Source organism: Heloderma suspectum, chromosome 3 (genome assembly GCF_057233095.1).
Source record: "Heloderma suspectum isolate Gila_16-S chromosome 3, 16-S_ref, whole genome shotgun sequence".
Lineage (NCBI taxonomy): Eukaryota > Metazoa > Chordata > Lepidosauria > Squamata > Helodermatidae > Heloderma > Heloderma suspectum.
Window position 1 is genome coordinate 319,993,562 of NC_139460.1, and position 121,896 is coordinate 320,115,457.

Consider the following 121,896-nt stretch of genomic DNA (forward strand, 5'->3'; position numbering starts at 1 on the left):
AGTGCGCATGAGTGCCCTGCCTGTCATTGTACAATAATCTCTGTGGCAGCCTGTAGCCTCCTCAGCTTCCCGCACCCCAGTTAAAGCCATCATGAGGAAGACATCATGAGGCAATTCCTCCCATGGGGCTTTTTCAGAAAGGGCAGGTGGCCTGAGAGGCTGCAGAGCAATGGAAAGATGTGTAATACAGAGAGAAAACACCCACAGCCCCCTCAGCGGCCTCACGGTGATTAGGTAAGCTCAAAAGTATCACCAAAACAACTTCTGCCTCAGAAAAGTGGAAGCCTCAACATAGTTGATGCTGTTGCCACTTGCAGGACCAGAGCAATAATCCAAAAACCCTGAGGAAAAAAGAAAGAAGCTGTGTTACAACCCCTGCCAATCGTGAGACCTATCTGTGAGCCATTGCTAGAGAATTTCTCCTCCCCTAGGAGAAACTCGGTGAAATTGTCCCCCCAGTTTCTCTGCCCACAAACAGGCTGGAGAATTCTGAGAGGCTGTTTGTGTACAGCTCTACTTCCAACCATTTAGAATGGGGAAAATACTGCACAAATGCTGGGAAGCCACGATCCAGGGGTCAGGAGAAAGGGAAGGAGAAGTGGCTGTCTGGGAACACCAGAGGGCTGGATTAGCAGCCCAGGCAGGCCAGGTACACCCTGTGTTAGCTCCATGCTAGGGAGAACTTTGCTTGCCCTATTTCCTCTTGTGAAGCTGGCGATTAAAAACGTATGAGCAGGGCAGGGTGGATATAGATCCAAAGAAACGGCCCTGCCTCTTGAACAGGAAACAGCAGTGCAGGTGCAGATTCCCGTGCAGGGATGAGAAAAGAACAGCCTCTGCCCCAATCCCTGCTCTCTACCAGTATTAAAGCATCGAGGATCTGCCCCCGCCTGCCTTGCATCTATCTGGCCAGCCAACAGTGAGGGTTTATAAAGCTGGCAACCCCAGGCCTCATTTTGAGGAAGGATTTGGAGTAAGGTCCACAGGTATCTTTAGTGCCTGAGGCAGAAAATCGAAATGATAGCTGTCCCCACAAATTAACATGGGGCACAATCCTGGGACGTTCTCCTGGGCAAGTCACACTGAAACTGTAGGGAGTTCTCTTGTGCAGCTCCCCCATGGGACTAGCTCAGGAGTCTGACCTGGTGGCTCAGCTTCAAATCTGTCAGTCCATCTCCCCATTCTTCTGCCCTGAATGACACCCAGCATTACCCAGAGCCACCTAAACCAAACATCTCACCTTACTTCACTATGCTAGGGATGTCTCTGAGTTGTGGTTAGAAAATGTAAATAAGGTATAGACCCCGCCCCGATTTCTCTGGGCACTGAGAACGTCCAGGAGCAGCACTTGGGAGTTTTATTTCTGGTGCATATGACAGAGAACTCCCTCCTGGAGCCTTGTGGCATCTTTGCAATGCTTGCCTTATTTCCAATACGAAAGCAGAACACAAGTGGAGGCAAACAAGTATTCCTACAGCAGGCAGCATATCTGCCAGATTTTATTTATTTATTTGTTTGTTTATTTGATTGCATTTATATCCCGCCTTTTTCCTCTTGCAAGGAACCCAAGGCGGCTTACATTATCCTCCTCCTCCTCTCCATTTTATCCTCACAACAACAACCCTGTGAGGTAGGTTGGGCTGAGAGTCTGTGACTGGCCCAGAGTCACCCAGTGAGCTTCCATGGCCGAGTGGGGACTAGAACCCGGATCTCCCGGCTCCCAGTCCAGCACTCTCACCACTACACTACAGCTTCTCTGGGGAGCTGAACCCTGACTTGCAACTTACTCTGCCTAGTAGAAAAACCCAATGTTCAGTCTGGCTCTCTCCACACATTTCTGCAGGGGGTGGGGTTGCTCTTTCCGTCCCCTTTAACTGGAGTGGCATTACCTTCTTGGGGCTCTGATGGGTGTATCTTGAAACAGTCAAGACAGATTCGCAGCTATCAGAAGGCCATCTCCTGACATTTATCTTCCATTGATGAAACATCAACCAGCAGCCTAGACTATTAGCCAGCAATCTACCAACCAAGGAATACTTTTGAGGTCACGTTGATCTCTGGGATAAATCTAACTATCTCCACCCATTTTTGCCAGGTGGGATTATGTGGCCCATTGAAATCAGAGGTGTCCATGATGGAATGAAGGGAATAGCTGTTTCACACAGTCAGGTTCCCAACAGAGGTTTCTGGGGAACGGACGATTCCCAAAGGCAGCAGGAGGCCAACTCTTTCCCCCCCTTGTGCCACGAAAGTGTGCCAAGAATGCGAATTCTTCAAAACCATTTATTCTTGCATTTGTCGGCACAGATGGACACAGATGATGAAAGATCTCAGAAAGCTTCATGTGTAGAACAGCCTGTTCAGTTCTGGGCACGTCAGGTTAAGAAAGATGCTGATAAAGTTGGTACAGGGGCCGGGGGGGGGGAGGGGGCAGGAGAGAAAAGAAAAGCCAGAATACCATAAAGGGCTTTGGGTCATGTGCAAAGATTAAAAACCAAACAGATCTCGCCTGGCCAAACAATGGGTGGAAGTGGCGACCGTGCCCACGGGGAGGGGATCTCAGCAGGTGCTGAGCCAAGGAAGGGGAAACTACAAAGAGCCATGTAGTTTAGGCATTGCTGTTTCTGGCAGAAACAGCAATGAGTCGTGTAGCACCTTAAAGACGAACACATTACTAATCCACAAAAGCCTATGCCATAAGAATATGGAGAGATTTGCTGCAAGATGCGTTGCTGCTTTTGCTGCAATGGGCGAACACAGCTCCCATTCTAGAAGTTGCCTGCGGTGGAGGGAGGAAGTCACATTAGTCGATGAGGAATCAGAGCCCCGCTGTTAACAAGATGGCTAAAATGGAGCCCTGTTCAGAAGAAAGGGTTGCCACCTCTCTCCGCCCCAGTCTTGCTCTTCTGCCTTTAGCAGCACCGGTCTGACGCACAGAAGTGTGACAGGTGAAACTTTCCTTGGCGTGGAGGAGGCATGATTGGGGAAAAGTTCCCTCTGCTTAATGTCTTGTGTTAAGCTGCTGTTAGAGGCCCAGGAGCAGAGTTAGTTTTAAAAGAAGAAGTGACCAAGCTCTCAAAAGGATACCCAGATCTCCAGCAGGTATGATGGCATTTGGAGAGCATGGCTACCAAAAGGGTTGCCAACTCCTGATGTCACAAGTTGTAGGAAGGCTTTAAGCAAGCCAATAAGCTTCAGCTACTAATCTGTATTATGGGCTTGCTTCAACAATTCCACTTGCCGTGGCAAGCATGGCACTGCCCTCTGGTGAGCTAAAAAAAAAGGACCTAAAAAAGGACATTGTAGAGCTGGAAAAAGTGCAGAAAAGGGCAACTAAAATTATCAAGGGGCTGGAGCATCTCCCCTATGAGGAAAGGTTACAGCAGCGGGGATTATTTATGTTAGAAAGAAGGAAAGTGGGGAGACATGATAGAGGTGTACAAAATTATGCATGGTGTAGAGAAAGTTGGTAGGGAAACATTTTTTCCCATCTCTCATAATACTAGAACCAAATAGGGTCATCCCATGAAGCTGATTGGTGGTATATGCAGGAGAGATAAAAGGAAGGACACAAAGTACATAGTTAAACTACGGAATTCACTACCACAGGATGTAGTGATGGCCACCAATTTGGCTGACTTTAAAAGGGGGTTAGACAAATTCCTGGAGGAGAAGGCTATCAATGGCTACTAGTCCTGATGGCTATATGCCACCTCCGGTATCAGAGGCAGTACGCCAGTTGCTGGGGAACATGGGCAGGAGGGTGCTGTTGCATTCGTGTCCTGCTTATGGGTTTCCCTTCAACAGCTGGTTGACCACTGTGTGAACAGAATGCCCTTCTTACATTCATATGAGCAGCCAGCCTTCCTCCCAGCCTTGAAGCTGCACAGGTGGGTTGACAGTTGCTGCTGACAGTTGCGTGGCAATCCCTGCCACCTCCCCAGCTCTATAGTTGGGAAGAAGGGTGCAGGGAGTTGGCACCTGGAGAGCCTTGGCCATGCAAGACCAAAGCAGGCCTCCAGAACAGGAAAGATGGGCAGGGGAGGGTTGAACACCACTGCCTGCGGGGCTTGGGATGCCTCCAGACAGTAACATCTGACCTGGCATCCAGTGGCTGGCAACTCCAGTTTTGTCTTGCTCAGCAAGGACAAGCAAAAATTTTGTAAACCTCTTATTATGGGTACGATTAAGACCGGCTGGCCTTGCAGGGATTAAGAAGATAGTGTACCTCAGAGATAGGCAACCTAGTGTCCTTCAGACATTTTGGACTACAACTCCCTTTATTTATTTATTTATTTATTTATTTAAAATGTTTCTTGGCCTCCTTTCAGGGCAGAAGCCCTCCCAAGGCAGCTTACAATAAAATACATAAAAACAGTTAAAATATTAAAAGTGATAAAAACATAAAAACAATAAAAAAACAATAAAAGCCAACAATAAAACCAGCAACAATGTTAACAGCAGTAACAGCAAAAATAGCAGTCATATCAAGAGAAGGCCAAGGTAAAATAATATGTTTTCAAGGCCTTCTTAAAAGCCTGCAGTGACAGAGCGTGGCAGACGTCCGATGGCAGCTTGTTCCAAAGACCACTGCAGAGAAGGCCCTCTCACGTGTGATCACCCACCTGACTGCTCTCACGGGTGGGCGAATGAGAAGGGATCTCTTTCTGATCTTAAAGTGCGAGCAGGCTGATATGGGTGTAGGTGGTCCTTCAAGTAACTGGTCCCAGACTGTTTAAGGCTTTAAAGGTCAAAACCAGCTCTTTGAATTGGACTCGGAAACATACCGGTAACGAGTGCAGCTGGCGCAGTATCGGTGATATGCGATGGAATCGCCTCACCCCCACCAGTACTTGGGCAGCTGCATTCTGCACAAGCTGAACTTCTGAACCGTCTTCAAAGGCAGCCCCACGCATAGCACATTACAGTAGTCCAGCTTGGATGTGGCTAGTGCGTGGATAACTGAGGCAAGGTCTGTCCTCTCCAGATAGGGCCACAGTTGACGTACCAGCCTAAGCTAGTAAAAAGCACTCCTGGACACGGCAGCCACCTGGGCTTCCCCAGTTAGCTCAGAGTCCAGGAGGACTCCCAGACTGTGCACTTGGTCTTTCAGGGGGAGTGCAACCCCATCTAAGACCAGTTGTAAACCTCATCTGAAGTAGTTGGTTTCCCAACCCACAGTACCTCCGTCTTGTCTGGATTAAGTTTCAGCTTGTTCATGCTCATCCATCCCAAAACCGCCTCCAGACACTGGTTCAAGAGTTCCACAGCCTCCCTGGGATGTGCAGATGGAAACGAGAGGTAGAGCTGAGTGTCATCCACATACTGATAAGCCTCAGCTAGCATGGCCAACAGTCAGGGATTTGGGGGGGTTATAGTGCAAAACATCTGGAGGACAACAGGTTGTGTATCCCTGCTGTAGCTGAAACACTTTTGAATTATATAAAAGTTTGAATGCTGCGTAAAGTGCAATATGAATCTTCAGGGTTATTCTCAGCCCCAAGAATTCAGGTCTGCTTTATGGAGCTCAAGGTGACATACAGAGGGGTCCCAGCCTGTCTTCCATCCAAGTACCGACCAGACTTAGAGCTGCTTAGCTTCAGCAAGGTGAATACATTCTGTACCTTCAGACAGTTTCCTTTGTCCCAGCGAGGTTTCCAATTTAGGAAAAGCCAAGTCTTAGTACAAGGGAAGAAAGGTTACAGAGAAAGGTCAAGGTTTATGGGAGAGGGACGTGTGCCAGATCCAGCAAGTTCTACACAGACTGTCTGTCGCTTTCCCGTCTTAAATCCATTATTTTTTATGATGCTATCGGGTGAAGAGGTAAAGTCCTCAGGAGAGGGGGGAGATGCACTTCAGCTTCCAGCCAGCTGGAGGATGGATGCAAGGCCACACGGGCACAAAGGTAACCTGTGCACAGATGCATGTGCGAAATGCAGAAAAGCCAAGCAGGCTCAAGTCCCATTAAAAAGTGAAGGACTCAAGGGTGCTCAGTGGTCTCTCGACAGCTGGGCCAAACTGTGCACATTTAAAAATAAACCCATCCCAGGTCATGTAGGGAGCCCCACCTTCATTTCCCCGGTTTCTGCAATTAGAACAAAATGGTACAAAAGGACACATGTTGGACTTCTTGCAAAATTCCAGTCCGTTTTTGTTTGTTAATTTCACAGTGCAATCCCACCTTACACATTCAACCAGAAGCAGTTTTTACAGCAGGGTGGGTTTTTTTTCCTCCTTCTGTGCTGGAAGTGAGCCAGACAGGGAGATAATTGCTTAAAGCTACGGAGTGCAATGAGGCGTGTGTGGGGGGGTGAGTTTTGCTCCCCTCCCCCATATGCTCCTTTTGGGTGAAGTGGAGCCCCACTCCGGCCCCCCTTTAGATGTGAACATGGCAAATGCATGCTAGAGATACAAGTGATCACCCTGTACACCTAGTTTGACCCTCATATCCAGGTACGTGCATAATGCACAGCAGCCTCCACTTAGAACAGGGGTGGGCACAATTAACAGGCGGTGCTGGACGAGGAGAAATGTTATCACCTGCTAACAGCTGCAGTTCACCTGCAGCTGAATGACCCCAAGGCTGGGCAAATCCCTGGCTTTTGTGTTTCCTGTATACCAGCCTTCCCCAAGCTGGTGGCACCCTCCAGAGGTATTGGAGTATAACTCCCATCATCCACAGCCATCATCCTCAAGCAGCAGGTTTGGGAGGGGCCTCTGTCAAAGGTGCGGTCCTCCTAAGCCCATTGGATTCCTGCACTGAGCAGGGGGTTGGACTCTATGGTCTTATAGGCCCCTTCCAACCCTATGATTCTATGATTCCTTAAGAAGCAGGGCACATTAAAATCAGTGGGACGTAGTTCTGAGCAACCTGGCTGAAAGGGCGCCTCGGAACTGGTGCTCTTCTTTTCGCTTGCCCTCCTTGCCCTGCACCTTTGTCCTTGTGCTAGTCCTTGTTGTGCATTTTCTCCCAAACATTTCCGCTTTCCAGAACTGTCAGGCTCTGGGGTCGTTTGCCTGTTTTGTTTTGCATTTTTACGTTTACAGGCTGTTGCGTGGGCACCCTTGCGCCCAGCTGCACCCTGAGAGAGTGGATGCAATTAGCAGGGAGAGAGGAAATGCAGAAGGCATTGCAAATTAGTCGGTTTCTTTCTGCTGCTGCTCAAAGAAATGGGAGGATGAAGCTAACAGGGTGTCTAGGGAGGGGATGCTCAGGAAATGTTGGCACATAAGGCTGAACATGGAAGCGGTGCGGCCCTCCTCTACTGAAACGCCGAAACAGGAGGATCCTTTCTACCTTTGATGCAGGGATGGGCAACTTGTGGCCCTCCAGCCGTTTTGGCCTGCAACTCCCATCAGCCCTAGTCCGCATATCCAGTGGGTAAAGATTATGGGAGTTGTCGCACCTTGGATCTCCTTTACAGTTCTGACTGGTTCTGACTGAAACCCAGAGTGGATTCATCACCCCACTGAAACTGGAGCCACAGCCACCTGCTGGGCGTTTGAATGTAGCTTGCAGATGGAGTTTTGGCTGCCTCTAGCCAGCCACTGCACGCTGTCATCATCCTAGAGTTTTGCCAGGCACATCAGTGGACTGCTCTGCATTGGTGGCCGGCATCCTCCTTCCCTGAATGGGAGTGTTCATCGGCCATTACAACAAAGCAAAAATCCGAGCGCACCTCTCCCATTGCAACAGGTTCGCCCTGCCCCGTTGGCTCTGTCATGACTGTCGTGTGAAGTCTTACACAGGGCTGGCGCAAGACCCTTTACCCCCGGAGGCAGGAGGTTGTGCCACTGCTCTCCCTTCGCTCCCCACCAATTGCAGTGACAATGGCACCACCACTCCCTTGTCTCCCCCCCCCCCAGTGATGATGGCGGTGGCTGCCACTGGCTGCCCTCTTCTTCCTCCTCCCTTCCCCGCCCCCCACTGCCCTCTCTTCTCTCCCCCCTAGCCACTACAGCAATGATGGTGGCCACCCAACTGCCCTTCCCCCTCCCCCTCCCTTCCCCCCACTGCCCCCTCTTGTCTCCCCACCCCTGGCCACAATGGCCCACCCCTCCTCCCGCTCCTAATGGCATGAAGGCAGCAGTACCCCCCCCCCGCTCTTCCCTCCCCCGGTGGTGGCAGTAATGCGCTACAGACTTCTCCCTTGATGCTTCACTGTGAGGGGCCCTTCCTGAGAGCGAGGCATCAGTGGGGAGGTGGCCCTAGAGACTGCCTGTGTCGTAGCAGTACAGACAATCTCCAGGCCACCTCCCTGCCAAAGCCTTGCTCACAGGAAAGGCCCCTTACAGTGAGGCATTTGGGTGGGCTCTCTGGAGAGCTGCGCTGGCTGCTTTCTCTTCTGAGTGGCCAGCGAGGCTTCCCAGAGAGTCTGCCCACCTGATACCGTGCTTTGAGGGCTCCTCAAAGTGAGGGGCTGGGTGGATGCACTCCACAGAGATGCGCCAGCCACTCTTGCCATGGCAAGAGGAAGGCAAGCATCGCTTTCTGGAGCACTGGAATCCGCTGACCTTGGGATCCACTGCCTGAGGCGGGAGATTCACCCCACCTCATGGAAGGGCCGGCCCTGATATTCCATCTGTTTTTTAAAAGTCTTCTGGAATTACCCTTAGAATAAAAGCGCTGATGTAGGGTAAGTTTTGTCTCCGGATTACCCCTGGTCTTAGTCTTTTCTTTCCTTCTTTCTTTGCTTCCACATGAGGCTTTTTTCATGCCATCATCCTGATTATGGAATTTTACAGGGGGTTCAAACTAGGGATGTTAGAGAATTCTGCCACGGACTCCAGTAAGGCCGGATTCTTTAGAATCTGGCCCCCCAGAGTCCGTGACGGAATGGAGCACTCCCCCCTGCCACCCCGCGAAACTTTCCCGGGATGGACCCTACCTGGTGTCGGCCGGCCCGGTCCGTCCACTTCCCTGGTCTGCGGCTGCGAATGGCTGCCCTGGTCTGCGGCCGCCATTTGCCTCCCTACTTTAGCCGTGATAGGCTACATAAGTATTTACATAGCCTATCACAGCAAAGAGCAGGGACGCAAATGGCGTCCGCTACGCCATTTGCGTTCCTGTTCTTTGCCGTGATAGGCTATGTAAATATATACATAGCCTATCACGGCTAACGCAGAGACGCAAATGGCGCCCGCTACATTGGACACCATTTGCAGCCACAGCCCGGCAGCAGATGGAAGTCCGGCTGCAGGTGGCCCTGGCCAGCAGCTCCGTGGACTTGCCGTGGAGCAGAGCCAGCCAGGGAGGATTCCAGGGGGAGGGACAGATCGCCTCCCCCGCACCGCGGATGCCCCAGACCGAAACGGGGTAAGTAATCCGCCCATCCCTAGTTCAAACACATCGTATTCTCCTCATAACCCTCCAATGTTTCCCCACTACTTCCTCCATCTTATTTCTCCTTAAATCTGTTAAGGAGAAAAAGATAGAACAGTTGCACAACGCCTTCTCATTGGAGCCCTCTCTATCATCTTTTTAAACACAGTGGCATTGAAGGAGGACAGATGGGCATCTGAGTGTCATCTGACCCTGCCAGTCTACGCACCCTTGCAATTTTGTCCTATGCTCTTCTCCTACATGTGGCAGTGACTATGGGACCAAAATGGGCCATGGAGAGCTCACAGCAGGAATTGTACCACAAGCCTGCAAAAAAGGGCCCTACCTTTAAGAAAGGAAGGAAGGAAGGAAGGAAGAAAGAGAAAAGAGTCTGTGTTTACAAGCACAGAACCAAGAGACAGGAAGCTAGATGCATTCAACTTTTGCAAAATACCCTGATATTTCATCATTCAAATTACAGAACCTTTGTGTGTTTGCATTTCCCCCTGGTTGCAGAATTCCAGGCTCCCTGGCCCCATTCTCTTGGAGAACCATTTCCCTTATCTGCTTTCTGCTGGGGAAAAAAGCACATCTCTATCTTTTTTGTGCCTGCCAAGGTGGCTGGCATGACTTTGGCGCCGAGATGGAAATTCCTGGAAATGAACAGTCTGGAAGAACAACACCCATTAAGCAGAACTTATTTACAACAAAACAGGAACTGGCAAAACCTGACACTTGAGTAAGAAGTGCTTAAGAAATATTGTGTACATGTTTGACCAGAAAACAAATCCATTCAACCCTCCACCTTTCCTGGCTGTACTTGAACTGGCCAGGCCATCTGTGGTTTCTTTGCTTCCCCTCCCAAGGTGCTTCTCAGGGGTAAGCCTGAGTCCCATGATCACTTGGGCAAAGTACGCCCCATCCCATAACAGCATCGACCCCTTCTCCCCTCCTTTCCTGCACTTGCCCACTCTGAAATCATAAGAAGATAGGAATTGCTTTGCTGGATCAGGCCAAGTTCCGTCTAGTCCCATTCTGTTTCCAGCAGCAGCCAGCCAGATGCTTGCTTCTAGGGGTGATGGGAGTTGTAGTCCAATACGCCTGGAGGGCACCAGGTTCTGGAAGGCTCCTCTAGAAGCTCACTGGGGGTGCTTAAAGGTGATGGCCATTCTGTTTTTTGCCCCCAACATCTGGTATTCAGTGGTACGCTGCCTCTGTATAGGGTAGCTCTGTTTGCCACTTTGAGTGGCAAACCCATTTTGAGTTAGTGACCTGGTTCACATGGTCACTGCAGCCCACTGTAGCTTATTTAAGCCACAGTAGGCTGCACTGTGTGGCAAAATGTGCTGAGTGATTTTTGAATATTCAAGCCACAGCCATGACTTGTCGTGTCTGAACCCCATGAGGATGGCTAGTTGGCATGGTTAACAAACCACCCAGAACCCATGGGCTGTTCTAGGGTTGTGGGTGGTTTGTTAACCACACCAACAACCCACCCTCACCAGATTTGGACAAACTGGCTGCCCGCAAGCACCACAGACCACCATGGCTTAAATAAACAAGCCACAGTGGGTTCAGTGTCTGAACTGACAGCAAACAGTAGGGACCGGTTAATACCTGAAGTCCTCTGAGAATAAAGAGTAGGGATGACTCAGCAGGAATCAGCCCCCTTCCATGCCATGCAGCAATCTGTATAAGGTTAAAGGAGCAGCCTGATAACCAAGGGAATCTCCCTACAAAACTAAAGGCTTTTCTAGTGCCTAAAGCAGTCAAGCATTTGGGATCCTTCTTGTCAATTGGAGGAAGGCACAGAATGCTGTATCCAATGGAAATGCCCCAAGCCCGGTGTCATCTTCCCCCAGTACCTCCACTGAATGTCTATATCTCCCTGATCTTTAAAGAAATATTACTTTTGAAATATTACTACAATCTCTCTCTCTCTCTCTCTCTCTCTCTCTCTCTCTCTCTCTCTTTCTCTCTCTCTCTGTGTGTGTGTGTGTGTGTGTGTGTGTGTGAGGGAGAGGGAGAGGGAAAGAGGGGGAGAGAGATTTGCCAGTCCTGAGAGGCTTCTGGCTGGAACTGCTTGGATTGCGTGTTGTGCTTATATGTAAATCCCCTTTCCTTGTATCACAGCGCATTGCATGTGTCTGGAAAATCCCACCCCACATTTACTGTAAAGAAAATTTACAATTGTATACAATTGTTTCAGCAAAATGCAAATAGACGGCTGCTTGACAAGAGGGGAATCCACATCCCCAAATTCCAGAGCCAGGTTGGCGCTGTCAACAGGAAATATCCAGGATCACTCAGCCCAGATTAGATACCCTTCAGCACTGCCCATACCCTTACTCCAGAGGTGGGCAATGTGTATTTTGGCCTATAACTCCCATCAACCCGAGCCAGCATAGCTAATGGTAGTGGATGATGGGAGTTGTAGGCCAAAAAATCTGGAGGGCCATAAGTTGCCCACCCCTGCCTTACGTCTTCCCTGGAAGACGCAGCTGTGATGGGGAGGAATCAAAATGCTATCAAGGCTATAGTCCTCTAGAATGAAGAAAGTATTGTTGTTGTTGTTCAGTCGTTCAGTCGTGTCCGACTCTCTGTGACCCCATGGACCATAGCACGCCAGGCCTTCCTGTCCTGCGCTCTCTCCCGGAGTGTGCTCAAGTTCATATTCATTGCATCGCTGATGCTATCTAGCCATCTCATCCTCTGTCGTCCCCTTCTCCTTTTGCCTTCAGTCTTTCCCAGCATCAGGGTCTTTTCCAGAGAGTTTTCTCTTCGCATTAGGTGGCCAAAATATTTCAGCGTCAGCTTCAGTATCTGTCCTTCCAATGAGCACTCAGGGTTGATTTCCGCTAGGATTGACTGATTTGACCTCCTTGCAGTCCAGGGGACTCGTAAGAGTCTTCTCCAGCACCACAGTTCGAAAGCATCAATTGTTCGACACTCAGCCTTCCTTATAGTCCAGCTCTCACAGCCATATGTTGCTATTGGGAAAACCATAGCTTTGATTATACGAACCTTTGTTGGCAAGGTGATATCTCTGCTTCTTACTATGCTGTCTAGGTTTGCCATAGCTTTCCTCCCAAGGAGCAAGCGTCTTTTAATTTCATGGCTACAGTCACCGTCAGCGGTGATCTTGGAGCCCAAGAAAGTAAAATCTGTCACTGCTTCCATTTCTTCCCCTTCTATATGCCAGGAAGTGATGGGGCCAGATGCCATGATCTTCGTTTTTTTAATGTTGAGTTTCAAACCAGCTTTTGCACTCTCCTCTTTCACCCTCAACAAGAGGCTCTTGAGATCCTCTTCGCTTTCTGCCATTAGGGTGGTATCGTCTGCATATCGAAGGTTGTTGATAATTCTCCCGACAATCTTAATTCCGACCTGTGATTCATCCAAGCCAGCGTTTCTCATGATGTACTCTGCATATAAGTTAAATAAGCAGGGCGACAATATGCAGCCTTGTCGTACTCCTTTCCCAATTTTGAACCACTTGGTTGTTCCATGTCTGGTTCTTACTGTTGCTTCTTGACCCTGGTACAGGTTTCTCAGGAGACAGGTAAGGTGGTCTGGTACTCCCATCACTTTAAGAATTTGCCACAGTTTGTTGTGATCCACACAATCAAAGGCTTTAGCATAGTCAATGAAGCAGAAATAGATGTTTTTCTGGAATTCTCTTGCTTTCTCCATGATCCAGCGAACATTGGCGATTTGATCTCTAGTTCCTCTGCCTCTTCGAAACCCAGCTTGTACTTCCGGTAGTTCTCGGTTTGCATACTGCTGAAGCCTAGCTTGTAGGATTTTGAGCATAACCTTGCTGGCATGTGAAACGAGCGCAATTGTGCGGTAGTTTGAACATTCTTTGGCGTTGCCCTTCTTTGGAATTGGAATGTAAACTGACCTTTTCCAGTCTTGCGCCCATTGTTGAGTGTTCCAAATTTGTTGGCATATTGCATGCAGCACTTTAACAGCATCATGTTTTAGGATTTGAAATAGCTCAGCTGGAATACTGTCATCTCCGCCAGCTTTGTTGTTACTAATGCTTCCTAAGGCCCACTTGACTTCACTCTCGAGGATGTCCGGCTCAAGTTCAGTGACCGCACTATCATGGCTATCAGGGACATTCAGATCTTTCCTGTATAGTTCTTCTGTGTATTCTTGCCACCTCTTCTTAATCTCATCTGCTTCTGTTAGGTCCCTGCCTTCTTTGTCCTTTATCATGCCCATCTTTGCACAAAACGTTCCCTTGAGATCTCCAATTTTCTTGAAGAGATCTCTAGTCTTTCCCATTCTGTTGTTTTCCTTGATTTCTTTGCATTGTTCATTTAAGAAGGCCTTCTTGTCTCTCCTTGCTATTCTCTGGAACTCTGCATTCTGTTGGGTATATCTTCCCCTTTCTCCCTTGCTTTTCACTTCCCTTCTTTCCTCAGCTACTTGTAAAGCCTCATCAGACAGCCACTTGGCTTTCTTGCATTTCTTTTTCTTTGGGATGGATTTCGTTGCTGCCTCCTGAACAATGTTACGGACCTCCGTCCATAGTTCCTCAGGCACTCTGTCTATCAGGTCTAATCCCTGAAATCTATTCCTCACCTCCACTGTATATTCATCAGGGATATGATTGAGGTCATACCGGAATGGTTTAGTGGTTTTCCCTACGTTCTTCAATTTAAGCTGAAATTTTGCAACAAGAAGCTCATGATCTGAGCCACACTCAGCTCCAGGTCTTGTTTTGACTGACTGTATAGAGCTTCTCCATCTTTGGCTGCAAAGGACATAATCAATCTGATTTCGATATTGACCATCTGGTGATGTCCATGTGTAGAGTCGCCTGTTGTGCTGTTGGAAAAGAGTGTTTGCTATGATCAGCGTGTTCTCTTGGCAAAACTCTATTAGCTTTTGTCCTGCTTCATTTTGTACACCAAGGCCATGCCTGCCTGTTATCCCGGTGATTTCTTGACTTCCTACTTTAGCATTCCAATCCCCTATGATGAAGAGGACATCTTTTTTTGGTGTTAGTTCTAGAAGGTGTTGTAGGTCTTCATAGAACCGATCAACCTCAGCTTCTTTGGCATCAGTGGTTGGGGCATAGACTTGAATTACTGTGATGTTGAATGGTTTGCCTTGGATTCGTACTGAGATCATTCTATTGTTTTTAAGATTGTACCCCAGTACTGCTTTTCCCACCCTTTTGTTGACTATGAATGCTACTCCATTTCTTCGACAGGATTCTTGCCCACAGTAGTAGATATGATGGTCACCTGAATTAAATTCGCCCATGCCTGTCCATTTTAGTTTGCTGATTCCCAAGATGTCAATGTTCAATCTTGCCATCTCATGTTTGACCACCTCCAGCTTACCTTGATTCATTGATCTGACATTCCAGGTTCCTAAACAATATTGTTCTTTACAGCATCGGATTTTCTTTTCACCACCAGACACATCCACAGCTGAGTGTCCTTTCGGCTTTGGCCCAGCCACTTCACTCTTTCTGGCGCTACTTGGAAAGACCCTCTGCTCTTCCCCAGTAGTATATTGGACACCTTCCGACCTGAGGGGCTCATCTTCCGGCGTCATCTCTTTTAGCCTTGTGATATGTTCCATGGGGTTTTCTTGGCAAGAATACTGGAGTGGGTTGCCATTTCCTTCTCCAGTGGACCACATTTTGTCAGAACTCTCTGCCATGACCTGTCCATCTTCGCCCTGTACGGCATAGCTTATGGCTTCACTGAGTTACGCAAGCCCCTTCGCCACAACAAGGCAGTGATCCATGAAGGGGGAAGAAAGAATAGAAATCAGTAAATACTCTTCAGTTACTTTTGGTTTTGGCTTCACTTCTCTTGCCGCTGTCAAGTTTCTTTGGTAAATATGCATATAGTTTGAACTGAGGAAGCACAATAAATCAGATTTCTGACTTGGCGGTTTCTGGCTGATTGTTGATGCCTGCAGAAAACTGCAGGCCATCTACCACTGCATGTCCCGATTTTTATTTTTATTTTTTTACTTAAAGACTGCTGGAGGGGAGGAGAGGGGTTAACCCTTTCTCCACCCTGTTTCCACAATGGAAATCTTTCTCCCCTCCCCCCAAAACTTCTTTTAGCTCTCCCATACTGAACCGTTCCTCCAACTCCTTCATGACCTATAGCAGGTTCAGAGGAGGGCATAACATAACATAAAAATACCTAGTTGGACCAGACCAAGGGCTATCTATTCCAGCAACTTGATGCGGATGAGAAGCCCAAACCCGTACATGAGGGCAATAACCCCTCTCCCATCTGTTCCCCAGCAACTGGGATTCAGAGGGCTGCTGCCTCTGAGCCTCTTGGTAGCATGGCGTTGCAGTAGACATTGAGAGCTGTGTCCACCACACATTTCTCCAATCCCCTTTAAAAGCCGTATCAGTCGGTCCCCATCCAACTGGAGCAGGGGAAAGGTTTAAGTAGCCCTCCGGCTGCTTGGCACTGTGGCCCTGATCCAAAGAGCTCTGGAGGACAGCTGGTTTCACAGCTCTAAAAAGACGCAAAGACATCAGGGATTGTTTGCATCACGCACGTTGTTGCTGCATCGGAGGTTCCCATTGGAAGGCCTGGCTGGCCCAACACCATCAGACGTGAAGCCTGGCGGTTCAATCTAAACAAAAAGGGCCATGGGGTCTGGTGGTTTCCCATGCTCCAGAGCCAAAAGCAACAGGCACGCGCCCATTGATCCTGCTTGCACAGATTAACCATGTGAGCTGTGGAGCACATGCATCACTCAAGTGGGCCATGGTTCATAGCCACTGGAGCAATGCCTGCAAGAGAACACTTTGTTTCATTATGCTGCAGTTCCTTTGTCCCTCTTCATTGTTAGCATTGTGTGCCATTTACAGTAGAGATGTGCATTGGTCCCCCCCCCCAGGTGTTAGTTTTGACCTTGCTTTGCATCTTTCAAAACCTGGGATTTGCATAACTAAGAACCAAAGGAGAATGCAATGGCAACAGCTCCATTTGCTTAATCAAGCAGCTGCTCCATTCACATAGAAATTATGGGGTGGGGTGTGTGCGTGCCTGATTTTAAGATCAAAAGGGATACACAATTGAGGGGAGACAGACCTTCCCCGCCCTCTTGTCTTATCTCCCTGCTGCTGACCTTTGCTCTATGGCAAACTTCCCCAACCTGGTGTCCTCCAGACATCTTGGACTGCAACTCCCATCATTCACAACCAGCATGGTAAATGAATATTAACTATCATCCCACTTATGATTAGCTAGTTCCGTGGGTTCACAATACTAATCATGCCAAGGTTGTGGGTTTGAACACCATGCTGGCCGTTGGGTTTGCAGGGAATTTGTGTAGGCCTTTCCAATGGTATTAGCTGTAATAGCTAAATGGAACCACCAAGTTCAGAGGCAGTGTACCAGGGTCTGCGAACAAACAACAAGGGAGGGCTGTTGCCTTCATGACTTGTGTGCTCCCTGATTGGCCACGGGGCTAGATGGACCTTTGATGTGATCCAGCAAAGCTCTTATTATGCTCATGGGATGCCCTATTTTCCATCTTCATATATAATTTTTAAAATATATCCATGCAAGATAACCATGGCAGTTAAGCACCTAAGTCTGCAATCCAAGCATGTCTGGACAGAAAAAAGGCCTACAACTCCCAGCATTCCCCAGCCAGCATGCATGCTGGGGAATGCTGGAAGCTGTAGAACTTTTTTCTGTCCAAACATGCATAGGATTGTGCCCTTAATGTTGGACCCATTTTGCCCCACTAACATGGTCCAGGAATATAGTTGTTAGGTTAAATGCTTGCTCTCTGGTAGCCTTTTGGCATCATCATCATATGGCTTTTCTGTTTCAAAGAGCGCATGGCTTGAGCTGCATGCAGCACTTTTATTGGCTATTGCTCCAAGTGAACTCTTCAGATTGTATTAGGCATGCTTTTAATTGCTTTGGTTCAATTTGCATTATTATGTTTATGGTTCTGCTGCACTCTCATGAAGAGTGAAGCACATTGAGGATTTGGAGAAGCAGGTTCGAAATCCATTTTTCATTTTTATTAATTTCTATACTGCCCAATAGCCAATGCTCTCTGGGTGGCTAAAAATAATAAAACAAATAAAACAAAATAAAATGCATAAAATAAATGTGGGGATGGACTAAAAATTATTGTTGTCTTTAATTGTAGTGCAGCTAATTTCAATGCCTCTGCCTTTTTACACATCAATTTGCCATTTGTGCACAGGACTGACAAAAATACTGGATTCTATGCGTGGGACTAGGGACCAGAGGTAAATAAGATATACAGTCTTACTGGTAGGATCTGGAGTTTATTGAATTGCCAGAAGGGCTGCAATACTAGGGGTTGGATCCAGATTTACGCTGGATCATCTGCACTGGCAGAAGTGGACTTCCCCACCCCCTCCTTCCCAAGGCAGCCCCTCCAGCCCCCTGGAAATGAGGGCACACAGAACATCAAGAAGCCCTACTGAATAGGGTGAGCTATAGTGTGGGAGGAGGATCCCCCCAAATCAGGCAGAAGCAGTGGGGACTAGTGGCTCCAATGTTGGTGGGGCACTGAGTCTCATCTGGGTTTCAGTCAGAACTCTAAAGGAGCTATCTAACAACCATGGATAGCTCCTTTAGAGTTGAGTGGTTCTCATGGAAACATGGAGCAGATTCACTACCCACCGACATCAGAGTCACTAGCCTCCACTGGGCAGAAGGCCCTTCCATGAGCAGAGCCCTTCCTCTTGCAGAAGGCCCCTTCCTCTCATGGAATGCAGATGGCAGATCCAACCCTAGGTAGAGATTGCACAAGGGAGCACAGACAGCATCCAGATGTGCTAATGTGGCACATACTTGGCATGGATCCCTGGCCAGCTAGCTAATTTTGTTGGTGGTCCATTTTGAGAAGGGGGTAGGGTGGGGCAAACACGCCATTTGAAGGCCTGCCAGGACACCATTTGAAGGACTCCTCCCACGTTCTGCTTTGGTCTTTGGTCTGGCCATGGAGGAGGTGGGGAAATGGAATCCAGCCGCCCAGCAGACCTGGCCTGGGTTTTGCCAGTTACGTGCCCCACTACAGATACAAGACAGAAAGTCATGCAGATATCAGGGCCACCACAGCTTACGACATTTTTTGTGCACCTTTGTACAAAGCTCCTTTGTAGAGCAGCCCCCGAGATTGCAGAATGTGGCTCTCTCTGCCCTAGAAGGGCTTTAATGCAGCATTCAGCACCATCTTTGGGACAGAGGGAAGCACTCCCAGGACACCCATCCATCCCTTCTTCTTCCCAGTGTCTTGTGTTTGGACCCACAGAATCCAAAAGAGAGCTGGTGCTCCAAGAGCAACGAGGCAGGCCTGCTGATGGAGTCGCCCTCGACGGATGGTAGATTAGAGCAAGCGCGCGGCGGCCCTGAGCCATCCGCTCTCACGCTTCCACCCACCAGTGCCTGTAAGGGAAAGGCGCTTGTGCTGTGACCAGAAGCCCCCATGCTGCCCTCTGCCTCTGTAACATCGGCTGTCACTGGGGAAGGCTACGAATGAGGACACATCACAGCTTGTTCCGCAACACACCTCCTGCCAAGAAGCTGTGCCCACTTCCAGGAATTACGCCTCCTGCAAAACTGGCTGGCCTATTGTTAATATGTCCACGTTTACCCAAGCGTTCCCAGACTGGTGCCGCACAGGTCCTTGTGCTGCATCCTAGTAAGAGCAAAAGGGAGCCAGCCTGAAAAAGCCATTGATACAGCTGGTCCAGGGTGAGAGATCTACTGACGGGAGGCCTCATTTGTCTTATCCTTTCTTAGAATCATAGAATGGTAGGGGTGGAAAGGGCCTATAAGACTACTGAGTCCACCCCCCTGCTCAATGCAGGAATCCAAGTCAGAGCATTTAAACAATGTGTGTGCGCGTGCGCGTGTGTGCACGCGCACACACACATTGGCAAGAAAAAGTTTGTGAACTCCTTAGGATTGTCACATATTTCCAGCCTAAAATGTTATTACACTTTAATACAACCCCATAATCTTAGATAAGGAACAATAGATCACCTGATTAAACAAATGATACACAAACATTATGCTTTTTCAACATTTATCTACAACTGATTCAACATTCAATATCCATGTGTGAAAACGTAGGTGAATCTTTAGATTCAGTACCTGGTCTCCCCCCCACCCCTTGAGCAGCAATGACTTCAGGTAAGTCTTTCCTTTAACTGTTGGTTAGTCTCTCACATTGGTTTTGTGGAATTTTGGCCCATTCCTTCTTACAGAACTGCTTCAACTCAATGACATTTAAGGTTTCATTGCATGAACAGCTCGCTTCAGGTCCTGCCACATTTCAATGGGGTTTAGGCCCAGACTTTGACTAGGCCATTCTAAAACATGGAATTTCTTCTTCCACAGCTATTCTTTTGTAGATATGCTGGTATGTTTAGGATCCTTGTCCTGTTTCATGACCCACTTTCAGTACAGCTTCAGCTCACAGATGGATGGCCTGACATTCTCTTCTAGAATCTTCTGATACATTGCAGAATTCATGGTTGTGTCAATGATGGCAAGTCGTCCAGGTCCTGAGGCAGCAAAGCAGGCCTAAACCATCACATTCCCACCACCTTGACAGTTGGGATCAGGTTCTTCTGTTAGAACTCAAGTATTTCTTTTTCGCCAAATGAATCATTTCTCATTGAGGCCAAGATGGTCTACCTCAGACTCCTCTGTCCAGAGAACATTGTTCCAGAAGTATTGAGGAGCATCTAGGTAGTCTTCAGACAGGCAGCAATGTTCTCTTTAGAGAGCAGTGGTTTCCTCCTGGCTATCCTCCCATGAACACTATTCTTGTTCGGTTTTTTCTGATGGTTGAGTCATGAACACTCACATTAGCCAAGGTGAGAGTGGCCTGAAGATCCTTGGATGTTACTCTGGGGTTCTTTTTGACTTCCTGGATGATGAGCTGGTTTGTTCTTGAAGAGATTTTGGTAGGGTAACTGCTCCAGGGTAGAGTGACTGTGGATTCTTCTTGAACCTTCTCCATTTGTAGACCATCTGTTTGACAGTGGATTGGTGCAGCCCCGAATCACAGAATCATAGAATAGGGGCCTACAAGACCATCGGGTTCAGCCTAAAGATTTCTACATCTTTAGAAATGGTTTTGTAACCCTTTCTAGATTGATGAGCAGCATCCTCAGAGATGACTTTTGATCGTGGCATGAAGTGTTTCCACACAATCGTATGGTGAAGACCAAACTCACAAAGTTTCTGATCCTTTTATAGGATGGGGCCTCCCAAACTCAACCCTGAAGATCTACCCAATTTCTTAAACACCTGATTTTAATTATTCCCTTTAACTGAGCTGATGCAACCAGGGTTTCACTCACTTTTGCACATACTCTGACTCTTAAGTACTCATTGTTTGCCCAATTTATACATTGTTTTATTCACAAGACATGGAATTGGTTTCCTACACTTGGCCTAAACCCTACCACAACGATGTACATAAAACACATTAAGGACGTAATCCTATAAAAAAGGCCTATAACTCCTAGCATGCCCCAGCCAGCCATGCTGGCTGGAGCAGCCTGGGAGTTCAAGGACTTTTTTCTGTCTACACATGCATAGGATTGCAGCCTAAATCAGCAGTACAGGTTGGAAAATGCAGGCTGGAACAGGTAAGTGTTAAAGGCCCGTTAAAAGTCCTGCACTACAGGGACCATACATAGACACTGGAAGCAGCCCAAGAAAGAAGGAAAGCAAAAGGCAACAGTGATAGGGGGAGATATGCCCAATTAAATGCAACATTCCAGAGATTAGCCAGAAGAGATAATAGAATAGGAAGGACAAGAGACCTCTTCCAGAAAATTAGAAACATCGGAGGTAAATTCCAGGCAAAAATGGGTATGATCAAAAACAAAGATGGCAAGGACCTAACAGAAGCAGAAGAGATCAAGAAAAGGTGGTAAGAATATATGGAAGATCTGTATAGGAAGGATAACAACATTAGGGGATAGATTTGACGGTGTGGTCAGTGAGCTAGAGCCAGACATCCTGAAGAGTGAGGTTGAATAGGCCTTAAGAAGCATTGCTAATAAGGCAGCAGGAGATGACAGTATCCCAGCTGAACTGTTTAAAATCTTGCAAGATGATGCTGTCAAGGTGATGCATGCCATATGCCAGCAAATTTGGAAAACACAAGAATGGCCGCCAGATTGGAAAAAATCAACCTATATCCCCATACCAAAAAAGGGAAGCACCAAAGAATGTTCAAACTATCGAACACTGGCACTTATTTCACATGCCAGTAAGGTAATGCTCAAGATCTTGCACGGTAGACTGCAGCAATTCATGGAACGAGAATTGCCAGATGTACAAGCTGGGTTTAGAAAAGGCAGAGGAACGAGAGACCAAATTGCCAATATCCGCTGGATAATGGAGAAAGCCAGGGAGTTTCAGAAAAACATCTATTTCTGTTTTATTGACTATTCTAAAGCCTTTGACTGTGTGGATCATCACAAATTGTGGCAAGTTCTTGGTGGTATGGGGATACCAAGTCATCTTGTCTGCCTCCTGAGGAATCTGTATAATGACCAAGTAGCAACGGTAAGAGCAGACCATAGAACAACGGACTGGTTTAAGATTGGGAAAGGAGTACAGCAGGGTTGTATACTCTCACCCTACCTATTCAACCTGTATGCAGAACACATCATGTGACATGCTGGGCTTGATGAAGCCAAGGCTGGAGTTAAAATTGCTGGAAGAAACATTAACAATCTCCGATATGCAGATGATACCACTTTGATGGCTGAAAGCGAGGAGGAGCTGAGGAACCTGATGAGCAAACTAGCTCAAAGTGGGCTAGATGAAACAACGATCTGGTGGATCCACAGTTGGCTACAGAATCGGACTCAAAGAGTGCTTATCAACGGGACCTTCTCCAACTGGGGAGAGGTAATGACTGGGGTACCACAGGGCTCAGTCCTGGGCCCAGTGCTCTTCAACATTTTTATTAATGACTTGGAGGAGGAGGTGCAGGGAATGCTGATCAAATTTGCAGATGACACAAAATTGGGCGGGATAGCTAATACTTTGGAAGACAGAAACAAAATTCAAAGTGATCTGGATAGACTGGAGCACTGGGCAGAAAACAACAGAATGACATTTAATAGGGATAAATACCAAGTTCTGCACCTAGGAAAAAGAAACCAAATGCACAGTTACAAGATGGGGAATACGTGGCTCAACCACACTACAAGTGAGAGGGATCTCGGAATTGTTGTCGATCACAAGCTGAATATGAGCCAACAAAGTGATGTGGCTGCAAAAAAGGCAAACGCTCTTTTGGGCTGCATTAATAGAAGCACAGCTTCCAAATCCCAGGAAGTACTAGTTCCCCTCTACTCAGCACTGGTTAGGCCTCATCTGGAGTACTCTGTCCAGTTCTGGGCACCACACTTTAAGAAGGATGCAGACAAACTGGAGAGGGTTCAGAGGAGGGCAACAAAGATGATCAGGGGACTGGAAACAAAGGCCTATGAAGAGAGACTGAAAGAACTGGGCATGTTTAGCCTTGAGAAGAGAAGACTGAGGGGAGATATGAAAGCACTCTTCAAGTATTTGAAAGGTTGTCACAGAGAAGGCCAGGATCTCTTCTTGATCATCCCAGAGTGCAGGACACAGAATAATGGGCTCAAGTTACAGGAAGCCAGATTCCGGCTGAACATCAGGAAAAACTTCCTGACTTTTAAGAGCAATAGGACAATGGAACCAATTACCTGGGGAGGTGGTGGGCTCTCCCACACTGGAGGCCTTCAAGACGAGGCTGGACAGCCATTTGTCAGGAATGCTCTGACTTGGATTCCTGCAGTGAGCAGGGGGTTGGACTCGATGGCCTTGTAGGCCCCTTCCAACCCTACTATTCTGTCATTCTATGAACCTCATGACGAAGGTGAAGGAAGAAAATGCAAAAGCTGGGTTGCCGTTCAACCTCAAAAAAACCCCCAAGATTACGGCAACCAGCTTGATTGAGAACTGACAAATAGAGGGAGAAAACATGGAGGCAGTGACAGACTTTGTCTTTCTAGGTGCAAAGATTACTGCAGACGCTGACTGCAGCCAGAAAATCAGAAGACGTTTACTTCTTGGGAGGAGAGCAATGACAAATCCTGATAAAATAGTGAAGAGCAGAGACATCACACTGACAACAAAGGTCCGCATAGTTAAAGCAATGGTCTTCCCTGTAGTAACCTATGGCTGCGCAAGCTGGACCATAAGGAAGGCTGAGCCAAGGAAGACATGCTTTTGAACTGTGGTGCTGGAGGAAAATTCTGAGAGTGCCTTGGGCTGCAAGAAGATCAAACCAGTCCATACTCCAGGAAATAAAGCCAGACTGCTCACCTGAGGGAATGATCTTAAAGGCAAAACTGAAGTACATTGGCCACATCATGAGAAGACAGGATAGCCTGGAGAAGATGCTGATGCTAGGGAAAGTGGAAGGCAAAAGGAAGAGGGGCCGACCAAGGGCAAGATGGAGGGATGATATTCTGGAGGTGACGGACTCGACCTTGGGGGAGCTGGGGGTGGCAACGGCCGACAGGAAGCTCTGGCGTGGGCTGGTCCATGAAGTCATGAAGAGTCGGAAGCGACTGACTGAATAAACAACAACAATAGATCAGTTGGAAGGGAGTGACTGATCGTGCTGCCCAGTTTGTTAGCTCCCTGGATTTTAATGTTTTAATTGAGGAGGTTTATCTTTTGATTTTAAATGCTTTTTAACTGAGACATTCTGTATTTTCTGTTTTTAAATGTTTTAACTGTGACTGTTTTGTATTTTAAAATGTTATGCTGTAAAACCGCTTTGAGATGTCTTTTTAGATATAGTCAAGAGGTCTACAAAATGATTAAATAAATAAATAAATTTAATAACTGTGAGGCTGCTGCGAAGAAGGCCCTGTTTTTCATACCCACAAACGCATGAGCCTGTCCTCTCCTGACTCAGTCCTTTGGCCTTCTTAGTCTCAACTCTTAGCCAGGAATAGCTCTCCAGGATACTGGGCAAGATACCTTCAGTGTTACCACTTAACCTAGAAGAGGTTAGCGGTGAGCCCACAGAGAAATCTCGCATGCTGCCTCTGACCGTTGAGGATGCTCTGTGAAAAAGGCAGTGTTGTTGCACCAGCAGGTCCTCTGAGTGTCTCAGGGCCCCAGCAAGCGCTTGCCATACGGTATAGTGGTTAAAAATGGGGTTTTAACCTCATTCAGCCAAAGAGCCGAATCCCATTTTGGAGAAGCTCTCGGGGGGGTGGGGGGGATTTCAGTGGTGGGCGGGGCCAAAGGCAAAAGAAGCAGGGCCAAAAATACACCAGCTTATTTGAACGTACAGCTCTTTCTGCTAGTAACTGCGCAAAAGCTGGGAAACCACCAAATGACTGGTGGTCACGGGAAATGGAAAGGGCTCTCTGGGGAACCCTGGAGAGCTGGATTAGAATCTCAGAGGGATAGATTTGGGGCCCTGGCAGGATTTGTTCTTGACAAATCCATGTTGGCTTCGAGTAATCACTGCATTGTTTTCAAGGTGCTTATAGATGGATTGCTTTATCATCTGCTCCAGAATTTTCCCAGGGATTGATGTCAGACTGCCTGGTCTGTAGTTCCCAGGTTCCTCCTTTTTACCCCTTGACCATATGCCTATCGATCTCAAGCTGCAATCCTGCCCCTTCAGCCTGTACTTCGCCTTTGCCAGGGGGGTCATAGACCCTCTTTTGGGAGAAGACTGAGCCAAAGTAGGAATTGAGCACTGCTGCCTTTTCTTTGTCATCTGTTATCATTTTCCCATCCTTATTTAATAGCTGAACCACCATTTCTTTCCTCTGCCTTTTACTATGCACGTAGCTGAAGAAAGCCTTTTTGTTGCTTTTAGCATCTCTCTCTAACCTCAGCTCGTTCTCAGCTTTAGCCTTCCTGACACCATCCCTGCAATTCTGTGCTACCCACCTGTACTCTTCCTTTGTTGCTTGGCCTTCTCTCCACTTCCTATATGTGTACCTTTTTGTTTTCAGGTCATCTCTTAGCTTTTTGTGAAACCACATTGGCTTCTTCTGTTGTCTTCCACCTGTTGGAATTGTTTGTAATTGTGCCTTGAGAATTTCCTTTTTTAAAAGCTCCCACCCATCTTAGACTCCTTTTCTCGTTAGAGTTGCTTGCCATGGGACCTTACTGATCATTGTTCTGAGTTTATTAACATCAGCTTTCCTAAAATCCAGGGTATGGGTTTGGCTACACTCGGCTTTTGCTTCCTTTAGAAACATGAACTCAAGTATAACATGGTCGCTTTCCAGAATATATCAGACTAATGGTGCAATCCTATGCATGTTTAGACAGAAAAAGTCCTACACTCCCAGCATGCATGCTGGCTGGGGAATGCTGAGAATTGTAGGATTTTTTTCTGTCTAAACATGCATAGGATTGCGCCCTAAGCAGATAGAAGGCACTCCTAGTTACTGCTGCCACTTCCACTTCGAAAGTGATGAGTCCAGAACCACCCCAAGCTGTGAAGTTATTCTTTCAGTGGGATTGCAATCCCATCCAGAACGGGTTGAACACCTCTATCCTGGTTTGATGATTCCCCCCACCCATAGCACCTCTGTCTCGTCTGGATTAAATTTCAGCTTGTTTTCCCTCATCCATCCATCCCAAAACTGCCTCCAGACACCAGGTCAAGAGTTCCACAGCCTCCCAGGGATCAATCAATGGATATGAGAGGCAGAACATAAGAAGAGCCCTGCTGGATCAGCCCAAGGGTCCATCTAGTCCAGCATTCAGTATAGCGGGCAACCAGCTGTGGCCCAGAAAACCCACAAATGGGACATGAATGCAATAGTACCTTCTTGCTCATGTTCCTCAGCAACTGGTGTACATAGGCATACTGGAAGTAGCATGCAGCCATCAGGACTAGTAGAGAGGTGTGTCATCCGCATACTGGTGACACTTTAGCCCCAAATCTGGATGGCTTCCCACAGCACTTTCACATAGATGTTAAACTGCACAGGGGACAAGATGGAACCCTGTGGCACCCCAAAGGGCCATGATGGAGAACAGACGTTCTCCAGCACCACCAATTGGGTGCGCCCCACCGGGAAGGACCGAACCCACTCTAACACCTGTCGCAATCCTGCCATGAAGCCCAGAACCAACAGTATCAAAATCAGATGGTATCCTTGCTGATGGTATCAAAACCTGCCCAGGGGTCCAGAACTAGAATCATAAAATAGTGGGGCTGGAAGGGGCCTATAAGATCATCGAGTCCAACCCCCTGCTCAATGCAGGAATACAACTCAAAGCATCCTGGACAGATGGCTGTCCAGCTTCATCTTGAATGCCTACAGCATGGGAGACCCCACTGCCTCCCGAGGTAATTGGTTCCATTGTCATATTGCTCTAACAGTCAGGAAGTTTCTCCTGATGTTCAGCCGGAATCTGGCTTCCTGGAACTTGAGCCCATGATTCCGTATCCTGCGCTCTGGGATGATCAAGAAGGGATCCTGGCCTTCCTCTCTGTGACACCCTTTCAAGTACTTGAAGAGCGCTATCCTGTCTCCCCTCCGTCTTCTCTTCTCAAGGCTAAACATGCCCAGTTCCTTCAGTCTCTCCTCATAGGGCTTTGTTTCCAGTCCCCTGATCATCTTCGTTGCCCTCCTCTGAACCCTCTCCAGCTTGTCTGCATTCTTCTTAAGTGTGGCGCCCAGAACTGGACACAATACTCCAGATGAGGCCTAGCCAGTGCTGAGTAGAGGAGAACGAGTACTTCCCGGGATTTGGAAGCTATGCTTCTATTAGGGTCACTGCTAGGGTCACACTCCCACATCATTCCCTGGCTTAAGTCATCCACCATGGTGACCAGGGTTGTCTCCATCCTGTAACCAGGCTGAAGGCTGGCTTGATTTCAGATGCCACATAATGATTCGATAACGCCTGTTTGTCCAATCTCCAGTTTGTTAACCCCGCGCAACCTGCCCCCAACTCACGAGGGCCCCAATCCTTGGGCGCCACTGGCTCCGCTGAATTCGGCGGGACGTCTGACCTCCGAGTAAACCCGCGCGGGTTTGGCCTGCTCAACCCTACGCACGCTGACCCGGGAGGAAGGCCCGATCAGACGTGCGGACCGCGGGCCTGGCTCCCGAGGGAGCGCGCATCGGCTGGGGCCGTCGCGCACACGCAGCCCCTTCTCAGTCTCTCCCACCGAGTTCCATCCGGCCAGCGCCGGGTTGAGCTACGCTGGCCCGGGGGGCGAGAGAGGCCTGGGCTGGTGGTCTCTCGCTGCCCCGCGCCGCGCCGCGCCGCGCCTCCTCCGCCCTCTCCGCAGACGCCTCGGCGCTCCTTCCCGAGCCTTCCCCCTGCGGGGGCGGAGCGGCTGCCCCGGGACCTCCCCGGGCCTGCCCCGACCAGCCAGTCCAGTCCCGGCCCGCCCCGCCCCGCGCTGGGGGCGGGGGGAGAAGGGAGAGGAGAGGCGCCGCGCGGAGCCGAGGCCGGGCGCCGCGCAAGGAAGCGAAGCGCTGCCGGGGAGGAGCCGCTGGCCGGAGAGCGGGGCGCCCGGAGAGCCGGCCGGGATGGCGGCGGACGGCGGCCTGGAGCAGCGGGCTCTGCAGTACGAGCAGACCTTGGTGAGTTGGACGGACTCGGACGGACTCTCCCTCTGCGGCTGCCCGGGGCGGGCTTCTCGGGAGTCAAGGCAGAGCCCCGGGATCGGGTTGTAGCGCTCGGTGCGCAGGGAGCAGAGCGTGGTTGTGATCATGTGCAGAGTGCCTCCCCCGAAACCTCCCGTCTGCGGTTGGAGAGGGACGGTTTCCAAGGCTGTTGGAGCCCCGGGACCTTTTGGCATTAAACGCGTGGCGAGGGGAGGGAGGACGGGCGAGGCGAGAAGGAAGCAGGGCGGAATTAGAACGGGGCATCGGCGGGAACCTCTGAGCATGTAGAGAGCGCCTTTCTCTCGCCGCTCCGAAGGACAGCGGCGGCGTCGCGCGGCCCCTTAAAGACAGGCAAATTTGCGCCCTGTGAGCAAATTGCTGGGCGCCACGCGGAGCTTTGCTGCTTTCGCTGCAGCGCAGGCGGCCGCCTGAGCCCGAATCAGAGCGGTGCTGGCCCACCTAGTGCGGTCCGGGATCGGGGCAGGAGCCTTTGCCAGCCCTGCGTGAAGATCCTGGGCGTCGCTCGAACCCGGGACCGTGGGCAGCCGAAGTTCTGCCGCTGCGCCGTGTCCCTTTCCCGGAGTTTATTCTCAGCCCTGAATCCCCCGACCCAAGCGCAGCCCCGGCGCCCAAACCCCTCCGCGCTGAAAGAAACAAGCAGCCCGGCGGGTGCGGGGCAAGGCGGGTGGGGTGTTCTTGGCATCCTTCCTGTAGGGGTGGGGGGACGACATGGAAGGGATGGGGGGTTGTGAGCGCTGCCAGGGATTTTGCACCAGTCAGGGTGCCATGACAGGCACCGAGCGGGCATTGAAGGGAGCCCCTTTAGGAGAGGGCGGGCGCTGGGGGCGCAGGGGTCCTGATTCTGGGCATGTGCCAGGACGATGAGTGTGTCTTGAAGGGGCTTTGCTAACGTGGATCTAGCCGTGCAAGAGGGCATCTCGGAGTATGGGATGGGACTGGACAGGGGGGCCTCTTGCGGGAGTGGTGCTGTGAAAGACGAGCCATACAAGCGTGGAAGAAAGCGTGCCTAAGGGCATGGTTGGAGCAGGCTGATATTTACGAGCGCCACTTGTATGAGTTTGCCATGATGAACTGAGCAGTGCCTGTATGCGAAGACAGGCCCTCCCCTGGCTGCCTCCCCCCATCTGAAGTGAGGCAGGTGGCTGCAGGGGATAGCGCCTTTTTGGTTGTGGCACCTTATTTATTATTTATTTATTAAATTTATTAATCGCCCATCTGGCTGGTCCCCCAGCCACTCTGGGCGATGTACAACATATAATAAAACAGTTTAAAACAATAAAATTCTACACTGAAAACATTTTCTAAAATACCCTAACCCACCCCAAATGCCTGCCTGAACAACCACATTTTTAATGCATGGCGGAAGCTCATGGAGCTTACTTGTGGAACTCTCTCTGGAGAGGGTGGGTGGGTGCTGACAGCCCTTCTGTTTTCCCAGGCTTTTAACCCCTGATATATTTCCCCCCTGGAAAGTTGGATTTGAAGGGCTGGCATTGAAATATATTGTTAAATAAAATAAATTAAAAATAAAAGCAGCCCTGTGAGGTAGGTTAGGCAGAGAGACAGTCGCTCAGTGAGTGTCATGGCTGAGTGGGGATGTGATCCAATACTCTAACCCAACCTTCCCCAATTTGGTGCCTTTGGAGTATGTTGGACTACAACTCCCATCCTCCCCAGCCAGCACGGGAGTAAGCCCCATTGAACTCAGTGGGGCCTACTTCTGAGTAGACATGCATGGAATTTTGCTGAACTCCTACTGCTTAAAAAGCACGTTTAGAGCACAATTCCATGCATGGCTGGCTGGGGAATTCTGGGAGTTGTCGGACTTTTGTCATTCTAAACGTGCATAGGATTGCACCCTTAATTACTACTTACCTTCTTTTTGTAACAACTTTGAAGTAATAAAGTAGTATCTCTGAACTGAAAATTAAATTTAAAAAAAAGTTTGTTAAAGGAGCCGAACAAATGGGTTTCCTGGTGTTTAGGGACTTCAAAGATTTAGTTTATTTGCATAACCCTGTGCAAAATATTCCATGCAAGTTTAACTTTAAAGGAAAATTACATACATTGATAGGCATGCCTTGTCAAGGCCCACGATTAATCAGAGCAATGCACTATTTAAACATTCATAAAAGAAATAGCTTTCCCTACTTTTTTGGGGGGGGGAGATTCCCCAATTAACAGCAGAATCCTATGCATATTTACTCAGTCCACTGTGTTTTATTGCATGCTTACTCCCTGGTTAGTGTGTATAGGGTTATAGGCTCCCCAACCTGGGGCCCTCCGGATGTGTTGGACTACAACTCCCAGCATGCCCCAGGCAGCTATGCTGGGAGTTGTAATCCAACAAGTCTGGAGGGCCCCAGGTTGGGGAAGGCTGCCCTAGGGGGCCCCAAATTGCCCCTCCCCCCTAAAAGCTGTCAGAGTAGGCCCAAAAACAGCAAAACTTGATCCAGGCCTTCCCACCCACTGGTCCAACTCCTTTCTCGGGGGCCAAGCTGAACCGATAGAATAACCTGCATGCACCCATTCCCATTAGAGATACAAGCAGAAAGATACCTTTCTGAACACCCATCGAAAGGGGGCCTTGCTGCAGAAGGGGGCCTTGCTACTTGGTGTTTGGACTACGAAAGTAGACGCTGCTGTCAAAGGGTGACCTCCAGTGGAAGGACTGTTGCCAGGAATTTTGGGCTTCTTGGTAGAAGGGGCACTGCGAAGGTCACCAAAGAGTTAAATATAGAAATTCCTGTCCTATGTCCACCATAAAGCCTATTGATTTAAATTTGGGGCAGGTGAGAATTATAGAGAGGATGACATATGAGGAAAGGACTTGGTGGAGAACATGTACGTTGGGTGTACAGAACTTCTGGTTCAGTCCAGCGGAGGCTGGTGGCTCTGATGTCAGTGGGGCAGTGAATCCACTCTGGGTACCAGTCAGAACCAGCCAGAACTCTAAAGGACCTACCCACCTTGGATAGCTCCTTTAAAATTCTGACTGAAACCCGGAATGGATTCACCGCCCCACTGACATCAGAGCCACCAGCGTCCACTGGTTTAGTGGCAAGTGCAGGACTTCTGGAAGCCAGGCTGAGATCTTGGGGAGCTGTTGCAAGCCGCTCAACAGTGCCGGGCTGATAGACTGACATGGCACAAGGCAGAATCCTGTGTCCATAACTTTTGTGTCTCGGTCATATGGAGCTTCCATTATGGTTTACCCTCCAGAGGGCACACGCACAGCAGAAGCCCAGTGCCACCAAGAGACCAGGGCAGCCGTGCATATCCATATGTGCGGAGCACACTGACAAATCTTGTGCTCAGATCATTTCCCCAAGCGTTGGGTGTCAGTTTAAAACAAAAACAAAAATGAAAAGCAGCTGTGGAGGCTGCAGTCTTGAGAAGAAGACTGAGACGGGGTGGAGGGTTATTTAGCCCTTTTTCTTCTGGCCATTTTCCTGTTCAAAATCCCGCCCCCCCCCCTGTTTTTTTTCCCCCAACTGGAGAAAAATATATTGGTGCCTCTGTGCTTTGGTGGGCAACTTGTGGTCCTCCAGATGTTTTGGCAAAAAACCCATCAGCTCTCACCATTGGCCATGCTGGTTGGGTGTTGTAGCTCAGCACATCTGGAGGGCATAAGGTTAGAGGAGGCTGCTTCAGGCAGACAGATATAGTAGAACCTAACTGTTCGTACTTTTGAATGCCCTTCTGTGTAAAAAGCTCCTTCTTTAAGATAAACTAACTCATCAGGGGAAGGCTCTCCTAAGTTTTTCCCTCTGACAGTGCTAAATTACAACATGAGGGGGATTAATGTGGGGAACATTTATAAAGCATGACACATACCTGCAGTTGGCAGAGATATGGACCCAAATTCTACCATTTTCTTCTGTGTCATGCGTAGAAAGGCTGTTAGATCCGTCTCCCCACTGAGATGGAGAGAATGGGACTCCTGCCACCTTCTCTTGGTCTTTGCTTCTCCAGCTTTTGAATTGCTCAGTTTCTTTCCATCCGCACCCCAGCTACTTACACTCCTGAAGGCTTTCCATGTAATGCCATGTTAACACCACTCGAATGCTTGCCCACGGTGCTCTCCCTGAGTATGCAACACGGGACCCGTGTTAGACAGATTTAGCTCCTTTAATCTTCCTTTTTAATGGGTCCCTCCGGCCCTGCAGTTGTGTAGCTGTGGGCATGTCTGGTTTCCTGCTGTCATGCCTTGGTTTTCTGTTCCTTCCTGTCATCATCCCCCCACCCAAAATCTCATCACTGTATTAAGACCCTTCCCTAGTAAATGCCGGAGGCTCCATTCTTGCATCTTTGGCTTGTTAGCTTCTTGCTAGTTATCTACTATTCCCTGTTATCGAACTTCAGAGCAGCCTTCCCCGAGCTGATGCTCCCCAGATGTTTTGGACTACAGTCCCCAGCATTCCTGACCATTGGCCATGCTGGCAGTGGCTTCTGGGAGTTGAAGTCCAAAAATCTGGAGACCTACCTTCTGCCCACCTCTGATGCAGTGATGCAGCAACCTTCCTCTATCTAGTGCTCTCCAAATGTTTTGGACTTCAACTCCCATTGACCCCCAGCCAGCATGGCCAATGGTCAGGAATGCTGGGGGTTGTAGTCCAAAACACTTGGAGGGCATGAGCTTGGGGAAAGCTGGGCTAGAGTGACAAGGACTGGGGATACCCAGCGTCAAATTTCCACTCATCCATCAAGCTCACAGGATGACGTTATGCCAGCCACAGTTTCTCAGCCTAGTCTACCTTGTAGGGTTGTTTGGAGGGGAGAACCACGTATGGCATAGTCTACTTGTAAGTGTTGCAGGGAGGGGAGAACTACGTGAGCTTCTTGGAGGAAAGGTGGAATATAAATGTAATTAATACAAGATGACAACTTAATCTAGCTAATCTTCTAAAATTAGCCAGCCAAGAAGCCTAATAGTTTGTTGAACGCAATGAAATACATTTTAGTTAAAATATATACTTAATTCTTCCTGAAACAAAGCATATGTGAAAATTGGAAAAAGGAGAATGGCATAAAGTGAGCATAATTCTGTCTCAAGGCCAAAATGGTGCTGTTTGTTAATATAAGTAGATTATATATACACAAATCAAATTCTGAGAAATCCTGTTCCAAGTACAATCACGTGACAGGCTCAGGAAGGGAATAAAATCCCCAGAAGGCCAAATGTCAAAATATTGAATATGTGGAACTCCATCCCTGCTGCCAAAGCCTTTAGCCTGTAAGTGGGTCTGGCGGGCTGGGTGCTGTTTTTAATAATATTTTTTCTGTAATTGTTATGTTTCTGTTGTATTTAAATGTATTTTATTGTTTTAATCCATTTTATTTGGTTCTGTAAGCTGCCTTGAGTGCATTTTTTGGTAGAAAAATGGGGTACAAATTAAATAAATAAATGTGGGACAGCCTTCATGTTTGAATGTTGCCTTGTGGTAAAAGACTCCTCCATGGATGTTAAAAACTAGCAGGAGGAAGGTTAGGTTGAGCATTGCATCCATTCGCACATGCAAGCCATATTTTGGTTGTGTGAATCAGCTTTGAGTTCTGGGGAAAATGAGACTCCAGAAACAGGAATGGCATCTCAATGGATCTCACCCCATGAATATTCCTCATGGAATGCTAGAGTTGGAGGGACCTTGGTGTTCGTCTAGTGGCTAGTCCAACCACCTGCTCCTTGCAGGAATATTGTAGCTACAGCATCCCTGTCACATGGCCATGAAGCCTGTGCTTAAATACCTCCAGTGAGAGAGCTCACCCATTCCCAAGGCTCCGCTGTCAAAGAGCTCTTACCATTAGGAGGTTTTTCCTAACATTTAGTTTAAATCTGATGCCCTGTAATTTTCACCATTAATTCTAATCCTGCCCTGCCCAGCTATTGTATCTTGGCTGCAGACGTCTTGGTTTCTGGATCCTTCACCATCCTAGTCAACCTCCTCTGGATGAACTCTAGTTTATCAATGTCCTTTTTAAAATGCGGTTCCAAGAATAGGACACAGGACTCCAGGTGTGACCTGACCAGCACAGAACAGAATACAACTATTACTTCTCATGATCTGAATTTTAGGCTTCTGTTAATGCAGCCTAAAATGGCCTTCGTCTTTTAAGCAGCTGCATCACAGCACCAGCTCATGTTGAGTTCATGATCAACCAAGCCACCTAGATCCTAGATAAGTACATCATCATATGATATTCATATAGGAATACCCCATTGCTCTGTAAAAACTACACATCTTCTGAGATTGCCTGAAATTCAAAGCTGTTTGATTAATGTTCATCCATTTGGAAGCCAGTCATAAAAACGTAGTTCACACATGCCTGTGGTTACTTGATGAGCAGCAACCAAATTGACTCCATTGAAAACCATTATGTATGATCTGCTATGAGTAGAAAATGAGCATATTGGGTAGAAGACTAGACTAGGTTAGAACCCTCCTCTCTGTTTTGCCAGTTTTCCATGTGGAACTAGGCCAAAGTCTTTGTTGAAATGGGGGATTTTGACCCAGGATTTAAAAGAAGGAAGTGCCAGTGTGGTATAGTGATTACAGTGTTGGACTTGGACTCAGGAGATGCAGGGTCAAGTCCCCTCTCAGTCATGAAGATCACTGGGTGACTTCAAGCCAGTCACTGATTCTCAGCCTAACCTACCTCACAGGGTTGTTGTGAAGATAAAATGGAGAGGATAAGGGTCATGTATGACGCCTTGGGCTTCTTTCAAAAGGAAAAAAGGTGAGATATACAGTCAGGCCCCTTCATGGATCACTGCCTTGTTGTGGCGAAGGGGCTTGCTTAATTCAGTGAAGCCATAAGCTATGCCGTGCAGGGCCACCCAAGACGGACAGGTCATGGTGGAGAGTTCCGACAAAATATGGTCCACTGGAGAAGGAAATGGCAACCCACTCCAGTATTCTCGCCAAGAAAACCCCATGGAACAGATCACAAGGCTAAAAGAGATGACGCCGGAAGATGAGCCCCTCAGGTCGGAAGGTGTCCAATATACTACTGGGGAAGAGCAGAGGGTCTTTCCAAATAGCACCAGAAAGAGTGAAGTGGCTGGGCCAAAGCCGAAAGGACACTCAGCTGTGGATGTGTCTGGTGGTGAAAAGAAAATCCGATGCTGTAAAGAACAATATTGTTTAGGAACCTGGAATGTCAGATCAATGAATCAAGGTAAGCTGGAGGTGGTCAAACATGAGATGGCAAGTTTGAACATTGACATCTTGGGAATCAGCGAACTAAAATGGACAGGCATGGGCGAATTTAATTCAGGTGACCATCATATCTACTACTGTGGGCAAGAATCCTGTCGAAGAAATGGAGTAGCATTCATAGTCAACAAAAGGGTGGGAAAAGCAGTACTGGGGTACAATCTTAAAAACGATAGAATGATCTCAGTACGAATCCAAGGCAAACCATTCAACATCACAGTAATTCAAGTCTATGCCCCAACCACTGGTGCCAAAGAAGCTGAGGTTGATTGGTTCTATGAAGACCTACAACACCTTCTAGAACTAACACCAAAAAAAGATGTCCCCTTCATCATAGAGGATTGGAATGCTAAAGTAGGAAGTCAAGAAATCACTGGGATAACAGGCAGGCATGGCCTTGGTGTACAAAATGAAGCAGGACAAAAGCTAATAGAGTTTTGCCAAGAGAACACGCTGATCATAGCAAACACTCTTTTCCAACAGCACAACAGGCGACTCTACACATGGACATCACCAGATGGTCAATATCGAAATCAGATTGATTATGTCCTTTGCAGCCAAAGATGGAGAAGCTCTATACAGTCAGTCAAAACAAGACCTGGAGCTGACTGTGGCTCAGATCATGAGCTTCTTGTTGCAAAATTTCAGCTTAAATTGAAGAATGTAGGGAAAACCACTAAACCATTCTGGTATGACCTCAATCATATCCCTGATGAATATACAGTGGAGGTGAGGAATAGATTTCAGGGATTAGACCTGATAGACAGAGTGCCTGAGGAACTATGGATGGAGGTCCGTAACATTGTTCAGGAGGCAGCAACGAAATCCATCCCAAAGAAAAAGAAATGCAAGAAAGCCAAGTGGCTGTCTGATGAGGCTTTGCAAGTAGCTGAGGAAAGAAGGGAAGTGAAAAGCAAGGGAGAAAGGGGAGGATATACCCAACAGAATGCAGAGTTCCAGAGAATAGCAAGGAGAGACAAGAAGGCCTTCTTAAATGAACAATGCAAAGAAATCAAGGAAAACAACAGAATGGGAAAGACTAGAGATCTCTTCAAGAAAATTGGAGATCTCAAGGGAACGTTTTGTGCAAAGATGGGCATGATAAAGGACAAAGAAGGCAGGGACCTAACAGAAGCAGATGAGATTAAGAAGAGGTGGCAAGAATACACAGAAGAACTATACAGGAAAGATCTGAATGTCCCTGATAGCCATGATAGTGCGGTCACTGAACTTGAGCCGGACATCCTCGAGAGTGAAGTCAAGTGGGCCTTAGGAAGCATTAGTAACAACAAAGCTGGCGGAGATGACAGTATTCCAGCTGAGCTATTTCAAATCCTAAAACATGATGCTGTTAAAGTGCTGCATTCAATATGCCAACAAATTTGGAACACTCAACAATGGGCGCAAGACTGGAAAAGGTCAGTTTACATTCCAATTCCAAAGAAGGGCAACGCCAAAGAATGTTCAAACTACCGCACAATTGCGCTCATTTCACATGCCAGCAAGGTTATGCTCAAAATCCTACAAGCTAGGCTTCAGCAGTATGCAAACTGAGAACTACCAGAAGTACAAGCTGGGTTTCAAAGAGGCAGAGGAACTAGAGATCAAATCGCCAATGTTCGCTGGATCATGGAGAAAGCAAGAGAATTCCAGAAAAACATCTATTTCTGCTTCATTGACTACGCTAAAGCCTTTGATTGTGTGGATCACAACAAACTGTGGCAAATTCTTAAAGAGATGGGAGTACCAGACTACCTTACCTGTCTCCTGAGAAACCTGTATGAGGGCCAAGAAGCAACAGTAAGAACCAGACATGGAACAACCGAGTGGTTCAAAATTGGGAAAGGAGTACAACAAGGCTGCATATTGTCGCCCTGCTTATTTAACTTATATGCAGAGTACATCATGAGAAACGCTGGGTTGGATGAATCACAGGTCGGAATTAAGATTGCCGGGAGAATTATCAACAACCTCCGATACGCAGACGATACCACCCTAATGGCAGAAAGCGAAGAAGATCTAAAGAGCCTCTTGTTGAGGGTGAAAGAGGAGAATGCAAAAGGTGGTTTGAAACTCAACATTAAAAAAACTAAGATCATGGCATCTGGCCCTATCACTTCCTGGAATATAGAAGGGGAAGAAATGGAAGCAGTGACAGATTGTATTTTCTTGGGCTCCAAGATCACCGCAGACGGTGACTGTAGCCATGAAATTAAAAGTCGCTTGCTCCTTGGGAGGAAAGGTATGGCAAACCTAGACAGCATAGTAAGAAGCAGAGACATCACCTTGCTGACAAAGGTCCGTCTAATCAAAGCTATGGTTTTCCCAGTAGTAACGTATGGCTGTGAGAGCTGGACTCTAAGGAAGGCTGAGCGCCGAAGAATTGATGCTTTCGAACTGTGGTGCTGGAGAAGACTGTTACGAGTCCCCTGGACTGCAAGGAGGTCAAATCAGTCAATCCTAAAGGAAATCAACCCTGAGTGCTCATTGGAAGGACAGATACTGAAGCTGACGCTCAAATATTTTGGCCACCTAATGCGAAGAGAAAACTCCCTGGAAAAGACCCTGATGCTGGGAAAGACTGAAGGCAAAAGGAGAAGGGGGCAGCAGAGGATGAGATGGCTAGATAGCATCACCGATGCAATGAATATGGACTTGAGCACACTCCAGGAGAGAGTGGAGGACAGGAAGGCCTGGTGTGCTATGGTCCATGGGGTCACGAAGAGTCGGACATGACTTAATGACGGAACAACAACAACAAATACAGTCAGGGTCAGAAATATTGGAACAAGGATAACTGTTTTGGCAGTTGGCCTCTGTACACCACCACATTGAAACTGAAAGGAAACACACCCAGATGGTAGCGAAGTCAGGACTTTCAGCTGTAATTCAAGGCGTTTGACAAAAGTGGGGCACTAACCATTCAGGAAGTACAGCCAGTGGCATACACACACCCCCATCATTGGTGGCTCATAAGTAATGGAATGAATGGCTGACAAGCAGCTGCATGGCCAGGTGTGGCCTGTTTCCTGGTTACCCCATGACCAATCAAGCAGATAAAAGGCCTGGAAGTGGTTCTGAGTGTTACATTTGCATTTGGTAGCTGTTCACTGGAACTCCCAACATGAGGTCCAAAGAGGTGTCCATGCCAGTGGAGGAGGCCATCATTAGGCTGAGGAAACAAAATAAACCCATCAGAGAGATAGCAAAAACATTGGGAGTGGCCAACACAACAGTTTGGAACATCCTGAAAAAGAAGGAATTAACTGGCAAGCTCAGCAACAGCAAAAGGCCTGGAAGACTACAGAAGACAACTAAAGTGGATGACCGCAGTGTTCTGCTCATGGTGAAGAGGAACCCTTTCACAACATCTAGCCAGGTCAAGAATGCTCTTGCGGAGGTAGGCATGTCATTGTCAACATCTACAGTCAAGAGACGGCTTTATGAATGTAAATACAGAGGCTTCACAACAAGGTGCAAACCACTGGTAATGCTCAAGAACCGAAAGGCCAGATTAGCCTTTGCCAGCAAACATCTAAAAAAGCCTGCCTAGTTCTGGAATAAGATTGGACTGATGAAATCAAGATTAACTTGTAACAGAATGATGGGAAGAGAAAAGTATGGAGAAGGAAAAGAACAGCTCATGAGCCAAAGCATACCACATCATCTGTCAAACATGGCGGAGGCAGTGTTATGGCATGGGCATGTATGGCTGTCAATGGAGCCAGGTTACTGGTGTTTATTGATGACCTGACTGCTGATAAAAGCAGCAGGATGAATTCTGAAGTGTATAGGGCTATACTTTCTGCTCAGATTCAGCCAAATGCTGCCAAACTGATAGGACGCCGCTTCATATTGCAGCTGGATAATGACCCAAAACATTCAGCAAAAGCTACCCAAGAGTTTCTCAAGGCAAAGAAGTGGGATGCTCTTCAATGGCCAAGTCAGTCACCTGATCTCAACCCATAGAGCATGCTTCTCACTTACTGAAGACAAGACTGAAGGCAGAAAGACCCACAAACAAGCAGCAACTGAAGGCAGCTGCAGTGAAGGCCTGGCAAAGCATCTCAAGGGAGGAAACTCAGCATTTGGTCATGTCCATGGGTTCCAGACTTCAGGCAGTCCTTGACTGCAAAGGATTTTCATCCAGCTATTAAAGGTGATCCTTAAGTTTGAAATGATGTTGGTTTGTTCCATTACTTATGAGCCATCAAGGATGGGTGTGTGTGCATGCCACTGGCTGTACTTCCTGAGTGGTTAGTGCCCCACTTTTGTCCAACCCCTTGAATTACAGCTGAAAGTCCTGACTTCGCTCCCATCTGGGTGAGTTTCCTTTCAACTTCAATGTGGTGGTGTACAGAGGCCAACTGCCAAAACAGTTATCCTTGTTCCAATATTTCTGGCCCTGACTGTAAATGTAACAAACAAATTTACTTTAATAGTACCACAGTGGTGTTCTGGACGGGAATAATCTTGGATTTTGACTACTACACCCTGTTCAGGTGACCATCATAACCTATCTGAAATGGATCTTTTGAGGATAACATGGGATGACCCCATAGATGTCACCTTGAACTCCTTAGAGGAAGAAGGGTGGTGCAGAAGTGTGATCATAGGAGTAGCACCTGTCGGCTGTGAGTTTGGGGCTTCTTGCCATATTTTCGGATATGATCACATCCTCATGGAGTTCTCTAGGAAGCAATTTTAATGGGAGGATGTAGATAAGGAGCCTTCTGGGAGTCAGGAGCCACAGAAGACAGGCAAAAGCTTGAGGTCCTGATCCCAGCTTTGTCCTGAACTTTCTGCACCATGCTCTCTGAACTTTATGGATAGTCTCTGTGTCTTTGTGTCATGCCTGAAGACTGAAGCCAACAAAAAAGGAACCCCACAAGAAATGCCCAAAAGCAGAGGGATGGACAAAAAGGATGCTTTATTCAACATATTTCAGACCACACACAGGTCCTTCTTCAAGGTAATCTAAAAAACCGTATACAATATTTATAGCCTTACATATTCCCTGCGTTGAACACAGGGAATATGTAAGTCTATAGATATTGTGTTGGAATTTATTGAAATTCGTTAGAATTTTGTTTCCTTGAATGAAAGATTGTTTTTGTCCACCCCTCTGCTTTTGTCTTTGGGGCATGCCAGAAGACAGGAAAAGTATTTCAGTATGGAAAGCTGGCAAAGTATTTCAGGTGCTTAAGGGCTGGAGAGGAAGGGGCCCTTTAGGCTTAGTGATAAAATGTACCTGACCAGTCCAAAGTCCTTGCAGTATGATGGAAGGGAGATGGCGGGGCTTGCATCTGTGTGGTTCTGGGGCTTCTCAGAAACTATAGCTGAGCTCCTGCAACTGCCACCCCTTCTCTTCTCCCTATGCCCTTGCTTGCGTCCAGTGTATATTTCAGCCTTCCCCAACCTGGTGCCCTCCAGATATGTTGGACTACAACTCCCCTAGCAGGCTGGGGGATTATGGGAGTTGTAGCCCAACACATCTGGAGGGCACCAGGTAGGGGAAGGCTGGTATATTTCTTACAAAGCTATGAACTGTTAGTGGTGCTACGTCCAATCATCTGGGGAAAACAAAATCTTTGGCAATCACACATGCACTCAAGGTGGTGCAACCAGAGAGGAGCCCACAGCTCAGTGGGAAAGCTCAGGCTTTGCATATCAAACATCCTGGATTGGTGTCGTGGCAGAACCTTGAGTCGCAGAGTCTCAGGGGGAGCTACCGAAGACCGTGGAGAGCCACTGCCTGTCAGAATTCTGCAGTTGTGGGAAGCCTGTGGCATCAGGCTGGGGGAGGCTGCTGCATGAATCTGTCCAACCCAGAACTCCGCAGGTGAGGCATGGATGCTCCTACAGATGTAGTTGAACCTCAGCTGCCATCAGCTCCTGCCAGCATGGTCAGTGGTCAGGGGCAACAGGAGTAAGGAACATAGGAAGCTGCCTTATACTGAATCAGACGCTTGGTCCATCTAGCCCACTATTGTGAACACCGACCAGCTTGCCAGGGTTTCAGGTAGGATTCATTCCTCACCCTACCTGGAGATGCTGGGGGTTGAATCTGGGACCTTCTGCATGCCAAGCAGGCGCTTTACCACTGGGCTGAGGCCCTTCCTGGCTGGAATTGTAGTCCAACAACATCTGGAGATCATCAGGTTGGGGACGGCTGGATGAATGGTTTGTCTCAGCTTTGTATGTTCACAGTTCATGCCTCTGCAGTTGTATTCCAAAAGCAAGGTACTTGGTTGTCAGGCACCAGATTCAGCTTTATGTGAGTCTTGGCCACTGATGAAATGGGAGAGTGTCTTTCGCTGGAATTCTTCCAGTATCTGTTGCGGAAGTCATTAGGCAAATCAAATGTCTTCAGTTTTGTCTGTAGATGTCTACGTAAGACCCACCTCTTCAGGCATGTTTTCCTGGAGGTGTGACTCAGCCAGTATAGTTACAGTTTTATTCTCGACCAGTGATTATTTTATTGTTATATTTCTATGTTTATATTACTATGTTAAGCACTTTGATAATTCACTGGAGTGCAGCATATAACCCTGTGTAATAAAACCTAATAAAAATAAATCACAGAAACAACAGGTTTTGGAGCGCCTTATAAGGGTAACCAATTTATTGTAGCACAAGCTTTTGTGAATGAAAGCTCAGATCTGATGCATGAAATGTTGTCCTCAGTCAACAGATACACACACACACACACACACACACACATGGGTATGGAGCAGTGGGCCAAACGATGATGAAATGCAAACAGTACAGTTTGTCACCATTCTACATGAAGTTTATATATATACAAGATAAGCACAGTGACAAATCACAACAGCAGTCGCTGGTGATCATACAGTCAACTGAGCTTTGCTATGCCATTGGAACACTGATGGTGCGGAGGGGAAACCATAGTTTCGATGGAGTCCTAAATGAATAGAATCAAACTTACTGGTTGATTCTGGTTCAGAAGTTTCATGCCGAAGCCTCCCTTTTTGAAGTCCTTTTTCTGAAAATATTGAGACTTATCAGGTCAGCAGCAGAGTGTCTTGGGAGATGTGTGCATGTGTATTGAGGATAAGGCATCATGTGTATGATGAATTATTCTCTAGTCCATGAAAGCATATGTCACAATACATCTGTTTAGTCTTTAAGATGCTACAAGACTTCATTATTTGTTTTTGCTGCAACGGACCCACGCAGTAAACCCTCTGGAATGTTGTCTCAATGTTCTAAGTGTAGTGATTAGAATGCAGGTGAAAATTTTCTCAGGACTTTGTCATGTTTTCCTGGTACTTCACTCTTGTCTTTTTCTGCCCATGTTCACCAATTATCTTAGAAGAATCAAGTTTCTTTGAAGAGAAGTCTGAAAACACATGCACAGTGCAAACCTCACACAATGTGGAAGAACTATTGGGCAGATCTCCCATCCTTTTTCCGTGTTTTTTTACACTTGAAATTAAACACTCATAGCTGTTTCCTCTATGGCGTTTAAAGTGTGAGTTGCAGGAAGAGGAGCTAGTCAACGTTGGGTCACAAGTATGGGCCAGAATGTGCTTAATTTGGAAACTATATTCAGGACTCAGAATTCAGCTTTTTAAAAAGCACATAGTCCCATGTAATGCCAACCAGTTTCTACCACCATGCTTCTATGGTTGTGATGTGTCATATTCTCTGCTCCTGGTCACTTTGGCCATGTTGACCCAATCCTGTGGATCTTGCTGATATGTCCATCCTGGGGATGTGCAAGAATTTAGTTTCTGTTTGCAAATTGTGAGAACATGTCCTGTTTGCAATCCCAAATGAGAACCTGAGCAGGAGTGTTAGTAAATTCCCAAATTTGTAATTGCATTCGAAAATGCATTTATTTGTTTTTTTAAAAAGTGCACTTTGAAATGTGCATTTTTCAAAACTACACATTTTCTCGCTTTAGTCAATGGGGGAAGTGTGCACTTTTGAAAAAATATCACAGAAATGTACACTTTTCCCATTCGAATGAGATGAAAAAACAGGTTGAAAACGAAAACGGGAGTTTGCTGAAACGCGCTTCAAAGTGATCTTTGGAGAATTCAGGCGAGCTTGCAAATCACTGGTTCTCCCACTCCATATCTACTGTGTGAGTCCTGCAATCCTTCTGATATGTCCGTCGCACCCAATACCAAGAACATGTTGCACATATATAGCCCTTTAGGCTGTTCAAAACAGTCTACATACATTGTGGATATTGAGAACACACTGTAAATCCGAAAGGGGCTGCGTCCAGACTAAGTTAGTTGAACTTAGTTCCCACAGAAGTCAGTGAGGCTTAAATCACAGCTAACTTGTCCCATTGATTTCAGTGGGACCAACATTCAGCTAGCTTAACCTGGACTCCATCCATTATCTTCATCTGACAACAACCCTGCAAGTTAGGCCCATCTTATTATCCCGTATTGCAGATGGGGCTGGGAAGGAAACTAAAGCTGAATGAGTGGCTTGCCTTCTGCTTCTTGCTAAGGTGAGACTTAAACTGGGGGCGTCTTGGCTAACAGCTTGCCCTCCAAACTGCTATGCCGGCTCTCGTGTAGGTTTTCATATGCAATTTTGCATATTGAGGGTGCAGCCAAATGTCTCCTGCAAAGCCTTCAAGCCAGGGGCTGAGAGAGGAGGTGGAAAGATCTCTCCCTGGGCCCTGTGTGTGGTTTTCTTCCTGTTGAATGTCTTTCACCCAGGCTCCCTTCACGCTGAAGCAATGAAATTAACAGTGCTGCATATTGCCCAACTCAAGGCAGACGCTCCAAGATGAAACCTATGAAGTGTCAGGCTGGATCTAACCCAGCTTTTCCCACCCTGGTGCCCTCCAAATGTTTTGGATCACAACAACTCCCATCAGTCCCAGGCAGCATGGTTGATGGTGAGGGATGATGGGAGGTGTAGTGCAAAACATGTGGAGCATATCAGGTTGGGAAAGGCTGATCTGATCACACCTGTGGCCCCCTAGATTGCCCTGGGAAGCCAACAAGGACAGCATGATGGAAACAACTACCCCCTATTCTTTCCCCACAGGGTCTGGTAATTGGAGATATACTGCCCCTGAGCATGGAAGCTCATAAGAACATAAGGAGAGCCCTGCTGGATCAGACCAAGGGTTCATCTAGTCCAGCATTCTGTTCACACAGTAGCCAACCAGCTGTCAACCAGGGACCCACAAGCAGGACGTGAGCGCAACAGCACCCTCCCACCCATGTTCCCCAGCAACTGGTGTGCATCGGCTCACTGCCTCTGGTAGCGGAGGCAGCACATAGCCATCGGGAGTAGTAGCCATCGATAGCCTTCTCCTCCATGTATTTGTCCAACGCCCTTTTAAAGCCATCCAAAGTGGTGGCCAGCACTACACCCTGTGGTAGCGAATTCCATAGTTTAATTATGCGCTGTGTAAGAAGTGCTTCCTTTTATCTGTCCTGAATCTCCCACCAATCAGCTTCATGGGACGACCCCTTTGGGTTCTAGTATTATGAGAGAGGAGAAAAAAGTCTCCCTATCCACATTCTCCACCCCATGCATAATTTTGCAGCTCCTTTTTGTTTTGTTTTTTGTGTGTGCACGCACGTGCGCTCAGAGGGCAGGTGGGGGGTGTTATCCCAGCTAACAGGCATTGATAAATCTCCCTGGATTAATCTTTAAAGCCTAATTTACCTTGCAGGGTTGTTGTAAGGATAAAATGGGGTGGGGGCTGGACAGTGTGTGCCAGCCAGAGAGGAATAATTTCTAAATGCAAAAGCTCTAAGGTTTTTGCATTTAGAAATATGGTGGTTTAAATTATGATTTTTTAAAAAAAATCTTTAGGAAGATTCTTCATCTTCCAGTGATTTTCGCTGCCATTTTGCAAGGCCTAATTTACCCTGGGAATATAACCGTAACTGAGCCGTCTTTCCTGTCTGTGCCATTGTGGGTTCTAGGTGGACTAAGACAGGGAGAAATGGAGCTGCTGTTTCTATGTCCCTGGGGCAGGCATTCTGCTGGTTCTTGCCACACATATCTTTCTGTGTTTTCTCCCCGCTGCCCAGGGGCAGGAATCGCTCCTTCTACAATTGGCTCTGTTCCGCCCATCACTTGCCAGATTTTAGCCTTTGAAAACAGCCTTATCCAGCCCCTTCAAAGGGGACCAACAGACAGGGCTTTGTCACAGTTATCTGTTCAAGGCTCGGGGGTGGGATGTGTGGGGGAGACTTCACAAACTCGTGAGCCCCTTCTTGCAGAAAAGATGGAGCTTGGCCTGGCTGGTTTGAGCAAGGATATTATGGGAACTGGTCTTCTTCCTACCCTTCTGCCTTACTTTTTTTGAGGGACTAGTACCCAGTTGGATACTCCCTCTTCTCCCTGGAGAGGGCCAGAGCTCAATGGTGGTATTATTTATCATTAATCTTTAATTATTACTATTACTGATTATTATTATTTGTTTGTTTGTTTAATATTTGATTTATATCCCCCCACTCCTTCCTCACACGGAGCCCCAGGGTAGCCAACAATCTATATGAAAACAGTGCAGCACACAAACACCATTAAAATCTTAATTCTAAAAGCACAAATACCTAATTAAAATACAGTTGCAGCTGCTTTGCCTGCAGAAGGTTGCGGGTTCCATCCCCAGGATCTCCAGATAATGGATCTTTAGAAGAGCTAGAGAAGAACTCTGCTTTCAGAGCCTCCACTGGTCAAGTTTAAATAATACTGGTTAGACAGACTGAGGCACTATGTATATTAGCATATATTTTTGTTTGCTTGTCCCCCCCCCCCAGCTCTTTTGGTTTGTTTGTTTGTCTATTTGATTTATTAGCCACCCATCTGGCCAGCTAGCTGGCCACTCTAGCTGGCATACAGTACGAATAACAACACAAAATACAACATAATCAACTGAACAAAACAACATTGCTCTAAAAGAAACCCTTACCCACCCCAAATTCCCGCCTGAACAGCCAGGCTTTCAAAGCCCCGCAGAAGCTCATCAAAGAGGGGGCATGGCGGAGGTCACTAGGCAGGGAATTCCACAGAGTGGGGGCCACCACAGAAAAGGCCCTCTCCCTAGTCCTCACCAGCCTAGCTGTCCTGGCTGATGGGACAGACAGAAGGCCTACCGAGGCTGATCTCATTGAGTGGCGTCCCTGGTGTTGCTGGAGGCGCTCCCTAAGATAGACTGGACCGGAACCATATAGGGTTTTAAAGGTCAATACCAACACCTTGAATTGGGCCCAGAGTACAAGTTTTCCTAGTTTACACTGGGAGAAGGATCAGACGAGGGGATATTGGCTCTGGTATTAATGGGGTTCCTATTATAACCATGCAATGTGGCTTATTTTCTCGAACAAGCCACCTTGAGAACCCATGGGTTGCTGTTGGGTTGTTCAGGGTGGTTAACGAGCTACCCTGCATGGCTAACAAGCCAGCCTGGCTGCGTTCAGACAACACGATAACCCATGGTTCAAAACGAACAAGCCATGGTTCAAAACAACCCACACTCAACCACTGAGTGGGTTAGCGTGTTGTGTGAACAGGCTCTTTGAAATCTTTAAGGGGTCTCTGTACATCCTGTTTCAATCTCTAGGTGAACCCTAGAGGGGAAACCCTTTTTAGAGGGGAGGAGACGAGATTTGGTGGCTGCCTAGGTGAACTCAGTTGGAGTTGGGCATTCACATTTGCTAGGCATTACGGCTTTTTAATGGATTACTTGCATTAGGGCTGCAATTTCTGAACTGATTGATGAGTACAAGTGATCACTGAAAGCTTAATTAATTCCTCTCTCTCAGACATGCGCATGCGCTCTCACACTCTTCATCACTGATGGGTTCTTGACGGACTTCCTTCTGTACAGGTCATGTGGCTACACTGACTCCGCCATTCCTGTGATAAACATAATGGGAAATAGAAGTTTAAGATGATGTGTCATTCTGATCTGTATTTAAAGTCTGGAAGGTTGCTTGAAATGTTTTTGAGTTATTTTGTGCTGAAGAGACACTGTTCCCTTTCTTTAGGTTTTGCAAAGTGTGTTTCCATTCTATTAGTGAAATTAGTTACTTAAAAGCCAGACGTTTAATCAATTAGAAATATTTAACTTGTGGGGAGAGCAATCCTATGGCCCTAGGCAGCATCTGGGGGAGTTCAGATTCCTGGATCCGGGTGTGTGTATGTTCAGATTCCCGGATCTGAGGTCAGAGGCAGTGCTCCGACCTCAGACCCAGGAGTCCAAGCTCTCTGCCCCCTCTCCCTCGTAGCCGGCTCAGAGAAAACCCTGCTGCCTACCTCTCTGAGCTCACAGAAGCAATCTTGGAGAGGAGGGAAAGGGGGCGGTTCTATGGGTGGGGTGGGGAGGGGAGGGGACCAGGGAAGCAGTGGTCCGAGCTCTCCCCAGTCCTTCCCAGCCTCCTTCCCTCCCCTTCCACAGAGCCCGTCTAGCCAAAATGCAGAGCAAGAGAAACACAGGGGCTACGATCACCTCCGTAGGATGCACGTCAGTCTGGATAGGATTGTGCCCTTATAGTGCTACAATTTATGCAAGTGTTTTGAAATTATTATAACCTGAACTCTGGGATGGATTGAGCCAGCCACTTAAATACATAAATTTGCTCTTTGCCAACTCTGACAGAGCCTCTGTTGCCGTTGTCACCGTGGGGAGTAGCTCAGCAGTGCAATCCTGTACATGCCTACTCAGAAGTATGTCCCATTGGGTTCAATGGAACTTACTTCCAGATAAGGTGGCAGGTTTGCAGCCTAAAATATCTCGGTTTGCATGGGAGAAAGTGACTGGGGTGCTCCGTAAATGTGGTGCCCTTGGGTTTTGAGGGCTGTGTTGAGGGCCAAATGGGTAGCTACTGGGCGTCTAGTTGTCTGTCCCTGCTATAGCATAAAACAGGCCAAATGTGGTTTAAAAACAACAACATTACAAGTCAGCCAATACGGTTTAAAAAAAAATGCATGTCTTTAAAAAATAAAAATCCCCCCCAGATTGGCTCCTCTCTCCTTTACTCATGTGCTCCAGCTCTCTCATTGCCTGTTGTGCATTCTTCCCAGGTGCAACCTGTGTTGCGCTGGGGCGCTCTTCAGTCTTCTCTGCTCCCACCCCCACACCCACCCCCCGGCCATCCTTGCTCCACTCACTGCACAGCAGTGTGCCAGACTCTCCTTGGCCGTTCCAGTTTTGCCGCTTGTTAACCTTGATCTTTTCCCCAGTGGCCACCTTATCACCAGCAGGCAATCTAGAGTCTAATCCCTTTTTATGACGGGTTTTTATGCTCTCTCCAGTCGATACACTTGCCCAATTGCCAGCCTTGCACAACATTTTCCAGGGAATAGCGACTCTGAGTTCCCTTCTCTTCCTCTTTCCCCCTCCCTCCCTGTCATAAGCAAGGATGCCTCAAGGTTAGAGCTGGGGCGGTGAAGGCCACACAAGGAAGAGCGTGGCAGAGAGTTAAAATAGCGGTGTTCCAAACGGGTGTCAAAGCCTCTCCTGCGCAGGACCTCTTCATGAACAAGCTTCCCCAAATGAAAACAAGGACATTTGGGTGTTTGTAACACCTGTCCTCCTGCCAAGGATCACGGTTCGAGTATAGCCGCCCCATATTGTCCATTGCTGAGGGCTTTTCTCCACCCTCCAGTATGATGTCAGGTGGCAAGATGCTGACAGGTGTCAAAGAAAAGGCGGAACTGCTCAACTCCTGATTTGGCCCAGTCTGCTCCCAAAAGAGGGTTTGTGTCCCGTCTGGCATCGGCGACAAACAGGCTGGAGGGGGGGAGTGCAGCTTGAGGTTGACAGAGAGATGGTCAGGGAATATCTAAGCACCTTAAATGACTTCAAATCTCCAGGTCTAGAAGAATTTATTTATTTATTTCATTCCTATCCCACCTTTTTTCCTCCTTAAGGAACCCAAGGCAGTGTACATTGATTGATTGATTGATTGATTGCATTTATACCCCACCTTTTTTCCTCTTCCAAGGAACCCAAGGCGGCTGACATAATCCTCCTCCTCTCCATTTTATCCTCACAACAACAACCCTGTGAGGTAGGTTGGGCTGAGGGTCTGTGACTGACCCAAAGTTACTCAGTGAGCTTCCATGACCAAGTGGGGACTAGAACCTGGATCTCCCGCGTCCCAGTCCAACACTCTAGCCACTACACCACACTGGCTCTCAGAATTTCATCTTAAGGTGTTGTAGGAGCCAGTGGATGGACTCTCAGAACCTCTGTCAATGATCTTTGAGAAATCCTGGAGAACGGGTGAAGTGCCAGAGGACTGGAGAAGGGCAAATGTAGTTCCTGTCTTCAAAAAGGAAGATCCAGGGATTTATAGACCAGTCAGTCTGACATCAATACCTGGGAAAATTCTAGAGCAGATTATAAAGTGCTTGATCTGTAGGCATCTTAACACTTATGTAGTGATCACTCGAAGCCAGCATGGATTTCTCAAGGAATCAGTGGTCTAAATGGCCCCTTCCAACTCCATGATTTCACGCCGTTGGAGTTGACAGTCCGGTGTTCTCCAGATGGTTTGGACAACTGCTCCCGTCAGCACCAGCCATCATGGGGATTTTGGTCAGAGATTATGAGAACTGTATTCCAGAACATCTGGAGAGCACCAGGTTGTCTGCAGCTCTAAAACTCTCTGATTCTATGATTCTGCAGCAGCCTGACCTGCATTGGCTTTTGGACCGAGGTGTGCTAGTCACTTGCACCACAAGCTATATTTTTAAAATGTCACAATGTTTAACTGAATGATTTATCTCCCCGTGCAGCTGGTTGCACTTACTGCAGAACAGCTGCAACTCCAAACATATTCAGCAACTTTTACAATCTGGCTTAATAGGTTTTTGGCGGGGGCGGGGAGGAAGGGGGATGTAATGGCAGCACATTTTTTCTTGATGTGCGTACGTTGACATGCGGGCACGCCAGAGTCAACAGGCACTTCCCATACATCTTCAGAGAGTTATTTTCCAGAGGTCTAGAGAAGGGAGATGAAGCATAAAGACTTTTACTGCTACACCTGTGTGCACACTAGCAGAATGTTGCAAGGGCACCCCCAACATCTCCCCGCAAAGGAAAAAGAAGGAAGGGGGAATTGGAAAATAGCAGGGAACATGTTACGCTCCCCTCCACTCAGTGCTGTAGTCCTGGTCCAGCTTCAAAGAAAAAATGAAATCTTGTGCCCACCTGCCCTGATTTCTTGCAATTTGCAGCTGCAGGGGAGTATGGGGGCAGCCGTGCAGATGTTTTGGACTACAGGAGCCGTCACTGCCAGCCAGCATGGCCAAAGTTGGGCAGGATCGAAGACAAAAAGGGGCGAGGCCCAAAATACCCCAAATACCAGGATATTTTAGCTGAAGGCTCGTAGGGCTGGCTGGAGGATGCTGGGAGTTGTAGGACATTTTTCTGTCTAAACATGCACAGGATTGTACTCTTACTGCACGTAGCTAAGCCTTAGGGGAGGCATTTCAAGCTTTTAGAATGGGAAAAAACTGTGTGAAAGCCGGGAAACCACCAAATGATTGGCTGTTGGGGGAAAGGGGGCATGGCCAGTGGAAGGGGTGTGGCCATCTGTGGAAATTGTGGGCCTCAAGTTCTGCACCCTTGATTTAATGTGCCAGTGTCTCTTAAACAGCAGCCTCAGGAAAGCGCAATCAGGATTGGGAATGCAGGGTGTGTGGAGGCTTTGCCCTCCTCCCCTGCACCATGGTCCTGATGAAAATCCTCTCCCCCAAAGGTGCTGTTTGCCCCAGGAGAGAAGCTGCCTTTGGTGCCCATAGTAGTGGGGGTGGGTGGGTGGGTGGGTCATGGGGACAGAATTTTTTTTTGAACTATGGCACTAGGGCAGGGGTAGGCAAGGCAATGCCTTCCCGATGCTTTGGACTACAACCCCCATCATCCCTGACTGTTGCCTGTGCTGGCTGGGGTTGATGGGAGTGGTGATCAAAAACACCTGGAGGGCACCAAGTTGGGGAAGGCCGCTCTATTTTAAGCTGTCCTCTGTTTGATGGACAGTTCCTGCACTAGGGGAAGAAGAATTAAGCCTCCTGTCCCTGCGTGCCGCAGGCGAGGCCCTGATCCTCCCACCCCCGGTATAGTTGCTACCTTTAAAAAATATATGATGCATTAAAAGCATTCAGTTTAACATGCATAGTTGGGTCTGCAGCTAGAAGATCACCTAGAATCTGCTGCAGTCCTCGGGGTAGTTCTGGCTGCAGGTTTTGGAGGGCCCTTGGGCAAGACACCCTCCATGGCCCTCAGGGAGTCCGCCTTCTCACCACCATCATCCCCAGCTGCTCTTGCGCCTCGTCCCCTGCCTCATCATTGCTGCTGCTTGCTTGTTGGACAGGCAGGGAGCCAGGGAGGAAGGTGGCGGGGCAAGTCCTGCCCTTCCATCTCTCCCCCACCGTTGTCTGGGCCAGAGCAGAGGCAGGTGCACGAGCAGGCTGGCATGGTGGAGAGGAGGAGCACGTCCGGGGGTACCCTGTCAGTGGGCCCCTGCCGGGGTGTGGGCCCTCAGTAGGTGTCAATCATGCCTACCCTTGATGCCAGCCCTACTTGTCCGCCCCCCCCCCCCGGTACACACATACACCTTAAAAACACTTCCAGGGTCCCTGCTCCAGGACCCAGAAATAGCTGCTCTAAAATCTTGAGTCTACTCTAGGGAGGCTGGAGAAATTAGAGATGGACTAAAACGAGCTCTGATTTCTAAGAATCTGACCTGCGGAATCCGCTGCGGAGCAACCCCCGCAGGCCGCACAGAGTCCGTGGACTCTCGGATGACTTTTTTTACTTTCCTGACATTTACACATATAAATCTGTAGGACAGTACATAAGTTTCTGCTGAGGAAATGTTGAATGGAATGTGGACCCTTGAAGCTGGCCCTGCTCAGCGGCTCCATGTAGGGTGGCCTGATATAAGAAAGGACAGGGCTCCCACGCCTTTAATAGTTGTGTAGGAGAGGGAATTGCCATGCCAATGACACCTCCTGAAGTCCCTCCTTTACACAGCCACCAAAGGTGCAGGAGCCCCGCCCTCTTTTTCATCTGGCCACTCCAGCCCCGCGGCCAGCTGGCGCTTGGGTTTCTCAGCAGTCAAATTGGTGCGGCACGCCTGCCCTACAAGCTGAACACTTTGGCAACCACTGGCTTCTGCAGAGGAAATGCTTCTCAACGGCATTACTTCCACCTTAATTGTCTCTTGGCCGGCGGGGCTCCTGGACCGAGGGACTGCTGGGATTAAACTCCACAAGCCCCTGTTGTTCCCCGTGCAGCCGATCGGGACTGATTAGAGCGGCCTGGGAGAGATTTGTTGAATGAATTCAGCATGACACAGATTTCTGCCGCTGTTCCCTTTGTATCCAATGCTCTTGGCACTCCGGGACAGGGACAGACCAGGAAACTGTGCCAGAGAGAAGAAAGGCGAGCGGTTGTCCTCCCCGCTTCTTCTCTAAACTGTGAATGGTTGCATCTGGCAACCTGGAAAGCGGAGAGCCGCTTTCCTCAACCTGCCCAAACATTATACCGTTTGAAAACCAAACTTGCGGAAGATTCACCCCCGACCTGAGCCTCTTCCACTCCAGCCTCCTGGACTGGAATGGTATCTGGAGTATTTTTAATCTTCTGAAATAGCCTTAGTTCAGCATTGGAGTTTGTGTGTGTGTGTGTGTGTGTGTATAAATGCAGTGTTCTTCAACTGGAGACATGAACGGTACACTCGGAATCATGAATTACAGCCAGCTGTGCAAACCTGTGGCTATTTCTTTTACGGTCTTTGTAAATTTGGGGCTTGCATTCAGAGATCCTCAGCCAAGTTAAAATGTGTGGTTGCCAGGCCCTTGCTCCTGGACAGGTCCCTGACCTCACGCCTCTTGTTATTAGGTTAATAATGAGTTAATTTAGACCAGGGGTAGGCAAGCTGGATCCCACCACATGTTTTGGACTGTAGCATCCATCAGCCCAGCCAGCATGGCCAGTGGTCAGGAATGATGGGAATTGTAGTCCAAAACATGTGGCGGGACCTAGGTTGCCTACCCCTGACTTAGACCATGTAAACATCTCGCCACACCAAATGGGGATGTCCGGATTTTGTGAAATCCATCCTGTGTGTGTTTCGTGGATTGTGCAGTGTTGTTCGTTCCAGCATACATTCACAGACAGATTTAAAAAAATAATAATTATGTGGGAAAATGCACAAATAATTCTGTAAGAGGGTCTGCAACAATTTATATCATTTACATTAGTATATAACATTTAGCATACTGTCCCCCATTCCTTTCAACTTTTCCCTGTGTATATTTTCCAGTCTCAGCAGAAATGTACATATTTGCCTTTGAATAAATTTGCAGAAATTTCAGGAAAGTAAAAAAAAAAGATCCCAAAGTCCATGGACTCTGTGCAGCCTGAGGAAGCTGCTCCGCAGTGGATTCCGCAGGTCAGGTTTTTAGAAATCTGAACTCATTTTAGTCCTCTCAAATTTCTCCAGCATTGGGCTGGATGTGCATGATCTCGTCTGCTCTCAGAAGCTAAGCAGGGTCAGCCCTGGTTAGTACTTGGATGGGAGACCGCCTGGGAATCAGGCTTCCTGCATTGAGCAGGGGGTTGGACTCGATGGTCTTGTAGGCCCCGTCCAACCCTATGGTTCTATGGTTCCCTAACCCCAAATATAGCTCAGCTAGAAAGGCCTCAAGTCTTACTTAGATTACACGGGGTGCAGGCAAAGCCCAGCTTCAGCTTGTGCTGCTTCAACCTGTGGCACACGGATGGCATGTATCTATCTGTCCCCTCTGGCAGGAAAAGATGCTGCTTTGGGCAGTGGACTTTTCACGTGTTTTACACTGGAGTGCCAAAGGTGGGATGCTGCAGCTTGATTCACATGGCCACAACTGTATCGCTACAGACTGGAAGTCAGTGTGGAGCTAGGATGGCTCTTCCCACTGATGCCACATGCCTGGACAATCCTGTGATTAGATCAGGCTGTAAGAGGAGATGAAGGGTGCCTGGAAAAGTTAATGAGGCACCATGTTGGATTCATCTGAACCTATTGAAGGGGAGGTCCTGTGCAACATTGAAATCCCACGCACACACACACACACACACACACACACTCCATCACTAGCAAAGGAATCCCCAGGCAGTGCCTCCTGCAGGGGGATCTGGTTGAGCACAGGAAATGGTTTGGCGGGCTGCAGTTTTTGCACCCCTGACATATGCAATGACATTATCCCAAGAGAGAGGGTAAAGAGGCACTAGGATTTCCTGACTCAATCTGTGCTATACTTGACAGACATGGGGGGATCCCAAAGGATCATGATTGCCCAGAAACTGCTGGACAATGGAGAGCGTGGGATGCCAGGAGGCAATATTAAGTGGTCTACCCTGCAGATGCAAAAAGGATGCCCGTCAGTTGTTCTAGGAACTGACCAAGAAGATACGTTCACAATCTCTTCTGAGTGTTGAGTGAAGCAGGGCCTTCAGTTTTAATCTAGAACAAGCTTTTCCCCAGGCTTCCCAAACTTTAGATGACTGGGGATTAGATCCTCAGATGCTTTCTTGTTCAGGGTCACACTTGGAGTCTCCAGGGGAAAAGAATTCCAAAAATGTGGAATGGCTGCCTGTGAACGCCTCTCTACATATCCTTGTTGTTTGAGCTTGCATGGATGTTGCTGTTCACTGGCCCTCTCTGTTAATTTGCGAGATGTGTTTGGATGGCAAAATGTAGCAATGATAACTCACTTGGGACACTTTATCTCCAAGGCATTCCTTCTGGGCAGACAGGCTGTAAAGGTTCCTTCTGGTTTCTCAGGGCTCAGCCCCAGCCTTGGGAATGAATCCACTGAAACTGCTAGTGTGGAAACATCCTTACATATCCCTCTTCAAGAATCCACCTTTTCCAAGAAGCCTTTGGCCCAGCTTCCTAGTTCCCATACTGTAGGGGCAGGCAGAATGTAGATTGGGATCTATTGGTAGATCTCTGAGTACTTTGCAGTAGATCTCCAAGGATTTCTGACTTTAACAGAGCAAGGGGATGTGTAACAAAGAAACTCGATCATGACTGGCATTCTGCTAACGGCTTATCTCTCGGCCTCAGTGTTCCTCATCTGTGAAATAGAAATACCAATTGGTTGCTTTTAGTTCTGTTGGCCAGAGCCGAACAAAGGCCATTTTAGAAGGATGTGTTAGAATTCCTGATCTCTGGTAACTCACAAATCGATTCATATATATCATGGGGTGCAGTTGATAATTGATTCTGCTGCCTGTGCCACCGTTTTGTGTCTGTCTCTGGCTGGTAGACCTCAGTGTTCTAGCAAAGAAAAAACCCAAATAGATCCCACAAGCCTGAAGTCTGCCCACCCTTGCCAAACTCTAACATAGCCTGTAACCAAGTTTAAGCATGTGGAACTGAAACAACCACATATGGCCTCCCTGCTTACCACATGCCACCTCTTCTATGCCCTCCCTCTGTTGTTTCCCCTGTGTCAATTTTAGATTGTAAACTCCCTTGGGGCAGGGACCTGTGGTCTTATATCAAGGGTGGGGAACCTGTGGCCCTCCAGATATTGGACTGCAACTCCCATTAGCCCCATCCGTTGGCCATGTTGACTGGGACTGATGGAAACTGGAGTCCAACAACAGCTGGTGGGCCACAGGTTCCCCATCCCTGTCTTATAATCTGGAAAGCGCAATGCACTGTAACGGCACTAAATTAATTAATTAATTAAACCAACTTCCCTGCCTGCATATACCTGTGTGCCCCACTTGACTAATAACTATGGCCTAAAAGGAGAAGGGAGAGGAACCTACTCGATTTACAAATGCTTTCCTGACTGGTCACCTGGTGGAACATTTTATTCACCATAAGTAACCAGGTGAGTGGCTATTTACATGCCTGTAATCCTTTGACCTAACACTCTGCTTTGGGTTTCACAGGGTTAGGTACAAGGGCAATGACAACCGAGTGTCATCCCTCCATCCTGGCACCAGAACAGCCTCTGTTGGCACTGTTGTTTTAGGTGCCCAGTGTGGGTGCCCAGCGTGGTCCAACTATGCCTTATAAGAGCTCTCAAGCTCTATTGCTGTGTGGGATATACTGGGGAGGCAGTCTTCTAAGTCAGCCTTCCCCAACCGGCTGCCCTCCAGATGTTTAGGGCTACAAGTCCCATCATCCCTGACCAATGGCCATGCTGGCTAGGGCTGGTGGGACTTGTGGTCCAAAACTTCTGGAGGGCACCAGGCTGGGGGAGGCTGCTCCTCCCAGTCAAGGCACAGCAGCAACAGCTGAAAATACCAAGCCACCTGTTTTTAAAAGTGATTTTCCAATCCAGCCCTATGCAGCAGGACTTACTCAAACATAAGTCCCACTGAGTTCCATGAGGCTTACTCCCAAGTAAGTAGAGACAGGAATTGCAGCCTTAATTTCTTTAAATAATTGTAAGATAACAACAACAACAACAACAATTTTAGTAGCATTAAGGAAGTAAATGCTCGGAGGAACCATAACACAGTGGTAGAGCATGTTGTGAGAGTGAACACCTCTTGACTTCGGGGCTGTCTTATGCAGGCTGACTTAAGGCAGCAAGTTATATTAGAGCAGAATTTTCGTGGGGAAGGTCCTCCTCTTTTTACCGGGCTCGTAACCCTGAATGTTGCCCCCCCTCCCGTTTCAGGTTTGAGGCTGCATTATGCAGAAATTTCCCTTCCCCCAAGGTTAAATTGGCGGAGGGCAGAGAACTGCTCTCCACCCAGCCTTTTGAGTGCCCGGCCCCCCTCTTCCCCCGTGCCTGTCCCCACACTGCTGCTTTGCTGCGTCCTCCGCTGACTTGCAGCTCTGTGTGTGTGTTCCTGTGTGTTTTTCTCCCACACATCTTTTGATGGAAAATAAGAACCAGGCAGGAGGGGGGGTGGCCATGAGTTGTCCCCAAAGTGCCTGGCCGCTGGATGAGCAAGCAGGGCAGCTGGGAACATGGAGCGCTCTGGCGGAAAATGGTTGTGACTCTTCACACTTGAGGCAAGAAAGGAAACTGGATCAGACTGAGGTTGATCCAGTCTGGGGTCCAGGTTACTGCAGCAGCCAGCTTGTTGCCTCCGGAAGCTTGAAAACAGGGTTTGAAGGCAGTCGCCTGTCCCTGGCATCTGGTATTCAGAGGTACACTGCTGCTGCTCGTGGAGGTTCTGCTTAGCAGTCATAGTGAATGCAGTTGATTGACTTGTCCTCTGTGAAATTTGCCCGGCCCTCCTTTCTTAAAGCCATCTAAGCTTCCACGGGAAGCTGGCTTTCTCTTCCTCTCCCTGAACAGTTGGAAATGGCATGTGTACAGCGTGTGATTACGATTATGTGGTGGAGGCCGGTGGCTCCGATGTCAGTGGGGCTGGGAATCCGCTCCGGGTTTCAGTCAGAACCAGTCAGAACTCTAAAGGAGCAATAGCTTTGGTTCTGACGGAAACCCAGAGCACATTCACAGCCCCACTGACATCAGAGCCACCAGCCTCCACTGCCATTATGCATAGTTTGTTTGGCCCATATACATGCGACAGGAGACTTGAGTTGCTCTGTGCATATGCACAGCATGTACAAAGACAACGGCCACACATGATGATGTCTTCATGGGGAGCACACACCTTCTTGCCTGGAGGCGAGATCCCTTCGAGTCCCTTAGAAATATTGGACATAACCCTCGTCATCAGAAGCGCAACTTCGAGATAGGATTAGGAAGGCTCTGTGCAGTGACGGTACCCCAGTTTCCCATGCCTTGTGCAACTGGTTGAGCCTGGGCAGGTCGTAGGATCACTGAAAGTGGCTTGGGAGGGGCTGCGCTCCCTGTGATGTACACAACACAAGCTACTTTTGTTCCACTGTCACCTTGGGCCAAACGGGCTTTGCAGGTTGGGGGACGATTTCAGAACCTGCTGAGTCTGTTTGCCAGAGGTGATAATGGTATGAGCGAACGCACTGTGAGTAGGGATCTCGTGGGTGGGTGGGATCAAGGAATCTAGGATCCGTCTCCAGTTTGATTGGGTAGAAAGGCCCAAACTCTGACCTTGCTGATCAGAAACAGGTCACAAGACCTCGGCGTAGCAACCCCAAGAAGGAACACCCGCAATGGGTCACCTTCTGTGCCAGTATCCCCTGCCCCCAGTCTGAGAGCAAGCCCTTTGTTTCTGTAGGAGAAATCAACACGGCCCTTACACCCCTTTCGGTGCAAAGGTTGCTCCTCTCCCAGTGCCAAAATTGTCAGGCTTCTCGGCTTTTCTTTCACACAAGGACGTCCCTTCCCTAGTTTAAGCCTCCTGTTGTTCTCCCCCTGCCACCTCCTCCCCCCACCCCCAGCCGCCAAACCTCCTACCTTGCCCACTTCCCCCAGCACTTTGGTATTCTAGGCCTGGGGAAGAGGGAAGAGAACGGAAGCCAGGCACTTGAACCCTTGGCAGGGCCTAAAAGGACAGGCTGAATGCAACCACTGACCCCTCAACAATTCTTTCCTGTTCGAAGGCCCCTGCTGGAAGATCCTAGGGACAGGAAGGGACTTCTAGATGTCATCTGGTCCAGCCCCCTCTTCAGAAGAATGGGTCCTCTGTCCCCCAAGCCATTTCAAACAGATTCAGCTACATGACTTAATGGAAATAAGTTTATTTATTAAACTGAACCATGGACCTAAAGTAATCTTCTCATTTTATTGCTTTATTATACTGATTAAGCAGCGGATGCTAACACTTAAGGGGTGGAAGGATGTAGTACAGGCATGTCAAAATGGTCATACATCCTATAAGCTAATAGCAAAATCATTCTCTGTGTGTGGATCATTTATGTAGCCCAGATGGTACCATCCACAAACGAGAGGCAGGCTTTGGTGGACCAGAAGTTTGCAGAAATGCAAAATCTTTATGAAAAAAAAGATTCCTTAAGGGTGGTGGTATGGGAGGGGAAGCTAATGAAAACTAGCATGGCAAGTGAGGACTGGGGACTGAGCTTGCTTAGGCATCATTGTGCTTGGAATGCCGACTGGCTGTTGGGGAGGAGGGGAGGGGAAAACTGGTGGGGGCTGGAATGGAATATCCTGAAAGGGGGCTTGGCTGGCTGGCTGGAACCCTGGACTCGACACTGCAACATTTTGTTGCAGGCTCCATTTGTAGCTCCACATGGTGGGGGCGCATATTTGGAAGCTCCCCAGGTTGGAGGGTTCTGGCATGTAGAAAGCCAGTAGCCCCTTTCCTTAAAGCTAAGCAGTGTTTTGCCTGGTACCAAACACCTTCTGGTATTGGGGACCACAGTGACACGCTTCTGTTTCCCAGAACACCCTGGCTGAGATGTCCATCCATTCACGACCGAGGGCATGTGGGTCCCCTTTGTGAGGCAACAGATACGCAGTGCAGCTCCCACTTGGCCTCAGTCAGTCCCTTTTTCATAATACTCAAACTCAGGGTCACTGAATGGAATGGATTCGTGGCAGATCCAGGACTGGCCAAACAAAGCACTCCTTTGCACAAGAAGACGTTGTTAACTTGTGGAATTCTCTGCCGCAAGATGTGATGGTGGCCCTGGGCTTCAGTGGCTTTAACATGAGGCAACATTTGTGGGGGACGAGTCTGTTGGCAGCTGTTAGCCACAAGAGCTAAATGGAACCTCCAGGGTCAGAGGAAGTATATCTCTAAATTTCAGTTGCTGGGGGCGCAAACAGCGGGAGCGTTATTGCCTTTGTGCCCTGTTTCTACGCTTCTGGGATATATCAGGTTGGTCTCTGTGGAAAGATGCTGAACTATAGACCCTTGGTCTGACGTTCGCACGCAGAAGCTTAGCGTGAGTGTGTACACTCCATTGAACCAAACAGTAATAGCATTTAAACGGTGTGCTGTGAGTCTTCATAGCGCCTCATTTCTTACAACAGTGCTGTGAGGTAGGCCAGCAGTTTGATGTCCATATTCCAGATGGTGGGGCTGTGACTCGGAGAACAACAACTTACCCAAGGCCCAGTGGAGGCTGGTGGCTCCGATGTCAGTGGGACCGTGAATACGATCCCAGTTTCAGTCAGAACCAGTCAGAACTCTAAAGGAGCTGACTGGGGCCCCATCTACTTCACCCACTTACTCCAGGGCTGCTGCGATCCGAGGACCTTCGGGACATATGACGTAGTTGCCACTTCGCAGCCAAACCGTGGTTTTCACAGGAGAAATGCGGATTTCCGCAGAGGTGTTTTGCTGCACCTTTTAAGCTGACTGACTTTGTAGTTTGCAGTGGCCATGGGGTTGGCGTGCTTAATGATTGCGTCGCTCTGTGACACCTTTTCACTCCTCCCCGTTCCTCCCTATTCCTTTGCAGCTGCGCAGTAACAGAGGCACGAAGAGGGATCCATTTTGGAATGATGGGTAGGCACGTACCTCTCACGTGGGCATGACTCTTCGCATGTGTGAACCATCTTGAGGCTGTGGGGCTGGAGGACTGCCGCTGTGATTGTGTACAAACAGTTGGCATGGTAATGAAGGAGCAGACCACCCACATCTTACCAAAGAGGAACGGACAGACACAAAAGAACCCCTAAAATACAAAACAGCCACTGAAAACCCATAGTGTCTCACCCCTGTCCTCACGTAGCTGCTCATTTAAATATAATGGTAAAAAAAGAGCAGCGTGACTGCTGCAGTTTACTTTGCTTTAACGGCCACGTGTCAGGGCACTGTGGATTTTTCCGTTGGAGAAGTCCACAGTAAATTGCGCATGTACCGCAGCAGAAGCTAATGTGCAGCTGCAATGCTGCACAGTTACAATGGAGTGAACGTTGAAAGTGGTGCTGTGTAGATGGCCCCTGGGTCTGACTGAAACCCGGAGCAGATTCATAGCCTCACTGACATCAGAGCCACCAGCCTCCACTGCTAAGGCCACCTAGTGAGTTTATGGCTGAAAAGAGGTGTGAACTAGACCCACAGCGCTGGAAGGGAGCTTGGAAGTCACCTAGTCCACCCCGTCTGCTCAGTGCAGGATCTACGGTGGAGGATGCAGCTGCCGCATACCCGACAGATGGCTGTCCGGCCATTGCTTAAAGACCTCCGGTACAGCTCATAGGTGCTCTGGGCCTGGCCCGACCCAACCCAGCCTCACCACACAGGCCCATATGGCCGTCAGTGATGTCAGGCTGGCTGGGTGGCGCTGATGGCCAGTGGCAACAAGTCCCAGCTGGGAGCGCCAGCCCATTTCCGGCCTCAGTGCTGGGAGAAGCATTGCACTGGGAAACAATGGCTATTGATCAGCCAGGCAGCCTCCTTATCTGCCTGGCATTGTTCTGGATGGGGCTTTTATGTCTCTATGGACCAGGAAGAGGCCTCTGTGTTTGCTTTGCCTTGACCCATCCCTGGGGCCCTTACTGGAAGAACTCAGGCATGCTTCCATTAAGGCAGAAGGATGGGAAATGGGGAAAGAGGCAGGGCTGGAGTTTAAGAGGAGGTGGGGCTGTCCTTTCCCTGAATTTTAGTTCAGTTTATAGCACCCCCTCAAATGAAAGCTGAAGTTTCTAGTCCCTTTACTTACAGCTGAGTTAAAGGAAAACATGCCAGCAACATTCTACCCAACTTAGGGAGAAGGAAACGTGATCCCACCTTCTAATGGTCTGCCCAGGGAGTGGAAAAGCACTGGAAAGGTTGACCAACAGAAGGGCAAATACTGTTTGGTTAAAGGCTTCATTTTATCAATGTAATTCAACAACTTTTCACTTTGTAGGCTGCTACTTTGGAATGGTGAGGATCATGGCCATTTTTTTGCCATTCCTCCATTGATTTCGAAAGTATGCATGTGCATGTATGTATCCACTGCCCTGAGAGTGTACTTCTTTAGTCTCCGCTACTACCACTGCCACAACACTTTTAGCTACGGGGACAGAGAATAGAATCATAGACTCATAGACTCATAGACTCATAGACTCATAGACTCATAGAATCATAGAATCATAGGGTTGGAAGGGACCTACAAGACCATTAAGTCCATCCCCCTGCTCAATGCAGGAAGCCTGATTCCCAGGCGGTATCCCATCCAAGTACTAACCAGGGCTGACCCTGCTTAGCTTCCGAGATCAGACGAGATCAGGCACATCCAGATGCTGGTTTTCATTTCAAAATGTCTCGTCCCTGGTCAGGGGACAGAACCTGGATGGCACCACTGGAGGCAGAAGTAACAGCAAAATCTTTCTGCTTCCTGGAGCTGGCACTGATATTGCGGAACGGAGCCTATGCTTGGCTTCTGATGTGCGGTGCAGGAGTTGCGCAAGGAAGAGGATGTAAGAGGTATCCCCACTGCTGATGCGGACCAGCAATGGGGTGGGGACGGACGGCGGAGGAAGCAGTGTTTCTCACAGCAACATGCGACATGGCACGAAGGGGCTGGGATCAGCCACCCCCCCGGCTTCGTAGCGCACCTGTATCGGGGTTGCATATTTTGAGCGTGCGCACTAAGTGAAAATGAGGCTGCCGACCTTTACTCAAAAATATTTCTGGCTTTTGGACAAATGATTCTGGCAACTGGTCCAGAGGCTAAAACAACTGATCAGATGGTTGTGTGTGTGTTTTCCCCAGTAGCTGGTTGGCAACCCTATGGGCAGAGCGCATGACGTGCCCTATGTGGTTAGGAACAGGAGAGGCAGTGAAACACTGCAGCCGGATTCATTTCTGAGCATCAGTGTAACGTTATGGGAGCTCTAGAAATACACTGATTTCTGCCCCCTAGCCACAAGGATAGGGTAATAGCGCCATTGAACATGTGCTGAGTGCATTACCTACACTTCTGAGTAATTGCAGCATGCTTCTTCCTGGGAGAAGGGGGGACATTTCCAGGCTTCCAGTCACTGACCTCCCCCTCCCCAACTCCTGCTCACACCTACAGCAGGGGTGGGCAGAAGGCAGATCAGAACCTGCTGATAAATCTCTGGGGGGCTAGCTGTGGGTCAGCAAGGTTCCTGACTCCCTGTGTTTTAGCAGTAGCAACAGCAAAAATGAATTTTCCCACACAACATAGGCTGCTGAAATGGAGAAAGTTTGGAATAACCAGGAGTCGACTTCAGCAGGAAAGGACTGTGAGCTCAGTTCTCTTTGAAAACAAATTCCTGGGCTCAGAATGTGTCCAGAGGCACCCTTGTTCTTTAATTCTAAGTGTCTGGAGGTTTTTTTAGCACCTGGCTCTGGCTGGTCAATCTTAGGGTAAAAACAAAGTAAGTAGATCTGACTAGCCTGAAGCCTACCCATCACCTGACTGGTATTTTTTTCCATCTTGTCGTGTAGTTGAAAGGCTGTATATCCATCAGTGGGGAAATCAGTGCTTGAGTCCCAAGGGCAGGAGATGCTCCTTCTTGATCCGCAGGTGATTTCGAATCAGTCTGTCTGCTCTGCATATGCCTGGCCATGCCCTTGACCCTTTCGCATTTTTGGGTTCCCTCCCCAGATGTATGGCCGCTACACGCAGGACCTGGGAGCCTTTGCCAAGGATGAAGCGGCTCGCATCCGGCTACAGCAGGAGCGTTGGAGACCACACCCAAAGGAGCATCTGCGCCCCTCAGAGCTTCTGGAGTATGACCACGGTCGATGCGCACGTTGCCGTAGTAAGGAGCCTGCCACGTCTCAGGGATGGAAATGTGCATTTATTCCTGTAGCCTCTTTGAATGGGGGCAATTGTGTGTACCGGGGGAGGGTAGGTCCAAATCCATGTGCAAACGCATGCTCAGCCTTTCATGCTCCTGTGGTGTGCTACAGTTTTTGTTGCGTACAGATAAATTTCTGCCGTGCTGTGCATTAATTAATTAATTAATTAATTAATTACATTTCTATACCGCCCAGTAGTCAACGCTCTCTGGGTGGTTCACAACAATTAAAACCATAAAATTCTACATCAGATACATTATAAAAGTTTAAAAGGTTAAAGCTATGGAATAAAATAAGAGTAAAAACCAAGATAAAACCTAGCAGTAATGCAAAGATTTAAAATACAGGGACAGATTTAAAACAACAGAACTAAAAGACTAAAATGCCTGGGAAAATAAATAGGCCTTCAGCTGGCACCAGAAAGAGCACATGGTAGGTGCCAGGCGAGCCTCTCTGGGAAGCTCATTCCACAACCAGGGTGCCGCAGCAGAAAAGGCCCTCTTCTTGGTAGCCACCCACCTCACTTCCTTTGCAGGGGCTCCCAGAGAAGGACTACTGAGGATGATCTTAGTGTCCAGGCAAGTACATATGGGAAGAGACGATCCTTCAGGTAACCTGGCCTAGGTGCTCTGTTTTCTTTCCTTATAAATCCGCACGCAAACAGGGCACATGGTAGGACATGCACTGTCCCATTTGCTTTCTAGTAATCTCAGTGCAGACATGCAGAGTGCTTCTACCTAGAAAAGTGGCAGGCAGTGCAATCCTGGGAAAAGGAGTCCTTGCCTTTCCCCAGGTCGCCTTGGGGGAGTCCTTGGGGGAACGCTTGGGGGAGCGTTCGCCTTGGGGGAGTCCTGGGAAAAGGAGTCCTTGCCTTTCCCCAGGTCACCTTGGGGGAGTCCTTGGGGGAACGCTTGGGGGAGCGTTCGCCTTGGGGGAGTCCTGGGAAAAGGAGTCCTTGCCTTTCCCAGGTCACTTCCCGTGCTCCCACTTACATCTCCCTGTGCTGAACTGGTAGCCCAGGGGTTCATCTTTGGGATGGGCTCTTAAGCCCTGACGAGAGGCATTGCATCGGCCCGTAGCCCGTCACTTGCTGCTTCCCCCTGTGCATTTGGTGCATCCTCAGCCTGTTCTCTTTCATGTACCCAGATATGCATGCACACTTCTTAAAAATCAGCGTGCCACTTCATGTTCAGTTTCAGTTTCCCATGATTTTGTCGCTCCTCTTGCCTGTGGATTGTGTGCTCAGGAGCTCCAGACCAGGGGTGGGCAGACGGTAGACTGGGATCTACTGGTGGATCCTGGCTGATTTGACATAGATCCACAAGGGTTTCTGACTCCTTATAGTTTAACAATAGTGAGTCAAATTGAAAGTCAGACCTAAAAAATCTCTGCCATGGATGGATGGCCTTGTGCTATTTGCTCATCTCAGCCTCAGTGTTCCTCACCTGTGAAATATGACTGTTGATAGGCCTTGGGACAGGCCTTTGTGCCCCTCCACCAGCCACTTTGGGAGTTCTGTGTTAGCGCAGGTGTGGATTTCTGTTTGTAGATGCAGCAGCCTTCCTCAGCCTAGTGTCTTCAGATGTGTTGAACTACAACTCCCAGCAGCCCTGACCAACATGGCCAGGCTGGCTGGGGATAACTGGGGTTGTAGTCCAACGCATCTGGAGGGCACCAGGTTGGGGAAGGCTAATGTGGCTGCTAATGAGTGTTTAGCCCATGGGGTGCATCAGGCAACCAACCCACTTCCCATCCACTTCTTTGCACCCTGGGGTTCTAATCAGCAGGGGCTGGCAGCTCTGATGTCAGTGGGTCGGTGAATCCGCTGCGGGCTTCAGTCAAAACCAGTCAGAACTCTAAAGGAGCTGATGGATGTGCTCCGCACCTTTACAGCTCTGGCTGGTTCTGACTGAAACCCAGAGCGGATTCACTTAGTGCCTGATCTCGTCTGATCTCGGAAGCTAAGCAGGGTCAGCCCCGGTTAGTGCTTGGATGGGAGACCGCCTGGGAATCAGGCTTCCCGCACTGAGCAGGGGGCTGGACTCGATGGTCTTGTAGGCCCCTTCCACCCCTATGATTCTGTGATTCACTCTCTGGCATTGGAGCCACCAACCTCCACCGGTTCCAATAACAAACTGAAGTAGATCCCACGGGATCCCACCAAGATCCTGAAGTAGATTCCACAGATCCTGAAGTAGATCCCACAGGATCCCACCAAGATCCTGACGTAGATCCCACAGTAGATCCCACCAAGACTCGATGGTCTTGTAGGCCCCTTCCACCCCTATGATTCTGTGATTCACTCTCTGGCATTGGAGCTACCAACCTCCACCGGTTCCAATAACAAACTGAAGTAGATCCCACGGGATCCCACCAAGATCCTGAAGTAGATTCCACAGATCCTGAAGTAGATCCCACAGGATCCCACCAAGATCCTGACGTAGATCCCACAGTAGATCCCACCAAGACTCGATGGTCTTGTAGGCCCCTTCCACCCCTATGATTCTGTGATTCACTCTCTGGCATTGGAGCCACCAACCTCCACCGGTTCCAATAACAAACTGAAGTAGATCCCACGGGATCCCACCAAGATCCTGAAGTAGATTCCACAGATCCTGAAGTAGATCCCACAGGATCCCACCAAGATCCTGACGTAGATCCCACAGTAGATCCCACCAAGACTCGATGGTCTTGTAGGCCCCTTCCACCCCTATGATTCTGTGATTCACTCTCTGGCATTGGAGCCACCAACCTCCACCGGTTCCAATAACAAACTGAAGTAGATCCCACGGGATCCCACCAAGATCCTGAAGTAGATTCCACAGATCCTGAAGTAGATCCCACAGGATCCCACCAAGATCCTGACGTAGATCCCACAGTAGATCCCACCAAGACTCGATGGTCTTGTAGGCCCCTTCCACCCCTATGATTCTGTGATTCACTCTCTGGCATTGGAGCCACCAACCTCCACCGGTTCCAATAACAAACTGAAGTAGATCCCACGGGATCCCACCAAGATCCTGAAGTAGATTCCACAGATCCTGAAGTAGATCCCACAGGATCCCACCAAGATCCTGATGTAGATCCCACAGTAGATCCCACCAAGACTCGATGGTCTTGTAGGCCCCTTCCACCCCTATGATTCTGTGATTCACTCTCTGGCATTGGAGCCACCAACCTCCACCGGTTCCAATAACAAACTGAAGTAGATCCCACGGGATCCCACCAAGATCCTGAAGTAGATTCCACAGATCCTGAAGTAGATCCCACAGGATCCCACCAAGATCCTGACGTAGATCCCACAGTAGATCCCACCAAGACTCGATGGTCTTGTAGGCCCCTTCCACCCCTATGATTCTGTGATTCACTCTCTGGCATTGGAGCCACCAACCTCCACCGGTTCCAATAACAAACTGAAGTAGATCCCACGGGATCCCACCAAGATCCTGAAGTAGATTCCACAGATCCTGAAGTAGATCCCACAGGATCCCACCAAGATCCTGATGTAGATCCCACAGTAGATCCCACCAAGACTCGATGGTCTTGTAGGCCCCTTCCACCCCTATGATTCTGTGATTCACTCTCTGGCATTGGAGCCACCAACCTCCACCGGTTCCAATAACAAACTGAAGTAGATCCCACGGGATCCCACCAAGATCCTGAAGTAGATTCCACAGATCCTGAAGTAGATCCCACAGGATCCCACCAAGATCCTGACGTAGATCCCACAGTAGATCCCACCAAGACTCAATGGTCTTGTAGGCCCCTTCCACCCCTATGATTCTGTGATTCACTCTCTGGCATTGGAGCCACCAACCTCCACCGGTTCCAATAACAAACTGAAGTAGATCCCACGGGATCCCACCAAGATCCTGAAGTAGATTCCACAGATCCTGAAGTAGATCCCACAGGATCCCACCAAGATCCTGACGTAGATCCCACAGTAGATCCCACCAAGACTCGATGGTCTTGTAAGCCCCTTCCACCCCTATGATTCTGTGATTCACTCTCTGGCATTGGAGCCACCAACCTCCACCGGTTCCAATAACAAACTGAAGTAGATCCCACGGGATCCCACCAAGATCCTGAAGTAGATTCCACAGATCCTGAAGTAGATCCCACAGGATCCCACCAAGATCCTGACGTAGATCCCACAGTAGATCCCACCAAGACTCGATGGTCTTGTAGGCCCCTTCCACCCCTATGATTCTGTGATTCACTCTCTGGCATTGGAGCCACCAACCTCCACCGGTTCCAATAACAAACTGAAGTAGATCCCACGGGATCCCACCAAGATCCTGAAGTAGATTCCACAGATCCTGAAGTAGATCCCACAGGATCCCACCAAGATCCTGACGTAGATCCCACAGTAGATCCCACCAAGACTCGATGGTCTTGTAGGCCCCTTCCACCCCTATGATTCTGTGATTCACTCTCTGGCATTGGAGCCACCAACCTCCACCGGTTCCAATAACAAACTGAAGTAGATCCCACGGGATCCCACCAAGATCCTGAAGTAGATTCCACAGATCCTGAAGTAGATCCCACAGGATCCCACCAAGATCCTGACGTAGATCCCACAGTAGATCCCACCAAGACTCGATGGTCTTGTAAGCCCCTTCCACCCCTATGATTCTGTGATTCACTCTCTGGCATTGGAGCCACCAACCTCCACCGGTTCCAATAACAAACTGAAGTAGATCCCACGGGATCCCACCAAGATCCTGAAGTAGATTCCACAGATCCTGAAGTAGATCCCACAGGATCCCACCAAGATCCTGACGTAGATCCCACAGTAGATCCCACCAAGACTCGATGGTCTTGTAGGCCCCTTCCACCCCTATGATTCTGTGATTCACTCTCTGGCATTGGAGCCACCAACCTCCACCGGTTCCAATAACAAACTGAAGTAGATCCCACGGGATCCCACCAAGATCCTGAAGTAGATTCCACAGATCCTGAAGTAGATCCCACAGGATCCCACCAAGATCCTGACGTAGATCCCACAGTAGATCCCACCAAGACTCGATGGTCTTGTAGGCCCCTTCCACCCCTATGATTCTGTGATTCACTCTCTGGCATTGGAGCCACCAACCTCCACCGGTTCCAATAACAAACTGAAGTAGATCCCACAGGCCTGTGGCCTGTCCAGCCCTCTCTGGTGGAACCCCTCTTATGCGCTGTGCTGCTTTCACTGCCACAGTGTTGCACTTGGGCGCCCCATTTGGCTTTCCTTGCGCAGGAGCCCTTGCCCGTTCGGCCCCTCCTGTTCCTTTCCCGACCTCTCTTGCCTGCTGCTCCTCTTGACTCCTTCTTCTTCCCATCCCGCTGCACCTCTCTCTTTCGCTGTCTGCCTCTGTCTTTCGCAGAGAGCGCTCCCAGCCACCTCTAACAATAGGCAGAGTATTCATGACCTCAGCCTGACCAGCCCAGGGCCTCTGGCTGAATCCTTGGCATAAACCAGGCATGCAAGCACTCCGAGCCAGCGGGAGATAAAGTTTCGCACTGCTCTTTATTGGGCATTCGGAGGAACACAAGGTCAGGGAGCTTCCGCAATATCTCCTCAGTCCGATGCTCCCCCTCAAAGTCGCCAGAGGCTTCAGATGCTCTGGTTTGTCCATGAGGGGAGTGTTCTTGGAAAGAAGGCTGTGCGTATCCCTCCTTTGATTGATCTGTCTGTCCATCCATCCATCCATCTATCACATTTCTAAACTTCCTAATAGCTACAGCTCTCTGCGCAGCTCACAACAATTAAAACCATAAAATACAACATGATAAAATACAATATGAAAATTAAGAACATCAGAAGAGCCCTGCTGGATCAGACCAACAGCACCCTCCCACCCATGTTCCCCAGTCGCTGGTGTACACAGGCATACTGCTGCTGATACTGGAGGTAGCATGTAGCCATCAGGGCTAGCAGCCACTGATAGCCGTCTCCTCCAGGAATTTGTCTAACCCCCCTTTAAAGCCATCCAAACTGTCCCATGTGGGGTTTTTACTGGCTTACTTAACACGCATACACATTTTGACATTTGTTTGTTTATGATCCCCCCCCCCATTTCTCCCATTCATAACCTGCTTTTTCGTAGGAGCTCAGGGTGGTGTATGGGGATGAGTGGGGGAGGAGGGAGAGGTGTCTATTTCAATCTCACACCAGCCCTGCGAGGTAGGTTAGGCTAATGGATTAGTGGTTTTCACAAGGCTGCGTGCTGAGCTTCAGAGCCCTGGAGAGGTGGTTCAAGTCCACTTTTCTGTATGATTGCGCCACCCTGGAAGTGCTTTCGAGGCAGGGGTTTTATAAGATGTGAAACAGCCTTTAGACTTGTACCGAGGGCCAGAGTTCAAATCCCAGCCAGCTCTTGGACTGTTGTGGTGTTTTCCTTCCTTTTAAACAGAAACTTTAGACAACCTGGCTTTGCAGGGTTTTCTTCTTCTTCTTCTTCTTCTTCTTCCTGAGGATGACAGAGATTCTTCCAAAGGGCATGCATCCCTGTACACAAGCAGGGAACTTCTTGTATTGAAATCTTACGCGGGGATTGAGGTCCTGAGTGCAAAAATGGCACATATGTAAAAGTAACTGACGATACTGCAGGAGGTGTATAGAATCGGCACAGTGTGCAAGAACTTGTGCCTGAGTGGAAGAGTGTGAGGCTGTATGTATGCCAGAGATGGGCAACTTCGGGAGTTCTGGGGGCTACTTTCCAGCCCCCCCCCCCGAGGCCCGCATGGGTCACATTCCTGCCATCGCCATGCCCCTGAATTTTGGGGTCTGGTGGCAGCAATATAAATTGGCAGTTTGCCACTGAAATTTGGAAGGGAACCATGATGGAGGCTTCAAAAGGACACATTTAGCTTGTTTCTGAACTAAATGTCTCCCTTTGCAGCCTCTGTCGCAGCTTGCCATGGAAACTAGGTGGAAAACCACTGATTTTTAAATTATTTTTGCCAGCACTGCACTGCTGATTTCAGCGGCACGCAGGGCTGGCAGGAAGGGTGGCGGGGGCCTAGGTCAGTGCCAGCTCCAGGTTTTGGAGGAGGTCCCTTGAGCAAGTCACCCCCAATGGGCCCCGTCCCTCAATAAGTCTACCCTCTCACTGCCACTTTCATCAGCTGTGATTACTCTTCCTCCTCCTTTCCTTCCCATCACTGCTACCACTTGCTTGCTTGACAGGCAGAGAGCAAGCAGAGGCAGTGGCAACTACTGCTCCTTCTTCCCCCTGCCACAATTGTCTGGGCCAGAGCGAGGGGCAGGTGGACAAGCAGGATGCAATGGTGAAGAGGAGGAGCAAGTCCAGGGGGCTCTTGTCAGTGGGCCCCTGCTAGGGTATGCGCCTCTGGCAGGGGCCCAGTGATGCCTACCCTGGACGTCAGCTCTGGCTGCAATAGAGGCCGGGGGGCCACATGCGGCCCATGCACTGCACGTTGCTCACACCTGGTGTATGTACAAGGGCCAGGCTGTGCGATGGAGAAAGAAAGGGAACTGCCGGGCTCCCTGGGGGAATGGGAAGTGGGGCAATTTGCCCTGGGTTCCTGTAGAGCAAGGGCCCCCCTGCCTCAGCTCCTGTGCACACGGTTGACCCTGTCCTGGCCCTGCCACAATGCTCACTGGAGCCTCCCACACTCATGGGTCCTTGTGGGGAACCTGATGCTGCCTCCACCATCACATCTGTCCCAGGCCCCATAAACCCTATGGGGTGCCCTGAGCACATGGAAGCAGAGGAGCGCCTTCCCTTTGTGCCTATATTTTAGCCTAGCCAGTTCCTCGATCTGCGATTCAAATCAGTGACTGCCTGATTTGCGTTCGGAAGTGGTACTGTCCAGGAACGGCAGGATCACATGATCTGTTTTATGCACATTTGCGCTGGTGCAGCAAAAAGGATGGGTTGAAAGGAAGCTCCTTGGTTTTATCTCTCAATTGTTGTTTGTTTGTTTTTTTAAAAAAAGGGGCTAGTGGACAAGGACCAACTTTTAAAAAGTTTCTTCCAACCCCCAAATCCTGGGACCCCTTAATAACCCAAACCTTCCCCTCTTTTCTTCCAGAGGGGGCCCCAACATCCTGGCCAGAGATCTCCTGTCATCATGCACGGGATCTGGCTGTTCCCGGTGCCTTAAAATAGTTCCCTTAGCAACTGCCGAGATCACGGCTTGCATTGTTCTTGAGGCAAATTCCCCTGTTAAATGTCGCCAGCGCCCTGGGGCCGCAGCATGAGCCAGCGCTGCTCGGAACTCGGCTGTCCCTGCATGGCCCCGGGGGTGGCCGCCCTCTTCCCACCCACTTGAGTCGCCGCGGTCTGTTGACCGATGCGCAAAGAGTGTTGCTCTAGCCTGACAACATGTTTTCCTAGCTCCACGTGTGTCCATCCGTTGCTGCCTCCCTCTGGGCTCAGCTGTTGGCTGCCTGTGGCTAACAGAGCAATGGGGCAGGCTGCAGGCCTGCCTTCCAAGGCTGGAGCGTGAGGCTGGCCTCTCCGCTAGCCCCAGGCGGCACGGGCAGAGGGCTCTGGCGCAAGCGGGAGCGCTCTTGCCTTGTCCCTTCAGCTGTTCGAATGTCAAGTGCGCAAGCCAGCTTGTGCCCGGAAACCCCCTCAGAAATCCAGTCTGAGAGCTCAGCGGCAATGTCCATTCGTGTTTTTATTATTCTGGTAACACCGTCCCCCTGTGCAATCAACTGCCCCTAATGGAGGCACACCGGCACCAAACGGCTTGACCAGCCAACCTCAGCCTCCCTGATACTTCCACATACTGAAGCAGGGGTGGTGGACTCCGGGCCTGGGGGCCAAATTCACCCCCCTGCCAAGGACCTCATCTGGCCCTCCGTGGTCCCCAGATAGCCATGCCCCCTTCCTCTACAAGATGTAGTGATGGCTGCCAATTTGGATGGCTTTCAAAGGGGGTTAGACAAATTCCAGGAGGAGAAGGCTATCAATGGCCACTAGTCCCAATGGCTATGTGCTACCTCCAGTGCCAGAGGCAGTATGCCTATATACACCAGTGGCAGGGGAACATGGGTGGCGGGGTGCTGCTGCTGCCCTCGTGTCCTGCTTGTGGGTTTCCCGTGGACATCTGGATGGCCACAGTGTGAGCAGAATGCTGGACTAGATGGACCCTGGGTCTGATCCAGCAGGGCTCTTCTGCCGTTCTGATGTTCTCTGACCCCACTCCGCTTCCCTAGCCCTAATGTATCGTTGCTTGGAAAATTCATTTCCCCCCAGGTACTGTAAGGATTGCAGCTACGCTCAGAGGAACAGGGAAGGCGGAGAGGGGTGGCAGATGCCTTCAGCATCCCTGGTAATCGAACTGTGCAGGCGCGGCATCCCTGTGAGCCCTGGCTCCACTCCACCACTGCTACTCAGTCCTCAGCTGCCTTCACACTGCTTCCTGGTGGCTGCAACCCACCCATCATTGCCATTCCAGTGAGCTCCTTTGGCCCGACTGTCCTTCACCTGCTGCGCATCCTTCCAAATAATGTGCCGAGACCTCAGCTCCTCTCTGACTATGGGGCAGTTCCCCAGCCATCGTCCCAACCCCAAGGGCTCTCTTCTGCAAGGCCATGGGAGAGAAGCTGCCCGCCCTGCCCTTCCTAGCCTCTCTTCTAGTGAGCTGGGCTCAAAGTCCATGCCTACCAATGTACAATAATCCTGAAGAGAAAGGTTTCGTGTTCTCTTCCTCTCCCACTCCAAGCCCTAGTCCTCCTCCCATAAGGTCACTGCTGTTTTCACACATGGTGCGAATTTCCCGAGGAGAGATCTCTAGGCCCATCACCGAACAACAAATCCAAGGATTCCCTGGGAAGAGGGGATGATTGTTAAACCAGCATAAGTCTCTTTTCCAATCTGGGGGGTAGGGGTGGGTTTTCCAGCCTAGTTTCAGAACTGCAGTCACGTTGGTTGCCCGAACAAATGACTGCGCCAGGAGATGGACCGCAAGAGTGCAACCCTGTTGATTTTCCCGGACCACTCAGTGGCTTTTAATACCGTCCCTCCTGCCTGGGTCACCTTGCAGGGATGGGGTTACTGGGCACTGCTCTTCAGTGGCATCAGCCATTCTTGGAAGGCCGTTCCAGAAGGTGAAGCAGTCCCAACCCATGACCTTTGTCCTGTGCGTGCCACAAGGCTCCATCTTGTCTCTCATGCTTTTCAGTATCTACATGAAATTACCCTGGAAGGTCATGCGGAGGTGTGGGCTGAAGTGTCCTTCTTCCTCTCGTTTCCATCATCTGATCCTGGGAAGGTGGTGGTAGAGGTTACAAATCAGGGCCTTCAAAGAGCCATTCAGAAATGGGTGGGGCTGAGCAACCTGAAACGTAGGCTGGGGAAGACCAAGCTGCAATCGGCCAGAGCGGCCTGAGTTTGGATATGCAGCATGCTTGGGGATGCTCCTTGGCCTAACACTTTCCTTGGGAGCCCAGTTTGGGGGTGGGGGTGGCCGAGGGGCGGCTTTTACTGACTTAAGCGAGTTCATCTGCTGTGGCCACTTTTTTTTTTTTTTCTCTAAGCTGTTTTGGTTGCATTAGACATACAAACAAGCTAGCAATAATACATCACATTAAGTCCACGCTGGCACCCTCCTGATGTGTTGGGCTACAGGCCCCACCCTCCCATGGCTGGCTGGGAATGATGGGGATCGTAGTCCGACACATCTTGAGGGTGCCAGCTTGAGGAAGGCTAGGCACTTCTCTGGTTTCACAGCTTTCTCAGTAACCATTCCTCTCCTCTCCATGACCCAGTTGATTTGAGAGCAGCAGAATTTGAACAATGGACTGAGAAACAATCTGTTCCTTTATCCTTAGATAAAGTTGGAGGTGGGGGTGGGAGTGCAGGACAGTCCTAGCCATGAATATTGGCACTGACTGTACAGAGGTTCTTTGTAGTTATTTCCCTTATCTTTCCAACAACCTTGTTGAAGTAGGTTAAGCACGGGCGCAAGAAAGCAAAAATCTCTACCCGTTGAGTTTCACAGTCGTGGAGTGGAAGTGTGAAGCTGTCTGTCCCATGTTGAGATGGCCAGGAAAAGGACTCGCATCAGTACTGGGTGTCCTTGGGCAGTTGCCGGGGGTCCAGCTCTCTGGCAGGACCCACCACTAACTCCTGCCCTGGACCACCTTCACATTTTTTCTTCCCCATCCTACCACTCCCAAGCAGCACTGGGCCACTAGGCCTAGCCGCCATTTACATTTCCCACAATGGCCCTGATGTAGCATTACCACAAGGCATTGTAGGACATTAAAAAGCTATCCCCCCACCCCTGGCCACTGCCATCTCGTAACCTGCCAGGGCCCATTGATGGAAGAGGGACACTGCCTGGGGGCACTTTGCCCAGGGCCCCCTCAAACCTGGACCCATTCTCTGTTACTGCTTAAAATGTGTACTGGCTTTGCAGCAAACGATGGTTTGGGAACTGCAGCACAGGGGCTCTGCTTTTTTTTTATTTTACTGCTTTGTTTTGCACTAGTCAGATCTCATCTGGAGTTGTATGTCCAGTTCTGGGCACCACACTTTAAGAAGGATCTGGACAAGGTTCAGAGGAGGGTAACAAAGATGGTCAGCAGTATGGAAAACAAGTCCTACGGGGAAAGGTTGAGGGAACTGGGCATGTTTATCCTGGAGAAGACTGGACCAGGGGGCGGGGGGGAACAGTGTCGATAGCATGCTTCAGATACCCAAAGAGCTGCTGCACAGAAGGGATCTAACCTGTAAGTTACAGGGGGGTGGATTTCGGTTGAACTTTAGCAGAAATGTCAAGCAGTAAGAGCATTTTGACAGTGGAACCAGTTGCTGGGATTGGGCGGGGGGCGGGGGGGATAGTGGGAAGCTGCCCTTTGCAGGAGTCTTTTAAGCAGAGGTTGGGCAGCCATTGGTTAGTTTATTTATTTAATTGATATCCCGACTTTACACCAAACAATGGTGCTCAAGGCGGCTAATGATAAGATCCCGATTAAAAGCAAAATATGGATTAAAACGTAACATGAGAACAAATAAATTAAAACCACAATTAAAAACGCAATGATAAATAAAATAAGCAGTATCCAACCAATTAAAAACCCCATCAGCAACAGACCAGCTTATATATTGGTTCCACCCTGGAAGGTGGTCTAGAAATCAGATAGAGAGAGAGAGAGAGAGAGAGAGAGAGTAGAGGCTGGTGGCTCCAATGTCAGTGGGGCAGTGGATCCTCTCCAGGTTTCAGTCAGATCCAGTAAGAACTCTAAAGGAGCGATCCAGTGTGCTTTTGCACTGACATCGGAGCCACCAGCCTCCACTGGATAGATATGCCAAAAACCTGCCTGAATAAAAATGCCTTTGCCTTCCCATGAAAGGACAACAGACAGGGGACCAACCTAGCCCCCGCTTTGCAGGGAGTTCCAGAGCCTCGGAGCAGCCACCAAGAAGGCCCAGTCTCGTGTCCCCACCAGATGTGTCTCTTATGGTGGTAGGACCAAGAAAAGAAGCTTCCACAAAGATCATAAAACCCTGGGCAGGCTCATATGGGAGAAGGCATTCAGTTGGGGGATACTTTAGCTCTAGCTTTCTTTCGTCAAGTGGGGGTGGGAGAGAATATTGGACTATGGGGCCCACAAATCCCCTTCAATCTCTATGATTCTACCAGAGAACAGGAAAGGAAAAGAAAGAAAGAGGGGTGGAATGTCAAAGAAGTTTATAATCAAGAGCCGTTTTACTATGGCTGTGGCGAGGAGCTGTTCTGATTAGCGTAGGTGAGCCGAGATTTTGTCAGTCTTACAACTACAGTTTGTGTTGTCTTGAACAAACGATTTTTAAAGCACTTTCTTAACATTTCAGAGCCCACCTCCTTATTTCCTATAACATAGCAAAAGGGGGAACCCGTTGCGTGTCGCTGAATCTGGGGCAGGGTGGTAAACTCTCCGCGGGGGGGGGGGGGGGCGCTACCGATCCACATGTATGTGAATTATAAACAGTCCTGGAGGAAACAGTGTTGTGACTAAATCTAAAAGTAACTTCTCAGCTAAACCCCTTATGCAAGCAAGGTTGCATAATTAAGGGGCGCATGTTTGTCTGGTTATGTAACTGGTTTCTGTGTAGAATTCCAAATCGCTGTCATGGAGCCTTGCCTTTCATTTGGCCCACGCGAGTTTCCCTCTCATTCAGAAGGATTGTTCAGACTCACCCAAAGCTTATATTTGGCTTGAAAACGCAGCTCCTCATTCAGGCTCATTCATGGTTTGTGCTGCACGGGCTGTCGACTTTACCGTCCCTGCCCAGGCAACTGTTCCTTCTTCGTTCTGAATAGATACTGTTTCCCCGGTCAAAGCAATCTTGTTTCACAGAATCTTCTAAAAATATTTTTAAAAATTAAATAAATCAGTGATATCCTTCCTGCCCCCGTCCCACCGCCCCTGAAAGTAATTGGTGATTTAAAAGAAAACAGAAAGAGAGCTGTCTTTGGTGTTGTGTGACTTTGCACAGCAATCCACTCATTTATTCATTTTGTTTATTATATTTCTATACCGCCCCATACCTGAAGCTCTTTGGGCAGTTTGCAAAAATTAAAAACCATTCAAATACATTATACAAAGTACAAAAATAATTTACATAAAAACATATAAACAGATAGCACAGACGTAGACAACACATATCTAAAAACAATTTTTAAACCATCAGCCAAAGACAATAAAAACTCATTATATGCTGCCAGATGCCTAAGAGAAGAGGGCAGTTTTAACCTGGCACCGAAAAGATAAAAATGTTGGTGCCAGGCGGGCCTCATCGGGGAGATCTTTCCATAATGGGGGGCTACCACTGAGAAGGCCCTCTCCCACAATCTACAACCCTACAGACTCCCAGCTTACACACGGTGTAAGTGAACACTGTGCTTACACATGCTGTATGCTGGCCTTTTCTGGCCTGGTGCCCTCCAGACGTGTTGCACCACAACTCCTATCATCCCCAGCCAGCTGTGGGTCCCTGCCGTCCATACATGTTCCAGAATGGTTGTTGGTCACTGCTTCTGATGTGGCCTTATACAAGGAATTTCCCTACATGTCTGTATCGCATGCACTCTTCAACCCAAACTGATGGCCTGGAATTTGGGAGCTCAGCATTACTTGTTAACTCTGGGGCTGCCCTTGCCCTGTTTGGGGCAGTGGGTGCAGGGGATACCTGATGGGCAAGTATCGGAGGCCTCATGGAGGCAGTGTGATCCAGTGGATATTCAGGTGGGTAAAGGCTTGGAAAGAAGGCTAGTAAGTCTTCTGACGTGGAGCTGTATGTGGCGTTGGGTGGAGTATTTGCTTGGTTTGCCCTCTGTAAAATGGAAATAGGGGCATGGCAGCTGCCATGCTTACTGGGGTGTACATATTTATATCCCACTCATATGTGTCAACTGCAGTGCACAAAGTGGTGTACCAGAAATTCCAGTTGCAACAGAAATCCCTAAAATCAGTAAGGCAACACACTGATAAAGCAAAGGCAAATGCTGCAGGTTAAACAAACCAACCAGCAAACACCCTGCAGAGATCACTCCACTAAAATGACATTAAAATGCCTCAGCCTGGAAGGCCAAAAGGCCGTTGGAATTTTGAAAAATGCCTTCAGCAGACGAAAGGTCAAGCGAGGGGGGGGCGGAAGGAGCCTTCCGAGGCCGGGAGTTCCACAACCTGAGTGCAGCCTGAGAAAAGGCCCGCTCTGGCCTCCGAGCCGGTCCTCTCTCCAGCACCCACACAAGACGGAGAGGAGAGGAGCAGCCCATCTAGTCCCTATGGAGTAGGGAGGCTCGGACTGGAGGAGACAGTCCGTCAGGTGAACCTGGCTCAAACTGTTCAGGGCCGGGAATGTTGATCCTCTTTCTGCCTGAGGGCCGAATGGCATTTTCGAGAAGCTCTTGGGTGCTGCATTCCAGGGGTGGACGGAACTGGAGGGAAAAGGGGTGGGGCCAAAAATCCTAAAAAGACCTGTATATTTTAGCTTAATGCAATTACTGCCCGTAACTAAGCCTTAGGAGGGGCATTTCAACCTTTTAGAATGGGGGAGAAAACTGCACAAAAGCCACAAAACCACAAAAGTGATGGGTGGTCAGGGGAGAGGGGGTGGGGCCAGGGGAGAGGGGTAGGGCACTCTGGGGAACCCCAGGGGGCAAAATTTGACCCCAAGGCCCATATACCCCTGATTTAAGGTTTAAAAGGCCATAACCAGAACTTTGAGTTCTGTTTGGAAACAAACTGGAAGCTGGCACAGCTGCTGTAAAAGAGGCAGAATGTGCAACCACAGTGGAGCACCCTTTTTTTTAATTATTATTATTACATTTCTATACTGCCCCATAGCTGAAGCTCTCTGGGCTTCTGTTGCAGTTGCAGTGCCCAAGGTGGTGGTCCAATTGCAAGAGAAATCCAGCACTTGAAGTGGTGGAAGCTTGAAAACGGAGGCCCGGGAGAAAGAGAGGCAGAGTCTCTTTGTGTGTCGGAGAAGGCCTGCTCAGACGTCCCTCTAGCCTCTGGCATGTCTGTCTCCTGCCACTTCCGGGCCCTCCAATTTCCTATGAAGAATTGTTTCCATAGCCTTGCAGAATCGTAGTTTCCTCCTTCTCCACAGCTCTCGCCTCCTGCACTGATGCACAACGTATATGTGCATGTCTGTCTGGCCCTTGCTCTCCATCCCTAGCGTGCGCCTTTCTCTCTCTTCCCGCAGTCTGTACTGTGCGATGCCAAAAGTTCCTCATCTCCAAGGTGGGCGAGGACTGGATCTTCCTCATCCTGTTGGGACTACTCATGGCCCTGGTGAGCTGGGCCATGGACTTTGCCATAGCCACCTGCCTGCAAGGTAAGGAAGGTGGTGGGTGTAGGTGGTGGAGTGTAGGGGAAGGTTAGCACTCCCGTTTGTAAGCTGGGTGGGGAAGCTAGATTCAGAAGACCACGGGGCTGGTGGGTTTGTGGGAAGGAGTTGAAGGAAAAGGGAAATGGCTTCTTCTGGGGGTGTCCTGGGTGGGGGAGCATCCCAGGCAGATGGTAGGGATGGAGGAGAATTTTGTTCAGAGCACATTTTGATAAGACCTTAACCCAATTTGCACTGCTTGGATCCTTGGGCCTGGATAGCAGAAGCCATGATGAGTAGCTGCCCAGCGAGAATGTCTCTCTTGCATACCTATATGCATGCTGTCTCTTTCTTTCTCTTGTTTTGTGTCTCTGTGCAGCCCAGAAGTGGATGTACGGTGGGCTGGATGCTAATATCTTCCTGCAATACATGGCCTGGGTCACCTACCCTGTTGTGCTCATCACTTTTTCAGCTGGCTTCACCCAGATCTTGGCTCCGCAGGCTGTGGGTGAGTCCTCGGTAGGGATGTCAGAGGAATCCATCTGGTGGGTAGAGCTCGTTGAGTTTTTATCAGCTTGGCCCCCAGGACTTTGGCTCATTTCCTGTGTGCTGGGAAATTGTGTAAATAGAAATTTGCACAAATTACAGCTGCAGTTTGCCTATTTTGTGCAAATTTTGACTGTAATATGTGTAATTGCGCAAATTATGGCTGTAGTTCGTGCAAATTACACAAATTGCAGGTTCAGTTTGTGCAAATTTCTATTTATGCATATTTTTTTTAATGGAAAAAGTTCCCAGATTTTGGGGAAAACCACAGCTCAGCTTGCAAGTATAAGCTGAGTCGGGGGGCACTGTGGAAATCTGACAACCCCAAAAGGGCTGGATTTCCCAGCGATGGACATCGCTAGTCCTGGGAGACAGGATATCTGTTGGGAGAACCTTTAGCCGCCTTGTGCTAAACCTTTCTACCCCAATTTATATTGGACCGACTGGGGGAAGATTTCTCTGCCATAAGATACTTCTGTGTACTGGACCCAGGGAATTTCCCCTAATAGGCTTTTCTTTCCATGTGAACTGACAGACCTCACTTTCAACCCTTATGGGGCATTTCCATGATGGGTGCTCACCTTTTCCTGCTTTTAGAAGGAGGTAAAGATGCAATGGGAGGGGCTCCATCATGCTGAAACTGGGTCATTCAGGGCTGTGCAAGATCCCATAATTTGGGGTCACCGCCAAAGGGGGAGTGACAAGGGCGAGGGCACCTCCTCGTTGAGCAACTGTGTGTGTGTGTGTGTGTGTGCATGCATGTGCATGTCTTGGGTGAGTGAGCGATCCCAGGGTGAGAGCATGGGATAGCTGGGGGGGCGGGCTGAGGTCCAGCCATCCCTTAGGTGAGAGCTGGGGGCGGGGGCGGCAATGACAAGGGTGAGAGGCTAGACATCGCCTGGATGACAGCCTTATGAGAGTGTAGAAATGTGGACTGCTGGAGCAGGGAGGTAGAGTAGGCATATTTTAATTTAAGGTTGTTGCTACAGCCTTTTACCAGCCAGTTTGTTTGTCGGGCTGTACTGGCCTTTTGTTATTACTTTTGCATGTGCTAAGGTGAATCCCGGGGTGGGGGGGGATGAACAGGGTGCCCCTAAAACATGACTTTTTACCAAAGCTTTTGCGGGCTAATTGGATTCCCTGAGTTTGCACACCATTTTAATTGTTTTATTGTTTTAGATTTTAAATTGGTATTAGCTAGCTTGATGATTTAATATGTTTTTAGGTATTTAAGTTATTTATTGTTTTATAGTATTTACATTTATTTTATCTGTACTCCACCCTGAGATCTTAATTATATAGTGTGGGATACAAATGTTTTAAATAAAATCAAATAAATACATAATAATTGCACTACCAAAATTGGAACTGGGCAGCAAATTCAGCTTCCTAAGAATCTAGGAGGGACAGCAGGTAATAATTTTAAAGAACCAAGCCTCTAGCCCAGGGATGGGCCAAATGAAGCCCCCCCTCCTCTAGAGTGGCCCCCATTGTCATGAAAAATTGGTGGTTTGCCACTGAATTTTAGTGGCAAACTGCTATGGAAGCTTCAAAAGAACAACCTGAGCTTGTTTTCAAGCTAAATGTGTCCCTCTGAAGCTTCCATAGCTGTTTGTTGCCAAAATTCAGGGGCAAACCACCATTTTTTTTCCACCACAGCAGCATGGTTGTCCACCTCTTCTCTAGAGCCTATGATATGCTTGAAAGTGCATGGGCAAAGCCTCACAAAACCTTGAGAAGCCAGCGTGGGGCTGAGCAAGATGTCTTCTAATGGTCCATGCCTCATCAGCATCATTCCTTGCCCCTCCTGGTGACTTGCAGCAACAACCTCATATCTTGCACAGTTCCTCTGAAGCTTGCCACATGGGTCAATTAAACTGGTCAAATAGTCCATAAAGCCAAGAATGTCCTGGTGTACGTGGAAGCTTAACTTTTGAATTTCATGATGGCGTCATCTGTTAGTGAGGGATCCCTCTTTCTCTCTCCCTCTCCCTCTCTCTCCAGGCTCTGGCATCCCCGAAATGAAGACCATTCTGCGGGGCGTGGTGCTGAAGGAATACCTGACCCTCAAGACCTTTGTGGCCAAAGTGATTGGCCTGACATGCGCTCTAGGCAGTGGGATGCCTTTGGGCAAAGAGGTGAGGGGGCCCGTGGGACCGTTGTGCTGCAGGCAGCTTTGGGCCGGAGAATGTCTTGGAGGGAGAGCTCTGGATGTGTCTGTATTGGGGGTCCCCATTCATTCCTCCCTCTCTTCCTTGTGTAGGGACCTTTCGTCCACATAGCCAGCATGTGTGCTGCCCTCCTCAGCAAATTCCTCTCACTCTTTGGTGGCATCTATGAGGTGAGCACCTGATGGGCAGGGTTGCGGCTGGTGCAGGGTGAGAACTGTGCAGAGCAGGGCACTAGGGCGGAGTGGTACGGCCAAGAAGCGCAGGGGACTGGATATAATACAGCCAGCAGGAGCCCAGTTCAAATCTTAGTCCTCTGGGTGAGCTTAGCGAAGCCATTCTGTCCTACCTTCAGTCCTCCAGTCTGCAAAATGGGAGTAGTAGTACAGGTCTGATTTACTGGGTAGTTGCAAAGATTCCTGCAGTAATATATGCATGAAGCTCTTTAGCCCTTGAGAAAGGCTCTACAGAATCTATTTATTTATTTTCTTGTTGTTATTAATTCCGGGAGCAGGTTGCTAGGAGATCTTTATACTCCCATTCTGGCAGCACAGTTCTTGGCACAATTCAGAATGCTGGTTTTGCCTAGCCTGGTGTGAATTAAAACTGGACGGTCACAGAAGCCAGGTTTGTTGGGAGGTTAGGGCTGAGAGGGTTTTCTAGTAGTTATGAGATGAGGTGTAAGTGCCCTGCTGAGCTGCTTACCCCTCCCCATGATTGGCAAAAGGCAGGGATGCTCATGGGAAACTGCTCTTCCCATGGTTCCCGATGGCCCCAGACTCTATGTGCTTGCAGCCATTTTTATAGCTTAGGTCTGGATGACTTCCATCCCTCCCTTCTCCTTCTCCTTCCTGATTTTGGTAAAGGGGCAGCCTGCAGGCCTTTCGATGACATTTTTGCAAGTGCAAGGTGATCGATTCAGAATGGGCTGTAAATGACTGTATCTTGAATGGGCACCTTCTCTGAATCCAGCAAGGGGGAGCCACCCACCACTAGCTCTAGATGTAGCTGTTTTTGCTCCCTTCACACTAGTCTTCCCCGTTGCTTCCCCGCCTTGCATGCTGATCCTTCAGCCTGGCTGGAGACTCCCTCACGGCTCTTGCACGCCTCTCAGCGACTTCTTTTTTCAGAACGAATCCCGTAACATCGAGATGCTGGCAGCCGCCTGTGCTGTGGGCGTCGGCTGCTGCTTTGCTGCTCCCATTGGAGGTAAGGCTGATGCTTGCAGCTTCTCCGCCACCTATCCCTGCCCCTGGCCGAGATACCATCCTCCCTTTCCCAAGTTCTTGGGATGAGTGGGAGTGGAGCGGGGAGGGCTGCTGCGGAGAGGCCATACCTGAGTGACAGGACTCCCTGCTCTGCGTGCAGAGGGTTCCGGGTTCAATACCTGGCATCGCCAGCTACAGAATGCCATATAATGGCACTGGGAAAGGATCTCTCTCTGGGGCTGCTGTGCTGGTCAGGACAGACCAGTCTTCCCCAACCTGGTGCCTTCCTGATGTGTTGAACTACAACTCCCATAATCCCACAGCCAGACTGGGATAGATAATGCTGAGCTGGATATACCAATGGTTGGGCTGTATCCAAGGCATCTTCATATGTAAATATGCCTGGCAGAGCTGAGGGCTGTAGGTGGCACAGAAAGTTACGTAACATCTTCAGTCCTTAATGCTTCGTAATAAAAGGAATAAGAACAGCGCCTGTGGCGTTCGCCTTAGGTGTTACAGAGAAGTGGCTATGGCAGTTAAAGACTTGTGAACCCTTGCAGGGTAAGCGTCCAAAGAAGCAACTTGCAGGTAGGGATGTCAGAGGAATACATCCAGGGGGTGAAGTTTGCCAAACTTTCATCAGCTCAGCCCCCTGGACTTCAGCTCGCTTACCTACGAGCTGGTCTGACTCAATGCAGATTTTGTTGAACCACCTCATGGAGTTTGGGGTTTGTTTTCTCAAAGTGCATCATGCAGATGCACTTTGCGTAATTTGCACAAATTTCAGCCCTAATTTACACAAATTGAAGCTGTAATATGCTCAATTTGCATCTGCATATTATGGCTTCGATTTGCATAAATGTCGATATAAGAAGTGGGGGGGAAACCAAGAAGATTTCCCGGATTTCAAGAAGAAGTCCATGGCTTGGCTTGCAAATGCAAGCCAAGCCTTGGGCTCCAGGGAAATTTGGTGAGACTAAAATGGGCCGCATTTCCCTGCGACAGCCATCCCTAGTCACAGGCTCCTGAGCAGTGAGCTGCGCGGGCAGAGAGTCGCAACCAAAATTTCACCTTGAGAGGAAAAATCAAGTGAATTTTTGGGAGGCTGGTGTCAGGGTTGCCTCTGAGCACAGGGAGTGGCTCAGTGGCTCAGATTCTGAAGAGGAATTGCAGGAGGTGGAGGAGGAAATTTCCCAGGCTTGTCCAGAGATAGAGACACAGACTCCTCAGGCTTCAAAGGTCCAGCTGGACGGAGAGGGCCTCTCTTCACACACCCCTGTGAGAGATAGCGAACAGGGAGAGGTGGGGCTTGGAGAGCCTGGATTCTTAGATGCCAGGCAGAAACGCAGAGCCAAGAGAGAGATGGCAGGGGTGGCACTTAGACGGTTTGCCCAATTGGCCCGGTGTGAACAGCGGTGCTTAGAGGCCACACGAGAGAGAGAGCGATCCCCCACCGCCACCCCTTAAATTAGGACAGTAGCCCGCCTTTTCTTCAAAGGGTGGGCAACTTTTGTAGCTTTCCTCTGAACTCCCTGAAGGTGTTTCTTTTGTAGACTGTGAGTCACTGACCATTTGCATCTGTATGACCCATTGAAGTAGTGGAGTAAAAGCCGAGAACTGAAGCCTCTTGTCTGTGTTTTGATTTGGCTTCTGAAGCTTACAGCAGGGGCAAAAGGGAATCCTGACACCTGGGGAGGGGGCAGGGTTCCTTTTCAGGTAACACCTCTGAGGAATTTTGAGGGAAGCCCAACACAGCTGTGATAAGGCTAGCAAGATTTTCTCCAGGTACCTTCACCTGACCCATGGCCACTGCCTCCAAAGCAGGAATGCAGAACCTCAGTGCTGAGAGCCATATCTGGCCCTTCTGGGGTCCTGATCTGGCCCTCCAGGGTTGCCCAGATGGTCACACTCCCTTCCCTTAGCCCAGCCTCTTTCCCCCCAGCTACCGATTGTTTGGTCGTTTCCCGGCTGTTGTGCAGTTTCCCCCATTCTGAAAGGTTGAACTGCCTCTCCTGAGGCTGAGTGACCGGCAGGAAGAGCCTCGTTCTATAACATGCTCATATTTCTATGTACATTTTTGGCCCTGCCCCTCTTGCCTTTGGCCCCACCCACCACTGGAATGCAGCCCCTGGACGTTTGTCCAAAAGGGGATTCCCCGCTCAGTCTCCAAAAGGTTCTGCACCCCTGGTCCAAAGTCCTTTCCTGGACCACTTCCTTCTGTACTGCCGATGGATGGACGCTCTTCATATCTCAAGCGATAGCTCCTCCTTCCTCCAAAGTCCAGACTCCCTGGGTCCTAGCATTCTCTCTCTCCCGCTCTGCCTGCTCCAGAAGCCATTTGCTAAGGTCCAAAGCTGCCCAGAAAGAGGAGTGAGGCTGGAGACATTGTTCACTGTTGCTGCCGCCTCCACCTTCAGCAAGGGAAAGCTGAGGCGCCCTGCAGTGGGGTGTTTTGTTGGCTTTCAACAGTATGAAGAGGGATCAGAAAAAACAGCTGAACCAAAATCAAAAAAAGGCACAGCTGCATCAATTGGATTCCCAATGCATTTCGACACTGGTCCTTATCAAGAGTCTTCTTTGAAGAAGCAAGGGAGAGGGAATCCTCCAGAAGAATTAAGAGATTTTCCCTTGATAAAGACCACTGTCAAAACACGTTGGGCATTTGGTTGGTGCAGCGGTTCCTTTTTTGATTTTGCTTCGTTAGCTTTCCCCAGTTGATGAGTGGGGGGCAAAGCTAAAAAGCTTTTACCAGGGATTGATTTGCAGGGACAGTTCAGGTTTGAAGGTAGGACTGGATTACATCTGAATGATGTGCTCTGAGCTCTCATTTTATCATCCATCTGTTTTCAGCGGAAGGATGGATGCTGTCTCTCAACCTAGAAGTTAACCCTGGTGCCTGAGCTGTTCCCAGAATGCCTTGGGTGCCAGCACCACAGACGGTGGCTACTTTCACTGTGGAAAGCAGAGCCCAGGGAAATTCTGGGATATCTCCATGTGATTGCAGTGTCTGCGCCTGAACTCTCCTCCTTCAGGGGCAGGCAGGCAGGAAAGCGTTATGTGCTTTTTCCTCTTACAATGGGTGCTAATACAAGGGAACAAAGTATAGGGCCAACTTCAGAAGTGTTTACTGTATGGGGGTGGGGTGGGGGATGAATAAGGCCACCTCTCTCAGCTTCCTCCTTCCAGATGGGCAGGCGAATCCTGGAAGACGTACACAGTTCTGGCCCTCTCCCAAAGCACATCTTTGCTTCTGCTCAGTACAAAGGTCATGCTGGCCTCAAAGTTCTTGCTCCCTGGTCCTAGATCCGCGGGAACTGGCTGTGGGGCATGCCGAGGTGGAAAAGCACTCTGCATGTGCTTAAGTGAAGACTTTCATTTAGCCCAACCCAAGATGGAGCCCTGGGCCTGACTAAAGGAGGGTTAGGCATCCTGGTGCCCTCCATAACTCCCATAATTCCTTAGCAGTAGTCATGCAGGCTGGACTGATGGGAGTTGTAGTCCAAAGCATCTGGAGGGCACCAGGTTGCTGACCCCAGACTAAACTTTTGGGGAACCCAGGAGCTTGAGCTTAAAAGGAAAGGTTTCTTCTCTTCCCACAGTGTGGGCGAGGGAAAGACCATGAGGCTTCCCCAAGCTGCATTGCATCTCTGTTGCCTTGTGGGTTTCAGATTCTGCGCTGCGAGGCTGGCGTGGCTCCAGAGTGGTGTTTGGGGTTGTGCGGGGAGCCCTCTCTCTCTCTCTCTCTCTCCAGTTGCAGGCATAATGTCATCTCCTCCTTTCCCCCTTCTGCCAATGCTCGCCCAGGCAGGCCCTTCTGCGCAGCCTGACTTCCTCGCCGCTTTGCGCTCCTAGGTTGGTGACTCATCTCACTCTCTTTGCTTGCTGACATCTGTGCCAGGCACCGTCTCCATCTGTGTGTCTCCTGCTCCGCCGTGTCTTTCCCTACGGGCCCTGGGGTTTCCCAGCTCTCCCAAAGAAAGAAGGCAAGGGGTGGAGGGAGAGAGACCATTTCTGATTTGCATAGATTTCTCAGTTTTGCATTCACTGGGGTGGAGCCTGAGAGAAGAGGTGCACTTTTTTCTTTTTTTAAAAAACCCACCGGCTGTGGGGCAAAATTACCACCAATGGGTGCCGGGGGGGGGGGGCAGGGGTCTGGACTAAGTGGCAACCTTATTGGCTCCCACCCAACCTGGTCTGCCTCTTTAAGAATAATCACACATACACACAAAATAACACACACTCACCCACACTGCTTTTAGATGCTGTACAGATTTCATTTTTAGTCTTTCATTAGGCATTGACCTCCTGTTTAGGCTGTTTTACTGTAGACGTCCCATAATCATATCCATAAGGTTATAGACTAAAAATTATAATTAGTAAATTCCTTTGGGGTTTTTTTGGTGATCTTGAGTTGTTATTATGTATGTTTTTCTTTTTGTGGCCTTTGTTTTGTTAACTTTATTTTGAAATAGAATAAAATTTCATGATAAAAAAAGAAAAAAAATCCAGTCTGCAGTAGTTGTGGGAAGGAAGGAATCAAATGTACTGTTAAGAGTACAGACGGACAAATCTCTCAATTTCAGTTTCTCTCAATTTCATTTTTCCAGTCTTAAGTTCAGATTTTTTCCAATCTTATTTATTATTATTTGTTTATTACATTTCTGTACTACCCACTAGCCGAAGCTCTCTGGGAGGTTCACAACACAAAACTTAAAACCTTAAAATATAGTGACATAATAAACGTAATATAAAAAGATAAAAACCATATGTTGAAAACAGAATAAAACCAAAGTAAGAACTGGGGGGAAAGCCAGCAGCAGGGCAAAGATTTAAGAACACATTAATACGATGTTTAAAACTGAAGGGCTAAAAAGCCTGGGAGAATAAAAGGTCTTCATCTGGCACCAAAAAGATCACAGGTGGGCCTCTCTGGGGAGGGGATTCCACAGACAGGAGGCCACCACTGAAAAGTCAACATTTTACAGCTGATCTGGAGGAAGATTGGTGTGTGTGTGTGGGGAAGCAAATGCATTGGGTTTCCTGTGAGTCTCTCTTACAAGAATGAAACTTTCCACTCAGGGCAGAACTAGACATGCCAAGAGATGTGCAGCTGCCATTGCTCTGGGTCTCTCTTCCTCACCTTTGCATTATGTGTTTCCCTTCTCTCACCTCATTTCATTGGCTGCTGGCTGTGGGGGTGAGGAAATGCACAGCACATGTCGTGTTTCCCTTGTAACGTCTACTTCCACCCTTAGGAAGCCTTAAGCTGGCACTTCTTATTTTATTTATTACATTCATATCCCACCTTTCTGCTAAGGACCTCACAGTAGCGCTCATGGTTCTCCACTATTTTATCCCCATAACAACCCTGTTAGGTAGGTTAGGCTGAGAGAGAGTGCCTGGCCCAAGGTCACCCGGTGAGCTTCATGGTTGAGTGGGGATTAGAACCCGAGTCTCCCCAGACCTCAACCAACCCTCTAACCGCTACACCACACTGCCTGTTCTGTTTTCAAGAAACAACGGCGGTGGAGCAGGAAAAAGGAAAGGCATGTGGTCCTTTGGGGTCCGAGCAGTATGACGCAACAGTTCAAAAATAGAGATTGCTGAGGAGAAAGACAGCGTAGGACAGGAAATGATGCCTTTACAGGACCCCACGTAAGCCACTAGAAATGGAGCCCAGATTTGTGGCTAAGGGTCCTTTGGGAAATACTGTATCTCCGTATTTTAAAAGGGGTAGGGAGCATTCACAGGAGAAAGGGATTATATTCATCTTGTCAATTGATCATTGTTCACAAATGCGGCTTTCAAATCTGTCCCCATCAATGTGCATTCTGTGATTGTGGTGGCATGGTGACTGTGTATGTGTTGATTTCAGGGAATGTGGTTTTTGCCAAGAAATAATTGTCTTCTCCACGTTAAACTGGTTGTGAGGAAATAACATCTTCATTATGTATTCTCAAAACACTGCTTGTACTTTGGAATTGTCATAATATTTAGACCTGTAGCTAGAATGCTGCGGAAGCAGGGAAAGTTTATGGAGCAAAGCTATTCAAAACAATAGCCAAGCTTTTATAATAGAATGCATTATAATATCTTATATTACAATTTCTATCGTATCAGTTAACTGAATTTTTGTTCAAATATTTATCTCCACCGTACCTTCCTATAATTTAAGGGAGCTGAAATTCTCTGCACCTTTGACGACTGGGGTGTCGCTCAAGGAAAAGAAGGGGGCATAAGGGCCAAACGACACTTTTTTTTTTTTTAAGCATGCCTAAGATGTCCTATTTTCCTTCAAAAGCAGCCAAAAGAGCCCCAATCCAGATCAGAGCCCTGCACCAGTTTCCTGCCGAAAATCCCCTGAGCTGCTTTTTGCCCTCGACGGTGGTGCTTACAGTAAACAGCACCTTTAGGAGCAAATAGCGTTGAGAGAGGAGGGGAATATCAGATAAAAACTGGTGCGAGGTCCCAATCTGGATTGGGCCCCACCAGGTGCTTTTTCTCCAAAATACAAGTGGGCCTCTGAAACACGCTTTTTTCTTTAAAAAAAAAAAAAAGTGCGATTCGTGCCAAAATGTGCTGTTTGGCCCTACGTTTCTCTGGCTTCTGAAGCAGCTGCCAACTTTTCCGACAGTGCATCTGCGGGCTTTGTGTATTTCTAGCTCAGTGGTTGCCAACTTGCAGTGCTGGGGATGCTGGGGGGAGGGGTTGGTGGTGTGACTGGACCTGGCATGGAGTCACTGCCATTGGGGCCCATTTGGTTCAGGTCAGCATAGCAAAGAGGGTATCACTTCCGGGTCACGTTGGTAGGTCCTGCTAAACAGAAATCTGATTGGTGGACACACACCACTGTGGCCCACTTATAGGAAGGGAGCCTAGTTCCCTGACACTTCCAGGGTTAAGTGGGCTTCGGTTGCCACTCTTGCTGCCAAAGCCAGGCGCAGAGGGTTTGCACAACAGTGTTGCGTGTACCCCAGTCCTCCCAGGTGATGAGGAGTTCCAGGGGTGTAGTGCTTACCTAGGTTTGGTTTCCTTTGGAAATAGGTTACTGGAGGCTTACTGTGATTCTGAAATATTTGCGTTTACAAATACAGATGTTGCACATAGATGGGCGTGAAACCCCCCAACAGACCTCCAACATTCACTACTCCCACATAAGATCTCTAGGGGGACAGCCAGCACCTTCAGATGTTTCAGAGCCCCCCCACCCCAAAAAGTTCCATTCTCCTTCTCAACCTGCCAGTCTAGTTCTTTTGTTCCCTTCTTATACACAGACCTGGATTACCATGTTCCTTCGCTGGGAGCGGGTGGGTAAGAGGCATCACCCTTTCAGATCCTTTTTAGCCGTTGTTAAGCCAGTTGTTGAGAGCCACTAGCCTTTAATTAAGAATATCTCCAGCAATCTTTCAAGTTCAACTGCTTCGGCAGACCCCAGTCTTAGACTCAAGAATCACTGATTTGGAAAGGGATCATGGGAGGTCATCCAGACCAACCCCCAGTGTGATAACAATAGAGACACAGGGTTAGAGCAATGCCCCTATCTACACCCATCATGGCCAATGGCAGCTTTGAAACTGCAACCTGCAGTTCTCTAGTTCTGTGAGTTAGGGAAACTCAGTGCTAGCAGGGAGGACCTCTGATGGGGGAGATGGCCCTTGGGCCACAAGCAGTGATTTAGATCAGGGGTGGGAAAGTGTGGCCTTCCAGTTGTTGATGGACTCTAGGTCCCATCGGCCCCTGGCAGCATGGCCAAGGGTCAGGAAGGAAGGATGTTGTCTCCCACCGCTTCTGGAGTTTCCCCATTGTTGACTTAGGTGGAGTTGGCTTTAGAACCCTCCAGGGTTGGCTTTAGAACCCAGACTCTTCCCTCTTCTCTGTCCCCAATAGGTGTCCTCTTCAGCATTGAAGTCACCTCAACTTTCTTTGCCGTCCGTAACTACTGGCGTGGCTTCTTTGCAGCCACCTTCAGTGCCTTCATCTTCCGGGTACTTGCTGTGTGGAACAAGGATGAAGGTACAATCCCTATTTCCTCCCTAATCATAAACATTTCCAGTGTTTCCTTTTGAACAGGCCTACTTTAGGGGGTAGGACAGGGAAGCCAGGCCTGGATCAAAAGGTATTGGCTGAGACTTTTGCAAAAGACTAAAGAAGGGCTGTGCTTCTTTGGACCAGCCACCACAGTGTTCTGAACCAAGGGAACCCAAATTCAGGAAGCAGAATAGGTCATGCAACTTGCATTTATTTTTTATTCCAAATGCTTTAGACCAGCCTTCCCCAACCTGGTGCACTTCAAATGTGCTGGACTATAACTCCCAGCATGGGAGATGCTGGGAGTTGTAGTACAACACCAGGTCAGGGAAGGCTAGTGTATAACTTCTCTTCCTTCCTAAAATCAAAGCAGCTACCTCCCATTCTAAAAATACAAAAGAACTGTCGAAAAGATGACTCCAATTACAAAAAACAATGCAGTAAATGTTAAATCCCTTTGTACCAAGTTGATAATGGTTGGTTTATAAAAAAAGAAGTTTGCAGTACCTCTTAAAAATCTGCAGTGCTGGGCTCCCTGGGGAGGGAATTCCATAGCATTGGGGCTGCTGCAGAGAAGACCATGCCTTAATTTCCAAATGATGTAATGGACTGTACAGATATAACCTAAATTTGGACCTTTTCAGAAGAGCTTTATAGTTGAGAGGGACCATACAAACAGAGAAGTTCCCTCAATTTAAGCTTCCAACATGCAGATTTTCAAAGATTTTCTAATTGTTGTTGTTGGCAAGAGGGGTTTGGATGGAATGGGCTGTAAGGACAAGAAATGTTCTTGCAGCCCATTGGAGGTAAGGCTCAACCCGTCCACCCCGCTTCTTGAAATTTCACCCATGTGTTCTCAAGTTTTTCTCCCCTGCCTTAAGGACGAGAAATTTGTTTTGCCTTTTAAAATCCAGACTTGTGAACCAATCCTGCAGACTTGCAGAGCCTATGCAGCTCTTGGTTTTTAGGTCAGCAAAGGGGTCAGCAGTAGATATGCTGGGGGAGGAGAGCTCTCTGAGGGGCATCATCAGAGTCCCATATAAGGGACTGAACTGATTTGGATGGAGGAAGCATCAACCAAGAGAGAGCTTGAGCGGTGTGCGCAAAAATAATTGCGCTCCAGTTTGCATGCCACTTGCTAGATTTGATGTTCATGAGACAAGGTGGTTCCTGGGGTTCCTAAGGACTTGGGATCTCTCCCGGCATCATACTCTCTTTCCCTCCAGAAACCATCACGGCTCTTTTCAAAACCCGCTTCCGGCTGGACTTCCCCTTCGACCTGCAGGAGCTGCCAGCCTTTGCTGTCATCGGGTGAGCCTCGCCGGGTTCCGCCAGGCCTCCCCTGGCTCTGTGCTGGAGCCTCCCTTTTCCCCAGCCCCTCCCTGATGCCCTCTTTTCCCTGCTTAGGATCGCCAGCGGCTTTGGTGGGGCCCTCTTCGTCTACTTCAATCGTAAGATCGTCCAGTTCATGCGCAAGCAAAAGGCCATTAACCGCTTCCTCATGAAAAAGTAAGAGGCACAAGTCACATGCCACACGGACGGACAAGTGTCCTTTTTGGGCCACGAGGTGGGCTGGGAGGCTGGAGAACAATGGACAACTGAGGTTAGTTTAGTCCAGCCTTGTCCAAACTGGTACCCTCCCGACATGTTGGAATACACTCCCAGCATGCCCCAGACAGCAGAGCAGTTGTAGAGTTGTAGTCCAACACGTCTGGAGGGCACCAGCTTGGAAGAGGCTGACTTAGCCAGCAGGGCAGCAAGCGGATTGGAGTTGGAGGACCTTGGATAGCTCCAAGCCGACAACTTGCTTCAAAGAGGTCTGGAGCTCCACAGAGGCCTTTTATCACTCTTGGGCTGGCCCGCCCCTCACAGGCTCCACCCACTTCTTGAAGAGTGGAGAGCCTTAAAGGGGCAGTCCTCTTGCCTGGAGCCTTAGCCTAACACTTGGTTGCCTCTCCGTCAGCTCCTGCCTTGTGTGTTGCCTGGGCTGGTGAGCAGGCACTAGGGAGTGTGAGGCCCCATAGGGAACAGGGGCCAGACCCTCAGGGGGATCTGGTTCAATTGACCCAGTGTTGGGTGTCTCTGGATCAAGGGGCTCCTGGCGGAGGAGCAAAAGCTTGCCCTCTGGGCCGGGGCTGGGCTGAGCAGCTCCACGGCTCGCACCACCGGCCTTCCTAATCCAGGCTGGTTTGTCCCTCTCTGTCTGGCCACTGGAGAGTTCCAATTCCACCTCCAGCTGATTCCAGCTGATTGCTGGCTGCAGAGAAGCCATGCCTCGGCGGCACTAAAGGGCCGCAGCAGGGAAACCGCCAGTTCCAGGTTCTGTGCTTGCCAAAGACAGCACAGACCTAGCTCTTGAGTGTACACCTTCTGCTCCATCACAGAATGGGTTTTTCTCTTTCCTCTAAGCAAGGGGTGATGAAATTCTGATCCTCTGAGTTTGGAGGGGTCAAGGTATTCGTGCCACTCATGGTGTGGCACGATGTGATCCTAAATGGCTCTGTGCGTGTGTCCTTTCAGGCGCCTGCTCTTCCCTGCTCTTGTCACGCTCCTCATAGCGACGCTGACGTTCCCGCCTGGCTTCGGGCAGTTCATGGCTGGCCAGGTAATTTAGTCTCCCTTTAGAGGCTCGCCAGGGGACACTCATCACTCAGGGATGACCCTACCATGTAGGCCAGCTTTCCCAAATTGGTTGGCCTCCGGAATGGTTGGCCTACAGTTCCCATTAGTTGGCTGGGGATGATGGTAGCTGTAGTCCTACACATCTGGAGGAGCGCCTGGTTGGGAAGCTGAGATAGGCAGACCAAACAGCTGCCAGGGGATGTGTGCGCTGTCCGAGGGGTGCCAGAATCAGCATGCAAGAGCAGGCTTGTGTACTGTGTGTGCCCACCTCTCCCAGGTTCCTTGCACGCTTTACCAATCCTGGTGCTTTGTTTCTACTGTGAGAGGGTTAAGTGGAGCCTCCATGTACCGAGACAGTGTATCTCTGAATATCCCCAGGAGGCCTGTTGCCTTCATGCCCCGCTTTGTAGGCTTCCCAGCACCATCTGACTGGCTGCTCCTGGAAATGGAAAGCTCAACTCGATAGGCCATGGTCTGATCCTGCCTAGGCTGTTCAGTGCTGTGAGCATAGCCAGAGTTGATGCTGTTGTTATTTAATAGGTTTCTAGCCCCAGGCAGGTTACAGTGTATCAAGGCAATACAACATTACCATTCCAAATTTTTAAATGGCAGCAAGCAACTAAAAACATTAAAATAACAGCAGTGAATAAAAGAGTTCTTAAACGTGACGGCCATACAATCACCCCAGTGCAGACTGGAATGTTAAAAATAAAGTCCTGAAGGCCAGCAGAGAGGGAGCAGAATGGATTTCCCTAGGGAGGGCATTCCGGAGATACAGAGCCAACACTGAGAAGGCTGTATCCCTAGTACTTACCACCCGAGCAGCTTTCACCAGTGAACGAAAGAGCAGGGCCTCGGATACTGATCTTAAAGCTTGGGGAAGTACATACGGGCATAGAGGAATGCGTGGCCTCCAGATGTTGGACTGCAACTCCCATCATCCCCTAGCCAGTATAGTCAGTGGTGAGGGATGATAGGAGTTGCAGTCCAAGAACATTTGGAGGGCCATGTGGTCCCCACCCCTGGCGTTGGCAGTGCTTCAGATAGCCTGGGCCCAAACCATGTAGGGGTCAGAAATCCAGTACCAGCACCTCAGAGCTTGGGGCAGGCGCTGCTTGGCTCTCACCCTCTGTGCTTGTTTTGCTGTCCTTTACCTCTCAGCTCACGCAGAAGGAGACACTTGTGACCCTGTTTGATAACCGCACGTGGGCCAAGCAGGGCTTGGCTGAAGAATTTGAATACGTCGGTGTCTCTGAGGCGTGGAAGCACCCCCGCTCCAATGTCTTTGTCACCCTGGTGGTTTTCATCCTCATGAAGGTATGTTGAGGCTTTGAACCCACCCGCGCCTGGCTTTCTTCCTTGACATGGTGCCGTTAGCAGCACCTGTGAATGGGAGCGCTACAGGGGCTTTGCAGTTAGCCGTGATCTGTCCAGGGCTGTCTTGACCATTGGACAGACTGAACATTTGTCCCTGGTCTTGGGGCTTTAGGGCAGGGATGGTGAAGCCCTCCTGGGGTCCTGATCTGACCCTCTGGGGTTCCCCAGAGACCCAGGCCTCCTTCTCCTGGTCCCACCCCTTTTCCCTCAACTGTATGGTGGTTTTGTGGGTTTTGCGCAGCTTTTCCCCCATTCTAAAAGGTTGAACTGTCTCTCCTAAGGCGTAGTGACTGGCAGGAAGAGCTTTACGTCAAAATGTGCTGGGGTTTTGGCTCCGCCCCTTTGCTTCTAGTCCCACCCCTTTGACTTTGCCTCACCCCTTTGACTTTGCCCCACCCCCTTTGCCTTCAGTCCTGCCCACCTCTGGAATGTGGCACCCCTAGAACCTCTCTGAAATGGAATTCAGCCCTCAGGCTGAAGGAGGTTCTGCACCCCTCAGAAGGGCCTTTGGTCTCATGCAGTATGGCTGCTGTTACGTCCTTATGTCTCTCTTCCCTCTCCCCAGTTCTGGATGTCTGCCTTGGCCACCACCATCCCAGTGCCCTGCGGAGCCTTCATGCCGGTCTTTGTCATTGGTAAGTGGGCCCTGGAACCCTCTCCTTGGTTCTCCCCGTTTCCTCGGTGTTGCTGTGTATGAGCTTTAAACCTTCCCAGAGAGGATCAGTGCCACCTCCCCTGTGTAGCTAGCTGTCGACTAATGCTGCCTTGCCCTTTGTGGGGGCAGGGGTGAGACTGGCAATGGTGTGTCCTTACCCATAATGCCTTTGTGCATCGGATAGCCGTTCTTACTCGTGGTGTCACTGTAATTGAAGCTGACATGCCCCATTGCTCTCCCTTCTCTTCCGTGCTCCTTTGCTTCTACAGCATGGCAAGTTTTCTTTTTCGGCAAATGTTTTTGCAAAACCTGAGAGCCAGAGAGATTTTTTGTGGAGCCCAGATATGAGGAGAACCTGGCTTTCTGGCAACTGCAGGAATTGAAGTGCCAGTTGCTAGGCCCAAATAATCAGGCACCTGTGGCTGTTTGGTGCCTGGATTTTTTCGCACCTGATGGAGAGGCCGAGGTGGAGATTAAACCTCTAGTCAGTTCTGGGCCAGGCTGTGGGCAGGGCTCCCCTTGTGTCACATGGGCAAATGCCAGCCTGCCATGTGTGTCTCCCTGCTCTCCCTCCAACCCCGCCGGCCTGGCGAGCTCTGACCCTGCCTCTGTTTCCCTGGTCAGGGGCCGCATTTGGGCGGCTGGTGGGCGAGAGCATGGCAGCTTGGTTCCCAGATGGCATCCACACCGACAGCAACATCTACCGCATTGTGCCAGGGGGCTACGCAGTGGTGGGTAAGATGAAGCCTCTCTCGTACCATTTGGGATGTTCAGATGGGGTCTGGATGCTGTTGCGGTGCAGGAGGGAGGGTTAGAGTCTAGGTGGTCTTGCACGGACCCCCACCCCAACTATGAGGTGACCTGGGAGTACAGGAGCCTTTGGGAGTGGCATAGGAGTTGGGGCAGAGCTTATGGATCCTCTCTAGGTATCCCATTAGTGCCCTGGCTTTCCAGAGTTCCTGCCTTGAGGGAGGTCCAGAGGGCACCATGTTGGGGAAAGCTGCCCTATAAGCTGGGAGGGCATTCTGGGACAAATCCAGCACTCCCCACGACAGGTGGAGAACCATTTTCAGCCCAATGGTGCATTCCTTTGTATGTTACCTCTGGGGGCTGCATGCTGTCTGTGGTCATGGCCAAATCCAGAAGTGGAATCCAAGCAAGCTGACCTTGCAGGGAAGGAACCATCTCTTCCTGCATCCCCAGGTTACACTGAGACAGAAGAGCAGGGCAGGGCCTGCTGGGGGAGAGGTGGTGGGCTGGAATGAAAGGCCTGGTGGGCCAGATCCCGCCTGTAGGCCGGAGGTTCCCTAGCACTGCCCTACAGGTCTGCGTTGCAAGGGGAGATCAGCAGCAGTGGCCAGCCCGACTTCCAGAAGCGCCCATCCCCCACGTTTCATCTTCTCATTCTGGACCCCCCTCCCCACGAAAGAACAGTTTGGCCATCGGAGGTCTCTTTCTCGGGATGCACACCAGGCCTATGAAGTCTGTCCCAAGAAGCCAACAAAAGCTCTGCCTCTTCTCCTTCCACCACCATTGGCCCTGCACCTTTCTCTGCCCGTCATTGGAAGGAAAGATGGCGGCCAAGACTGGGACACTGGTGGCCCCTAGACATGACCAGGCCAGTTCAGCAGGTCAGAAGTTGGGGATGGCCTCTCCGACTTGTCAGGTGCCTTAGCGCACGTTGTGTAGAGGTGAAGTACATCATTCCTGTGGGGCCTTCTTCAGTTGTGCCCAGGTCCCACGAGGTGTCATGAGGGTTGGTCAGGCTTGGCTTATTGCACAGGCCATCCTGGGCCGTTGGGAAGGTTGGATGCCTTTTTCTCGCTCTCGGTGCAATATGTACATACATAAAGACCAGAGTCATCCGATGAAGCGGATGGGTGGAAGAGTCAGGACAGAGGAAAGGAAGGTCTTCTTCGCACTGTGCATAGTTCACGTATGGAATTTGCTACCACAACACGTAGTGATGGCCACCAGCTTGGATGGCGTTAAAAGGGAATTAGACAAGTTCATGGAGGAGGAGGCTATCAATGGCTACTAGTCCAGGTGGCAATATGCTACCTCTAGTACCTGAGGCAGTCTGCCTGTGTACACCAGTTGCTGGGAAACATGGGCGGGAGGGCTCTATTGCTCTCATGTCCTGCTTGCAGGCTTCCCATTGGTTGGCCACTGTGTGAACAGAATGCTGGATTAGGTAGGGCTTTGCTCTGGTCCAGATGGGCTCTTAGTACATTCTGAGGCTTCTCGAGTGCATGCCTGACTCTCTCCTGTGAAGTTCGAGGCCTCCTTGCGTCCCCGCAGCCTGAGGCCTGTCAAAAAGTGAGTGTCCCAGTGTCGGTCTAGCTCCTTCCCTACTCAGCTCATTCCCGTGCTTGACGCCCCCAGGTGCGGCTGCGCTGTCCGGTGCCGTCACCCACACGGTCTCCACGGCGGTCATCGTCTTCGAGCTGACGGGCCAGATCTCGCACATCCTGCCGGTCATGATCGCAGTGATTCTGGCCAATGCCGTGGCCCAGAGCTTGCAGCCCTCGCTCTACGACAGCATCATCCGGATCAAGAAGCTGCCCTACTTGCCGGAGCTCGGCTGGGGGCATCAGGAGTAAGTGTGTGTGCGGTGGCCGCCTCTTCTCCGCCCCGTACTAGCGTACTTTAGAGAGCCTGCTATGGAGTCCCAGCATATCTAGAGCAACAGAGGCTGGTGGCTCTGATGTCAGTGGGGCGGTGAATCCGCTTCAGGTTTCAGTCAGAAGCAGTCAGAGCTCTAAAGGAGCTGTTATCTATAGCTTGGATATCTATCCAAGCTATAGATACCTTGGCAAGCTCCTTTAGAGCTCTGACTGGTTCTGACTGAAGCCCAGAGTGGATCTGCTGCCCCACTGACATCGGAGCCACCAGCCTCCACTGATCCGGAGACAGCACCCCTGGGTGCCCACATATCTCTCGGATGACTTGCTCTACTTCAGCTTTCCCCAGTCTCTTGGACTGCAACTCCCATCATTCCCAGTTAGCATGGCCAATGTCTGCCACCCAACTCTTCTAGAGGGCACCAGGTTGGGGAAAAGCTGCTGTACGTCTTATCTTTTGCAGTTCATAAGCCACAAACCCTTCAGGGTTTTCTACCCCTTAAGCCAAATAGCTTCAGCCAAAGCCTGATGGGGATTGGAGGGGCTGAGAATTCCCTACAAAATCCCCAGCCCACATCCCTGGCCTCACTTTGCAGGCCCCTCAGATTCCCCTACAGCCTTTGAATCTGCCATGCGGCTTTGCCCCTGCCGAAAGGGCACCTCTAATTGTGTCTGTTGCATCTGCAGGAAGTACAATGTGCGCGTGGAAGACATCATGGTACGTGACGTGCGCTACATCACCCTGAATTGCAGATACCGCGATCTTCAGGAGGTCCTGCATGGGACCAAGATGAAAAGCCTGGCTCTGGTGGAATCAGCTGGTAAGAGAAGAGGGCTGTGCTGGGGGGGGCAGTGTGACTGCAGGTTCAGAAGAGGACAGAAGGCCATAGAACTTACTATTTACAGGGTAGATTCTCAAGAACACACACTGTGCATTGGATACCCTCAAACACCCTCTTTGCGGTTCCGGCTTACCTCTCACTGAGGTGGTATAAACCTATGCTTGAGCTGTATCACACCAGCTTGCATGATTGGATCTTCCTCCATCGCACAACAACAATAACAAAATCCCTGTAAATGTTTTTTTTTAAAACCCTAGCACATCAGGGAGAAGGGCTCCATTCTACTGATCTTCCTGACATGCTAGCTTTCTATTTGAAGGGCTATGGTTGTATTTTTTTTCAGATGGAGGAACATTCAGTCATGATCTCTCCTGAAGTGGTCCAGTTTGCCAGCTCAAGGGGGGCTAATGTCGTGTGTGTGTGCATGTGCGCTCGTGCGCGCGCATATGAACGTGTACTCAGTCCCAAGTTCAAACCACCCAGGGAGACTTGAACTTTGCACCAAAAAGACACACCTCCAGTTCATGAACCTGCAAATTCCGTCAGCAGATGGAATCAAAATTCTACTAAAAGCCAAACTACATTACACTAATCGCACAGCATGTAACCGAGGGTTAGCTTTTTCTTTAGTGTAAGCGCACATGGCCCTGTTTTGGATCAGGACCGCTGTGCATTGGGAGGGGAGATTAAGCCTTCCCACCACACACACTCTATTTGCTTCCCGCCTCGCAGGGGGTTAACAAAAGAAAAAAAAAGTCTCAATTCATGCCAGTGGAGATTTTTTTTTCTTTCTTTCAGTAATCCCCTCTCAGGGGGGCGGGGGGGATTTCAGGAAGCAAAAAGTTGTGGGGGGAGGTTTAATCCTCCCTTACTGGTACACAGTGGTCCTGATCCAACGCTTACACTAGAGTAAAGAAAAAGCTACCTTTCAGCTACACGCCAGGCTATTGCTGTGACATGTAGTCTGGCTCTAAATGACGCACCAGGGGGAGCACAGAATAAACCCCCCAAAGCCACCCCTGCTCTCGGAGCACAGCAAGCACACTCAGTACTTCAGCTTTCTTTGCTTGCTGAGTTCCTTGTATATTTCTGGCTCGCAGGTAAATGGTAAGCATTGCACAGTTACAATTGAGCGTTTTATTGATTATTTAATTGAAGGTGGCAAATTTAGCTCCTCCAACTTGTGCCGACACCTCTTCCAAAATAGCTGATGTAATATGCTATTTTCCTACATTTATCGATTTCGGTGAGTCAACAGATTAGCTATTTTGACATCCTTTGGCCCAGATTCTAACAAAATCAGAACACGCCAAGTTCTAGCTGAACCGGAGCAGGAACAAAAAGATGCGCTGGCCTGAATTGCTGTTGGCAGCATGGCTGTTATAGAATTCTTCTCAGGTTCTATTTCTTATTTTTACATAGGCAAGAGATTAAGATGGAGATCGAAAGGGATCCCCAGTAGGCTTAGGCACATTTGGCCCCCAACTCTGTCTTGTTTTGTTTTGTTTTGTTTTACGTATTATGGCATTTATATCCTGCCGTTTTTTCCTCCTGCAAGGAACTCAAGGTGGCTTACATGGTCCTTGTGCTCTCCATTTTATTCTCATAGCAATCCTGTGAGGTAGGTTAAGCTGACTGGCCCAGAGTCACTCAGTGAGCTTCATGGCCAAGTGGGGGCTAGAACAAAGTCCCAGTCCAGTGCTCTAACCACTACACCACACTGGCTGTCATGAGCACACACACAGGATTGTGTATACACATGTTTACCCTCTAGTTGCTGTGCTCTTGGTACACTCACTCAACTGCAGAGACGGAGACCGGCCCTGCTATCGAGTTTATCATATGACATTTAATCAGCAACCGCAGCAGAATCTGTGGTTCAGCATAGCTTTTCTTTTTTCAAGTTTCTAGCCCTGATGTCTACAGAGAATAGACATATGGCATTCTCTTGCATTGGTAGTGAAAATGCAGCTGTTGCCATACTCGTATGTCCTCTCTAGCAATGAAGCTTTGAACTGGAAATCGGAATGCAAATTCATTCAATACCAAATGTGCCAGTAAGGACTGTAGCAAGAATATGTCCTGTTGGTGTCACTAGCTGTGCTCCTAAGTTGAGATACCATTTTGACACAGACAAAATTGGAAAGCGTGTTGACAAGTGCTACTAAAAATGTGGGGATGTCCAAGGTAGACATGTGTTAGCAGAAGTTGCTGAATACAGCAGCCTGAATCCAGAAAATGAAGGGACTGGCAAACTTGACTGAGTCATAAAGCTGGAAGTATAAAACAGAAGAGCGAATCAGGCCAGGCTTGTAACAGAATGAAACCACTATTACTCCAGAACATGCTGAACATGCTAGTCTTTTTATACACAAGAAACCTCAGGCTAAAAAGAAACTTATTTGGCTCCACTTCGCTGCTAGGCAATGTTCCCCATCCTTCCCTGCCCTCATGTCTCTTGTTCAGCATCCAGAGTTGTCATTTAGCCCTGTACCCTGAGTGACCCCGTCACTGCACCTACTAACTGCTTAAAAAAAACCCAAAACAAATGAACCTTTAGCCCGCACCTTGGTGTGATCCCCTGCCCATCGCTATTCTGACAGAGTGGAGGTGGGAACTGTTAAATTCAACACTGTCTTAGACCCTTCCATTAGCCCCAGTCTCTCTGCCCTTACAGATGATCTCCCATGCTTTTACACACAAACACTTTTCACCCCATGGGAAACAATCCTAGGTAAGGCATCAGATGCCAAATCCTTCAGCACTAAATACACAGTTAATTTAACACCGTTTACAAAACTTGAATAAGAACTTAAGAAGAGCCCTGCTGGATCAGACCAAGGGTCCATCTAGTCCAGCATTCTGTTCACACAGTGGCCAACCAGCTGTTGACCAGGAGACCTCAAGCAGGACATGAGTGCAACAGAATATTACAGCTTGCTGCCAACATTTGGGCCTTATGGTCACCGATTTGGGGAGATTCAGCACAGCTGCAGATGCACTTTTTGCAAGTGAATTTGTACATTTGGTGTTGTATCCAATGGGGTGTATCCAATATTAGTCTTCCGTAAGCCCTGTTCATTTTAATGGGTCTACTTTAAGTAGGACTAACATTAGATACAGCCCTTTGCTTGAACAGGCGTATGTCATGCATCGGTGTAGACAGTTTTGTGGTTGCAGAACGGCCTCATCTAAAAGGTATCTCTGCCCCGCCCATCCCCATCCCTGGTCTAATACATGCATTGCTGTGACATTCTTCCTGACTTTCTTCTCAGACTCACATGGCCAGGGGAGCTTTGCCTGGAAATATGCTCTCCTGTCCCTCCACCATCCTTTATCCCTCTTCCACCCCACCTTTTGCTCTACAGGAGATGCTGTTGTACAAGACGTAGTGATGGCCACCAATTTGGATGGCTTTAAAAGACAAATTCATGGAGGATAAGGCTGTCAGTGGCTACTAGTCCTGATGGCTATGTGCTGCCTCCAGGACCAGAGGCAGTAGGCCTACGTGCACCAGTTGCTGGGGAACTCGGGCAGGTGCTGTTGCACTCATGCCGTGCTTGTGGGTTCCCTGTGAGCAGCTGGTTGGCCACCGTGTGAGCAGAATGCTGGACTGGATGGACCCCTGGTCTGATCCAGCAGGGCTCTTCTTACGTTCTTACGTTTCTAGCCCGGGAGAGGCTTCATTCCCCCAAACCCTGGCATCCCCCACCCCACTTTGTGCCTCATCCCGGCTTTGTGGCTGATAGCTCCCCTGCTGTGACATGAATCTCTTCAGCTAGCCGCAGCCGCAGCTATCGCTTAAGGGCTACAGAGGCAACAGACGGTGCTCCGTTGTCATGGCAATCAGCAAAGTTTGGAAGGAGAAGAAAAGGCCATCCCAGGCAGTCTGGAGCAGGCTGATGAGCAGGCGTGGCTCGCTGATGGCTTCTCTCCTTTACACCTTGCTGATCCCTGGACTGTAATAGATCTACAAGTTGTGTGACCCACCAAATCAAATGCAAGCCACCAGCTACGTATTGTGGCCTTCCACTTGCTTGACATCCCCACACCTGTGTGCGCACGCATGTTTTTGCAGTCCCAGGCAGGCTGCCATTCATGCCTGGTGGACTTCCTTTCTCTGGGTAGCCTGTATGTTGTGCAGGCCACACCTAGTCCAGCAGGCAAGGGATTTCCTGCCCTGCACTCTGCTATCTCTTGCCTGGAGGTGCTGGGGATTGATCCTGGGACCGCTAGGCTTGTAAAGCTAAATTGCCAGGGCTGTGTCTTCTGACGTTCAGAGCTGCTCCAGCTCCTGTGATGTAGGGGACTGTGTTGTATCCCATAAACTGCTAGCCATTTTTGGATAAGGAAGCTGCTTTATACAGAGTCCATATACAAAGTCACTATGGTCTACGCTGATCTTTAGCTGCTATCCCAAGTTTCAGACATGGGCTTTTCCCAGTCCTTCCTTGAGATGCCAGAGACTGAACCTGGGTCCTTTTGCATGCAAAACATGAGCTCTTCCACTGAGTCCCCATTTCTGTCTGCAGATAGCCATGGGAATTTGATAATTCCCATTACTCCCAAATGGGGATGTTCCCCCAAGCTGCCGACTTAGTGCTTTCTGTACATACAGCCATGCATCACTTGGGGTTCCCTGTCCTTGGCTGATCTACTTAGGAAGGCACAGGAGGCTGTACAACCCATCCTCTGGCCGTTACACACACACTAGCCTGCCTCAGTTCAACCCACACAGTCCAGTTGTGTCCAGTGTGCTATGTGCAGAGGGGCTGCCTGCGGTGCTTACAAAGCAAAGCGCTCCAGGTGACTTAAGCAAGTGAGCCGAGCCCAAGTGGGACAGGCAAAGGCCAATGGTATAGAATCATAGGATTAGAAAGAACAATCACATCGGCCCCCTGCCTCATCCCAAGGTAGGATCCCCCCACCTCAACACACACACACATTGGCCTCATGATGTTGAACTCTCAGAATCCATGTGTAAAACAAGGCAGAGAGCTCCAGAGGTGCAGTAATAAGCTGCAGCTTCCAATCAGATTGTACTGACAAATCTTTATATCAAAATATTGGGCTGTAAAGGGCTCCAATATTATCAGCTGAGAATGCATTTCTAAGTTTTTGTGGAGTAACAATAAGAAATGACCAATGTAGCGTGAGTTCTGAATGCCCCCTCCACTGCTTGTGGAAAGCTAGCGCGTCCAGGAGGAGAGTACCCATGACGTCTCGCTAATGTGCTAATTCTCTATACATGCAGGGTGATTCAGGTGGTGGATTTAAAAAAAAGAGAGAGAATGTTTTCAATATGTGATCCCCCAACCTGCTTTCTGAAGCGGTACCATTCCATGATGCCTGTATCGTATGCTTGCTCTGATCACATTGACTGGCATTAAAAATCGGCAGCTTCGGAGGTGACGGTGATGTCGGGAGGACGGGAAGCACAATGCGTAGTGTTTCCTTTCCCTCTTCAGCAGCATCTTGTGTGAAATTCAGCATTGCCGTTTCTCCCTGTGGGGACAAATTTCCATATTTGGCAGGTAGAGAAGAGGGGAAGGTTGGCATTTCAGATGAGAGAAGGGTTCAGACACACCTCCTTCCACATGTTGAAAGAGCGTGCCATGGGGATCATGGGGGCACATGATCAACCCTCTTGGTCTCGTTGCATCTTTACCCAATTTTGTCTCTACCTCCTGGATTGTTTGGGAAACACAGTTTTTGCCTTTACAGTCAATGCCTGCTATGTATAAGCAGTGGAGATTGGTGGCTCTGATGTCAGTGGGGTGGTTAATCCGCTCCAGGTTTCAGACAGGACCAGCCAGTACTCTAAAGGAGTTCTCCAAGCACCTTTCTGACTAAAAGCCAGAATGGGATCACAGCCCCACCACAATTTATTTTATTTATTTTTATTTATTTATTGCATTTATATCCTGCCTTTTTTCCTCTTGCAAGGCACCCAAGGCGGCTTACATTATCATCCTCCTCTCCATTTTATCCTCACAACAACAACCCTGTGAGGTGGGTTGGGCTGAGAGTCTGTTACTGGCCCAAAGTCACCCAGTGAGCTTCCATGGCTGAGTGGGGACTAGAACCCGGATCTCCCAGCTCCCAGTCCAACGCTCTTGCCACTACACCACACTGGCTCTCATCACAACTGGAGTCATCAGCCTCCACTGGGTATAAGTGACCTTTCCTTTTGGCCCCCTAAGCAAATTCTGCCCCCTAAGCAAATTCTTCCCACTTCCCTCTTGTCTCTGTAGAGTCTATGATTCTGCTGGGCTCCATCGACCGCACACAGATTGTGGCCCTCCTAAATGACCAGCTGAGCTACGCCCGCCGTCTGCAGTACATGCGGGAGAAGGCCCAGACCAAACGCAAAGCCACTGAGAAGGGCCAAGATGGCGGGGAGCACCCCCAAGCGCCTGACACCGGCGTGCGCTTTCAGGTGATGACGGAAAATGCCAGGATGAAGTGGGGTGGGGGGACTTTGCATTTTGGCCAAATGCGCCAGCGAGCGAGGACCTGTGATAACATGGAGTGGGAGGGAGGAGGAGACTTAACTGGAGCAGCATGGGAAGCAGCAGCCATGTTGCACAGCAACAGGGCCTTAGCCTGCTCCCCTTCGTAACCTCATCCCTTGTCCATCGTTCTTTCTCTCAACCCAGATTATCACAGAGGAATCCTCATTCGTCCCACCACGAAGTGAGGCCCGCAAACCCTTGAAGCCGGCTCTGAAACGAGCCCCCAGCAATTTATCTGAGAGCCCTTCAAGTGAGTCCTCGGCCCCCTTTAGCCCTATTGGATGTGTTGATCCTCAGGCCTGTGGGCCAGATCCGGCCTGCCTGGGGTCCCAATCCAGTCCTCCAGGTTTCCTTAGGCAGTCATGCCCCCTTCCCTTGGCCACGCTCCCTTTCCCCTAGCCGCTGATCATTTCCCGGTGATCTCCCAGCTTTTGCACAGTTTCTTCCCATTCCAAAAGGTTGAACAACAGTAAGAGCTTTAAGCGAAAATATGCTGGTAGTTTTGGCTCACCTCTGGAATGCAGCCCCCGAAAGCATCCCCAAAATTGAATTTGGCCCTCAGGCTGAGAGGTATTTAACATGCATGCCCTAACATGCCGCCTTCCAATTAGACCCCAACTGATGCCTGACTGAATCTCTCTCTCTGTATCTTTGTCTGCGGGCAGCTGGGAGCGTGGAACCCTCAGGCATCGCCTTGAGAAGCCTTTTTTGTGCTAACAATACAACAGCTGAACCTGCTGAGGTAAGGCCTCTTTGCTTCCCAACTTAGCCTACATTTGGGTATGTTTCTGGGCAAAAGCACTTCAGTTCCCTGGGCTACCCCTCGCTCTCTCACATAGCTGGACATGTTCCTGTCCCAGTCGTCCCTCTCCCATAATTCCTCTCTCTCTTCCCTATTTGTTTTTTCTCCTGATAAAATTTTTAAAAGGATGAGAATTCGGGCCTGTCCGAAAAGCGCAAGTCGAAGCATGTCCGCATTTCCGTGGCGGTAAGTGTGGGCCACGCCACGTCCATACAACTCCTCCAAGACAATCACAGGGGCAGAAAACTTAACCTGCCCCGAATGTGTCCCTTGAGGTCTGGGACTGTGCTGAAGGTTTGTTAGTTTTTTGGCCTCAACCAGTGCCTACCTCAGATACTTTGGTGGCTGAGGTAGAAAGTCTAAATTGGGGGTGGATGACTGTGGGATGTCCGGGGGCCATTTCTGTGGGGCACCGAATTTAAAAATAATATAAAAATGGTGCCCAAAAATAAAATAAAAATGGCACTCCATAGCAGCTATGGAGCACTTCAGGGGTCAAATTTAGCTTGCAAACAAGCTATAATTGCCCCTTTTGGTACTCCATAGTGCTATGGAAAAGATTTTTGGGTAAAAAAGTTATTTTCCCCCAAATTCAGAGGCATGGTGAGAGTGGCAGGGGCCACATTGCCCACCCCTGGTCTAAATGCTGCCTCCTCCTCCCCGACACACAATATATGTATACATACATCACTAATTAAGATAGAGCAATTATCCTTTAGGGGCCGCGGTGGCTTAGTGGTTAAGACGCTGAACTGCAGACTGGAAGGTCGGCAGGACAGCAGTTCGAGACCCGAGTGCCGTGTGACGGAGTGAGCTCCCGTCTTCAGTCCCAGCTTCTGCCAACCTAGCAGCTCGAAAGCAAGAAATTGCAAGTAAATAAATAGGTACCGCCTCGGCGGGAAAGGTAACAGCGTTCCATGCACCTCCGTGTTCAGTCATGCCGGCCACATGACCACGGAAGTGTCTTCGGACGGCGCTGGCTCTTCGGCTTAGAAATGGAGATGAGCACCACACCCTAGAGTCAGACACGACTGGTTGGGGACACCTTTACCTTTTTTTTTAAATTATCCTTTACAAGGGTCATTTGAAATTAATGGGAGTGACGCAAGACCAGGTCCAGGAAATACTTCTTCACACAGTGCATAATAAACCTGTGAAAGTCACTGCAGTAAGATCTGGCGAGGACCACTAGTTTAGATAAATGGTTTTTGTAATGATTTCTTCAAATTGATACCTAATCCTCAAACGATTTGCCTATCACTGGCTAGTAGCCTTGATAATAGCTAAATAGAACCTCCATGTTCAAACAGAGTATATCTCTTGAGCAGCAGATGATGGATGGTCACTGTCTGCTTGCAAGCTTCCTGAAGACATCCGGCTGTCTACCGTTGGAAGCAGAATGCTGGGTTAGGTGGACCTTCTTTGGTCTGATCCATCAGGGCAATCCTAATGCGAAAACCAGTGGCAGCCTTAGTCTGGGTGAGAACTTCTGCCATATCTAGAGGCTACAGCATTCTTTTCCCAGTAACCGGGATTATCTCTTACTAGATACCCTGCGGTGCAAATATGGAGCAACTGCAGGAGCCTTCAGCATAGTTTGGCCTCTTGCTTTGATTCATCTTTTATCTTAATAGCATCCAAAACACCCCCTCCCCCTTTTACAAACTAATGGACTTATATAGTGATTTCTTCTGGAACAGCCAATCATAAATTCTCATTGTCTTCATTCCTGCTCCAAAATGACTTGTTCCCCAGCTAACTTGCTCCTGTCCTGTAGTGAAAATCTGCAACATTTAAATGATTTTATTGATTCCATGACAGCATCTAGAAAGCTTACACTTTGGCTGGGATTTAGAGCCTCCTGGGAGGTGTTTCTTGGCCACCTATCCAAGGTTTTTTATCCCAGCTCAGCTTCTGATGCCACAAAGCATCTGAGATCCAAGAAGCATCTGAAAAGAGACTGATCTGATCCATTATTTAAGAGTGGGTGCACAGGAATCTGTTTTGCTGCCAGGATGTGTGTTAAAAATGGAAGTCAGCTCAGCAAACATGCATCTTTGCAGTTAAATCTATATTGTAATGTGCTCAGCAGTGCAATGCAGCTACTAAAAAAAAATACAACAACCAAATACAATCTTGACCTGCATTAACAGAAGCAGAGTGTCCAGATCACAGGAAGTAATAGTTCTGCTCTATTTTTCATTAGTCAGGCTGCATTTGGAGTTCTGCATTCAGTTCTGGGCCTCCCATTTTAAAAAGTACATTGACAAACTGGATTGTGCCCAGAGGAGGTTGACTAGGGTGGTAAAGGGTCTGGAAACCAAGTCCTATGAGAAATGGTTGAAAGAGCTGGGTATGTTTAGCTTGGAGAAGAGAAGATTAAGGGGAGACATGATAGTGATCCTCAAGTTTCTGAGTGGCTGTCATTGTCAGAAATGGATCATCTTTCCTCCTTTGCAATCAACACCACAAGGAAACAAAGCTTCAGGCTGATAAGACTTTATTTTGCTAGAAACTAGCCTTTTTATAAATGCAAATTCCAGGAAACTTTCAGACTGCCTCAGACCCTTAAACAACTAATCTGCAATCCCTAATTAGAGCAGACGTAACAGTTTGGGTGTGAACCTCACAGCCAGACTTGCTTTGCAGTGATGCCCCTCCCTTAGGGCAGCTCCCTCCTACTTTGCCTTCCAAGAGTGGCTATCCTGGCAGAGCGTCTGAGCCTGGCCCCTAACTTTTCCTGCTTGGCTTTACAATTCACCCTAGCGTCTCTCAAGTCATACCCCTCTTCCTCCTCCTTCTCCTCCTCCTCCTCAACTTGAGTCCTAACGGGGGAGGGAGGGGCAGGGACTCAGCCTGGGCCATCTGTTTGTCAAGGCCTTCAGAGGAATCTCTCCCAGTGTCTTGGCTCACTAGGGGGGGTCCTTCCCTTGGCCCCTGATCTAGCTGCCCCAACTCTGATTCAGAATCGGAGCTGTCAGACATCTCAAGGAACTTGGACTCATCCCTGACAGTCATGCAGAAGATGGAGCAGACTTGTTCTCTAGTGCTCGAGAGGGCAGGACGGGGGGAATGGGGGGAAAAGGCAGGGAAGAGATTTCTGCTAATCATTAGGAGCAACCTCCTTAGGGCTTTTCAGCCCCGGAATACTGCCTCAGGAAGTGATGGATTCTCCTTTGCTGGAGGTATTTAAGCAGGGACTGGACATTTGTCAGGGAAGCTATACCTGCAAGATTCCTGCATGGAGCAGGGCGTTGGACTACATGACCTCCAAGGTCCCTTCCAGCTTGGAAATTCTCTGATTCTGTAAGAACTTTGGAGGTGGTGGTAAAGTCTCTGACAGTGGTTTGCTCAGCTACCTGGTTGTCACAGAGGGGTGAAATACTCAGAAGGGTCTCCGGCTGTGTGTCTTGGATGGGTTACTCTGCTCCCAAGACTGGATCTATGCTGCAGACTTCTTTACACTTATTTTCTTCCCCCATGGAACTGTGGCTCTGCTAGGTGGGGCAAGGTTTCTCTTAACCAAGAACTCTCAACACCTTCCCAAACTACAATTCCCGAGTTCCTCTGAGAGGGGGTTAAAGCAAAGTAAGTTTTAACTGTAGCTATGCCCTAAGGTCCTCTGATTGCCACCTGCTCTGACCCTAGAGTGGGGTTGTGCAGGCAGAAGGACCCAGGAAGGGAGGGATAACAGAACCAGGAGGCTTGAGTTGGAAGACAGTTCCAAAGAATGGGGATGAAAAGAGAACCTGGAGGGAGGAGCTTGAGACTGGAAGGAAAACCTCGGAATGAGGATGGGCAGGGAGGCACAGCGGTGGAAGGCTGGAACTCACAAATCTTGCGCAGAGCCAGGTCACACAATAATCAACATGGGAATGCTGCCAGAAATGGCATCTCCGTGACCAGCGACCCCAACCTGTCCATAGCTGTCTAGAAAATAATGACTTGCAGTGTGGACCTCCACCATCAGCACTGCAGGTTTCTGTGTTCCCACTAGTGGTTGTCAGGAGCATGGATTGGGGGACAGTCAAAAATGTGACACACAGTTGGTTTCTGTGGCCTGTATCAGAATCTGAGAAAAATCTTGGCTATTTATTGCACCTGTATACTGAACGTGTAAATGACTGATCTGTAGATAACAACTTGGGATATTATACTTTTCTTTCCAGGCCAGGGGTATGAGGGCCACAGTTCACACATTACATTTTCTTAGGTGTACACTTTTATATCAGCCTTATAAATGAGCCCACAAGAGTTACTAGCCTGCAATTTTATTTTATTTTTACATTACTGCTGGGACTGGCAGAGGAAAGAAGGAAGGAAGGAAGGAAGGAAGGAAGGAAGGAAGGAAGGAGAGCTGTATTTCTATGCTGGGTGTGAAGGAAAGGGCACCTTTAGCAGCCTGCTTGGGTTTTATGCTAGGTGCAGAGGAGGGATGGAGTTCCATGGACTCGCCTGCAAGGAGTTCCTAGTCACCAATGGTGACCGAGTAGTGCTAAAATACAGTCTGCTTTATATGTATGAATGAGAGCAACTCCTGTCTGAAAATAGCATGCAGGTGTCAGGGTGGAAACTGAGGCGATAGAACCCCAGAGCAGTTCTGATTCTGTGGAGGATCAGCAATCTGTGGGAGAGGAGCCAGCTCATCCCTCACAGGCACAGCAGCTGGCAGAGATTCCTCCTGCCAGCATTCCTGAGATAGATAGTGATCCTAGCAGTGAGAAAGTGCAGGAACGGGGCTTGCTAGACGCTCGATGCAGACGCAAGGAACGACGAGTGATGGAGGGTGCGGAAAGGAGTTGTAGCGCCCGTTTGGCGCGCAACCAACGGCCACCTCCCGTGGACCCAAGGGAAAGAGGGGGGATCTCTCCCTAGCCCATAAGTTCAGGGTCTTCAAGTGACTCTCCTTCAAACGGGGATCAACTGCCTACTCGGAGCATAGGCTACTCTGCTGTTCCTTGCTTAGTCGCTGGTGATTAGCATCTGAAAGAGTCATTAAGTTGTAAAAGGATTAAAGCCTTGAAAATAATCCTTTCGTCTGTGTCTTGAGTTGGCTATTGGAGTCTACTGAAAGAGGCTGCTAGGGCGCTCCTGAGAGCAGGCATGCTCATTGGAGAGCCTGGATTGATTACAGCTCCCTACGGAGAGTGCACTCAGTGGTCAACTAGACTTTGCAATGGCCCTGAGACCTATTAGTCTGCAGGTGGGCCCAGCAAGTGTTCCAGCCTATAGGTCCCAAGGAGAAACCTACCTGCTGGACAGCACCAATGTGCATCCTATGGCCATGAAGTCCTTGCATGTGAGAGCTGATATTCACCACTCTAGAGAAGCCTTCCCCAACTCCAGATGTGTTGGGCTACAACTCCCAGCATCCACCGGCCAGCTACTCTAGAGTTGAGCTGTTGAAGGGTTTATTCTGGTGCGGTAAATACTGGTTCTTGCCACATGAGGGCAGATTCAGACAACATATTCACCATGCAAAATCAGTGATCGGCATAGTCAAAAATTCCCTTGTGGTGACTTGACTGCATCAAAACATAATGTGTGAATGGGGCCCAATTTAAACCAAACTGTGTGTGCAAGCCTTCCTCCTTGCCCCTCAGAAATCTGGATGTTGCGGACTCATCTTCCCCTCTTTGCCACCTCCTTGTTCGGCATGCCAGCATTCTCCACACTGAATGGCCAAACCTGGCAGGTTTGGGGTTCACCTTCTTGCCCAGCCCAATTCACATGTTCTTTCCCTTCCCTGACACTCTCCCTGCATGGCCTTGACAAATGTGTCTCCTCTCTGTTTTGATTGTAGGATGAATACGAAGTGGCTGGCAAGATGACCCCCGCAGAAGTGAGTATCCTTCACTCCTAAAAAGACCCCGTCATAAAACCCCTGTGGGGGGTTGAGGGGGGCTCTGCTGAATTTATGCTGTGTCCCAACCAGTGTCCTCCTGGAGGGCCATGCAGTTTCCTGCATAACTTGGATTCGGTTTTAAACCAGCACTCCCTAGAGGGATTAAATGCCAAAGCCCTGTCATTCCCAAAGATGGCATCACATTCGACTTAGCTTGTTTGCTTGAGTTGCCTGGATCAGCCAGCTCTGGTGACTTTGCGGTTTCTCCTGCTCTAGAGTGCTGAATGCTGTGGTTGGGATCTAGTGGGCTTATCTGGGGATGGGGGCTACATGGAAGAGCTTCTCAAGGGCCCCACGGGCCCCTCCTGCCCCATATACCTTGCTCTGCGTCATCCTGTTAGGTACTGAAAACTTCATTTCATATTGGCTTAAAGAGCTGGAAGACAGGACACGGCCCACAGATAAGCCCTTTCCTTGCTCTTTTTCATGTCATTTGGGCTTGCCCTGCGGACGTTCCCTGTAGATTGCACTCCCAGGCGAGGCTGTTTCAAACATCGCCAGTTCCCTTCATGGGACGTGCTTCTGCATAGGCCAACAGTGCAGAACCTGAGCCCCGTGGGCCGAATCTGGCCCTCCGGGCTTCCCCAGGTAGCCACACCCCCTTCCTTTGGCCTCAGCCCCTTTCGCCCACCACTGATTGTTTGGTGGCTTCCTGGCTTTTGTGCCTCTCCTTCCCCCACCTTCTAAAAAGGTTGGAATGCTTCTCCTAAGTTCTTTAAGCTAAAGCATACTGGCTTTTTTAGAACTTTCGCCCCACCCCCTTTGCCTTTGGCCCACCTACCACTGGAATGCAGCCCCCAAGAGCTTGTCTGAAATGGAATTCAGCCCTCAGGCTGAAAGAGGTTCAACACCCCTGACATAGCAGATGTCACACTGGTACTCTTATGTGTGTTTTGGCTGTGTGCCTCCTCTGGAATACACTCATGAGCATGGCCACACACATGCAGGGTAAAAGTCTGGGCCCACTGGTTGTGTGGCTGCTACATCCGCGTTTTTCTCCCTGGCACAGGAACATAAGAAAACCTGCCTTCTGTCTCCTAGATCAGACTATTGGGGTCCATCCAGCTCATTCTTATCTACTCTTACTAGTAGTGGCTGTCTAAAACGTCAGGCCAAGGACTTTCCCCTCATCCTTTTTAATGGGAAGTGCCAGGAATTGAACCCAAGACCTTCTGCATGCCAATCAGGTGCTCTGCCACTGATCTACAGCCCCTTCCAGAAACTGGCTCCAGCCACATAAAGAGTTGGTCACCTCTAGGCTCCTGAATGAAAAGAAGATGTAGCTTCAAGAACGTGCACTCGAGAAACAGTTTATTAAGGGTTCTGTGTGTGTGTGTGTGTGTTTTGAGTTGAATGACTCTGCTTTATGGGCAACTGATCTAGTTTCATCAAGACATGCAGACTTGTTTAGCATTCTTGATTTTATACTGGCTCAGTTGCCCCTGAGCATCTTTTTCATGCTCCCTTTTCTTTTTGCTCCTCTGCTGGGGCTTTCCCTTTCTTCATTTCCCCTCTCTAGGCCCTGGGCACACAGCATATCCATACCACAATTCTGCACCCACTTGGATATCTGGGAAGTCTGGGGATGCAGCAGCGCTCAGCTTCTTGCATAACTGACACCTGTAGATAATTAGCTCTCCATGTGGTTAGACTGCATGGGAACCTGTTTTTTTCTCCTCTACGGCAGCAACCACATGTTAATAGATGATCATCTGTTGTCACCTTGAATCTTCCCAAACAGGTAGCTGTTTAGGATACAACAACAAAAAAGGTTGTGGAAGGGACAGCTTGCGACAGGGGCATCTGATTTCCCGTGCTTCTCTGTCTAGTACAAAATCCATCGCCCCTCATGGGAAGATACACTGGCTTTCGCTGCAGGGAAAGCTTTCTCATCTCCCTACTAGGAGAAATGTGCAACTTCAGTTTTGGAGAGGAAGGAGCACCACAATAAGGACGAGCGAGTCAGCTGTGCTCTCTGGTCCACTCCTGTTGTATTGTTGTGTCTGAAACTGGAGGGTGTTCTCTCCAGGCAGGGTAGATGCGCTTATTTCATTTTTTACAATGACGTGCCATACCTCTTGGGTTGGATCCAGGATCTGCCATACTCGAGAGGCAGGGCTCCGCTCGCGCAAGCTTCCTCTGCCTGGTTTTGGGGGATCCCCTCTGCCCTCCACACCACAGCTCACCCCCATTCGGCAGGATCTGCTGATGCTCTGTGCAGCCTTTTCATGCAATTGGAGGGCTGCTGCTGGAAGGAGGGGGTGGGGAAGTCCACTCCCACCAGTGCAGTTGATCCAGCTTAAATCTGGATCCAGCCCACAGTGGTTTCCATGATGCACCTCTTATATTTTGTGGGCACCTGAGAAGTGGCCTCAAGACAGGCCACGTGCAAAGTAGTCGTTGCAAGTGGATGCAGTCGCATCGAAGTGGAGGAAAAGCCTTCTTCCGGCAGAGGAGTTGTGAGCTGCCAGCCAAACCAGTTTGGAGCTGAGCCTGGCCATGACATTGGCTACCCTGTAGAGTAGGGGGCCCCAGCTAAACTGGGGTGCTGGTATAGTTTATCTGGGAAAAGTTAGTCTTACTGCTGCTTGTGCTCAGAACATGGGATGGTTTGCTTGTCGCATGCATGACCAGAAAGCTTGCCAGTTGTGTGGAAATAGAAAAGACAGTTCATATGTGTTTGCCCACCTCTGTGGCCAGCACTGGCAGACTTCCCCCATTCCCCCACTGCTGCCTTAAATCATATTTTTATTATAATTATTGTGTGTTTAAAAAAATGTAATACCCAAGGCCGAAACAGTCAGTTTTTAAAAAAACTAATATACATGTCTTTGTCAAGCATGCAACTACAGTCACGAACAGTTCAGACTGTGATTAAAAAAAAAAAAATACTGTTTTTTAAAAATACTGGCTGACACTGTAATCTAGGGGTAGGTAACCTGGTGCTCTCCAGATGTTTGAAATACAGCTTCCATAATCCCTTCCCATTGGTCATGCTGGCCCCCACTGGCCATGGAGTTGCCTGCCCTTTGGTTAGAGTGTTAGACTAAGGCTGGGGAGTCTTGGGTTCAACTCCCCTCCTTAGCCATGAAACTCACTGGCTGATGTTGGACCAATCACTATCTCCCAACCTAACCTACCTCACAGGGTTGTTGTGAGGATAAATGGAGGAGGAGAACCTTGTAGACCACCTTGAGCTCCTTGGAGGAAAGCAGAGCTATAAACGTAATCGTGGCCCACTTGCTTGGCCTGGGTGACAGCGCCTCTGCTGGCTGGCACATTGACCTGGTTTCTTCACTTTCAGATCCTGGAATGGGAGGAACAGCAGTTGGAACAGTTTGTAAACTTCAACAACAGCAAGATTGATCCAGCGCCTTTCCAGCTGGTGGAACGCACTTCTTTGCACAAGGTGGGGGCAGGGGAGGGGGGAAGCATAGGCAGTTAGATGTGTACTGTGATATACTGCACAAGTACCATACAAGTGCAGACTTTGCTCTGTAGAATACACCCTTAATACCTTTCTTGTTGTTGTAAAATGTAAGTTTCTAGTCCTCATGGCTGTGAAAATGGCTTGAAAATGTGCAGGCAGTTCTTGGCACACTCACAAGATGCCCGGAAGGCCTGGCCTAAATCGGATTTCAAAGAGGGCAAGGGAACGAGGTCATATGCTCACTTAGCCCTGTATCAACTCTCTTCCCGTGATAAATGATGCAAAATAAGCTAAACTTAGCCAATGCTTTTCATTTGAATAATGGAGGCAAGCTGCAGCTGTGTGTGTGTGTGTGAGTGTGTGTGTGTGTGTGTGTGTAAGTACAGCACATGCACAGCCCAAGGCATCGCTGAGAGATTCTCTCTGGTTCCAGAGACAAGACTTGGCCAGGAAGGGGAAGGGGAGGCAGCACGTGTGTGCCCTGGAGGGAGGGGTCCTTGCCATTGACTCAAATGGTGTTTGCGGGGGGACGCTGTTCCAGATACTGTGGTGATGGAGCCAAGGGGTGTGTGGAGTTCCCTGCTGATCCTGCTCTTGTCTCTTCCAGACGCACACCATCTTCTCCCTCCTGGGTGTGGATCACGCCTACGTCACCAGCATCGGGCGCCTGATTGGCATGGTGTCCCTCAAGGAAGTGAGTACCGGTGAGCAGGGAGAGAGCTTAGGAAAGCTCCCCTCCCACCTGAAGATGCATGTGCCCCCACCCCGGTCAAGGTGGGCTGGCATATAATCCCTCGTCTCAGATGACTGAGGTTAGCCTTGCCCCATTTCCCCCCAGTGATGCGCTTGCCAGAACTGGGCAGGGGCAGGGAATGATGCTCAGAGCCCTCCATTCCACATGCCCAGGGTTCTCCTTCGGGGGCGAGGGCACCACCCCCGTGTGCTGTGGAGGAGCCTGGGTCACGTGTGAGTCATCCGCCAAGTCTGAGGATGGGGCTCTAAAGCTAATGCCATTCCTGCTGCGATGCGAATGGGTGGAACCAATCAGAATGGGCTGTTGATGCTACAGTATTCATGGCAACGTAAGCATTTGGACTGGATGACCTTCAAGTCCATATTAACTGCAAGATACTGGTATATCATCTTACATCTCTGAGCTAACCTCTTCCTTTGACCAAACAGACATTCATGAGCTAAATGTCGAGTAGTGAATTTTAGGAGATCTAAAACACAATACAACTGAAAAGAATCACAACCAAACATTTTCCTCTTTTACAAACTCGTCATGTAAAATAGTTCCTCTGGGCTTTTTTGTCGATTTATATTTTTTATTTTGTAAGCTGCCTTGAATATGATTAGCAATGGAAGTGGGATAGAAATGTTGATGTGAATAAAATACATTTAAAAAGGAGAAAGGCTCCCCACACCACACCCCATTTGTCCCACACAGCCTCTTCCTGAAGAGGGTAAGGAGGGCCCACTTCCATTGGGTAGGTGGAGCATCAGGGCTAAGAAACCTGCTTATGGATCGGGAGGTTTGATGGTGCAGATCATCCAGTGGAGGCTGGGGACTCCGATGTCAGTGGGCTGGTGAATCCGCTCCAGGTTTCAGTTAGAACCAGTCAGAACTCTAAAGGAGCTCTCCAAGGTCTGAAGCATAGCTCCTTTAGAGTTCTGACTGAAACCCAGAGCGGATCCACCGCCCCGCTGATATCAGAGACACCAGCCTCCACTGCTTGAAACTGAAGAGACCCTGCCAGTCTGAGTAAGCCGTACTGGACTAGATGGATCAGTAGTCCAGTGCCCATGTCCTGCTCTCATTCATCCTGTTCTCTTCCTCTCTCTCCCAGTTACGAAAAGCCATCGAGGGCTCTGTCACCGCCAAGGGTGTGAAGGTGCGTCCCCCGCTGGCCAGCTTCCGGGACAGCACAACCAGTAGCAGCGAGACCGAGGCCACCGAGATCCACCAGCTCTGGGACCGGCGACACCGGCACTCCATCCCCCGCGAGTCCAGCCCTTCTGAGAGCGATGACAAATGCCAGTGACCGCAGAGGGAGTGCTGTTGCTGCTGCTGCCGCCGCCAACTGGCTGGCAGAAAACTCAGCGCTGGCGCACCGTGGCTGTTTCTGTTCCAGCTGAAATCCTGGTGGGGGCCCTCCCGCTGCATCTCGGCCCAGGGACCCGTGACCGCACCAAGAGACTTTCCGGAGGCCGCCCAGCCAGGAAAACAGTAACCCCGAGGCTGGTGTGGCAGAGGAGGGGCCTGCTCCCCCACCCCAGAGCCCCGCACGCGCCCCGACCCTGCGCTGGCTCTGAAGGAGAGGAGCTTGCAAAAGGCATCCTCATGGAGGACAAGAGAGAGGCCCCATTCCTCTCGGCAGCCCACACTTTAGCGGGACGCTGTCTTCCTGGATTTCCAAAATCCGACATTGCTCACCTTGATGCCGAAGTCACACCCGTCGTCTCTCGACACTGGGGTCCTGTTCTAGACATGCAGCGTAGCAGGAGTTCTTCTTATCCTGCCCTTGGTCTCGGGGTTTCCTCCAGAACTGCCCCGCCTCCCATTCCTTCCCAACAGCCTTTCTCTACCTTGGAATGGGGGCCCTCCAGATGAGGCAAAGACCTCGCAAGAGGGAGGCTTGGGAAATGGAAATTGTAAGGTGAGGTGCTTTAAAAAAGACGGATAATCCCTTCTAGTCATCTCTGGTTCCTGGTGCAGGTCACTTCTAACCTGAGGAGCACTCTGAGTGGGCCACCCCCATCTCTGGGTGTAGACCCCGGCCCACCCTCATGCCGGTCTTCCTTGACCCTCCCCAGTTCTGTCAACGTCCCCCCACCCATCCATCTACATTCAGTCAGTGAGTCTTGGCCTTCTGGTTTAGGGGAGGTCCTGCTATATAATGAATAGGCCCTATTATTATTATTATTATTAATTAATTATATGTGGGGACAGAATAAAGTGAACACTGGATCTCTTGAGCTACTGAGCCCTGGGGGAAGGGGTTCCCCTTCTTCTCTTTCTCTCACTCGCTCTCTTCCCCCCAATAAGGACTCTGAACTGCTGCTCCTGCCCCCATCCTTCTCTGTGGAGCCCACCCTATGCTTGCATCCAGGAGTGCATAGAGGAAAGTGGGGGTGGCATCTGAGATGTAAATACAGAGGGTTTTTTATATTAATTTAATAAAAAAGATTTTGCATAGAGTTATAAAATAAACATATGAGTGAGTGTCTGATGTCTACAGATACAGCTATGCTTGCTGGGAAATGCTGGGAGTTGTGGGCATTTTTTCTGTGTAAACATGCATAGGATTGCACCCTTCAGTGCATTTAAAGTGGGTTGAATTTTACATTGTAGGACTCCTGTTTTGAGAAAATGTTAAATGTGTGAAGTGCTGCTGTCAATTCCATCCCTACCTGCCCCCGCTCCCCCAGCTCCCACTGGTTTTTTGTCACTTTTCCACCCAACCATCAGTCCACATTCTGTGGCCATTGAGCATGTTCAGCCTTCATGGAGCTCTTTGGCACCTTTTCATCCTTGGTTCCCCCTGCCCCCTGGGGTTCCTCCAAGTCTGCTCATAAGCTCCCTTTGGTACGTGGATGCACTGAATGGAAATCACTGTTACTAATAACCTATATTAGTAATAGTGAATTCCATTCAGTGCATCCACGTACCAATAATAACCTATATTGGGGCCGCGGTGGCTTAGTGGTTAAGACGCTGAACTGCAGACTGGAAGGTTGGCAGGACAGCAGTTCGAGACCCGAGTGCCGTGTGACGGAGTGAGCTCCCGTCTGCAGTCCCAGCTCCTGCCAGCCTAGCAGTTCGAAAGCAAGAAATTGCAAGTAGATAAATAGGTACCGCTTCGGCGGGAAAGGTAACAGCGTTCCGTGCACCTCGGTGTTCAGTCATGCCGGCCACATGACCACGGAAGCGTCTTCGGACAGCGCTGGCTCTTCGGCTTAGAAATGGAGATGAGCACCACACCCTAGAGTCGGACACGACTGGTTGGGGACACCTTTAACTTAATAACTTATAACAAAATGTTGCAGCATGGAGTGCCCCTGTTCAGGGTTCAAGCCAGCCAACCAGCCATGCCCCTTTCCAAGGTACTCCATTCCACACACCCATTTTCCATTTTCCTCCCAAGAGTCAGCATTCTGTGACCACCGAGCCTCCTTGGTCCTCCTTTGGGCTCTTTCATAGAATCATAGAACAGTAGGTTTGGAAGGGACCTATAAGACCATTGAGTCCAACCCCCTGCTCAGTGCAGGAAGCCAAGTCAAAGCATCGCTGACAGATGGCTGTCCCGTTTCATCTTGAATGCCTCCAGTGTGGGAGAGCCCACCCTCTCCCTAGGTAATTGGTTCCAGTGTCATATTGCTGTAACAGTCTGGAAGTTTTTCCTGATGTTCAGCCGGAATCTGGCTCCCTGTAACTTGAGCCCATGATTCCTTGTCCTGCACTCTGGGATGACCGAGAAGAGATCCTGGCCTTCCTCGCTGTGACAACCTTTCAAGGACTTGAAGAGCGCTATCCTATCTCCCCTCCGTCTTCTCAAGGCTAAATATGCCCAGTTCCTTCAGTCTCTCCTCATAGGGCTTTGTTTCCAATCCCCTGATCGTCTCTGTTGCCCTCCTCTGAACCATCTCCAGCTTGTCTGCATCCTTCTTAAAGTGTGGGGCCCAGAACTGGACACAGTACTCAAGGTGAGGCCTTACCAGTGCTGAATAGAGGGGAACTAGTACTTCACGTGATTTGGAAGCTATGCTTCTACTAATGCAGCCCAAAATAGCATTTGGCTTTTTTGCAGCCACATCACATTGTTGGCTCCTATTCAGCTTGTGATCTACAACAATTCCAAGATCCTTCTCGCTCATAGTACTGTTGAGCCAAGTATCACCCACGTATCACTGTGCATTTGGTTTCTTTTTCCTAGGTGCAGAACTTGGTATTTATCCCTATTAAATTTCATTCTGTTGTTTTCTGCTCAGTGCTCCAGCCTATCAAGATCACTTTGAATTCTGTTTCTGTCTTCCGGGGTATTAGCTATCCCACCCAATTTTGTGTCATCTGCAAATTTGATAAGCATTCCCTGCACCTCCTCACATGCCCTCCACCCCTTATGATTTTTTCCTAGTTTTTTTTTTTATATTTCTGCAATCTTTGAGGTAAACCGCAAACTGCTGATACCTCCTGTTTATGCATTTAGACCACAAAGGGATCAGCACTCAGAGAATGAGTTCACCATTAGTATATAGGATGGTTATAATAGCTGCTATACAGTACCTTTGCCTTGTGTTGTATGCCCCTGTGTGTGCGTGTTCACTCTTCTATCCTCCCTCCAAGGAGAACAGAGAGGTGTGCATGGAACTCCTGCACCAACCTTCTTTTTTTATCCTCACAAGAACCCTGTGAGGTTGGTTAGGCTGAGAAATGATAACGAGCCCAAGGGCACGCAGTGAGCTTCATGACTGAGTGGGGATTTGAACTTGGGCCTCGCTACTCTTAAGTCCAACCCTCTCTCCATTAGACCTCACTGACCCAAATAGCTTTGCATAGGAAGG

The 121,896-nt window shown here is 49.1% G+C and overlaps 1 protein-coding gene across 2 annotated transcripts; it reads left to right on the plus strand.

Moving 5' to 3' along the window:
• The first annotated feature begins 27,829 nt into the window (after positions 1-27,829).
• On the plus strand, positions 27,830-119,677 carry CLCN2 (chloride voltage-gated channel 2). Of its 2 annotated transcripts, XM_084847635.1 has the most exons (24): positions 27,830-27,962; positions 63,628-63,784; positions 79,487-79,618; positions 79,989-80,117; positions 82,160-82,293; positions 82,419-82,496; positions 83,454-83,532; positions 91,419-91,544; positions 92,786-92,870; positions 92,967-93,068; positions 94,080-94,164; positions 95,343-95,498; positions 96,124-96,193; positions 96,838-96,948; positions 98,599-98,812; positions 99,525-99,658; positions 105,934-106,118; positions 106,339-106,444; positions 106,860-106,936; positions 107,123-107,182; positions 112,800-112,838; positions 116,206-116,310; positions 116,939-117,025; positions 118,182-119,677. In XM_084847635.1, exons 1-24 carry the CDS (start codon positions 27,909-27,911, stop codon positions 118,374-118,376), a joined length of 2,700 nt encoding a protein of 899 aa, XP_084703761.1. In that variant the 5' UTR covers positions 27,830-27,908; the 3' UTR covers positions 118,377-119,677. The 2 variants fall into 2 exon arrangements, with proteins under 2 accessions (XP_084703761.1, XP_084703762.1); XM_084847636.1 differs by lacking the exon at positions 107,123-107,182 and having other exon boundaries at positions 118,182-119,676.
• Positions 119,678-121,896: the final 2,219 nt, after the last annotated feature.

Coding starts and splice junctions, on each gene's coding strand:
- CLCN2 (XM_084847635.1), top strand. CDS start 27,909: ATGGCGGCGGACGGCGGCCTGGAGCAGCGGGCTCTGCAGTACGAGCAG. Junction 27,963..63,627: donor TGCAGTACGAGCAGACCTTG/GTGAGTTGGACG, acceptor TTCCCTCCCCAG/ATGTATGGCCGCTACACGCA. Junction 80,118..82,159: donor CTTGGCTCCGCAGGCTGTGG/GTGAGTCCTCGG, acceptor CTCTCTCTCCAG/GCTCTGGCATCCCCGAAATG.